This window comes from Phragmites australis, chromosome 6 (genome assembly GCF_958298935.1).
Source record: "Phragmites australis chromosome 6, lpPhrAust1.1, whole genome shotgun sequence".
Classification (NCBI taxonomy): Eukaryota; Viridiplantae; Streptophyta; class Magnoliopsida; order Poales; family Poaceae; genus Phragmites; species Phragmites australis.
The window spans coordinates 40,103,228-40,225,123 of record NC_084926.1 but is presented as its reverse complement, the minus strand read 5'-3'; the positions used below and the strand labels follow the sequence as shown (position 1 = coordinate 40,225,123).

At 42.3% G+C, this 121,896-nt stretch overlaps 13 protein-coding genes, 3 non-coding genes and 1 pseudogene across 18 annotated transcripts; 6 read left to right on the top strand and 11 right to left on the bottom strand.

Moving 5' to 3' along the window:
- Positions 1-2,470: 2,470 nt before the first annotated feature.
- Positions 2,471-4,121, bottom strand: LOC133920664 (peptidyl-prolyl cis-trans isomerase FKBP16-1, chloroplastic-like). 2 transcript variants are annotated; one of them, XM_062365260.1, is made up of 5 exons: positions 3,594-4,121; positions 3,310-3,511; positions 3,131-3,176; positions 2,912-2,982; positions 2,471-2,729 (listed from the first exon to the last, which is right to left on the bottom strand). In XM_062365260.1, exons 2-5 carry the CDS (start codon positions 3,445-3,447, stop codon positions 2,652-2,654), a joined length of 333 nt encoding a protein of 110 aa, XP_062221244.1. In that variant the 5' UTR covers positions 3,448-3,511; positions 3,594-4,121; the 3' UTR covers positions 2,471-2,651. The 2 variants fall into 2 exon arrangements, with proteins under 2 accessions (XP_062221244.1, XP_062221245.1); XM_062365261.1 differs by having other exon boundaries at positions 3,310-4,121.
- Positions 4,122-4,222: 101 nt separating this feature from the next.
- TRNAL-AAG (transfer RNA leucine (anticodon AAG)) lies at positions 4,223-4,303 on the top strand. Its single transcript has one exon. It is a non-coding gene; the product is annotated as a tRNA-Leu (tRNA).
- A 3,099-nt stretch (positions 4,304-7,402) lies between these two features.
- On the top strand, positions 7,403-10,498 carry LOC133922450 (putative F-box protein At2g02030). The gene is made up of 2 exons (XM_062367800.1): positions 7,403-7,714; positions 8,818-10,498. Exon 2 carries the CDS (start codon positions 8,840-8,842, stop codon positions 10,136-10,138), a length of 1,299 nt encoding a protein of 432 aa, XP_062223784.1. The 5' UTR covers positions 7,403-7,714; positions 8,818-8,839; the 3' UTR covers positions 10,139-10,498.
- On the bottom strand, positions 10,404-13,210 carry LOC133923224 (uncharacterized). Its single transcript, XM_062368646.1, has 2 exons — positions 13,135-13,210; positions 10,404-11,411 (listed from the first exon to the last, which is right to left on the bottom strand). Exons 1-2 carry the CDS (start codon positions 13,208-13,210, stop codon positions 10,558-10,560), a joined length of 930 nt encoding a protein of 309 aa, XP_062224630.1. The 3' UTR covers positions 10,404-10,557.
- On the top strand, positions 13,209-15,017 carry LOC133923223 (pentatricopeptide repeat-containing protein At3g02490, mitochondrial-like). The gene has a single exon (XM_062368645.1). It carries the CDS (start codon positions 13,209-13,211, stop codon positions 15,015-15,017), a length of 1,809 nt encoding a protein of 602 aa, XP_062224629.1.
- A 287-nt stretch (positions 15,018-15,304) lies between these two features.
- Positions 15,305-22,180, bottom strand: LOC133922449 (C2 and GRAM domain-containing protein At1g03370-like). Its single transcript, XM_062367799.1, has 10 exons — positions 21,739-22,180; positions 19,937-21,310; positions 19,534-19,716; positions 19,160-19,440; positions 18,964-19,080; positions 18,266-18,528; positions 16,816-16,981; positions 16,447-16,719; positions 16,169-16,361; positions 15,305-15,929 (listed from the first exon to the last, which is right to left on the bottom strand). The coding sequence occupies exons 1-10, from the start codon at positions 22,160-22,162 to the stop codon at positions 15,919-15,921; spliced, it is 3,285 nt and encodes a 1,094-aa protein (XP_062223783.1). The 5' UTR covers positions 22,163-22,180; the 3' UTR covers positions 15,305-15,918.
- Positions 22,181-30,196: 8,016 nt separating this feature from the next.
- LOC133922448 (26S proteasome regulatory subunit S10B homolog B-like) lies at positions 30,197-35,068 on the bottom strand. Its single transcript, XM_062367798.1, has 10 exons — positions 34,837-35,068; positions 33,574-33,693; positions 33,195-33,331; positions 32,895-33,056; positions 32,687-32,773; positions 32,522-32,608; positions 31,922-32,059; positions 30,919-31,110; positions 30,746-30,844; positions 30,197-30,644 (listed from the first exon to the last, which is right to left on the bottom strand). The coding sequence occupies exons 1-10, from the start codon at positions 34,940-34,942 to the stop codon at positions 30,570-30,572; spliced, it is 1,203 nt and encodes a 400-aa protein (XP_062223782.1). The 5' UTR covers positions 34,943-35,068; the 3' UTR covers positions 30,197-30,569.
- A 3,067-nt stretch (positions 35,069-38,135) lies between these two features.
- LOC133922447 (uncharacterized) lies at positions 38,136-44,325 on the top strand. Of its 2 annotated transcripts, XM_062367795.1 has the most exons (11): positions 38,136-38,399; positions 38,516-38,544; positions 40,869-40,952; positions 41,026-41,079; positions 41,318-41,395; positions 42,280-42,333; positions 42,581-42,640; positions 42,730-42,825; positions 43,238-43,339; positions 43,431-43,511; positions 43,719-44,325. In XM_062367795.1, exons 1-11 carry the CDS (start codon positions 38,345-38,347, stop codon positions 44,007-44,009), a joined length of 984 nt encoding a protein of 327 aa, XP_062223779.1. In that variant the 5' UTR covers positions 38,136-38,344; the 3' UTR covers positions 44,010-44,325. The 2 variants fall into 2 exon arrangements, with proteins under 2 accessions (XP_062223779.1, XP_062223780.1); XM_062367796.1 differs by lacking the exons at positions 38,136-38,399; positions 38,516-38,544 and adding an exon at positions 38,552-39,193.
- Positions 44,326-44,460: 135 nt separating this feature from the next.
- LOC133923222 (phosphatidylcholine:diacylglycerol cholinephosphotransferase 1-like) lies at positions 44,461-45,312 on the bottom strand (annotated as a pseudogene).
- Positions 45,313-46,670: 1,358 nt separating this feature from the next.
- On the top strand, positions 46,671-46,741 carry TRNAG-CCC (transfer RNA glycine (anticodon CCC)). Its single transcript has one exon. It is a non-coding gene; the product is annotated as a tRNA-Gly (tRNA).
- Positions 46,742-47,961: 1,220 nt separating this feature from the next.
- Positions 47,962-50,466, bottom strand: LOC133922446 (glucan endo-1,3-beta-glucosidase 14-like). Its single transcript, XM_062367794.1, has 3 exons — positions 49,766-50,466; positions 48,655-49,685; positions 47,962-48,345 (listed from the first exon to the last, which is right to left on the bottom strand). Exons 1-3 carry the CDS (start codon positions 50,046-50,048, stop codon positions 48,262-48,264), a joined length of 1,398 nt encoding a protein of 465 aa, XP_062223778.1. The 5' UTR covers positions 50,049-50,466; the 3' UTR covers positions 47,962-48,261.
- A 3,556-nt stretch (positions 50,467-54,022) lies between these two features.
- On the top strand, positions 54,023-57,716 carry LOC133922445 (protein WVD2-like 5). Its single transcript, XM_062367793.1, has 7 exons — positions 54,023-54,612; positions 54,687-54,863; positions 54,995-55,056; positions 55,500-55,659; positions 55,745-55,816; positions 55,904-56,014; positions 57,070-57,716. Exons 1-7 carry the CDS (start codon positions 54,379-54,381, stop codon positions 57,469-57,471), a joined length of 1,218 nt encoding a protein of 405 aa, XP_062223777.1. The 5' UTR covers positions 54,023-54,378; the 3' UTR covers positions 57,472-57,716.
- A 1,116-nt stretch (positions 57,717-58,832) lies between these two features.
- LOC133922444 (EIN3-binding F-box protein 2-like) lies at positions 58,833-62,029 on the bottom strand. Its single transcript, XM_062367792.1, has 2 exons — positions 61,665-62,029; positions 58,833-61,508 (listed from the first exon to the last, which is right to left on the bottom strand). Exons 1-2 carry the CDS (start codon positions 61,687-61,689, stop codon positions 59,590-59,592), a joined length of 1,944 nt encoding a protein of 647 aa, XP_062223776.1. The 5' UTR covers positions 61,690-62,029; the 3' UTR covers positions 58,833-59,589.
- A 17,450-nt stretch (positions 62,030-79,479) lies between these two features.
- LOC133923221 (23.6 kDa heat shock protein, mitochondrial-like) lies at positions 79,480-99,655 on the bottom strand. Its single transcript, XM_062368644.1, has 3 exons — positions 99,475-99,655; positions 99,237-99,360; positions 79,480-79,618 (listed from the first exon to the last, which is right to left on the bottom strand). The coding sequence occupies exons 1-3, from the start codon at positions 99,653-99,655 to the stop codon at positions 79,480-79,482; spliced, it is 444 nt and encodes a 147-aa protein (XP_062224628.1).
- LOC133923324 (small nucleolar RNA Z247) lies at positions 97,117-97,255 on the bottom strand. The gene has a single exon (XR_009910582.1). It is a non-coding gene; the product is annotated as a small nucleolar RNA Z247 (small nucleolar RNA).
- A 2,354-nt stretch (positions 99,656-102,009) lies between the features above and the next one.
- On the bottom strand, positions 102,010-105,501 carry LOC133922443 (uncharacterized). Its single transcript, XM_062367791.1, has 5 exons — positions 105,093-105,501; positions 103,494-103,744; positions 102,809-102,899; positions 102,336-102,402; positions 102,010-102,237 (listed from the first exon to the last, which is right to left on the bottom strand). Exons 1-5 carry the CDS (start codon positions 105,149-105,151, stop codon positions 102,184-102,186), a joined length of 522 nt encoding a protein of 173 aa, XP_062223775.1. The 5' UTR covers positions 105,152-105,501; the 3' UTR covers positions 102,010-102,183.
- Positions 105,502-119,552: 14,051 nt separating this feature from the next.
- On the bottom strand, positions 119,553-120,513 carry LOC133920663 (uncharacterized). Its single transcript, XM_062365259.1, has 2 exons — positions 120,187-120,513; positions 119,553-120,079 (listed from the first exon to the last, which is right to left on the bottom strand). The coding sequence occupies exons 1-2, from the start codon at positions 120,347-120,349 to the stop codon at positions 119,844-119,846; spliced, it is 399 nt and encodes a 132-aa protein (XP_062221243.1). The 5' UTR covers positions 120,350-120,513; the 3' UTR covers positions 119,553-119,843.
- Positions 120,514-121,896: the final 1,383 nt, after the last annotated feature.

Genomic DNA, 121,896 nt, shown 5'->3' with positions numbered 1-121,896 from the left:
TTATATCTCTAAGTATGTTGTCGGTGGGATGGTCTCTTTGTACATTTTGATGGATTCTTGGGTTTGGCACTAGTGACTGAGGTTAAACTTATTATTCATCATCATCATCATTTGATCTAGAAACATGTTGGAGGTTTCTTGATCTTCAATCGATGTTGGAGGTTCCACTTGGGTTAATGAAGAAGGTTGATTTGAGTCTTCTCGGGACTCTTATGGTCTTATCTCTCTAACAACCATCCTCTTGATTACTTCACTTAGAATTTCTTCATCACCTAGTGCATTAACATCAATTTGCTCTACTTAAGAGCCGCTAGTCTCATCAAATGTTACATCACGCGTGATTCCAATAACATCAATGGTTTTATTGAAAACATGATATGCATAAGCATTTGATCCATATCCATGCAAGAAACCTTCATCAACTTTAGATGCAAATTTAGAGGATGTTGCCTTTTTGTTGAGAATGAAATATTTACTCCCAAAAATACGAAAATATGAGATATTTAGTTTGTTATTAGTAAGAAGCTCATATGGTGTTTTCTTCAAGAGACGGTGAAGGTATAACCGGTTTGTCGTGATAAGTGGTGTTGACGGCCTCTGCCCAAAAACAATCGGAGATCTTCTATTCATCAAGCATGGTTCTTTTCATCTCAATAAGCGTACGGTTCTTTCTTTCAACAACCCTATTTTATTGAGAGGAGTAAGGTACAGAAAACTCATACTTGATCCCTTACTCTTAAAAAAATCTTCAATTTAAGTGTTTTTGAACTCACTCCCGCTGTCATTTCTAATTTTCTTGGTCTTCAAATTAACTCATTTTGGCCTCTTCTTGCAAATATCTTGAAAGTTCTTTGAGTTTCTCCTTTATCATGAAAAAGAATACCCAAGTAAAACGAGAATAATCATCAACAATATCTAAATCATATTTGTTACCGTCAATACTTATATAAGCAATATGACCGAAAAGATCCATGTGAAGTAATTCTAACAGTCTTGATGTTGTCATGATGTTATTGGCGGAATGTGGCATTCCACTTTGTTTTCCCGCTTGACATACATTACATATTCTATCCTTTTCAAAAGTAATATTGTTAGTCCCAAAATGTGCTCATCTTTTCGAAGTTTGCTAAGAATCCTCATACCGGTATGGGCTAATCTACAATGTCATAGCCAACTCATGCTAGACTTAGGCATTAAACAAGTTTCAAGACCAGCTTTATCCGATGAAAAAATTCACAAGATAAAGTTTATCTTTCATATGACATTTGAATACTACGGAGGAATCATCTCTTTAAAAACCGTCACATCAACATTAATAAATAAATAATTGAAACTCATTTCACATAATTGAGATACAGATAATAAATTGTAATTCAAGGATTTAACAAGTAAAACATTCGATATGGAAAGATCATTGGAAATAGCGATTTTACCTAATCCCATTATCTTTTATTTACCATTGTCACCAAATGCAATGTTCTCATGTGGTGATCCACTTGGGTCGAATGATGAGAATATATATTTCTCTCCGATCATACAATTTTTGCAACCGCTATAGATTACCCAACTTCTTTCACCATAGGTATAGTCCTACAAAAATAGATCAAGTTCTATTTTTAGGTACTCACACTTGTTTGGGTCCTTTCATGTTAGTCACAAGTATTTTTTGTACTAAAATGGATTTCTTGATAGAAACATACCTATTCCTAACGCCAACATATTTAGCAACATTTCTACCATAGCAATCTTTTCTAAGAACATACGATTCATCGAAATTAAAATAAGATGCATAAACTTGAGGTTGGATACTTTTCGCCTTGACAAAGTTGATAAAGCATTGATCCTTATGTATCTAATTATCACTCTTTTTTTCCCTTTGGATGGATTGTATCATAACCCTTCATGATTAAAGTTTTCCTTTTGATATCCAAGATACTCTTTGAGAGCCTTAGTACCCTGTGGCACTTTAGAAGGCCATTTTGAAGAAGCCCCATGAGCTTCTCATTTTGACTTGCTAATACTTGCATAGATTTAGAGTTAGTAGCACAAGCATCATTATCAATATCTTTGCATCTCGAACAACTAACGCTACTTGATGCACTAGTAAAGCAACATGCATCATTAGAGAGAGAAGTGTTATTCTTGACAATTTCAAATTCTACTTCAAGAATTTTATAAGCTTTATCCAAGCAATCAAATTTCTCTTGAAGTATTTCATTTGAGCTTTTAAGACTAGCATTTGAAACTTTAGCTAATTCTAGCATTTTAGCCAAATTCTCATTTTTCTCCCTCTATTTAGAAAGCGCCCTCTTGAGTTCAAAGTTTCTCTTTTTTTTAAAGATAAGTATTTCTTCTTGTTTCCCAAGAATTTTCTCTTGCCCTTCTATTGTTTCAAGTAGCTCTGTTAGGTAAAGATATTTTATTTAAATCATTTAGCAAGTCATCATCACTATCACTATCACTACCATGCTCACTAGTAACATTAACATCATAGGATTTGGTAGTAGATGATACAACTTGCTGATTGCATTTTCTGAGGGAGAATAATTCAAGTTCAGAATGAACTCTGTGTTTCATTTCACATGTGCAAGTACAAGCACCGGTTCTCTTGGAGCACTGCCTGCATTGACCAAAGATGATAGTATGATGGATCACAGGACCTTCAGCAACTGAACCTCAGACACCAGTGGCTCCTTGGCATGTGACAGCAGACTCCTCCTTGGTCCAAACTGTAATCGCAACCAAATCAAGCAGAAGAGTAATCGCAAATGCGCTATGCGAATCATCAGGCAGGTGCAAAAATTACAGTTTCGAGATAACCAAAATGCAGTACTGTGCTATTACTGTTGCTTCAAAGAATAGAGGACAAAAGGAAAGGCAGGAACCAGAGTTCCTCAGGGCTACACTACACCTCTTCCGGTATGGGCTTCAAGGTCTCGTCGATGTAGCCTACTTCTGGAGGAATTAGAGCTCTCCTCTTTCCTGCATTGCATACAAAGCCATGAAGAAAAATGAAAAATGACTGCCCTAAAACCATAGTGTCAGAGCTCATGGCATTTCTGAACTATCAAGATTAACAGTTTTATCTGTATCTTCATGGAACATCGTTTTAAGATGATATTCTTATTACCTCCGACCTTCATACTGATTAGGACATCTTTCAGGCCTCGAATCATCTGCACAACATACAAACTAGATTGCTATATCAAAGACATACAAATAACCGGAAAACTGTGGTAGACTGAATCTAGGAGATGTGGACTTCTGAAGGATGTGAATTTTCAGGAGTGAAGCTTAATTTCTTATAACCTCTTTTCCGGCGAGTGGAAGCGTCACCGGCTTACTCTCGCCGCTGAACTGGTCTACTGTGCTGAGAATTACAGAATACAGGCAGAGCATGATGAAGCCACCAGAAAACATGAATCGATCGAACTGTAAATGCAACATGTTTTCAGTGTATTTTGCAGTAGATCGCCTTCCCGTGCTTCCGGTCCCTCTCCCTCCACAACATCTTCAGATCAAGAAGCACAATTCTTCCATGAGCAGTCGGAAGCTTGGCTGGAAATTGTGCAGGAAGAACTCGCTACTTGTACCTTCAAGTTTTACTCCACTGTCCAACTTCCGGTACCTGAACACTTCGAAACGAAATCAAGAGGTTGGAATCCTCAACCATCAAACTAATTTATCCTTTGCCATCAGGCTCCTGCATTGCTGCTTGCACTGGCATGGACAGCGCAAGAAGATCGATGCATGAGGCCACCGCACCAAGAACCACCATCTCTGAAACTGCCCTCCTAGAAAGCCCACAAGTTGCCTTCAGAGAAGAAACCCTTCTGCGACATACGGACCGTACCTTCTTCGACTCCGATGGACTCCAGCATCTGATTGGAAAAAAAAACTCCCAAAAATAGTCCAAAAGAGAACTGAAAGGAAGAAAACTACACACGAACGGGACACACAGATTGGGGCTCATGCGGGCATGCAGGCCGTTTTCCTTTTCTCATCTTGACCGGAGGAGATGGTGTTCTGCGTTAACTTGAAGACGGGAAGGCGCACAGGAAATGGATTGGTGAATGATGTGAGCGACGCAGACTCCATTGTCCTGGCTTCGAGGAAGGCAACCGACGGGGAAGGAAGTGAATAATGGCCAAGGGCTTGCCGAAAGGAGATAAAGGTCAATAAAAATGAATATAACCGTAAGAGTGAAAGCAGATCACAGATAGTTGAGATGGCCGAGTTGGTCTAAGGCGCCAGATTAAGGTTCTGGTCCGAAAGGGCGTGGGTTCAAATCCCACTCTCAACAATGGTTTTTTTTCCGTCTGCGATTTTTTTTTCCTCCTAATAAAATCCTTTTTAGCATCTTGAGTGATCTAGTTTCACAAAATCTCAAGGAATACTCTTCTCATCTGAAGACCTCTCAAAATATTTTCTTTTAAAGATCGATGGCGGAAGCTCTTTTTCATCTTCTAAGTTTTCTTTCTCTCACCAAGCTGAATGTGTTAGTTTAAAATTTCTTGGAATAATCCTGCCATCCAAAACACCTGCTAAAATGTTCTCGAACATGGATAGGTTTTCCCAGCACACTGAGATGGACGAAAGCATTGCAGTAAAAAAAGTTGCCAATACGAACTACCTCCAGAATTGGCCACACCCTAGGCCATCAAGCCATCTTATCGTGATTGAGCCGTTTAGAGCTAGTCTGTGGTTAGACTAGTTAATTTTGAAGATCTTTATTAGTTGTAGCAGAGTTTTTTCACTATGGATCTAAAGACATGTTTTCAGCTAATAAGTGTATTTTTTTTCCTCGTAGATTATGAAGCTCTATTGCTGGTGAGCCGGCGAAAAGTTAATTGTGCATAGCTAAATTTGTTATCTTTAGCTTCTATGGAACCATTTTCTTCCTTTCTTTTTATCTGAAATTTCGTCAAAAGTGTCATAAAGCCATGAAATACAAAATAATTAATACATTTTTTCCTAGCTAATCAGATTTCCGCACAATATAACGGCCGCAAAATAGTCCAGAGATTTGTCATCAAAATGCAAAGCTTTGCTAATTTAGATTAGTCACCAAAACTCCAATACCTTTTTTGTCCTGATTTTTTGTGAGAATTTTCTCTCCATCCAGGAGGTTATTTATATTCTTTTAGAATGAAGATTCTTTTTAGTTTTTTTAGAGGAAGATCTTTCCCATTTCCCCTTTTATGGGAATTTCTTTTTTAAAGATCTAGTCTCTACTATATAAAACATGAATTGATTCTTGTGTCACATCTTCCTACTATTCTCCTCTCATCTAATAAAAATCCTTAAAATTCGAATAATTTACCCGCTTTTGTCATCCATCCTCGTCCTTCAGCATCACCGTCTCGTTATCGACTATAGGTATGAGACTCGCTTTACTAATGAAAATAAATAAATAAATTATGAGGGAAATTAACGGATAATCTTTATCTCCTTTTTCGGATATCATCTGAAATCAAACTATAATATCGCCCCTAATGTATTTGTTTGACGACGCTTCCACATCTCTATAACTTAGATTTGTGCTTGATGTTACTGTAGCGAAAATGATACTATTAGATCATGATTATGATTTTGTTGATTAATGACAACATAATCTTTAGGACTAACGTGTTTGCCAAGAATATATATTAGTAGATTTTATGGATGCGATACATCAAGAAGCCACCGCAGCCGAGATAATTTTTATTGAATTGGAAAAGTCCTAGGAAAATTTGCCTCACCAGATGATCTGATGCAGAGTAGTTTGCACTCACCAAAGCATTATATCCAAATGCTGATAATTTCACTAGATAGTCTGGTGAATAGGATATAAGACCACTGGAGTGTTTCTGGCAAAGTGGGAGAAGGTTGAGGATCTCACCGGTTAGTCCGATGATTTGCACTAGGTAACACCGGAGTATTTCCTACAGAGAAGAATGCAAGTGCAGAAGACTGGAGATTAACCCACCGGATGGTCCGATGCCTGGTTTGTGCACACCGAATTATAGTACCAAAACATTTCTTGCAGAGGTGACAACAAGTGCTGAAAAATAAAAATCAACTCACCGGATAGTCCGGTGATCACAGAGATAGTTTCACCAGAGTATTTACAGGGAAAAGAAGAGAAGGTTTAATTTACCGGATAGTCCGATGTGAATAGAATGAACACCGAATGAATGCATCGGAGTATTTTATACAAAGAATCTGCAAAGGCTCAAATGACTGAAGATAACTCACCGGAAGGTCCGGTGATAGATTTGAAGGTATATCGGAGTGTCCGGTGTTCACAAAGTCATTGAGTGGAGTTCCAACAGCTAGTTTTTGATATTGTACTCACCAAATGATTTAGTGTTAGTACTATTATTCTTACCAGATCATCCGGTATTAACAGTTTTTTTTGAGCTGTTGGAAAAACGGCTAGTTGGCAGGTTTGAGACTATAAATATCCCCCAACTTAGTCATTTGAAAGTGCGGCATGCTGTTGGAGTCCAGATAAATCCATATACACTTGATAAGACATTCAAGCCATCAAAGTGCTTAAAGTGATCATACATGACGATTAAGCATAAGATTATAGAGTGTTTAGTGCTTATAGACATAGAGTGAGTTACAGTTAGGTGCTTCAACTTGAAGGATGGATCAAAGAGTGATCCTAACTTGTACCAAGTGGTACGCCGACGCCTTGGAGCCTTGGTGACTCGCTGACATCTTAGGCCTTGGTGGCTCAAGCATTTGACCCTCTGACTTGGTATGGGGATGCAGAGACCCTTACCTTGGTGGCTCAAGCATCGAAGTGATCACGATGGTAAGTGAGCAGAATAGAGACTAGTGGTGATATATTGCCTTTGTGGCTCATCTAACTTAAGGCATTACCATTACCTTAGTAGTTTGGTGGCTCAAGAGTTATGATCGGTGCTGACCGGGAGTATATATTTGGTGGAGCTCTAACGTGGACTAGGAGTGATATTTATGTTATCAATACTATGGGGATAAAATTCCCTTATGCTGAATTTGTCTATCTACATTATTTACGTTTTCGTATTTTTTTTTAATTTACCTTGCTAGAGTAGGTTGCAATCCTCTTAAGCGGTAGAGTAGACACACTAAATAAAATTAAAATACATTTAGATAAAAATTAAGATAAATTTATTTTGTAAAATTTTCGGAGTCAATTAGGTTTTAAGTATCCTAATTCAGCCTCTCTTAGTACATCACCATTCCTCACACTTACCGCATCCAATGGTTATGCTTCTATTACAACGCATGGACACTTAGTTAGTTTTCTTATCAGATGAAGATTCTTTTCTAGTTGGAAATGGATCCAGGCCCGGTTACAGCCCGCCCCATTAGCCCTCAGCACGTATTGGTACTGGTAGGCCAACAAGCCCAATACCCGAGCCCATTAGCCAGTACAGCCTCTGCCTCTCTTCTGGTTGCAGCTCGCACGAAGCCGAGGAAGCGGTCGCATTCGCACGCCTGATCCCTCGTGCTCGCCTGAACCCTAGCCCTAATCGGACGCGCGCCGCCGGGCGGCGGCCACCGGCCGTCGCTGCCTCCCTCTGGAGATCCATTCCTCCTGGACTACCGGCTCTCTCACCACCGACGGGAGCTACTAGCTGCCGCTGCTTCACGTGGCTTCCCCGATCCCCTCCCTCGCCCGCCGTCTCTTGGCGCTGGGGTGCTCCGCGGACGACTGCTCTACCACCGGTGTTAGGTTTTGTGACACTGACTTGCTAGCGCTTGCGATATTTCGAAACCTACGCTCCTAAGTTCAGTACTTAAGTTGGATGAGTCGCTGAATTGTTTGGTCCAATTATCTATTCTAGGGTCCTAGTTTGATTGAGGCATATTTAGATATCGCTGGAAATATTACGCGAAATGGAGATTGGCAACTCAAAATGGATGTTCCTTGTGTCAATGGTTATGTTCTGTTTGTGTGATTTTGTTTTATTGCAATTTTAATGGAACTTCTAGATTGTCGGAAGTTTGCGCCCACTGTGCCCCATTTCTGGATTAGTTTCTGTAGTAGGGTACCGGTAGCAGTTTATTTTCCAAAAGTTTCACGGGTTAAAACTGAACCCTCATGCCTAAAATTGATGAAGTTCAATGATCTAAAATTGGAAATCAGGTTGTGAGTTGTGACATGTCTATTATCTTTTCTACACCAATATGGGAGGGGCCTATTTTAGTGGATCATAAGTGGTAGGGAGAGAGGGCAAAACTTATTGGTATCAGATCTTGTTTTAATATCATGCCTGCTCCCTTCTTAGTTTAAAACTTTTGAATTTGATATGCGTGTGCACCTTTTATTATTTCCACCTGTAAAGTGAATTGATTTCGATACCTCACTAATGTCTATAACGATAACCCAATGATGTTTTCCTCTATGGATGAACATTGTGTCTCATCGTCTCATGATTCAGAGTCTAACATCAGTATTCAATATCCTTTTTCTTCCTTTAAAAAATATTTTTCTTGAAGAGGGGAATGTTTAGTTCATGTCCTATCTTGTAAGTTTAAGTTTCCTTATTTTTTCAGCACACCGATGTGTCCAAATTGGTTTCGATGTTAGTTAGAACTTGAAGATACCAATTGACACTGAACTTGTTTTCTATATTTACTTTCAGTCATTCATGAGTGACTTCACATAGCAATACTAACATGTTTTGTTTTCACCTAAGATGCTCATTATCAAGTGGATATATATTATACTTTTATGTTAGATACTAAAGGGTATACCTTTATTCTTGTACAGTTTCCAATTTCCCCTTCTTGATGTTTCTATTGTGTTCTGACTAAACCTTTTATCTTGGCCAGAGTTGTAATTTGGAACCTAGCCATGGAATACAACAATGATGATCTTGATAAGCAAAATGAAGGAAAAGAATCTCAAGTATATGTTCCTCAAGATGCCCAAGGGATTGTTCTTGCTTTTCTGCCTGGTAGGGTTGTTGCCAAGTTTCGCAGTGTGTGCAAGTTCTGGCGAGACTGCGTTGAGGAACCTAGTTTTGTGGACCGTCACCTCAACAATGCTTTCCGCTTCCACCAGTCCATTGCTTGTTTCACCTCACTTGATCGCGGCCTTGTCCACATGTACACATTTGATCCCACCACGATGAATTTCAGAAGCGTGGAACTTGTGTTCTCAAATAGGTTTCACATATCAGTCCCCTGCAATGGCTTGGTGTGTGCCTATGATTTAAAAGGCGATGCTGAGGTCTTGAATCCAATAACAAGGAAGCATTTGCGGCTGCCTGTTTCAGAACTCAAGTCGCGTTCTTTTTGCTCTGAATATTTTGTTGGATTTGTGCACTCGACAAAAGAGTACAAGGTGGTCTCTGTCCGTCACCGTGTGCGGTTCTTGACATTGGAAATATGCACTGTTGGGACGCTGTCATGGAGGACAGTTCGTGAATCTGCAGAGCTTCTAAAGACAACGAAGGCAGTCATTGTTAATGATGGCATGTATTGGCTACTTCTTGATGAGGCATCCTCCAGTTTGTCTCGAGAAATCCTGATGCTCAACCTAACAGATGAGAAGTTCTCAAAAATTGCTACCCCAGATGCTGTAAAAGACCATGTTTTGGAACTATTTGAGGGGGAAGGAAAGCTTCTTTTGTTGTCAACACGTTCCGATGGATCTAATAATACAGTCTCAGATATTTGGGTGGCGGACTTGACTCATCAAGACTGGGTCCACCTGGAGACACTCGCTCCCCGGGTGCCTGTGGGCATGAGCCCAATTTTCATGCGCAAGATGAAGATCTTCATTGGCAACCAAAAGAGACTCATCTGCGTGGATCTTCTGGATGGTACAGTTTCCTACATTGACATGCCTTCTGGCGAGAGTTTGGTATCTTGTGGCATGTTTGTGGAGAGTTTTGCACCTGCTGTGACAGGCTTGATGAGCTCAGCTGCGTCGCCATGTGGTTCTCGTCTCACCGAATCATCCTCAGCAGACCCTGGTCCATCTTTTCGTGGCACTGGATCACCCTCGACAGGCCCTGGACAACCTTTTTATCTCACTGGATGGCCCTCAGCTGACCTTGAGCAATCTTTTAAGAGAGCAAAGAGAACAATAAACATGGAGTGGAAAACATACAGCAAACTAGGAGTACGTGGATTGGTCTATGGATAACTCTCCCTGGACTGTACAGCAGCCTATAGCTCGCAGCTGGTTCGTTTTGTCCAATAAAAGTTGCTATTGTGCTGTATTTGCTCATTGCTATGGTAGTGGTGGAAGACGCCATGGCCCATGGGAGTGGGCCAGTATACAAAAGAAACATAGTGAACTGGTAAACCTGGAGTGTATTTTGAAGTAATGTTTACCCTGCTAATGTGGGTTTATATAGTTGAAAAAATTGAAGCTGTATACCTGGTATAATGTACTCGGTACTCTTGTTTTGATTTGTACTGGTAAACTGTATGTACAATGTATGCATTGCATTTGTGAACTTGTACAGGCAAGGTCATTACAAAATGTGGCTTAGATAGACCATACGAACTCAAGACTGGCAGATCAGGTAAACATTTTGTTCAGCACTCTAGTCATGCGGCTCAAACAGTTGGCAAGGACAGAAATGGCGGGAAGCCGAAGTACGGCCAGCAACACTCGCCGGCGCGCCGCGCCTTGCATATCCTCTCCACCTGGAAGTTCTTGACGTCGATCTTAAACAGCTCGGCGTCCCTATTGCGGTAGCTTGCCATGAACGCCGGCTTTTCGTCGCTGACCTCAAGGATTAAGCATCCATTTGCCGTGCCTCTGACGCAGAATGGCCGTCCGTGTGCCGTCGGCCACGGCAGTGGGATTGTCTTCTGCAGCTGCCACCGTGGCGCGTCACCGTCTTCGCCGTCTTGCTCGATGGTGCAGTAGTGGAGCTTGGCTTTGCCGTCGGCGTGGTAGAAGTCGTGCGCGAACATACCGACCTTTCCGTCCTGGCCCTCCACGACGGCGACGTGCTCCTCCCAGAAGCCGGCTGGCGACGGAATAACCACGACGGCGAGCTCCATGGTTCGGGCGTCGAGCACGAGCCACCGGCCGGCCGGGAAGCAGTCCACCCAGTAGAAGCGGCCGTGCGCGTAGTGCCGCCGGTTCCAGACGGCGTTGATGGGGCAGCTGAACGGCGACCGGTGTCTCCTCCAGACGAAGCAGTCCAGCGACGGGAGCGCGCGCCACCGCTCGCCGCGCGACGAGAAGGCGAAAGCGATAACCTTTCTCGGAGACCGCGCCGTCCAGATCACGGTGAACGACGGCTCCGCGTCCGCATCGCCGACCTCTGCCGGTGAGAGGAAGGGCTCGCAGTGGCGCCGGCCGCCGAATACGGTGAGCGCGCCGCTGACGGTGGCGGCCGGGTTGGGCGTCTCGGCCGGGTGGAAGGCCGGGTTGGGCGTCTCGGCCGGATGATGAAGTGCTATATAAAAGCATCAGCTCATTTCCATGTCACCTTTTCTTCCTACTCTCTTCATATCTAATAAAAATCCTTAAAATTCAAATAATTTACTTATTTTATTATCTATCATTATCGTATAGTTTTTTCATCTCAGTTAACAGCTACGGTTACGTGGCCCGTTTTACTAATAAAAATAAAAAATTAAGAGAAAAATTAATTTTATTTTTTTCAGATCTTATCTGAAATCAAATTACGGTATCACTCTCGATATATTTGTTCGACAATGTATATAACACATTCATATTTCCATACCTTAAATTTGTACTTAATATTATCGTGTCTAATATTTATATTTTTCATTACAACAAATAAATACTTAACCAATATAATATATAATGAGAGTAGCATCATCACGTTTTAACACACTTGTATCCATAGTTAGTCGTCTCAGTAATGTTTTAAAACTGTAATTGTTGGTTTGGTCCATTTAACCTCTTGGGTTTGAGTTGATCGACGTATCGGGCCTATCGGGTCCATCAGTTATATTGGTTTCTAGTTTTTAGCTGTGATGTTTACTTCTAGCTTATAGATATTATGCATGTAAAAACAGTGAGAGAAAATCTAAAAAAAAAATAGAGGATTAGTTCTAAAAACATCTTAGTTCGGCAAATGAGAAAAAAATCTTGGTACGGAAAGAGTCACTGTTATTGTGATGGATTGGATCATGGGATGCTATCTTTATAGATATTTTTTTTCCTAATGAGAGCTGATATTTTTTCCGAGGAGATGTGACGTGTCAGATGAGTCCATTGCCTTTCTCGTTGGTGCCCGTTGATAGACAAAAATAACAAATAAGAGAAAACAGAAAACACCTGTATATTTTTATACTTTTATAGACTGGGCATCCTTAGAGCTCGCATCCCACAGATAATAGAATTAGGAACCAAACCCTTATTGTTAACTGATTTTTTTTGCCTGATATATAGTGGTGGGGCTAAAAAACGTTGTGGGATCAACAACTTAGCACCATTGAACTTTATGTATTACAATGTAAATGTCAATAAGAACAAGGTTGTTCTGTGAAAAGTAAGTGGACCAATTGGGCAATCAGCAATCAGCGATAGCAAGAAGTTAAGAGAAGAATATCATATGAAATTATAAAAATACATATAAATAGAGCATTACAAAGAAACTTACTTTTTCACCGTATAACCTAGGGCTAAAAATAATTTTAGAAATTAGTCTATTATATAAGAAAAATATTAGTGAATTTTTCTAGATTTTTGAGAATTTATTTGATGCCCCTAACAATTTCTAGAAGTTATAAAAGTACTCTTTTTTAAGAATTTTAATTTAAATTATACACATGATTTTTAAGTGAATATAATTAAAAAAAGTTACACATAGATTATAGAACATGTAAAAAATATTTTAAGATTTTTGAGCAACAGAAAACTATTATTTTGAATAGAGGAGATGGAAGAGAAAAATGAACGTTGAGTACTGTTCACTGCGGGAACGGTACTACGGCCCTCTCAGTTTGGTTGCAAGAGCTAATCGCTCTTGAGAGGCCGGTAAAACCTGTGCTGGTCATCATTTCATTCAAAAACTATTTATTTAATTTTTTAAGTTATAAAATATATATATAAAAAAACTCAATCAAAGACGCGAACCCTTCTTCCCGTGAGGAATATAGGCCCAAACCACAACTGGGCCCAAGTAGCCAACCCAACCCAACCCTAACTCGGCCAAACCCTCAACCCATTTCCATTTCCAAACCCCTCCCACTTCGCCGCTCCCGGCTCCCCTGCCGCCGCCATGCTCCGCGCCGCCCTCACCTCCGGCGGCGGCCGCGGCCGCCACCTCCCAGCTCTACTCCCCCACCACCGCCTCCTCTCCGGGTCCTCCATTGCCGCCCTCTTCTCCCAGCCCTCCCCGCCTGCGGATCCCTCCGCCGCGATCCAGTCCGCCGGCGTCGACCTCTCCCACGCGGACACCATCCCCGCGCTCCTCCTCGACCCGGACCTCGCCGGGAACTACCCGGCCGCCTCCCGCTTCTTCTCCTGGGCCGCCTCCCTCCCCGCCTCCGCCGCCGCCCTCAACTCCAAGTCCTTCAACTCCATGCTCCAGCTCGCCGCCGCGAACGGCGACGCCGACCGCTTCTGGTCCCTCGTCGCCTCCATGCGGTCCAAGGGCTACGGCATCTCCAAGCCCGCCTTCCGGGCCGCCTCCGAGAGCTTCCGGGCCAAGGACATGGCCAGGGACGCCGACCTGCTCCAGGAGGCCTACGCCGCGCACGCCAGGAACGCGGCGGCCGCGGAGGTGTGCAAGGTTCTCCGGGCGCAGGACAAGGATGAGTCCTCGAAGCTGACCATGCTGAGTGAGCTAGGCGTTGAGGTGACTGATGAGCTGGTTGCATTGGTGATGGAGAAGGTGGGGCAGCTCCCGCGGCAGGCGATGGTGTTCTTCCGTTGGGTGGAGCAGCTGGCCGGGGCAGGGATCAGTTGGGGCAAGGTTTACAATGCGATGGCTAGGGCTCTTGGACGGGAGGATTGCATCGAGGAGTTCCGGGAGGTCCTGCGGAAGATGCGGGGTAAGGGGCTTCAGATGGATAGAGATGTGTATGTTACTGTCACCCACAGATTCCTCAAGAGGAAGATGGTTGAGGATGCGGTGGACTTGTTCCGGTTCATGACGGGCAGGCCGGAGAAGCTCTCAACAGAGGATTTCGTCTTCTTGTTGAAGAAGGTTGTGCTGACTGGTGATTTGGATCTGAAGTTGGTGACGAGGGTCGTGCGGTACTATCGGAATGCGGGCAATGAGGTGAAAGCCTCGGCCTTCGATGCTGTTCTCAAGTCGTTGAGGAGTGTAGGGAGGCTTGGGGCGAGTGGCAGAGTTCTGAGGGCGATGGAGGAAGGTGGCTTCGCACCGGATTGTGCTGACCATAAGAAAGCTGTTCTTGCAATGTGTAACGCTGCGAATCTGGAAGAAGCACATAAGTATTTGGCTAATGTGGAAGAGTCTGGGTATAAGTTGGGTCCAAAGATATGGTCTTGTTTAGTTCAGAAGTATTCTCTTGGTGAAAATGTTGATAAGGCAGTGTCATGCTTCCACGAAATGTTTGAAAGAAGCGACAATGAAGATATGGGTTCTGCTCTTGAGGTGCTGGTTTCTGGATTATACAAGAAGAAAGGAGCAAAGGAAGCATTCAAAGTTCTGAAGAACCTGGTTTCAGAGAAGGCTGTGGTTCCTTGGCAAACTACTTACAAGTATTTGATCCACAAGTTGATTCGTCAAGGGTATCAGAAAGAAGCATTTGAAGTGCTAAGTTTAATGAAAAGTAACGGCTTTCCACCTTTTATTGATCCATGTATCGCACAAATTTCAAAGTCCGGGACGGTGGATGATGCCCTGGGTCTGCTGAATGCAATGTCTTCGAAGGCATTCCCATCAAGAACAGTTTATGTGCACTTGTTTCAAGCTTTGTTCAAAGAAGGGAGGCATGAAGTTGCACAGCAGCTGCTTTCCCAGTCTCCTGCTAGTATCCAAAACCATGCTGATGTTTGTGATATTTTCGATAGGATGAAGCTTGAAGAACCTGCTGCAGCAGCTTTGGCAGACGGTTGATAAATGGTTGAATTTAACATTTGATGCCCATAGTTTGAATGGCAACTTGAATTTGCCTTTTGACTTTGTAATAGGGCCCTGAGCCAGGATCCGAATTTTGGATATCAGAAACTTCTTGTTGGACTACTTGCACTATTCTTGAAAGAAATAAATTATATATTTTTCGTCGTCAACTTATGTTTGTGCCATCATATTCGGATGCCTTCTGTAGCACTTGGCACTTGGCAGTAATGCAAGTTTACTTTCAAGTTTTCTTTTGTACAGCTGTTTTGCATATTCGACTATCTTAAAACTACTGCAACAAGAGAGATTCATTCTTTACATTTCATTCCTGTAATTCTGTGACGTATTTTGATCGTATATATACAGTTCTGCTTGAATTCCTACCTGGCAACACTGAATTAATCAAACGTGTGAGGAGAAAACATATCTGGGGCTATCTGTGCAAAAGCTCTCTTTCGCATAGGCTGGCCATCTGTGCAAAAACTGGGCCGGCAGAAGTAGCGGCAAGAGCTGAAACAATCAGTGAAGCTAACCAGCTACAACGGCAGATTTTTCTGCAGCTAATATTTGGGGGAATCTTTGGTGCAAACTAGCAAACGCAAACAATGAATGTCGTTCGTCTGATCCCTATCTAAAGGCTGTAGCTGATCCCATCATCTTACTAGTGAAGAGGTTATTTCACGATATTTCATAGCCGTATGGGAGTTTTCTGCAGATCAAACCTCTCCACTGGTAGGATGGTGAGATCAAGCGTAACATTTGGATGGGGATTGGATGGACGATATTTGTTGTTTACACGTTTACACCCATTTGCTAGTTTGCACCGAAGATTTTACCCCGATATTTGGTGTCTTTCTTTAATATACTCGAATCAATCTATGCTTGGCTCTCATGGGTATCAGCTGGCACCTGGAATTTGCATTGCAAAAGTACAAGTCAGTGCTGTGCTGTTCCAGATCAAAGAAAGTAGCGTGGTTTCACATAGCAGCAGCTGCTGAGTTAGTAAACATAGCAGAGGGGTCTATTATGAACTAACTGCATTGTTAGATGGTACGTAGCTCTATGAACCTTTATCATTTCTGTCCCGAACCCAAACTCATTTCAGCAATTTATTGATGGGATGAAAGTTGGTGTGTTCAAAACGGTACCTTTCCTTGATGCGATCTCCTTCTCAACTTCTGAAAAAATCTCCCTCAACCTGTTGGTAGAATTCGACATGACGTTCTTTGTAGCCTTCTTTTGGTTCTTAGTGCCCTTCAACCAGGCAATCCCTAATAACACCTTGATGCTGCATGTGTTCGGTCTCAAGGGAGTGCTTATCATGTGATACTTAATCTGAATCTGCAATTTCGGCTAACACTGTGATCTGGCAATTTGAAGTAAAACATACAGGCATTGTCGTCAAACTCAGCTTTCGTTATCTTACACTGGAGTAGTCTTCGTGGAGGACGCCTTGGAGTGTCATCACCTCCTCAATGACCCAGTCATTTCGGTTCGGTAAGTTATATCTTTGTTGAGTGGTCGTTGCTTCCCCTCCATATTTTGATGAGGTTTTGTCAAACCTAAAACTGATACGCCGTTGGTATATGTTACGGTTTACCAGCTCCCATTCTGTTGGTGAGTAGTCAACACAACCGACTTTCTCCATCACTTTGTGTTCCAGTGAGCCTCCGGAGAACATCTCCATCAAGGCACTGACCTGCAAATACAGAATTCATGAGATTTCAACAGATGTCTTTGCGACTGCATTGTACGAGGTTCCAGACGTGTTCGTTGATAAGAAATATAGACTCACATCAACAGAAAGAACTACCGAGTAGACTTCTGACATGTTAACATCTTCGTTCGCCAATAGAGAACCTTCTTCACAGGGAAGCTCCTTTAGTTCTGGTTCTTTATCAATCATGTCACCCTTCTGTACTAGACCCGATGACCGCATTTTCCAAAGTGCCATAATAATTCTGTCAGAAATTTGTTTGATATATTAGCACTGCACCAACTATTTCTATTTGACAAGACAAGCTTTTTGCATATAATAATGGGAGAATGGGAGTTCAGTTGATGCTTCATAGAATCTAAACAGAGTATAACAAGCTACTACTAAGGGATCTATTAGTAATAAAAATAATTTTATTATTATTTTGCTTACACTATTCTCCTGAAAAATATGTGTAGGATGACTTGATACCAATTATTCAATTTTGTATGCACAGTCATATAATTTGGGGAGAAGTATTTGTGTTCCTGTGGAGTTTCTTTCTAGTTAGCTTCCACAAAGTTCCTTTCAAGCCCACACAATGCCCCAAAAAGAGTGCCATTTCTAACAACTTATGCAAGGACTCTAACCATGGAATATTCCATGGCTTGAAAAGGCTTCGAAGTAACTTCAAAGGTCTTCATCAATGGAAGCACGAATAACACCTGGCTGACTGATGTAAAAGAATCTCTGGTTAGGCAATGGTTCAATTTTGTGGTTCCAGAAACAATCCTGCTCGTATGACAAATTGCGCAGTTTACCTATTCCAGTTTCAAATGTGAACATTGTACCAAAATGAGACCAGTCACGCTCCCAAACAATCGCTCCAAATTTCTATTCTCTGGGTCCACTCTGGGAAGCGATTTAGCTGCTAGTTACCAGTGGAAAGCCAGGACCTGGATTGGACTTTGGACATGTGAATTAGGTGCAAGAGCGTGATACCCTAGGAAATTTTACTTATTTACACACATTGTACCGTATTCGATTTCTTTGAAATAGGATGATATCCACAGAAAATGGAACTATGGAACTATTTCAATCAATGTGATTAACAAATTAACAAGCTTTATACACAAAGGGGTAACACGATTGGGTTGTAGGCCATCAAACTATGCTTGAGCATAACGCAACACCAACTATACCTTAAATAGTCTATACTGCACAATAAAGAAATTCCAGATATTATTTTCTCCCCTGTCATGTCAGATGTTCTGCTTCAAATTTCAAAGTATGTTGATTGTTGAAGACATTCTACCTGGAACTTGAGATAACAAATTTTGGTAAACCGTTCATGATAGTTCTTACTTAAAAGCACTTCATCTGGTGGTGGGGTATAATGATCAACGAAAGCAGATTCATTTTTGAGGGATAACGAAAGAAGATTCTTAACCTGTAATCATCTTTTAAACAAATGTATTTTTGGTTCAATATCTCTTTAGAATTCTGCAGATTATCATGAAAAATAGAAGAAAGGGAAAAAGGAATGTACCTGTGAGCATCATTGAATGAAACAAATGTCTGGAAATGGAATTTCAGTCTTCCTTGAGGATCCAATGTTTTCGCACCATGCCTGGCTTCCAGACCTCTGTCCTTGCAAAGGATGATAATCAAGGATGGACTGCCAACTGTTGCTAGTTTTGGCGGAACAACTTGGATATCATCAATGTCTTCCCAAAGAAAGAAAAATTTAGTTTTCCGGCCAAATATATTCGAATAAAATCCAGTAATTCTTGGGGAAAGAAAGAGTCGCCCCTGTGAAAAATGGTAACTATTTCAGTTCTTGATCAGTCTGACCAAGACTGATGCAAAAGATAATAAGTTGTGGCGAGTGCTAGTTTGCGATACAATGGCTAACAAGTACACAGAAATCTCAGCGAACCACCATGAACGGTACATATATGTACAACTCTTGTGTTTTGTTTTTATTTGTCGTCTTAATGAAATAATGAACTAAAGCTCCAATAAAACAAAAGAGGACTTCATATATACACTGATGGAGCAGTATCTACATTGATTTATTTCACACATTCAAGGTCTAGGTCTGCATATGGGAAGTTAAAAGGCATACAGGATTACATACAAGCCCATATAAGCTATTCCAAGTCAAAATTCAGCAGTGTGATGAAGAAATAAATCAACGCCAACTCAACGCATTAGAAGTTAGAACAAATAGTGGAGCCTTATTACCTGAAGTGGCATTTTCCGTTTTAGATGGCAGGTGAAATCATCGATAAGGAATTCTTCTGGAGGAAGGCTAAAGAGCTTACGGAATGCTGAATTTGTCTGAGCAGAGCGCAAGTGCATCTGAACATTCAGTCATGCAAGCTCAGTAGAATGCATTATGCTTAAAATGACACTAAAACAAGTTCTGGAGAACTCTTACCTTCTTACCAATTTCTTTCCCCATCTTTTCCAGATAATTCATAACAACTTCGGTCCCCCGCGAGTTGTCTAAAAAGATCCGTAGGTGTAAATTGGGCTGGTGGCCTTGGGCAAACCTTCCATCGAGCGTAAGCCACATGTCACCCAAATCTGACAAATTATTTTTCACAAAGTTGACTTCTGTTTGACCAATAGGAGTTTCAATCAATGATCCATCCGAATCATACACAACGATGTCCAACCTTGCTGGAGGATCATCCATCGCATCAAATTCAAATATCTCTAATGAGTTGAAGAATAAAAAAATCAGGCAAATTCTTTTCTCTGAGGTCGCAAGGATGAGAGAATATTAATGTAGAAGCAGCAAAAACTGACCATTCCATTTTGGATCGGATGTTTGATATTTGACTGAGCTAGTTTTCCTCTTTCCATTGCAGGTAAAAACTACATAAGGATCAGGCAAGCCAGGTGTACCTGCGCCCACTACATCTCTTCCCTCAATAAGTGCAATAGTCAGCAACCAACCATCGCCATGAGCTTTGACCCCATGATCACTACCTAATATTGAAAGGAGAGAAATACAAATTAGATGTTTTTGTCACCAGGGAATGGAGAATTTTGGAGTTGCAGTGAAAGGTAGTGATATTATAGTTCTTAAGAAGAAGAATTTGTTCTGTTTAAATCAACTAGAGGACTGAAGAAACCATAGAAAGAACAAGGTAGAGGAGGATACTGAAAAATAAAACATCCACTGCTTTTAGAATAGAGAGATGGTTACCACGTTGTTTCCAGGCATGCAAAAAGCGTCGACCGACTTTGAAGATATTATGCCCCTGAACGATCAGAATGATACAAAATACAACCTCTCCAATAGAATCTGGAAGATCAATACCAAAATATTCAAGCCCCCCTTGCACCATATTGGGCTTGGCTAAATGAAGATGTGTAATGATATACAGTGCTGTACTGAGAGAGAATATGAACGCAAAGGTCCCAAGGAAACGGGCAACTAACTTCCAGTTTGATTCTTTCTGTGTCTGCAATGAAGCTAAAATCTTATCTTTGTTATTAGCATCATCAAGTTCAACTATTTTAATTTTCCGGGACAGTATTTCAGAAAACTGTGAATATCCTTCTGCAAGGCCTTGTTTTGTCCCATTCTCGATCATTCCTTTCAACATCGTACTCTGAACAAAGTTCAGACGCCAACTTACAATAAGTTGTGTGGTTTGTTCTTCAGATGGCAACTGGGGACCTGGCATTATGCAGTACAATATCTCCACCTTGAAACAAGTACCACAGGGAACATCAGGAGTGCTAACACAAGACAAAACTGCAAAAGAGTTTCCAGTTGCCTTCAAGTATTTCTGCTCTTCTGTAGCTTTAACAGATTTAACTAATTTGCTTGCAGCTTTTGTATAAGTTAATGTTCTTTTCAAACAATTCTCGTTGGACTCATGTTTCCAGGGCTCAATTTGAAACCCATTTGTTCCTTGAACTTCTGCGACTGCTGGCCAGAAATCTGAATTTGGGGAGAACAACAGAGAATTCATTTCAGCTGGTGCAATAATGTAAGATTGGTCCACCAGCACGCCACCAGGCAAGTTTCCTGGCATTTCACGAATTTGATCTTTGGACCCCATAATTTTCAGTAGTTCATCAAGACTAACCTCAGGCACTGTGCCGTTCTTGCCATTTTCAAGAGATTCAGAATTCATTTGTGCATCGCGAAGCTGGTCTATGGACAGGGGATCTGATGTGACAGAATGTGCAGCATCAGCAGATTTCCGAAAGTATCGAGACATGACCTCCACTACTGATGATGTATTAGCAGTGGCACTATCGTCATCTTCAGGCTCCAGAAGAATGGATTGTCCTGTGCTGACACAGGATGGTGACCTTGCAATTCTAGGGGCTCGTTGCTCCACGATGGTTTGGGTCAACAAATCCGCACTACTACGAGATGCCTGATCCATGCCGCCACAGGCTGACAGATCCAGGCTGCTAGCAGCAGCTGATAAGGACGAGTCATTTGTTTCAACTGACCTTTGCGAGCTGGACGCTATATCATCGATAAGTTGCGGCAGGGCATTATGTGCGTCGTCACAAATGGTGGCCCTAACCGATAAGTATATCTTAAGGCAAATTTCACCTGCAATATAACAGAATTAAAAAGTGAATAATGCTAGTCCCAAGCTGCATTTTATTTTTGAACAAGTTTGAAATGATCTCAGTACTAAAGCATTCATCTGATGTAGGGAAAGGAACAATAATTAAGACCTGTGACTCTACAAAATCACTCAGTTAGAGAGGCTTGCTCTAGAAAGTAGCAAATCTTCACTATGAACAACACGATCAAGGTTTTTCTCCTGAACATTTAGAACAGCTATTATAAGATGCAATAATTGTCAAACTCAACAGAAACTAATCTCCCATGCTCACTTCTATAGCTTCTATTTCGTACCCACATCACATCCATTGCTTATCACCAATGAAGTATTTACTCCCAAGAGAGCGGAAATATCCAAGGGCACCCGGGGGAGGGGGGAGGGGGGGGGATGCATGCATGCAGGGGAGTACCGCGCCTTTTCCTCCTGAACTTGCCGCCGGTCCTGGGCTGGAGCTGGTACCACGCGGTGCCGAGCGAGAGGTCCTCCGTCTCCATGATCGCGGCGAGGGGCACCCGCACGCGCCCGAGGAAGTCGGTGCTGAAGAACCGATCCTCGTTGAGCACGGAGACGACGAGCTCCTCGGCGACGTCGCCGACGAGGAACCCGAACTCCTCGTCCCACACGGGGCTGAGGCTCCGCTTCACCACCGTCGTCGCCCTCACGCGGCGCCGCCCCAGCTGCAGCCGCACGTAGGGGTCGCTGGAGCCGTTGGGGTAGATCGCCCGGAGCCCCCGCGCCTCGATCACGTGCACGCGCAGCAGCATCGGCGCGTCCCGGCCGCGGGGCTCCGCGGGACCCGCGCCCGACGGGCCCACCGCCAGCGGCCTCGCCATCAGCACGCAGCCTCGCGGTACGGGCACTGCGACGCTCGGGAAGAAGAGAGATCGAGCAATGGCGGAATCGCGAATCGGGGATTTGGATGTGAGAGACAATGAGCGGTGCGTTGTTTTTAGCCCAACGCGTGGCGGCCGCTCCGAGAAGCTTGGGCGGCCGCTCCCTCCGCCACCCGCTCACCTCCCCGCTCCTTCTCCCCTCCCTCCTCGCAGTCGCCGACCCCCCACCTCCCCAGCTGACTCCTCCTCGCCCGCTGCCGCTCAGCACACCCCCACGACTCCGCCCGGGTGTTCGACCAAATGTGTCGCGCGGGGGTTCGTCCCCGACGCCCGGCGCCCACGCCCGGACTGGGCACCTCACCGCGCTCGCCAGGTCGATCCCGGATGATGACCACCGCGCGCAGGGCGTTGGACGAAATGGTGCGTGCGGGTGTCACCGTCGACATGCACGTCTAGAACGCCAAGCCGCACGCGTGTCTCAAGGCAGGGACGCCGCGTGCGCGGAGGCGCTCATGGTCGGAATGGGCGCGGCTGGCGTGCCGTTGGATAGGGTCGGAGGCTGGCGTGCCGTTGGATAGGGGCGGAGGCGCTCATGGTCGGACCTCCCTGGATTCAAATGGCCAAAAAAATTGGCCAACAATTAAGCATATGTACATGTATTTGGTTATACACACATTGCATCTAAGGTGGAGCATAATATTTTATACCTAGAGCCAGGCAACCTCTAGTCTGATCCAATCCAATCCGCTCCAACCCAACCTAGTCACCATCCCGCCCAACCTAACCATGTTCGCCTCCTCCCACCAGCATCGACATCCCGACCCAGTGACCCCCTCCTCTTCCCGAGTGGTCTAACGACCCTCCTTAACGGTGGTTTCCTCTGGCGACCCCAGTCCTCTACCCGTGGCGGTTTCCTTCGTCAAGCCCAGCCCTCTACTCACGGCGGTTTCCTTTGAAAACCCAGATCCCCTCCCACATGCGTCTAGCGATAGAATGCTTCCGCGTGGGCGACGATGAGGCTACGAGGCTCCATCATCAAGAAGTTGAAGGAGATCCTCAATGATCTCTTCTCCCTTCCCACTCTGCTTCTCTTCCAAGGTACCTTACTTCAACGCCTACGCCAATCCCAGCGAGGATTCAAGTGGCAGATCCCCTTTGTGTTGTCACATCCTAATTTCTTAATCATGTCGTGAAGTATAATCATACATCATAAACAACATAAGCATCATGTTTAATTGTTAGCATTTTGGATTTGCCTGTTAATTAAAATGGTGATTTGATAATGGCTATGCATTTTGAAAAATACCCGACGCAAACGTTCTTTAGTTTAAGCTCCACTTATGCATTATGAGCGAATTCATTTAAAATGGGCCATGTCGTTGCGATCACTGCACAATTCTTTTCTTAGAAATGTTGGGCAGTTGAAACTTATGTCTCTAACATGTGGGACCCACTAGCGTGCCCCACACCTCACCCTCCCTCTCTTGGGCGCTACCAGCAGCCCCACCCCCTCTCTTCTCACTCATTCACTCTTGCTCTCCCCCTCTCTCAACTGGTCAGCACAAAGAGGTAAGAACAGCAGCACCTCTTTTTCTTCCCTCTCTCAAACTCTCACTTCCCACACAAATCTCACATCAAGCAACTAGGATTTGAGGTATGCATGTTATACTGTTGTTTCCACCTCCTCCTTAGCTTTCCATCCATCTAACTCTTGTTCGCATGCATGAATATTTGAAGGTTTGGCAACTCAAATTCATCACCTTTCCTCACTGAAATTGCAGCATCGGGGTTTTCTCTTCTCCAATGCATGGTAGGAGGAGAATGTATGAGATAGCTAGTGAATCGAGTGTGTAGAGTGAGTAAATTAGGTTTAGAACTAATACCTTAGTGTCATTGCACGTTGATGTGGTTTGGATTTCAATATGCAAGTCGAATCGAGCAGCGAATCGTCGCAAACATGAGTTCTGCAGGAACCCGGATACTTCGGGTTAAAGCCGAAGGTTCCGGGTGAGCCGAGTTAGATCTACCCGAGTTTTCGTGTTGTTTAGTGTGTAAATTGAGTTTAGAATACTTACATTGGTCCTTATACATGTTTAAGTGGGATGGGCTTTTACATGCACGATGAGTCGATCGAGGAAATCGTTGCGAGTTGCAAGTCTGCTCGAACCCGAAATGTTCGGGTACACCCAGAGGTTCCAGGTAATTTGGGTTAAAATTAACCGAGCACCCTCGCTTGGAGTAAAACCCGAACAATCCGACCAAACCCTGAGGGTCCGACCTAGTCCGGAGGTTCCATATTATTTTGAGTTCAGAATTAGCCGAGAACCCAAACTGAAGGTTGACCCAGAGGTTTCGGCCCAACCTGAAAGGTCCGAACCCGGAGGTTCAAGGTGGAACCCGGATACTCTTAATGCATGTCAATTTTCTAGTGAAGTTTAGTTCACAAACTGCTTTGTTCTTTTATATGTCTTATACTATTGGCTTGGTATTAGGATGCATCCACTACTGTTATGCATCATGTAGCACTTTTCATTGCATCTCTTTAATATTCATCATTGAACGCGTTCTTCTTTAGTGAACGAAGGACTGGAGGGTAACGCGGGTATGATCGAGGGTGATCTGGATTTCATTGCTGTGAATTATGATCAAGCCGAACCACAAGGAAAGCATATAAGCATACTGATCCCATTACTTTGGATCTTATGTTGTGCTAACTTGATAAGTTATGCTATATGTATATCTTGCATGATTGTCTAGTTAAATATTGGATTTTGGGAGTAGATCCTAATTGTTGCATTACCCTTCATTGGTATTGTTATCGTTTGATCCATTGTAACCCTGTGTATATCACTCAATGGTCTAACTTAAAATGAATATGTTATGCTTAGCAATACTTAGGTCATCGGTAGAAGTCGAGCGGTGGTTCGATCATCGTTCGCTAGCTTAGAGCTTACTTTTATTTACAAATAGAATAATGATGGAGGGATGTGTAAGTCAGTAAGGATGAGACAAGATTCGGGTAGGCAATAGGGATGGCTCGAGAAGGGGGTCTCGGATGTTATAGGCTCGCTTGAATCGATTAAGCATTGTTCGTTGTTGTTGTTGGTTTTAGCACTTTTCGTACTTATCACATGTCGATAAAATGGTAGATAAGCTGAATACCTTTTGTAGTTGTGAACTTTTGGCTCGTGGGCCTATGGTGTCATAGACATAATAGCCTTGTAGAGGTAACGTCGTAATGGTGTTGTGGGCATAATAGGCTTGTAGATGTATCTAGTTTGCTCGAGAAGTAGTTCTAGTTACCTCCATATCTTTAGGCGTAATTGGAGTGCTCTGGGAGTAGCCCTAGTAGACCTCAATTAGAAAATGGTGCATGTTCAAATGGTCATGGTTTAATTAGAAAAGGTTGTCATGAGTACCCCCTTGTGTGTACTTTAGCGGGTAGCACAAACCGAATGGTCCTCATGTCATGTGGGCAAAGGAGTTCCCCTGCAGGGTGTAAAAGCAATTTGAATTACCGCGCTTTCGGTTATGAGCATACTTTTGTCCATTTACATGAATCGTAGAGTTTCGTTATTGGGATATTTGTGATGGAGTGTTAAGATATAGCTGGTGATGTTGATGAAGAACTGATACAAGTTATAGCTTTGTTATGTTGATGATATCAGGATACAATGGTGTTTTGGTTATGTGCAAATGCTTACACTTGAGTCCAAATCACTTTTACATATGAAGTTACTTAACCTTTGTTGTCAAATTCTTGCTAATTACTCATATGCATTCTTCTTAAAGTCGGTCTATTTATAAGTCTCTTATGGATCAAGTCTTACGAGTATCTTCGTACTCACATGCTTTTTTTTTTGCTTTTCAGGTGAGGAATAACTAGTATTTGACTACTTTACGTCCGCCGATATTAACGACGGGTAGGAGTAATGTCATTCTACTCGAGTGTTGTTATTTTGGGGTAGTACCTTAGGACAAACAATGCTACCCATCTTTTATCGTCATGTAACTTATTCCGCTGTGTAACTACTTTAAGAATTGTTCAGGTTATGTGTTTTGTTGTAAAGTTTAATCTACTTAAAGATTTGTAACTAAATTTAATTACTCGCTCTTTATTATGTCTTGTGATGATGTGGTTATTATAAAGGCGTGTGTTCTGATCCTAGAAGTAAACACATACCGGGACTACCGAAATTGTATTCTGGTTAATCATTGTGGGCGTTATTATGGAAAATAGTCATCCTAAGATTAGTTCGAATACTATTTAAACAGCTCCCCCACAGCGTGATATCAAAGCTTGGTTTAATAAAGTAGCCTAAAAATACTTAGAATGAGATAATAAAACATGTCAACCTCGCTAACACAACCCACCAAAATTTATCTTTAGTTTCTAAGTGTTTGCTCTATTATATTCCTCATTTTATCTTAGAGCTTTTCGTGCCTCTGTTTGTTGATAATCTACTTAAACATGATCTCTAACTCATCTCTTTCTTAATGAGTTTTAAGTTAGTGGATTTAAGAATTATGTAATAGGGCGTAGTTTCTTTTCGCGAAACTTATGGACGATTAAAAAATAGCTATATTATACCTTATGTATGAGACTTGTATAATGTACCTTTGTGTTGTATGGGTATTAGGACTGTTTAATATGTCTTTCAATTCTGTTGATTGCTATTTATTATGATGTCATTTCACTCATGTAGTATCGACGCAATCAACGACAAAGGTAAGAAGGTAAGGGATGCATCTCGATAGCGGTTAATATCGGGGGCTCAACCAGTGCGAGGTAGGGGTCTAGTGTGTCTCGTAAAGCGATAATATGGTAAGTGAATACGTTAGCAATAACGTATGAACATCCACCATATGATGGTAGTTATAGTCATTTACCTATGTGTCTATTATATAGGGTGTCCCGTAAGGCGAAGGTACAGAAAATGAATATGTTGGCAACAACATACGTCACTTGTGTGGCGAGTTGCATAAGCACCGGTGAACAAAAAAAATTGAAAAACGAAATTGAAATCCCTGTCTGCAACACGTTGATCAACGCCTACTGCAAGAGAGGGTGCATGACCTCGGCGTGCAAGCTCACGAGGAAGGTGATAGCACCTGGGATGCAGTTGAATCAGTTCACTTAGAAGGCTCTCATCCATAGGATTCTACAAGGCCAAGGAGCTGGATGAAGCCAAGGAAGCCTTGGTTGACATGATGGTTGCAGGTAGTTCAAATGTATTTCTTATCCATGCTTTCAATTTGTAGCACTTGCTCATCACAAGGTCAGGAGGAAGATGATGGAATTTGGGATGCAGCTGAAATAGTTCACTTACAAGGTTTGTTTGTTGTTTCTTCCTTTAGTGCTTGCTTTATAATCTTGAGATATGGTATATAAGTATGGTATATGATCGAGTTATTAGTGCTATTCCAGATTTCTGGTTCCATTCAAGTATGGCACATGTTTAGACGTGTTGTATCACCAAGCAACATCACCTAAAAGTGCGCAACATGTCTGATGAAATGTTTTTTTTCTCGAATATGCAGAAGGACTGCGTATCATTATATTAAGAAAGGGATGAACACAAAGTTTGAGAACAAACACAACGCGAGAAGAAAAACCCTCACACAAGAGGCAACAAGGTGCCGTGAAACCTAAGGAACTACTCCAAAAATAAATGACCTAAGTGGCGCGCGCACCCCAGGATCCATAAGTCCACATCCGCCTTATCCTCTCGAGGAGCTGCAGAGTCGTTGAGGAGCGAAGATCAAAGAGCCTGGTGTTGTGTTCCTTCCAAAGATGCCAAGCTATAAGCATCAAGAGCGTGTTAGTTCCTATCCGTGCACGCGGTGGTTGCACATTGACGATGCGAAACCACCATTCCTGAAGGGAGGCCTCCTGGAGGAAAACACAAGCATGATGAGCCTACGAAAGAGCCTCCCACCTGGTTTTGGAGAAGGAGCACTGGACCAAGAGGTGGTCCGCAGTCTCAGGCTCCTGATCACAAAACCAGCAGACGGAGTGAGCGTCTAAACCGTACCTCAAACACATGTCCGCTGTCCAAATTTGTCGTCTTAGCGCAAGCCAAATGATAAACTTGACCTTCAATGGTGCCTAGGACTTCCAAAGTCTGTCGGCACCCGAATCACAGATGTTGCCCTGGTGAAGCATAGCATATGCCGAGTGCATCGTGTATACCCCACCTGTGGTCCAGCGCCAAACATAAACATCGTCTCTTTCCTCATGCAACCGGATCTCCGATAGGCGATGCCAGAGCGAGACATAGTCCATAAGAGCTTGCACGGACAGTGCCCCATCTATGTCGCGTATCCATTGTCTGCCATGTAAGGCATGATCCACCTTTCGAGTGCGGACAGCATGAGGGCCAACCGACGCCCAAAGAACAGATGCCAGGGACTTGATGAAGCGCCTGGCAAGCCAAGCGTCCGACCAAAAGAGCGCGCGCTCGCTGTTGCCAAGAAGCAAATAAACGAAGGTGTCAAGCAATGCTTGGACCTCCGTTTCAGCCTGCAGTTGAAGGGCGGACCAAGCTCGATCCCAATCAGTTCTCTAGAGCTAGAGCCAGCGAGTACGCAAGGCAAAGCTGGCAATCCTAAGATCAAGGACGCCTAGACCGCAGTACTTGATCGGTTTGCAAACTACACCCCATGCGACGGCACATTTTCCTCGCACCGATGCGTTGGTCCCCGACCAGAGCAAATTGCGACAGATAGCATTGATCTCCTTCATCACCCAAGCAAGCAGCTTGACCACCATCATGGTGTAGATCAGCATCGAAGACATGACAGATTTCACAAGGGTTAGGCGGCCACTCTTCTGAAGCAACGGTCCCTTCCAGGATGGTAGCTTGGCGGTGACAACCACCATGAATGGCCGAAGTTGAACTTTCAAAATTTTCTTGGTGGACAATGGAAGGTCGAGGTACTTAATTGGAAAAGGAGTAATCTGGCATCGGAGGATGGCCTAAACACCTTGCAAAGCTTCCTGGTAACCGAAGATCAGGGTTATGGAGCACTTCTCCAGATTTGTCATAAGGCCGGATGCGGTCCCGAAGATATCCAAGGTGGTTGTGATCACACGGGCTTCCAGAATCGTTGGAGGAGGCCATCGGTACTAGCCTTCGCAACAAGCCGATTGAGAATGTCCAACGCCAAAATGAACAGCATGAGAGACAACAGATCACCTTGCCGCAGGCCGCACCGATGACGAATAGGCCGACCTAGCTGGCCATTGAGCAGCACGCGCATCGACGCGGTGGATAACAGCATTGTGATCCAATTCGTCGAGCGCTGTCCAAAACCCCATGCTTGTAGCACTTCCAGCACAAACGGGCGGATGAAATGTCATCACCTAAAAGTGCAGAACATGCCTGATGAAATTTCATATGTTATTTAAATTTCATATGTTATTTTTCAGATTTAGCATCAAACTAATTCACTCTTGGTGTCGATTGCCTTTGAATGCACCTGCAGACACTTGGGTATCAAACAAGTGGTTTTCGGCAGCAGAAAAATGGGCGGTTGGGAAGAGGGCATGACGAGCTCTGATAACGGGTACAAGCACTTCAAGATATAAAAACAGGCAGTGATGATGCGAGGCCGTCCTTGGTTTTCAACTGCTAGAAACTGTACAGCAGCCTTAAAGGGCTCCCTAGTTCATGTTGGCAGAGTAATTTTGTTGAGTACTGACTCTGGATTTGAATGTGCCCTATTACGCGAATAATTTTATCATAGGTTTTATTATTGTTATTATCCAGCGTTCCAGAAAAGAATGTACTGGTCAGACTAGCTAATTTGGGTACCATATGCAGTAGTAGATGGGAAGGCGTGTGAATATGGATGCAAGTTTTGTAATTTTTTAGGGCATTGGGTCGATCCAAAACTCGAAAAATGAACCAAAGACTCTCACCTAGCTAATCTAAAAAAAATGATCTAAGTGGAGAACCAGAACTATCATTGGGTACCCACTTACATCCCTAGTGTGAACCAGAACCATGCAGAAGAGGGGAAATCACCATGTAAAGATGAACACAAATATCCATTTTTCTGTTACTGAGCAGGCAATCAAACTGTCAAAAGTACATGGAAATGGAACAGCCCGAACCGGAGTTACCAGACTAATGACGCACGTAAGCTGTCCAACGGTAACTCATCATCACAGAAGTACGAGAGCTGGTGCAAAATTAGCAATGTCTCGAATGGTTTCTCCCAGTGGTCAGCTTGACAACAGTGATCGTGCACTTCAGGCAATGGTGAGGACTGGAGTGGTGGCCTAGGAAGCCTGAACATAATTATCTGATTTGTCTATTGTTTTTGCATCACAACAGCTGAGCTCCTCGATGGTATACGACATGCATTGTGGCAACATCGATTGTTGCATCAGCATTGCACATTACTCTTTGCCAAAGTCTGTGCTGTAGTGCGCACTGGATTCCAGCTTCTTTGCATCATTTAGCTTCCTCACAGCCTGAGAAATATAGTTTGTATAGAAATTCAATGTCAGTGCCGTACCAGTTGCCACCAACATTTTGTTGAGGTACAAATAGAAGGGAGTGTGAGACAGCGCACCTTCATGAAGTCTTCATGAACTACATAGTCCCTCTCTGCACGAATTGCAGCCATACCAGCTTCAGTACAGACATTCCGGAGATCAGCCCCGTTGAAACCCTAAAATCAGACAAAGTTAGGAGAAACTAGGCAATGAGATAAGAAAGTCAGATATGATCACACATATAACTCACTTCAGCTAATTTCACGACGGCTTCATAATCAATTTCCCCATGCTTGGCGATACCAGCTGCATGAATTTTCAGGACTTCCATTCTTCCTTGCTCGTTGGGTAGTGGAATCTCAATCTTCCTGTCTAGGCGTCCAGGACGCAGGAGTGCCGGGTCAAGAACATCAGGTCGGTTAGTTGCCATGATCATCTTTACCTGCTCAAGAAAAAATATCCTTGTCAACCAGAATCCATACAGATCGTACAAAAAACAAGATGCATATTAATATCAGAACGAAGTTGAAAGGAGTAACAGAAAGTTATGCGAGTCATTGTGCACAGCCCACAAAATCTATACAAGCAAGTAGAGCATTTGGTATTATATCCAGTATTCTAAAAGGTCCCATCCTATTCCAAACATCCCCAACTGGAGTTTCAGCTCAGTAGTAGCTGACCATGCAGAACCATGCCACCATTCAAACGAGTTGCTAACTTGCAATATCTAGTCTCTGTAAAACAAGAAAATTGACCTGGATGGATATTTTCAGAAAAAACAGATCACTTACATGATCAATTGGACAAACAAGACCTGACATCCTAATTCTGCCGAGATCATATAACTGGCGCCACCGTAAATAGTTGCCGAAGACAATTTTAAATTCACCAGAAATTCAAATAGTACACAAATGATAAAGCAATATTGTGCCAGATGTGTACTTTCAGGACTCCAGTATTCCAATTGCTGAAGTAAACCTTTTGTTATATTACAGATTCATCTTAAGGTATATGCCATGCCTTTGATCAATGCTACAGAATTAAACAGATCAGCTGATCTTGCACAATTTAGAAGTTACAATAGTAATCGCCTTCATGGTTGATACTGCAAATGCAATCGCATGGTAATTACCTCCCTGGTGTGTTCTAGACATGAAAGATAGACCACATAACATGTACACATGTGGGTTAAATTAAGATACCTAGAAAATTATATTGCCAAACATTAACACATCTGATTAATTTAAGTTTACCTTCCCAAGCTCATCAAATCCATCTAACTGGTTAAGGAGCTCCATCAATGTCCGCTGGATCTCACGATCAGCACTAGTTCCCTCACTAAATCTTCGGCCACCAATGGCATCAATTTCATCCATGAAGATAATACATGGCTAGATAAGAACAAATTTGTCACAAAGAAAAAATAAAACTAGTGAGCAATGGAACTAAAATGAATGATGCTATGAATTAAGAGGTAACGAAATTATTATTGAATTGGTAGTGACCCTATATCAACTCAAAAGAGTTTTCTTCTTCTCATGAAAAACTAACAATGATATCTGCACATTAAGTTATGCTTAACTTTAGAAGCAAACATATCTTCCATTTTCGAGTGTCGGTAGAATATGATTGGATGTCACAACATTTTTGGTCAAAGAGTATTATATCACAGCTTGAATATCTAGTCGCAAGTAACTCTTGAGCTAAGCTTGTACAAAATACAACTTTTGCCATTATGCTTGCGGTCCTCCAGATCAATGACAGTTCAGACCTGATTAGCTTTGCAGTAATTTTTTTTAGAGGAAAGCTTTGCAGTGATTAAATATGAGCAACAGCGAGACTTTAAGACTTACTTGGTGCTCACGCGCGTAGCCAAACATTTCCCTAATCAAACGAGCACTTTCTCCAATGTACTTGTCAATTATAGCACTTGACACAATCTGTTTCAGCCATTATATAAGTAATCTATTTGATATGTACGGAATACTGACTGTTATCAATGAAGTGAAAAGACACACCTTCAAAAAGTTGGCATCAATGTTACTAGCGATAGCCCTCGCCAGTAGTGTCTTCCCAGTTCCTGGAGGACCGTATAGTAGAACGCCCTGGAATGAGTAAAATATACATATATTGATTTCCATTGTCAGAATATCACACATTTATCTCTTTTGCCTAATATGCGTACTTTAACATCTAAGCACAAATATGTTGAGTTTACCAGTTTACCTTAGGAGGCTTGATTCCCACTCGAAGAAAGAGTTCAGGGTTCATAAGAGGCAACTCAATGGACTCCCTGAGTTCCCTAATCTGATCAGACAACCCGCCTACGGCAGAGTAACTGACATTTCCCGGGTCCTCATGCAGCATGTTATACACCACAGGGTCCACCTGAAGGGACAAGTTAGTTTTAATTCCACAGCATTGAAATCCCTTTACTACATAAAAAATGGATCCTGCAATAGGAAGGCTAACAACAAATGCACCAAAAAGGAGATAAGAAAATGATTCAGATAAACAAAAATATACCTCCCGTGGCAGAGTGCGCATGATTGTCAAGGTCGTCATGTCAAGTACAACACGTGTTCCAGAAGTTAACTTCTCCTTGTCCACTTTACTTCGGCAACCAACAACGTATCGTGGACCACTGCTAGCCTTAACAATAACTTGAAGATATAGATGTTTCAGATGTCAGTTTTGTATCATTGACGAATAAGAATAGAAACTAAAAGTGATATCTTCGTAAAGAAGTGCCAAAGAAAATGATTGAGTAAAAATATTAAACTGATTTCTCATACCAAGGAACAACAAAATGTATCAGTATTTTCAGAAAGCAGGGGAAGCATCCATTCAAAAACATCTGTACAAGGCTACATTCTAAAACACAAAAGAAACAATCTTTACTTACAACGTTCATTATCAAGAGGGCGCAGAACCTCTCCAATAATTTGTCCCACACTTTGCAGAGACTTCAAGTCATCTTCAGTCTTTGTGAAGTCCCTCTTAGCATTTTTTAGGCTTTCCCTCACTGCATGTAGATGAACAAGCATAATAAAGCTAATTAAAATGGAGGCAGATGCTTTTTATTGACCATAGTAGCAAAAAACATGCGCCTATAGCCTTATATATATGTATAGTAGTAATAAGTATAATAAGATTAACAGAGAAGAGACCAAAGCTTGCTCTGTGAAAAAACTGGGATGAGATACAATACAGATTTATGAGCATTGTAATATACCAGACGTTTCTTTGATTAAGCTACCAAGAGCAAAATATGAAACTACACAGCCTACTATACTCTAGCTTTCTATAGACTGCATAGTCAGATACAAGGGCCCAAAGTTAGAACCGATTGTACCATATAACTCTCCTTCAAAAACCAGTACACTATTAGACTCTTAAAATTGGAGACACTTTCAGATTGCAAGAGCTACAACTTAGCTGAAAATGTGATCTATTTTAATCCCAAGAAACTTCTTACACACAACACCAAAATCAACCCCAACAAAACGTAAAAAAGAACCTAGTGAAAGGCAAGCAGCGTAATAACGTCCAAAGGCACAGACAAAAATATTTGGCAAGTTTGAACCAGAATCAACATTGTCTAAACAATACACCAACTAACAACACCTCCAAACTTCCCGTGGCTTATTTGCAAGCTCGTGAACACCAAATAAGCAAAGCTACCGAGTGATAAAACAAATACTCCACATCTCAATCAGAGAAGATGAACAAAAAAAATATCTAATTTTTGAACGCTTAATTATCCTCAAAGCGATAGCCAAGGCTGACCAAACTAAACCATAAGTCACCTCATACTTGTAGAACTTCAGATCCAAATCAAGCACTCAGCGCCCGAACCACCAGATTTAACGCTCCGGAATCAAATCTACTGAATCAGCAACCCGACGCCGCAGGCGCCGATGTAACACCGAAGCACATCGCGAAACAAGCGATTACCCCCCAGTAAAGCCTCAAAATCAACAAGCACGAGGCACCGGTGGCAGCGAATCTACGCAAGGAATACTCCGCAACCACAGCTCAGACGAGATCTCGCGCACGCAGCTACGCGGCGCCTAGAGAGACATGGGAATCGACCGGTCCCAACCCTAGGGAGACGACCCGACCCGACCCGACCCGAGCGGAGGGGAGGGGGCCGCGGACGACTCACCGGTGCTGACGCGCGACTCGAGCTCCCTGCAGTTGAGCATCTTCTTGCGGTAGTCGGCGATGGCGGCGCGGCGGCGCGCGGTGGCGGCGTCCTCCCCGTCGGCCATCTCGTCCTGCGGTCCTTGTCGCCCTCGCGCAGTTTTTACTTCCGTCGCAAGAAGAGAATCGCGCACGCACTCTCCGCTTCTCCGGTGACGTAAACTAAAACACCGCTGCGCCTATATCCACCTGGCCACCTGGGCTATATAGACGACAGAGTGGGTTGTGTTGTGTTCTATGAACCGAATACGTAAACCAGGTAGAACCCGCAAAGCTATGCAAGGAAGCGTAACAGTTACGAGCGGCGTTAATATGTGAAGGTAGACACGGCCATTTTCTGGGCTGAGTCCAGGAAGCTCCACTGATTTATTTTGAGGCTACTTTTTTAGAGGAATTTTGAGGGTGCTACCAGTTAAGATTATTATGTAAATCGATTTAGGCCCGATCAAGCCCGAGCCTAGTCTTACAGGCCCAATTGCTATTTCAAACACCTGGACCTCGATTTTCGCCCATGAACAAGTTGGTCCTTTCCCGTGCCTTCCAAACCCTAGATCATTATTAGCGTCATGTTATATTAGTTGTGCATATAGTCATAAACTGGAAATATATTGGCAAGTGGGGTGATTCATCCGGTCAATCAAGGTTTTATTCTTATATTAATTATAGGTGGGTCTCTCCCCCCAACCGAATTAACGGGCATATAATTGGTTGGATTTTTTATTAGTTTACATCTTCAGAAAAATAAATCTAGACGAACAGTTTTGTCCAAAATCAATTGACGAGCTAGGCAAAATGAGTTTCAACATTAACCATTGCATTCCTCGTTGATTAAAGGTGTATAAAAATCAAGTATATGTTACAGTTCTAAAAGAAAAAAGAGAGAGTCTATGTTAGGGTATTTAGGTAAAAACATAAGGTCTGTAACATCTATGCAGAAATAGAATGATGTCTGGCGTTTGCATTGAGATGTGGTTCTTCCACCCTGGGTCGGTTACACGAGTTCTCTCCTCAGTGACTAGTATCCTGCGACTTTCACCACAAAATCTCCTCTTCTAAACCAATAGAATGCAAAACAATTTTGGATTGGTCATATATTACTATACACAACTACAAACTTGCATGGAACAATAGCTTAAAACTGGATGTTCAGGAAAAATGACCTAGCAAGCAACAAGATTCTCTTTTGTCCTTCCCACCTCTTTGAATGGGTGTCATTCTTTGGAGCAGGAATATTTCGTGGAATATACCAGGAGTGAAAATGATTCAGTTGGAAAAACTATTTTCCTGGAAGAAAAAACAACCACTAGTCTACATTTGTAGCAGAATTGGCTACATAAACAACAGGTGTCAAATAGAAACAAAAGGGACAATGAGATAACCCAAACGCTCCTTTTTTGGCATTAGGAGAAACTAGAAGCTCCAAGCAATTCGATTATGCTCTGTAGAGCACTAGGCCGACTGGAAAATGGTGCTCCTCAAACAACAAAAGTTTATGTTTTACATAGGTAAAAATATTTTATGCCTCACTCGTATACCATGCACTATCTTATTTATATTCAACATTAGAAAATGTAGCATTTTACTTGTGAGCAAATCACGCCCCAGAACAGTTACTTGCGCTTCTCATCTCTTCTCTCCTGCTACAGTAGCATTGGCCGGAAAAGCAACATCTCCTCTCTAGGATCAATTCAATCAGCCCTGCTGGCGTCAAATGAGGAGGGTGGCCCAGCCTCCGGCTCCTGGTAGTGTACTTTTCTAGATTATTAGGTTAGTATAGGTAGTCTAGGGTTCTCTCGGTGGCGTCATTTTGGATTTCATCAGGTCTTTTGTTCCCCCTTTTCATCTCCGGCGAGATCGGTGGTGGCGTCGAGTTCCTCGGCACCTCAGGTGCGCTGGAAGCTCACCCGCGGGGAGAGGGAGGTCTACTCTGCGCATTCGCCTTCTCAGGCTTCTCCGTCATGGCCATCCCCTTTTCGGTTCGCGGCGTGCCATGTCGTCACGCTTGGAGGCACGCGCCTGCTGGCACTAGCCGATGATGACGTCTACATGGTTGTGGAATCCATGTGGGTGAAGGCAGTGTGGCCTGTGAGGCGGCAATGGACGCGCTCCTTGAGTCTGGCGCAGTGTCGAGGCTTTCGATGGTCTCGGTGCTTCCCGTGTTCTCTGCGGATGGAGTGGGGTTTCGGTGTTTCCCCTATGATAAGATTTTGGTCTGGGTTGCCGGTGGTGAGCCAGCTGCCGCGGCTTCTGTTCCTCAGCTTTTCGTGGATGGTGTCTCCATGATTGTTGATGGTCTCATCGGCGAAGCCAGTGGTGATGTGTTGGTGTATTTGTATGTGAATGCGTGTTTGTGGATGGTTGTTCTTACCAGATCACTGGCATTTTATCGGTGGTACTGGTTTCAGCTGTGAGGGGATTGGAGTTCTTGCCATCCTTATCGCTTGTGGTTCCGGATCGCAGGTTCCTTGCCCGCGGCTACGGAGGATTGTGTTCCTGTATTCGAGTAGGCGGTGCAACTAACGATACTCTTTCAATGGTTTATATGCGCTTTGGTTGTAGGTCCGAATTGCTAGATGATATGATGTTTCCAAAACTTGGAAGCTAGTCGTCGGTCTCGGTATGAGGAGGGTTGCTTTAGGGTCTCGTTTCGTGTACACGGATTGGGATCACTGGAGCAAAAGGCGAAGCAAGGACCTAGATGTGTTTCATTTTTATTTATTTTTCCAGGGTCCTTTCTGTAATTTTAGGAAGTGAGATGTATTATGATTCATTTTAATATAACCCCTTTTCCCTCCGGAAAAAGAGAGAGAGAAGGTTTCATTTTCCTACTTTTGCTTGGAAGAAATAGATTAGACTTACGTTGGACCTACCTGGTAAGCACATGTTGCTCTATCTAAAATTTTAACAGTAATGGATTGAGTAACAAAAGCCATAATAATACGGCGAGTGACATAAGTCAGAAGTCACGTAAACAACCTAGCTAAACATGGACTGAGTTACATTGCATACGTGGAAGCATCAAGCAAATGTTTCTCTGATAAAATCGAACCATTTCCTGTAATATTTCCGCGTTCGAAACGGGCAGATGGATGGACGAAAAGGTTACACGTAGTCGAGTTCGAGAGTCATGTAACACGGACACTGTTGTCTAGTTTTTCATCCTTTAAATCTTCCATTTTTAGAAGACATTATCATTTTAGGACACGAAATTCTCTTTGCTACAAAAGCGGTAGTCTACTAGTATATATAATCTGTACGTCGTGACGCTTCCCCTTCTGCGCCGAGCAGAGACGCACTGAGGCGGCTGAGCAGTCGGCCATAACCAGAAGCAAAGGCGCCGCTGCCCACGAGACCAAAGCATCGCACCTCCAAGAAACGCACACCTCAGGTGACTTCCAAGCTCCAATCGCGAACCAAATCATCCCCACTTGGCGCCTCCGATTCCCCTGGCCCACCGAATCCCCGCGGCAATGGGGTCAGACTCCGAAGACGCCGTCAAGCAGCTCAGCCTCCTCATGGAGCAAGGTGCGTGCTTTCTTGGGCTCCTTGCTGAAGCGTGGCGCCGTTTCTTGGGTTCTCTTTGCGATTGTTGCGGTGTTTCTGTCTTTCTTACTTCTTTCCCTTGGTCTGGATCTTTGCAGTGGAGGCGCCGCTGAAGAGATCGTTTCAGGTATGGATCTGGGGTGCCTGTGGGCATTGGGAAATGGTGGATCTTGGTCCTGTTTATCGTAGATTTTTGCTCTTTGCAGCCGGATCATGGTGTAGCTTAGCTAAATTTCAGCGCCCTGCCGATTTGATCAGATTCAGAGTGTGAGAGATACTCAGTGTCTTGTTAATGCCTATGATCTGCTAAATCTTTACAGTTCAAAGTGAGGCATTTCTTTCATCTCTGATCTTTCCTTGGTTGATAGCACTTGCCAGAGGTATGGTTGTGTAGTCATGAACTGCTGAGTGTGTTGGAAACTTTGCTTGATCTGTGAAAAATATGTGGTATGTAAAGTTGCTGCATTATCAACGGGTTGGTCAGGGATGGTGCTACTCGCTTGCTTGACAACCGTGTCCAAATTTTTTTTTTTCCCAAATGGGACACCCCGAAGTCTGATTCCAGTCGTGTTGGATTCGAGTTGCAATTTTTTTTTGCCGAATCGGATATCCGAATCCGAGTTGGATTCCAATTCCGACACCCGTGGCTTTGCATGTTCCATGAAGTTAGTTGCACTTCCCTGGGTTGACATCCGTTGGGAGCCTCGTGAATCATGCTTCCGCCTTCCGCAATGAATGGTCTGGAAGGGGCAAGGTGCTCGAGTTTACGGAATGTGGTAAGTTGATTTGGACATATTCGGCAATTGGCATTCGATGTGCCATCTGTTCAGGTTCACAGCTACCTGTCGTCTAGCAAACTTTTGTGTGCTGCGGCGTGATTCCACCTTTTGTTTTTTTTATGTTAGCTGAACTTGCAGCCTAAAGTCTCAAGACAGGTGCTTAAACATAGAACATTTCGAATTGTCTCGACTTACCACTTTTAAAATTTTCGAAATAGTTAAAAACACAATGTTTTACATGTGCGCTAAATCGTGAACTTGAGATGCCAAGTTGATATCAGGTGGAATCTATTGTTTAGTGGAGTGAGAATTAATATGTGGGCAGAATATACTGCATTAGCACTCATAAGAAGTGCAGAATCCGTTCCATTCATTGTTTTGGCTAGTGACAAGAAACCTTCAGAAACCAGAAAGGACTGGTGACTGTGTTGGATAAAAGTTGGGGTCTTTCCAAATTCAATTGAATTGTATCTGATTCTCATAAATTCTAACTGCATTTTCTTTTTTCTTTTTTTCCATTTAGAAAGATAGTTTTTCTGGTTAGGGGTAAAAACTGAACCAGAACCACCGGAAAGCAGCTCACTTTCCATTCATTGACCCCTCCAAGAATGGATTTGATTGCTTGATTTACCTGTAACTACTGCACCCAGAATTAGACATCATAAAATGGTATAGAGATGTAACTCTTTCTTTACTTTTATTTTCTTTATTGAAGACTGGCAAAATAAATCAACCTTGAGCTGTTCCCCCCTTCGTTGAGCCTCTCTAGCTACAGTTGCATTGAAAAAAGAGCTGCATTAGTGAAGCAGAAATCACTCTTCCTATCCTGTTTCGGAAGGTTTATTTCCGATTAGAGAATAGAATGTCCACTAGGATTTTATGCTTTTCATTGGGAGATTTCAGTCATCAATAACTGATACTCTGTGGAACAAATCAGCTACCTTGCAAATTTGAATTGAATCTCATAAACCATTAGAAGAAGAATCATAGGTTTGCTGCATCCCCATCCATTTCAAATTTTGAAAGAGTTTGTTGTCATTGGGAGAGCCGGCGGAGTAGATCTAAACGGCGGCTGGTGGACTAGATTGGGGCCAGGATGCATGGAAGTTGCAACACGCATCGGAAAAAAAACTAACCCTAATTTTCGCTCTGTATACCATGTTAGGAATAGCAATTTGTATTCAATAGTAGCCCATGTGGGCAATATATAGAGTACACGAGGGAGTACAGGATAAGGACTCTAGTAACCTATACGTAAGGGATAAGGACTCTAGTAACCTATACGTAAGGGATAAGGACTCTATATTCCTAACACTTGCATTACACATGTCATAGGAGAAAGTTCAGTGGTTTGAGTCTACATGCTATTTTTGGTATATGCGTCTTTCAAAGTCCCGATTGCTGGAACTGCAACACTACTAAAGATATTCATAGTGCTTTTTTTTTACCCATGCTCTGTATTACTTATCATGTTTCCATATTATGTACTCATATGTCTGACCGTATGGATATGAAAACCTTTTCAAAAAAAGTTTGTTTGCTAATCCTAATTTCTACACTTGGATGGTTTTTGATGTTACATGGTTGTTTGATCATCAACTTAATCTGTGACTTGTAAAGTGAATATTGCTTCCACAGGAAAAACAATATAAGCATGTCTTGTTTATTTCAGAATGTGCACCAGGGCTATCCAAAAGAAACACTGAGGCGTTTCCTTAAGGCCAGAGAGTGGAATGTATCAAAGGCTCATAAAATGGTAATCTTTCAAAGGAACTTTCTCAATAGCAGGAGAACTGATTACTTAAGGGTTTACTAATATGTTTGTGTAGATTGTAGATTCTTTGAATTGGAGGATTCAAAACGAAATTGATAGTGTGCTGGAGGTGAGTAACCCTTTCTGTAATATAATCTTGCATATGTTACTGAGGCTATGCTAATCAGATAGCTATGGAAGCTTCCTTATTGTTCTACTAATTCAATTTTGTTCCTACTCGCATATCTTTTTAATTATTAGTTTAATTAGTACATCATATATCTCCTTCTGTAATCCACCTGTTTTCGCTTTGTTTGTCTAGCATATTGCTTCATTATCGCTGATCAATGTCGCATTGTCATCTGCAGAGACCTATAGTCCCTGTAGATTTATACAGATCGATACGCGATTCACAACTTGTTGGACTGTCAGGATATACAAAGGAGGTACAGCTATTTACAACCAATAATTTATTGGTTGAACCATCAATTTGCGCACAATGCAAGATGTTTCTTAACCTGTCTGAATTGATTGCCAAGCAATTATTTGTGTGTTTGAAATATGCTTGTACTTACTTCCTTTATACCTTCACGTCTGTTGGTCAAACAGAGTACTCCAAATATCACTTTCCTAAACCGACTCCTATTCGTTTCCTAAACTGATTCTATCTCTTACCTAGCTGAATAACCGAATATCTCCTTCCTCAAATAATTCTATCTCCTACCTGATCTGAAAACCTCCTTTATTTCTTAATTCCTAAACCTTCGTAAATACAAAACCTTCCTTCTAAACTGCCGGCGCCCTAGCCCTGCAGCTGTACTGCTGGCCCCACATGACAAGAAAAGGTTTATATACTGAGTAAAGATATTAGAAATATCATTGAAGAGCCTAAAGTTTTTGCTTATGTTGGTCTTCAATCTCCCACAGAGTGATGTCCTAATGACAGAAACATTCAAACCAATCTGATAGTTAGGAAAGCTGGGTAATGCCCATTCTAAGATGGAATTCCAGGGGATCTTATAGCAGAACATGACCTTTGCTGAGCGCTGTTAGTTTGAAAGTAAGGAGTGGCATCTTACAAATTTTGCTTGCACTGTGACAACTCCAGTTGAGTTGGCAGCACTTGATTATTAGATCTGTAGGGGCCTTTGAGTTTGTCATTCTTAATGCCCTTTCCTGTGGTGCAACATTGAAGGGCCATTAGTTTCCCCCTTCATATGATTGTTTGCAATGTTTCCATTTGCTAAGTCTGCTACCCAAATTGTTAGTTAACCGTTATAGATTTTTATAATAATTTCTTTCTTCTTATCCTTGTTTCTCTCAATGACAGGGTCTCCCAGTTTTTGCCATTGGTGTTGGACAGAGCACATATGACAAAGCTTCGGTAATTACTCAATGCGTGTTATTTGTTGAATAGGCTACATCCAAAATCATGAACCTGGCTGCCTTTACTTTATGCTGTGTGAACAGATATTTCTCTGAGATTGATATAACCTTTTACCATTTTACCATCACCAGTTAGTGACCTGAATAATGATCTTATCCAACCAACTTAATGATATTTGTGGCATTGTGCTTCTTCCTACTGAATTGAGTTTTATCAACTGAAAGTAGAGATGTTGTCAATTCAGGTCCACTACTATGTGCAATCCCATATCCAGATTAATGAATACCGTGATCGTATAATTTTGGTGAGTATCCAACAAAATGCTCCAAGCTTACTAGATCGATTACACTAACAGTTCAAATCATTTCTAATCTTTATTTGTATCACATTTAGCCCATGTTGACGGAAAAGTTTGGACGGCCTATTACTGGCTGTATAAAAGTTCTGGATATGACTAGTTTGAAGTTATCAGCACTGAGCCAAATAAAGGTATGTTTTGTGATCATTTCCCAAATTTTGTTCTTTAATGAGTTTGTGTGCGAATGTGTTGGTATGGATGTCTGTTATGTTAAACTTGACTGGAATAAGCCTGTCTTGTTAGTAACTAAATCAAACGATAGATATAATATTGGAGTTGGGTTTACCTTAACCCCTTACGTTTATGGCGGAGCAACTTAAACCTTGAACTTTGAGCTGTCCACCGTCCAGCTTAGCCTTCTATGCCATGCAACTATGCAAGTAACAAACTGAAGTGTCAACACTGATGTTCAGGGACTAAATTTTCACTTGTCTCTTTTTTTTTCAATTGAAAAGGTTGCACACTGTGTTCATTACTTGTGTTCCTTCTGGGTAGTGAGTGCGGTATGTTTTCATGTTAATCTGGTTTTAATATGGTTTACAGATGTTGACTTCCATATCAACAGTTGATGATCTGAATTACCCTGAAAAGACAGGGACCTATTATGTGGTTAATGTTCCATACATATTTTCCGCTTGTTGGAAGGTACCATCAATTTCCAATAGTGTTCAGGCCTAAGATTTTACTGTCAGGTTTTTAGCTAAAACTGATGGCATTTATTTGGGCATGCTGTTAGGTTGTGAAGCCCTTGTTGCAGGAGAGGACCAAAAAGAAGGTCAAAGTTCTGAGTGGTTGTGGGAGAGATGAACTCCTAAAGGTAAATCACTGGCTACTATTTTCTTTCTAGTTGGGTGTTCTTATTTTCACATGATCCTTCATTTGTGGGGCAATATTATTTCTCTTCAATGAATACGAATAGCTATAAGCCTATAGGAATGCTACAGAACATAAGAGTGCCTATCCTTTTAGCATTTTCCTTAGTATTCGAAGTATGGTGACCAGTTGCAATGCTTGATTCATGTAGATTATGGACTATTCATCACTTCCCCATTTCTGCCGCCGGGAGGGCTCTGGGTCATCAAAGCACTCATCTACTGATGTTGACAATTGTTTCTCCCTTGATCATCCTTTCCACAAAGAACTTTATGGTCATATCAAGGAGCAAGCATCGCACAAGGAGCTCATCAAGATGGGCTCATTGCATGTCAGCATTCCTGAGCCAGACCCAAATGATGCAAAAATTGTAGAGGTCATCCAGGCCGAGTTCCAAAAGATCGGCGAGCAGAATGAATCCACTAACGGCCACAAGGATTAGCGTGCATCAAGGATGGCCATCTGCGGAACATCTTAACCGGTGCTGGTGACCTCTGACGAAAATTGGTTATTCCTGTTCATGTCTGTATTTTGGTTCTCAGTCCCCAATTGCCTGGGGAATATAGTAGAAAGATCTCGCATTTTCATGATGCGAGCTTGAGTTTATAGTTGGAGAGGAGAGACCGAAAGATAAACAAGTCAGTGTATATTAGATGGACATGAAGTCATAAAACTCCTTTTGTTAGGGTAACCAACATATATTTAGCTGTTATAAGGATGGAAATCCATGGAAGCGCCTTTGGTACAGTTTTGCATCAGGACGTGAAGTCATTTTCTGTAGAAATATCTGTTGAGTTGTGAATGATAAATTCTCTTTGTAGTCACAACAAAATGAGTTGGGAGAACTGAGTAACATAGGGTGGGGCTAGGACCTATCATGACGAAGATGCGACTCATGTAAGCAGAGCCTGGCAGCTGCAGCAATGCCTGTCTGGTGAGCTCACTTCCAGCTGCTCGACACCCTTGCTCTCCAGGTACTTGCCGGTGAACATGTCGAAAAGCAGCCCGGCGCCGACGCTCGTGGCCAAGTCGATGGTGTAGTGACCCCTGGAAACCAGCAGCCCGATCACCTGTAGCAGGTTGAGCTCGTTGCGGAGCCAGGCCAGCTTGAGAAGGAGACGCTGCCGACGGGGAAATCCATCCCTGACCCCAGGAAGCCCTGGAACGCCGCGCGGCAACCTTGTCACCCTACCATGTCGAGCACGAGCAGCCGGCGCAGAATCGAACAGGTTCATGAGACGTTCGTGTACCTCGGGGTTCGTCGAGCAGCCGAGCACGCCGCGGCAGATGAGCACATGCACTTACATCATCGCGACGAACACCTGCACTTACACAAGCTGAGGCCACGCAACGCGGATACTAGTAGCATGCAATGTTGAGTCTTGACGAGATCGGGCACGCACAGTTAATAGTTGTGCGTGCTCGCCGTTGCGTCGTGGCTACCGTGTTCAGCGCGGCGAGGAGCGAGTTGAGCGCGGTGCGGGCGGCAAGCGCGGCGTGCAGGGGCGCGGTGGCCGCGAACCCGAGGTCCAGCCTCCAGAGGCGGCGCGACTGGCGTGACCATGGGGACGGTGTACTCCATGCCCACGAAGGCGACTAGGCGAGCATCTTGCACCCGAACGTCACTGCCGCCGGGTACCACGCTCAGAACGCCTGCCACCGCCGCCGCCGACCACTACCACCGGCCGCCAGCCGCGCCACCCCTTTCCAGCCTGAACAAAGCGGTCTTCCACCCCCGTGCCCATGGCGACGCCGCAGTCCCTTCCCCCTCGTTAATCTTGGCATCGCCATCATGCTGCACTAGCTCGGTCCTCTTGCCTTAATACTCCGTTCCATTGATTTCGGTTGTTTTACTCGAGTATTTTAACCGGAGTCAGCTTATAAGTTTTCGCGTTCCAAACATAGCACATTCAGATTAATCATTTTACATAAAACATGATGAAAGTGTAAACATGATACTGTGCATATACGGGTCCATCTTAGATAAGAGCTATAGTCCGTAAGCGAATTTTAAAGGCAGGATATTGCATTGCATGTGCGGCGCCACGCGCTTGGATGACCGGTCGCGTCCGAGCTCGCGCCGTTTGGGCGGCATGAGCTGAGCTGACGCTGACGTTATGTCGTTTGTTAGTATATATGAGTGGAGATCCCGAGAAAATGCAGGTGATAATCGTGCCAGACTCATGAGTCATGACTACGGGGGGGTTGAAGTTATCGTGTGAGTCTTCAACCCTACAATTAAGGGCCAACTGTTTTTTGTTTTTTCAGTCGATGAAGCTCGAGTGCTCGACCATCAGATCGTGCTAGGAGGGCACTCATCTTTCTTCTTCCTCTCGCTCACAAGCGAGCGCTCATCTTCTCCACCGCGACATAGCACGCTCCTGGCTGCTTCCCCGTCCCGTCCTCCTGACCTGTTGCTCTCAGGGGCAGAACTAGGCCCATAGCAGCCTGAGTTTCAGCTTGAGACTTGGACTTAAAATTTCATTAAATTTTATTGTACAAATGGTAGATTTTTTAGATTCAGTCTAAACTTGAATGGAGCAGCCCGAGACTTATTACATGGCTGGTTCCGCCACTAGTTGCCCTGGCAGTCGAATGTGCTTGACATGTTGCCCTGGGAAGGCCCTTCTTTACCATGCAGCACATCACTACTGGTAATGGAGGGGTTTCCTACCATCAGGGAAACGTGTGATTTTTTTCGCCCATTTAAATCATCACAGAATTAGTGGTGAAATAGTGCTATGTTGGTATGGTCGCATCACATGCCGCAGTTTTCTAGTCCAAACTGAATTTTGCAAGAAACTAGATAGCGCGTAGGATGTTGATGGTGCCGTGTGGCTCTACCATCCAAGAAATCTTCATCACAAAGAAAACCTAGATTCGGAGCAACCAAGGCGTGAGCTCCAGATATGTATTTGTCAAATGAAAAGTACCATTTGATGAATCATTTGTGAAGACTGAAGCACAGATTTTTCCATTGGAGCCATTTTCACTACGCAAGTACGCAGGAACACCACACTGAACTCTAGACTGGACGTGAAGTGATTTCCATAGTCAGTTCAATAAGGATAAATCTACTATTTTGTGCAGTATCAACTGGAGAGCGCATCTGGTGTAGTGGTATCATAGTACCCTCCCACGGTACTGACCGGGGTTCGATTCCCCGGATGCGCAACGGAGTTCTTTTTTCCCCTTTTTTTAGATTTACTATAAAGAGAGTTACTTTTTCCACATTTTCCCCTTTTTTTAGCTTTACCAACTTTACGTATACAATTCCTAAGTCAAAGCATATGTTTTTTATATATAATAACGGGCAACCACCGTAGAAGCATATTATTCTCTCTTTTTTCTATCCTTACTTTGCATGGCCACGCATATTGGAGAATTGTGGTTAATTATGGGCCGAACAAGTTTTTTTTTGTAGCAGCTGTTTAGTTAACGCCACCTGCCAAGATCAGAGATTCCTCATTTTGTATGATAAATTTGTCAAAAGAAAATGAGAGAAAAGATAAGAAGTTGGAATACTTTTCAGTCTTCCCTTTTCAGTTTTCAGATACTCAACTTTCTGCAACGATCAAAAGGTGAAAGAAAAAGGAGACAAATCACTGGCTCATCAACTCTTCCAAATATCCGGCCACGAAGAGAAAAATGCTACCAATAATTGTTTCTGCAAGTACTCCAGGCCACATGCTAGGTTTTTGCAATTATGCAGGGAAAGTCTAGTCTACCAAAATGGGCTTTGCTTTTTCTGAAGGAACTCTTCTCTTTACAAAAAGCAATGGCTGGTGAGTCACAGGAATATGCTTGAACAGTTGTTGTCATTGGGTTGAAACTTTTCGGTGAATCGCAATGATAATCCTTTTTATGAATCAGTGAATCATTATAATAAGCAAAGCATCACAAAACCATCTTGTTTGCAAAGCAGCAGCACCTTGGACTGATTCTGTTGCAAGCAGAATATTATGGGGTTTCTACACTGTGCAAGTGATCCTTAACTTGAGCACACCAGTTTAGTGCTTCAGAGATTGCAGTCAGATGCCCTGAGTGCCATGTGCCAATATAGTACGGTGATTCTACTTACTTACTGGGGAAGTAAAGACTCTGAATTCATAATTGTTTCTGTCCATGGAAAATTACATGTCCAATTATTCTCTGAGATATTTATGTGCTAAAGTAAAATCAGAGATCTAGCTAGTAATTCCTCCTTGTGAACAGAAACCTGGTGAGTGCAGTACAAGGAGTCCTTTGGATTTTGAATCCTGATTGTTCAAACCAGGGCGAACCGGTGAATTTGTCACAAGGATTTATCGTTACAAGATTTTGTAATGTAAAATAGGGAAAATGAAATTCTGATTCGAAGAGGTAAAATTCAAGTTTCGGTATTTAAAAGAGGACAGGATGAACTCTAAACTCCGAGGCTTGATTAGTTAATCCAGAAATGAGAAATGCATCTGGTAATTAGTTATGCAAGGAAAACTAAAAAACCGAAACATGATGTGAATCATTCCTTGAATTTCGATAACACATTTTTCTATGAAATGCTGTCGAAAGAATCAGTGTTAATAAACTGCATGCACTTGTCCAGCCTCAGCCTGGATCAGCAGCTAGTTCTTCATGAGCCCCATGAGCATCCAGTTCAGGAAGCATGGTCCTAATCCACTATACAGTGTACAGGCATGCGTGCTAATCTGCGATCAGGTTGCTAAAGCTAGAAAAATCAATGTGTATGGAAGAAGCGCAGCCGAATACTGTATAATCCACCCCCGTGCTCGAACTCTCTGCAAAATCAAAATCATTTACAAAAAACACCACATAAATAATTTTATTAAATTATAAAATGGGTGAAAAAAAGGCGAACCGCGCGATATGGATTTTGTATTTAACTATGTGCATATGTACCTCTTATCTACACCATTTATATTGCATTGGGATGTGCGCTACACTATTTCATTATTGAAAATTCAAATATCAAATATGTACCACACACCCCAATACACTATATATGGTGTTAGATAATAGTATATATGCATATTTTTTCACATTTGCCTTTGGAGACGAAGATGGGAAGAGAAATAGACGGCAAGTACCTTGAATGCCACGAGAGGCGGCGGCGCGGAGGACGGCACGAGGCCCTTGAATCCGATATCGATGGAGACGCTGCCGTCGTGCTTGAAGAGGCCGTAGTGTCGCTCGGAGGTTGGCCCCGGCTTGAGGTTCTCGTTGAAGAGCGCGAAGATGTACGCCTTGGCCACCCTGTCCGGCCTGTACGGCGTCCCCTTCCGCAGGAGCAGCCGCTTCCTGAGGTTGCGGTTGTAAGTCACGGCGTTCTCCATGTTGGCGCCGGCCTCGGTGGCGTCGCCGGCGGACGCCCAGCCGGTCTCCGCCACGCGCACCTCCATGCCCGAGTAGCCCGCGGCCTCGAGCGCGAAGTAGGCGGCGTCGAGCTGGGCCTCGTACATGTTGTCGTAGTGCAGGCCGGTCTTCTGGTCGACGATGCCGGGGTTGTGCTTGAAGAGCGCGTAGTTGATGTCGATGTGCGCCGGGTCGCTCATGTAGGCGAGGAACGGGTAGGCGTTGACGTAGAACGGCGCGCCGGTCTTGGAGAAGAAGTCGAGCAGCGGGCGGAGGTACACCATGAGGTCGTCTTTGAAGACGCACGCCGACGGCGGATACGAGTTGGCGAAGACGGCCTCCGAGTGCGGCGTGGAGAGCTCGATCTTGTCGGCGAGCCGGAGCATCTTGAGCGCCTCGTGCACGTTAAAGACGGCGCCGACGAGCGCCTCTTCGAGGCCCGTGTCCGCCCCGCCGAGCACCTCGTTGCCGACGGTGATGCCGACGATGCGCGTGGACGGGTAGTAGGGCTGCACGTTCTCGTTGAGCCAGTCCATGGCCTTGCTCGGGTTGGCGGCCATGTCCTTGAGGAACTCGTTGGGGATGGCCACCACGAGGTTGAGCCCGGACCCCCGGAACGCGTCCAGCACGCTGTGGTCGGCGTCGTAGATCTTCACGTTCCGGATCCGCGCCAGCTTCAGCAGCCGCACCACCTCCGCCGGCGCCGGCAGGTTGTCGGCAATGCGGCCGTAGTTGATCCCGTACGTCCCCACGAACGACCGCATGGCTGCTTGCATGCGCGCACGCATGTCAGGCTCAAGAACATCGATCATTTGCATCAAAGAATCGATCGATCAACAAACCAACCTTTCTTATCAGACCGGGAGACGTTCGTGACTGTGCCGTGGCAAGGGAAGGCGAGGAGGCAGCAGCAGAGGAGCAGCAAGAGCCGGTGGTGCCAGTCGCCGGACTTCCGCCGCGGAGCCATCACCCCCATCTCCCGGCGCGGCGAGCAGCCTGAAGTTGAAGCAAGCCACGACAGCAGCGGCGGCGGGAGGAAGCGGAGGAGGAGGAAAGCGTGGTGGCGAGGGGTACGGGCATTAGAACAGGCGCGCGGCGTGCGTGGCACGTTGCGTGGGGCGCGGGGCATGGCGGCACGGCCATGGAGCGCGCGCGGCGTTACTTAGTACTTCTCCCCCGCGCGCACGCCGGCGAGAAAGGCGAGGCGGCCGGTTGCTTAGCTTGCCCGGGCGGGCTCGATGGGCAGCTAAGAGTGGTAGGGGTTGCCAAGATTGGCATGGTGGTGGCCGAGGGGGAATGGAATCGGGTCTCTTGCGTTGCCTTCGCGGGCGGCTCTCTGCGACGTGCCTGCTCACCCACTGAGCTGAGCACTGTCTGCCGGAGGACTCTCTCTCTCTCTCTCTCTCAATGGAATGCTGACAGTGACACCATGATCATCAGAGTAGAAAGAAACTACGTCTAAGGATAAGCATGGAATAGCTGCCAATAAGATCGAACATCGTAGAGAAGAACAAAGCTGAATTGGTTGATGAACAAGTGCGCTTAGACTAATTTTTTGGAGCCAAAACTAGCACGTGTTTCTCCCTTCCTCCTATTTCTAGGCAAATCAAGCTTAGGCCTTTCAGCCTCCAATCATGTCATGACCTGATCTTTTTCTCAAAAAATATTTTATGACCTGATCTTTTTCTCAAAAAATATTTTATGACATGATAACAATCCAGCGTTGATCCTCCCGGCTTTCGACTTTGTTCGGTGCCTACATAGCTTTAGCCTTTGCTGATCAAAGATAGTTTAAGCAAAACTTATTGTTCGAAGACATGGCCTTTTGCCACAAAGTGAGAAAGACCAACTTAGTCTGGCATTGCTGCAGTGCTTTATCTGATCAGATAAAGAAGTGTTGGAATACCTCCTCGTTCTACAACCTGTATATAAATGCCGATTCTTTGTATTGAACACATAATGTCCCTGTAAAGTCGCTCTCTGGATTCCACATATACGGCAGATCATCAATAGGGAAAATATTGCGTGCAATTCATTTACTTGTTTACACGCTTTCAAAAAGTGACAAGTCGGGTCTCGAGATCTATTAAAGAAAAAGATTCCATGATAAGTCGGGACCTAAGAGAAAAACAGGTGCGAAGATATATGAGAATATTTTCTCCAACTAAATATTGATTATTTCGTATAAAAAATCCAGTAAATTAAAACTTTCAGGCCGACAATTCTGTAAAAATATTAAATATTAGCACAGCTTGTCTCATCTAGAGAACTAGCACGCAGAACTGAAATGGCAAAAAATGAGAGAGAGAGAGGAATTTTCAGGCCAAAATGCACTATGAAGCAATCCTTTTCTTTTTCATTTATTTTTTTCCATTTTTGCTTGACCGGCCAGTGGATATGATCACGCAATTAGTATTCCAGACCCCAATTTGGCCCCCTTGCATGGTGACTTGGTGACATTGCAAAAGTAGACATATATTGTTAAACTTTGTCCAATTGCAAGGCAAGATGGGATGTGTGCACCTCCAGGCCCCACATTTCAGTCTCAGCCCTATAAGGGGTCCAAAGAGAACTTGATTGGCCTCAGCATTCTATGGCTGTCAAGATCGTTTGAAGACAAGGAATCGCAAGAGCTATCATCCTCGTGTTATCACACTACCACAAAACAAATCATAGGTGACAGTCTATTAGTGATGATTGTTTAAAAATCGATACTAAGGGTATCAGTGTCGGTTCTTACCCTTACACGCCCAAACCATGAGCACTAATAATGAGATGACTATTAGTGTCGGTTCATATTACGAACCATCATTGATAGTTGATGATAACTGATTTTTTGAAATTCATAACTTTTTCATAAAAGTGTTCGATGAAGATAAATTTTATATGAAAATTATAGCACTCGGCGTGAACTACAATTTTGTAGCTGATAATATTTTCATTTGATGTCATATAGGCGGTCAATCTTAGTTACAAACAATTTAGCACATGTAATTTATCGGGCACGAGTTGTCATGGACTACATGAAAATCAATTAAACTAGTAACACAATATTAAAATGATAATATATGCAATGTTAACCACTAATACACAATTAACATATACTTTATATGAAATGTATTAATTGAAGTTCTTGTCTTACTTTCACGCAGGCACCCATTTCCAAATTATGTGACATATGGAATGATGGAAAAATGTAAGTTAGATAAATGCTAATCGCTAATCAGCAACATAGGTTGAATGCATCACCTGTTCTTTGTGGTGACTTCAAGCTCACTAGATCAGTGTTGCTAAAAACTTACAACAGCGGACCCAATCTTTGGCTTGCGACTAATGTCTTGTTTGACACAGCTCTAATAATCAGAAGCGAATAATGTACTAAAAGCAAAAGTTGCTTTCCACCAGCTTTTCAAATAAAATGAATTTTGAGTAAACAAACAGAAAATATAAGCTGTACTAAACAGAGCCTAGGCCTATAATATTAGAACCACTTCCTTGGGCAATCCTATTACGTGTATCAATATATGGACCGCATGTATCAGTGCATGGACCGCAAAAACACTACAATTAATACAAGGATGTAAGGGCACTCCTTGTATTTCGAAATGGAAAAAACCATATACTTTTGAGTAGAAACTTTCTATTGATACAGTCAACTTCCCTTTTGTTGAAAAAGAAACTAGATACATATGAACTTCAAATTGAGGGGATTTCGACATTCAACTCTAGAATTCGAAAGGTTTCAACTCGAATCCGTGAAGTGAAGGTATATGTAACCAAAGCATAGTAGTGACGGCAGTCAGTTGAAACTTTATTTATGTTTTGTACTCTTTTTCCAAGGACCTTTTGTTGGCTTCTTTTTCATAGTGGTTAGCTAAAACTTTATAATAATGGATTATTGAGTGCATGCCTTATGTAGAGATAACAATAATAAAACATTCCCTTATCTAAAAGTAGTGACGGCAGCAGCACTAAGTAGTTGGTGCATGTAGTCGTTGCCTAACTTGCTTATACATAATAGCAGTGGCAATAGTAAGGTGAGAGACTGTGCTGAAGAAGCAATGCACCACTATAAGGTACGGCGAAAGGAAGCCAAACGTTGAGGCACGAGGAGAAGGGTGTTATACAGATTCTGGAAAGATACTATTTAGTCAAGGGGAAGAGCCGAAGAGGAATCAATGGGATTGAATATGAGGGTAAAGAGAGAAGAGGTAGCGAGTCAATGGCTTGGAGTTCTCTCATAAAATCCCATCTGTAGTAGTCACTTTGCTTTTTGTAATCCATTGTTCATTGTTGAAATGTAATGTTGCGATCTAAGTAGCAACAAGCCTCATTCATCCTTTGAAACAAGGCATGTTAATTACAGTATACACCATCTGGTCGATATCTTTCTAAGATGACTGACTCATTGTATACTCGGACTTCAGACATATGCTACCAAATTTGAAAATTTTCTACCATACCAATGAATAACTCGAGGGCCTTTTGGATTGTAGGATTTTTATAGGATTTTTTGAGGATTCAAAATCTTTGGAATTTTTCCTTAAAGGGCCATTTGAAACAATGGAATGGGTTTGTCAAATTCATATGGAATGGTATGATCCATTGGAATTTTGAAGGATTCTTAACGTGAGGTCCAAACTAATGGAAAAATTCATTTATTTCTATCTCTCCCATCTTATTTCTGTTTTTCCCGCAGCCATCCTATATTTTCTCTGTGTTTTCCCACCATATTATGATTTAAGTGTCAGTGCATTTCAATCTTGTATTTTTTCTATTCATGTGTTTTGCGCACGAGTGGCCTGAAACCTCTACCCCATGTCATCAGGAAGATCAGTTGACAGCCTAGGCTTGGCTGTAACAGAGGCAAAAATTTGTCATTTCGATGGTACAGAGTAGAGTTTTTGAGTTATTCATTTATATGGGAGGAAAGTTTTAAATTCTGGTGGCAGATAGTTGAACTCTGAATTATTGAGTAGCATGTATAGTAGATTATCTCGTTGTAACTGTAAGAACAGAAGATCTGAAAAATGAGAAACAGGTTGGCAAACAAAAAGATAACAGTAGAAAAACACACACAGAAGAAGGAAAAAAATAGAAAAAGGAAGCAAGATTGGAAACCAGTAACCACCACCTCCAGCACAAACGCAGTCACCCGCACCTACAAACCCCCGCTCTCTCCTCCCATCCCCTCGCGACTAGCGGCCCTTCTCTGAGGAAGCCGGCTAGACCCCGCGGTCCCATCCCTCCCACCGTGTTCCTCCGCACCGCCATTTCCCACCGCTCCCCTCCGGCGAGGTAAAGAAACGATCTTTTCTGCCTGTCCTACCCCTCCGGCCCTGTAGGCGCCACCGGCATTTCTTGCGGCTAGATCTGCGCGCATTTGGCGTTTCTTGGGCGTAGATCTCGCGAATACCTCGTTTACCTCGGCGAGGTGAGCCGGTGGTGGCTTGGTCGAGATGGAGGATGTGGTTGATGACGTCACCGACGCTGCGACTGCGGCGGCGGCCGTCGAGAATGGGGCCAATGGAAAGCCAGCGTTGCCTGATGGTGTAGGGGAGCATGGGGAAGAAGAGCACGAGGAGCAAGCCAATGGGGATAACTCGGGGAAGAGCGAGGTGATCAATCCGCAGGAAGAGACGGGTGGGGAGGCCACCTCGCCGGCGGAGGGCCGGAAGCCTCGCCTTTCCAAGGTGAGTTCTTGATGGTGATGTCTCGTAATGCTTGTCTTGGACTGAATGGCATTTCCTACATTATGTATTTTTAGGGGAACCAGAGCCATGGACCTAAGGCTGTCAAGGCTAAGAGCCCAAGGAGTGGAGACGAAGGTCAGACAAGAAGAAGAACCACCAATTCCTCTCTTCCTAAGGCACCCGTTGCACGGGCATCTCGTCCAGGTTCAGGTACTGGCTGCCGGACCAATGGCGATGCCGCTGGTAGCAATGTAAGTTGTTGTGCATGGTGATGTACTGTAGTTCAATGATCAATCTCATTTCTACTTATGGATATTGGAAACCATCTTCCTGTCCAATCCAGTTGGATCTTAAATGACTTCTGTTGTGATGCTTTTATCAGAAAGTTGAGAATAATCAGTCTCGCCCAGCTCCCAACGAAGTGCCATGGCTTGATGACTCCAAGTAAGCAGCTTCTTTCCTGTCTGTTTATACATGTCTTTTAAGATCAGCTTGTATAACTGGGATAAGAAGGAATATAGTGTCGAGCCTCTCCTGGAGGGCTTTGCAATATGTTATGCTACTAGAATAAAAAAAATGTATGCCCACTCTTCACTCACTGCATTAACGCTTAATTGATCTCTTTTTCTTCTATGTTAGGCTTTTTCAAGTTTTTGAAGTTATTTTAGGCATTTTCGAGTTTTGCATGTCATGCAGTTCCGAACCTGTGCTTGACCCTAGTTGATAGAATCACCTTATACTTTACTGCAGAGCTGACATAAATCAATGTATACTTTCCATATGTCTCGCATCTTAGACTCCATAATTGTTTTCCAATAGAATTATCTAATACAGTTATATATTTGAATAGTCACTTATGCTGTTATACTCAACACCCTCAAATCCAGGGAGAGAAGGAAAAGTCAAAAGGCATCAGGTCAGCCTTCTGCCATCAAAAGAGATGAAGAAGAGTCAAATTGTGAGAGTACAAAGCCTCAAAAAGTTGGCAGCACTCCTTCCTACGGCTTCACCTTCAAGTGTGATGAGAGATCTGAAAAAAGAAGAGAGGTAAACTTCTGTTTCTCCGTTGAATGCGCTGCATATTAAATATGTAGATTGGCTGTTTCGTTTACCCAATTCTGCAATCAAATAGTTCTATTCAAAGCTTGAGGAGAAGATTCATGCGAGAGAGTTAGAAATAAGCAATTTGCAAGCAAAATCAAAGGTACCCTTATCCTCCTTAGAAAAATGGTGTTTTCCAACATCACATCTCTTATGTTGCTTGCTGATATTATTTCCATAAAATGCTCAGGAAACTGAAGAAGCTGAACTCAAAATGCTGCGGAAGAGTTTGAAATTCAAGGCAACACCAATGCCCAGCTTCTATAAGGAACCACCCCCTGCCAAGGTTGAGTTGAAAAAGGTGATCCAATAATTATGACTCACGGCTAGCTGTAATCTCTTATCCCTTGAGTGAACTCACGACTTCAAGATATGTCTTATGAGCATGTGTGGAACTATCACTTCACTCATCCAGTGTGAAAGTTATGATCAACTGCTGTTTTTTTCTTTTAAATATATACTTCACAGGAATATTAGAAAGGGTAATTCTGAAGCTTAAACTATCATGTAGTATAGCGGGAAGCCTTAAATTCTCATCCTGCCAAAAATACTTTGATGCCGTGATGGAGATAGTAACTGCAATTGGATATTTGTTTTTCTATTTACGACTTACCTGATGCAAGGATTCCATGTATGTTGGAATGCTTCTGTTCTTGATCATCTTATATGAACAAACTTTGACATATGTAATACATGAACACTCTACTCACAGCTGACTGATCTGACTTCATCATATTCACAGCAACTAAGTAATATTTGTTGCCAATTGGAACACACTACTCAAATAACAAAAAATGATCCCTTACCCGTTGACGGAGATTTGATAATTGATGTAGCAACCCTCCTTACCTTAGATAGTAAATCCTTGTTTCTTTGACATGTATCAACTCTATTGTCATCATGCTTCAGCGCTTCGCTGTTATGATTGGTCAGTGCCAGGGGCGAAGCCAGCAGCCAAACCAGGGGTGCACGGCCCTTACTGCTCATCGTATAAACAGTAAATTACTGTTCATACTATCTATTATTAGCAGCGTTTTAGGATAGGAGGGGGATGCTTGTGCACCCACACTCCATAACATGGCTCCGCCACTGGTCAGTGCAGTTATGTCGTTCATGATTTGTCATGTGAGTAGTGTAAAAATGAATGGGGAACCAATTATACAGTCAGTAGTTACCAAAATGGATCTTACTAATTTAGTTCTGACATGTTTATGGTGATGTGACATGGAAGACATGTCTTTCTTTTGGCTGAACCTATATTTTTGCTGGACAGAAATGGAGCTTGTATTTCAAATAAACCTTGATGTGTCCTGCTTTGATAGGATAATACTCACTGTATGATGGCATCCGCTGTAGGTTCCCCCCACAAGAGCTAGATCACCAAAACTTGGTCGTTCCAAGAACAAGTCCACACCAGAGACTGAAGAAAATACTACTACTAACCAACCAGTCCATCTGAGCCTCGAGGAGAATGTTTCTCAAAATGGTGTGAAAAAATCAACCCCATCAAATTCAGTGAAGAAGCCCCAGAGGAAGTCACTCCCCAAATTGCCATCAGAGGAAACTGGTCCACTCGATGCCGTAGCAAGCCCATCACCTGCAGGGCAGCTAAAGAACACCAAACTGAACGTGGTTGGGGCTCAGGAGACAGGATCTCTGACAGGGCAGTTACATGGAACCGAGATGAGCATAGATTTTGTTCAGGGGTCAATCCGAGCTGGAGTTAACCTGATGAACAAGAGCTCAGTGAACGTGTAGTCACTTAGCCAAGATCATGGTGACAAAACACCAACTGATTTGTGATGGATGGTGTGCCTCCACTTTTGTATCATATTGTCCTTATCTACAAGAGTATCTAGTCGCATGTATTGTATGGTCAACTCTTACCTCATTTTCCTGGAGTTCAGCCTCTGTGTTACTTATCCAGATGGTTTTTGTTCATAATCTATGGAGAACTCTAATTTTCCAAGTCATTTGCAGTTCCTGACAAATTATTATCTCCTAAAATCAAGTGCTGCTGGTTCACCATGAACTTTGTGCCCTGCTTCACTATTTTGTACAACTGAGCATTGAGAACTTTGCTTCAGCACGTTCTTAAGTTCTTGTGTATTGATTGAAATTGCTTCAAATGATACAAGTTGTGCTCCACCTGAGCTAGTTGAGGCTGGCCAAGTGGCCATTCTTTTATTTTTTCGAAACTATTGCCAGGTGGCCATTATAATTCCACTATTCTTTAGTCGAGTTCTAATTGAACGTCTGGTAGGCAAGTCGGCAACATCAAGAAAATAATGCAGATTAAAAGTTGTGATTTAGATTTTTGGTCAACTAAAAAAGACCTTCGATCTGTATGGCCACGGTTTGGTTATTTTGCAGATGGATTATCAGGTGCTCTGACAACGTAAAACATAAAGTAGTAACCGGTTGGTAACTGCCAGGTGTAAAATATCAGCATTAATATCTCTTCTGAACCTCGCAATTCGGATCTAAAGTAAATGAGTGTTAAGTTTATTTGATGCAATCAAATATAATTAGATATCATTCAATACATGTGTTATCCAGATCAAAATATGGTCTAGAAAATCAGATGAGACAATAGATTGATGCAGTTAGCATCTCATTGGCTCCTCAACTAGTTCAATTTGATTTATCTTTATTGGCTTAACGCCGATATTTCCTTTAGCGATCACACAACTACACCACCAAAAGTAGCAGCCGGCTGGTTCCACACATGTAAAATTTCAAGTGCTTGAAAGTATGCATAATTCAATGTTAAGGTAGGGACTGAAGAAATTTCTCGGATAAGACTATTTTATCCCACTTTTAAAAAAGCAGGAGACTAACACACCTGTTTCATCGTCAAGAGAGCAAGAGTGGTAAAAGGGTCCTTATGCCATAATGTGCGATGGCCAAGGGAGCAACAATAAGCTCCGAGATAGATCAGCATAAGTTTCTACCGTACATTCATCGCAATACAAGAGCAGAGAAGACAGACAAAAACCTTACACAACAGAACTACATATTAATTCATAACTCATCCATTCTTCAACTTCTAAACACAATGAAATATTGAATTTTAAACAACTTTGATACACAGCAAGGGCATAATTCAAGGCTCATAGTTCGAACATAAACACATACTTCATTTATTCATAGAGGGTCGCCAAGATTACAGTACTCAACAATCTGCCTGAAAAAATAGGGATTTGGCTAAAAAAGAACAACCATGCAAGGTTGTCAAGGCAAGGCTCTAGTATGCGCCTTGCCATGGCCAAGATCACCACGAACACCAGGCATCCCAAAGAGACTGCAAAAAAGAAGCAACCCTACATGACCCTTACACACCACAGAGAACAGCACATGACACATCAAAGACTCCAACAGACTTGAACTCGACAACCATACACAAGGCACAAGTCGACAGACACTCCGGCGTCAGCAGGCTACAAACGATGACCTATACCGGCATCGCTGGTGGATTTGTTATGATACTCGAGAGCTGCCATTGGGTGCCTGCAACTTCATAACCTGTAAGAAATAAAGAAAGGACACGAACACTACGGCAACCTAAAGAAACCTTATGACTATAATGGCAAGGACCAATGTCTGGAAGGAGGGGCAGGAAGCCAGTGGAGGCAGCCAAGGCTCAAAAAACAGATGAACCTCGTGAGAGGTGATCTGTGAAAAACGAGCACTCGGCTAGAAAGCAACCCCTAAAAAACCGGTCCTTGAACAATGCGGAAGCCCACCACCATGACTCATGCGAGCCAAAAAGCTGAAGATCTTCTGGTTGTGCTACTGCTACTGACATATATCTGCATCCGGAAGCGGCTGACCCAGTAGACATCAGTCCCTCCAGCATCGAACTATCTTGTATGCCTAAGCAAGAATGTCACACCACCAGAGCTGCTTCTCCAATGATGCAATGTTGTGGTTGCCAATCATGTTGCAGAACTGAAGATTGAGGCCCTCCAAAGACTGGCCCAGGTAGCCCAAGAACGGCACACTCTTTGGAGTAACCTTGGAGCAGCCAAACAGTGAGAGAACACGAAGCTTGAGGTGCCTTGCTGATGCCAGGACTGCAACACCACAGTCACTAACCATGCAGTTCGAAAGATCAAGCTGGGCAAGCTCAATGCAGCTCTCGGAGATGGCGAAGAGGCTTGCATCTGTTATCTTGCTGCAACCCTCAAGACTGACTTTCTTAAGAGATTTTCCATGCGCCTTCACCAGGGAAGAAACAGCTACATCTGTGACGTTCTTGCAACCACTCAAATCAACCTTGATCAGACCAGCCTCAGAAGACTGGATCAACGGAAGAAGCCCATTGTCAGTGACTTCACCAAGACCACTCAAGTCAACCTGCTCCAACCGAGGGCAAATCATCCCCATCATGGCCAAGCTTGCATCAGTGAAACCTGGGCAATCCTTGATTGTCAGGAAACGAAGTGATCTGCATACAGGAAGCTGTGAAGGCGCAGAACAGATTTCCTTAATCCCCATGCATTTCACCAAAGAGAGAGCCCTGAACGTCTGACTGCAGTTGAGGAGGCACGTAAGAATACCAACAAGAGTAACCCCATTGCATTCCTCAAGCTGCAAGTTCTCCAACACCTTTGCTGATTCTGTGAAAGCCTTAAGGCCAGCATCTGACACATGTCCACACTTCCTGAGGTAAAGCTGCTTCAAGCTTGGGCAGAACTTGGCAATAGAAGCGAGCGCAAGATCAGTGACTCCAGGGCATGAGGTAACACTCATGCACCTTAGGTTCTGCAGTCCAGCAGCATTAGCCATAACCCAAAACCCCCTCTCGCTGACAGTGGCAAGGCGAGCAAGAGTGAGGTCAGTGACAGCCTTCCCATAGTAACCAATCACAGCAAGCAAAGCATCAGTGATGTTCAATCCCTCAAGCCGGATCTTAGCCAGTGAGGAGGTAGCAGAGCACACCAGGCTTGAGATACCCTGGTCGCCGACATGTATGCAATTCTTGATGTTCACAGCCTGCAATTTCGTGCAGCAGCGGCCAATCGCCCTGAGGCCCTCATTGCCAACACCGGAGCATGCCTCGATGGTCAGAGAAACCAAGTTGGGGCACCCCTGCGCGACAGCGGCGAGGCCCTTGTCCGTGATAAGCGGGCAGCGAGAGATATCCAGACGCTCCAACAAGGGGCACCCGGTGGCAATCTCGACGAGCCCCGCGTCGGTCACAAGCGGCACGTCCCAGAGGGCGAGCGAGCAGAGGTTCGGGCTGCCGCGTGCAACAGCCGAGAGTCCCTGGTCCGTGACGCCACGTGTCCCGTGGCTTCCGCGGACAGCAAGCTTCTCCAGCCCGCCACGGGATCCGGCGACGACGGCCATGGCCGCCAGGCGGATGTCGGTGGCCTCCTTGCCCTCGAGGACCCTCTCGACAAAGTGATCTGCGGGGGGCTCGTCCTTATCCTCTTCTTCCATGACAAACTCCTCGTTCAGGTCGGGCAGCGACGGGACCGCCGCCGCGGCCTCGCCGAGCTCGGAGGCGCGGATGCTGCCGAGGAGCGCGAGCCAGCGGCGGGAGACGCAGGCGGAGGCGCCGCGCTCGCGGCCGCCAGGCAGGCGTCGCAGGATCTCGAAGAGGCACTCGTCCGGGAGGGCGTCCAGCGACGGCAGCGGCAGCTGCCTCTGCTTCTTGGCGGCCCTCAAGCACTCCACCGCCGCTGCGGCGACCGCGGACGCGGCCGCCAGCGTGCGCTTCCGCTGCTGCACGCCGCGGCAGAACAGCCCGACCAGCTCCGCCGGGGCCGAGACGAGGCACCCGCCATCTGATCCAAGAAACAACCAATTAATCATCAGACAATTAAGAACACAAGAGCACACACATACAGACCCTTCCGTTTTCACCAAGAAACCTGGAATCAGTTGATGAAACAAGAATCTCCCAAGAAATCAAGAGAAAAGAAGATATCTTTATCCCTCACCTCCGTAAGCGTAGAACGCAGGCATGTCTCCGAATCGCCCAAGACCAAAGAGACCCCTTCCCTTCCCACTCGAATCAATACCACCAGAACAAACAAGAACACAGCCACCACCGGATCTGACTCGCCGGAGAGGGCCGAAAGCATTTACAGCCCGCCGGAGCAAGGAAAACTGAACCCTATCGCCGCGGCGACAGGGAAAAAAGAGAGCAAAGAAAGGGAAGGGAACCTCTGTGAGGAGAGGGAATGGGGGGAGACCTGGGGAGGAAAAGAAGAGGGCAGAGAGGATGGAAGGGGAGAAGTCAGTTAGAGAGTGAAACTGTGAAAGAGAAAGGGCGGGCCGTTTTCGTGAACGCGGCGGAGCGTATGGATGGGGGAAGATGAGCTCTTGGTGCGCCCAAGGGGCGGGCTTGGCCAGCGCCAAGTTGCACGCAAGTGGGGATCGATCGCGCGCTGGATTCATTGAACCTCCTCGCTGTACAGGTACAACGTAGGGTTAGGGGGTTGTTTGAGCTGGATGCAGATTCATGGAAGAAGAGTGTATATGTATCTATATCTATATCTATATCTATATCTATACACTTATATAATACACCAGTTTAACTTTTTCTTACTTTTATATAACTTTTTGTCTCTACATAGATGATCTTTTATCTATCTATCCAAATTTATGCAGGTAGAAATTCTGCTTCTTAAAAATAAAATGCTAAGATCTCTTCTCATATAGCTTCATTAAATCCGATGGTCAAAAGCGCCTGGTTCATCCAACACTTACACAGGCTCACGATCGTTTCGCCTCCTCTACGAGTCCCGAATGCGCCACTCCTCTCCCACTCCCGAACACGACACCTCTGCTCCTCCGCTTCGTTCGTTCGCTCCCCTCGCGTACTCCGGTCCTCTATCTCATCTCGAACAGAAACACGTTTGATCCCCCAATCCCATCGCGCTTCTCCTCCGACGAGCCCCTCTCCTCCTCCACCAGACTCTCTTCTACGTCGCCGCCCTTGCACCACTCTGATCATCCACGACCACATTGTCGCCCGTGCACCACTCCGGTCGGCCACGACTGGGCTGCAGCCCCGTCCGCACGTGCGTTCTCCGCTCGCTCCCTCTTGTCGCGCCGCTACCTCTCCCGATCTGCTCTCTGCGTCTATCGCTGCACCCAACTCCACTGCTCCCCTCCCCTTCCTCGCGTGGTGAAGCGCTAAACCCTAGGCCTCACTGGCGCTCGAGAAGGTGAGCTCCGATCTGTGATTTTCTCGCTCCACCTCCGCGTAGTTGCGTTACTCCAATCACGGGGCCCTCCCTAGTCCTCGCCTTCCTGCACTACCGCACGCTTGAAACCTTCTCCCTTCCCCACCCCACCCCCTCCAAAACCCCAGGAAAACCACCCCAATGGTGACATTGCTGCCAGACGTGGAGGTGGAGGAGGCGCAGGAGCTCCTCTACGAGGCGTACAACAAGCTTCAGGCCCTAGCGGCCGAGCTGGGTGGCGCGGCGATGCCAGCGCTAGAAGTGGAGGTGGTCGGCCACCAGACGGACGACAAGAAGAGATCTGGTGGAGGTGCTCATGGGGTTCCAGTTCAACCACGCAGGGGCGGCACCAAGATGTGACGCCCCAGTGCAGCCTCCTCGCCGGCCCTGGGGACACCGACGAAGACAATGCCGGGATAGCCGGCCGCCCCATCCCGATCACAGACATACATGTATGTATGTCAGTAAATGTTTGTGTAATGTATGCGCGTATGTCAGTATGCGTTTATGGAATGCCGCTGCGGTGTGTTCCGCATGTTCTATTATCAGTCCTTGCAATGCACAACGTGCGTTTGTGTAATTGCCGGTGTCGTGTATCGTAGTGAGGACCTGTGGTATTCGGGAAGGGGTTTAATTATGAAAACAATCAAACAAACTAATGAATAATTGTTTAAGAAGAAGGGTTGATGGGGTGTATGTAATGCACCTTGTGTCTTTGTTTGATTGACCTTTTTGTACTCCTGTGATCCTGTATGTAGCTGTAGGATAGTAGGAGACAATAGCTTTCTCTATTTGTATGTGCCAATGTTGATTTCAACTAGCATGCTAATAGCTAATTTTAGTGTTGAGTAAAGATTATACTGTTATAGGAACTATTTGATTGGTTAGCTAGAACCAGCTTTATACATGATTTATGGAGCCATTGAATATACTGCCCTAAACTTTTTTGTGGCATGAGGATATTTTTTTATAAACTTAACTACTTTCAGGTATACATTAAAGCTGAAAACTTGAGGTTGGAGAATGATCTTTACCAATTCTCAGAGAAGGAAATCATAATAAAAGTAAAATACAAGCATTGCCCCAATCTCACCATATTGATACTCCAGGCCTCATCCTTCTAGCTCCTACCCGTAAAAATAAGTTCTACAGGTATTTGTTTTTGTTTTTCTATGTTTTTTACTCTCTATCAGTTAACAGTAGTTATTTTTGCTTTTTAAGTGCCTTTGATTCCACATTAAATGTACAAACTTTGGCAATCTTGTCACCTGCAGAGCCAGGCTTCTGATGTTGAGAGCCTTGTTCATGCTAAAATCCAGCATAAAGAGACCATAATATTGTGCCTTGAAGATTGTATAGTTATTGGAGTAACGCAACTACACGGAGAGTGGTGATGCAGGTTTGTTCTTTAAATCTTTTTAATATGAAAAGCTCTCTTGAAATTTAATGCAGGTATCACGGACCATTTTGACTATATATGTGATATTCTTGGTAATACCTCAATTGATATGGAATGCAGGTATGTGTTGATTTTTTTATTGGTATTTTTTAAAACTAATATTTTGCCATCTTGGTTCTTCGATTCACTATGATCATAACTCTACTAACTAGAGTGGAAGTGCTTTGAGATGAATCTCTTGATTTTTTTTATGCAACTTTGTTTCTCACATGAACCTCCTTATCTAAATAAGCTTTATCTGCTCAATAGTGAGGTGATGCAGATGTGGTGTCGGTTACTGGGACGGTTCTACAGGAACGTGAAGAAGCAGCAGAAAAAGATGAGGAGGATAACTGATTATGGCAAGATCTCAAACTAAAAAAGTCTTTATGTCTCTTGAAATTTTTATTTGTCTTCTGTTCTTTCTGCATTGAAAATTATATTAATCTCTTGGTTACTTGAATTCGATTAATGACGAGCAATAGCTATATCTATCTTTTCTCTATTCCTTGAGTTTCATGCATGAACCTTGTTATCTATGTTCAACTTATGTGAAGAGGAAAATTGTATTGGTTTGTGTAGACTTATACTCTTTCTTGGTTTCTTTGAGGATTCTGTAATGAAGGTGCATTTTGTACTTAATATTGCAACTGTGTAGTGTTGATCCATATTCAAGTAATTTGGTTTTTTGCTTTACTCATGCATTTGTCAAATACATAGGATTGCTCATTATAAGAGCATTGAAGATAGAGGCTTTTTTTGTTGTACTACCGCTCTACATACGGAGAACCATGTAAGACTTCATTTAGTTGCTGCTGACAGAGACAATTTAGTGTGCTGCAAGATTTTTCTTTTCTTTTTTTTGGCCTTTTATGACACTAGATACGTCAGTTGTTGTTTTTAACTCGAGCAGTAACTTCGTCTGAATAATTTCTCATAATGGGTTCTTCAAATGGCAACTTGAATTCTTGTTCTTGTGTATGTAACTTCAACCTGGCTCCACAAATTTTGCCCAGTTACTCATGTTGCTTATTTTGTTGGAACGACTTCTTAGGATCAAGGAAGAGCCTGGCACATCTGCTGTCTATGAGGTCCAATTTGTTCACATTTGGTCGAGCAGAGGTATGCATCCTGAGCCATAAGGATTTGTTCTTTGAATCCTATAGTTTGATCTTTTACACTGGTTGTTTATTTACCTTGTATAAGCATTTTCAGTATTGATGAAATGATCGAGTATTCTATTTCTTATTATGTTCCTCGCTGAGTCATTTTTAGGTGTTAGGGTATGGTATTAGGAGTCTTTTTGTGTTCTATCAAGATCATTGATCCCACCGTGGTTAACTTAATGACATTTTCGCCTTATTATGTTCAACACTAACCACTATTTAACCACTAATCAGAATCCCATATCAAAATGAATGAATCTAATACCACTGCACTTAGCTAACGAGATAGGAACCTTTTTATTTGCTTGAGTACACAACAGGACCTCCTTTTCAAGCTTCAACACCCATCATGTACGTGCTTGACAAATGGAGAATCACGCCGTGGTGGTAGGATGGCGATCGCTAGATTCTTGTGTGCTCCTTGGTCTCCTAGCGCAGAACCAAGATCAGGTCCAGCCACCTTTGTTTAAACGCATCCTGTTGCAAAGTGCAGCAGCAAGGGTACGCATGGGATTGAATTGCAATGGTTGTGAGTTTGTGATCAATTTGTTGATATGGTACCAGCACTACGAGTGGGGGATGAGGTGAACACGTATGCCCCTAATAAAAATTGCTTTATTTAGAAATGGTGCTATTAATTTTGCTGTTCCTCAAAATCTTTAGAAGCAGCCAATACGAACAGCATGGGATGGAGAATTGTAGCACATTGTCCAAACTATGTGGTAACTATAGTCATCTCATCTGACTAGATTTTGGCTTTAGATTTCAATATTTTTGTGTCAGTTAAATCCAAATGGATGGCTGTTAAATCAAGTTGTATACCTCAAGTTGTGCATGAAAAATTGATTAGTTGAATTAAGGGTATAATGTAGTTTTCTATATATCAAGGCTCAGCTTGCAGTGAACAGTCCCATTTTTGCAGTAAATAGAACTTCCATTATTTGAAAAAGGTTTTGGATGGTTCAAGTTAATAATGGATTTAAAAAATTATATCAAGGTGGTTTATTTCAAAAAAAAATGAGTGGTCACAATTAGATGTTTGAGGAAGTGAATCACTGCCCATATGGCCAATGGTATCCTTTTTCTTTTTCAAATATTATGGCATGCGTTAAACCTAAGTTGCACCATTCTGGGTCGCCTTAAACCGAAGTTAGTTGTTAAATCAAGTTAATTATGATGCATGTGCATGATGGCCAAGCACTAAGGAGGCACTTTTTGATCAGCCTATTGACGTACGACGGAAATTCACGTTGATATGTAATACCTGCAGGTGTACGAGAATTTCTTAGCCCATTGTGGGAAAGACGATTTGAACGAGATAGTTGTGGAAATAATATATTTTATGGATTTATTTATTTTTATTCAAAGTTGAGTCATAGTTGTATTTGAAATCCAAGTTTTAAGCTCTATCTGAAAGCGGTTTTGTTATTTGTCATGTGGCAATCCCCTGTGCAATAAGATGAGAACTAACGATGTTTTTGGGCAATTGGTGTGTTGTTGATGACGTGATGCGAGAGCAATTTGCTTGTTTGTTTGTTTCTGACAATGATCCGTAATAATGTACGTATATGATGGGAATATACTGAGGACCAAGTTCTTGATAGACACATTGAAGTACAATGCAAATGAATTTAAAGACAATATTTCTAAAGTTATATAGGAATATTTTAAGCGCATCAGAATTTAGATGGTTTCGAAAGATACAAAAGTTGCGATGTTATTTTACGCATGTGGCTATGTATTCAATAATATAATAACTCTTTGTATCATTCCTTTTTTGCGTCAATCTTAAATCTATCTCATTCTATGCCTGATTATCAAAACATATATCGTCTTTTGGTTATTTTATTTGCATTACCAAATGTCGATGTAGCGTTAGCACGAACAATATACTAGTGTTGACAGTATGAGGATTTCTTTTATCCTATGTTCATTGAATAAATCATAAGATGTTCCTCCTTTCAAAAATAATATGTCTATCATCCTCCCAAAAAGATGCAGTCCTTTCAAAGAGCAGTAAGGATATTATGGTGGCAACGGCATCCCTTATCTCTCTCTCAGAAGGCGGGTAGGGCCCACACCTGAGCGTAGCGCTCCTTTCCGCTCTCTGAGAGGGCGGGTAGGCCCCACCCTTGTGTCCATCGACCGTACCGTCCCTTACCGTCCACTGAGAGAGTGAGTAGCCCCCTTGCCGTCCTCTTAAGGGGCGGTTAACCTCCCGCACCCATCCTCCTCCCATTACCCTCACGCTATAAAAAGGTTGAAAATTAGCCAAAATAGCCATTTAAATCTAGAAAAAAGAGAGAAAGAGGAGAAGAAAGGGAGACAGCACAATGAAGCCATACTATTTTTGATTTGCAGATTTTGGATCTCAGTTTCCAGTAATTTTTCTAGACTTATGTTTTTATTAGTAATTAAAGTACCATTAGATCTAGGGTTTAGAGACATAACAATAGTTACATTATATGAGATCTAGGGTTTAGAAAGGTAATCAAAAAATAATATTTTTCTGTTTTTTATATTATATTGTAAAGATCAATTTTAATATGGTAGGATAGCCATCAGATGTATAAGTAGTATTTAGAGTACGATAGTTTTGATTATCTAGATTTTATAGAATAATAATGTATGTAATAATTATAGATAATTAGGAACTTTGCTAAGTAGACAGATGGTTAATTAGTTTAAATTAGTTAGTTTGCTTAGGAGCAATATTGATTGTAGTGAACTAAATGTATTGTTAGGTGATTATCGGTGCTGGTAATTTTGTTAGAGTTTCAATAATTAGAAGTATAGTTTTTCGGTATTAACATTGAATATATTTTTGGAAGTTTCCAAGGATGTCAGATAAATTATATTTTCAGATATATTATGATGAATGTCATATTAATTATGGTCCTAGCGGTGTAGATCTCTTTGGATTTCAGCATGTCATCAAGGAATTTAGTAGAGCCAATGAGAGGATCATAGTGAGCGTGTGCAAGTGGCTTATGCGCTATTTTCAATTAGATTCCTAGCAACATGAGCTTAAGCTGAGAGCTGTGCCAAGCCATGCTACTCAGGGGTACTTCGGGGAGCTCGTCCCGATTAATGCAACATCTACTTAGAGGTAGTACGTAGATATATCATGTGAGTGTGGTCTTCCTCTTATGCTGCTAGTTGAGGCGTACCATAAGGATCTAACAGAGATAAACATTGCGAAAGCAGTAGCAGAAACAAGTCAAACAGTGGTGGATGAAGCAGACCCAACAATTGTGGGAGACCTGATAACTGTGGGGGACGAGAAAAATATTAGGGATGTGCGGGAGATGCAACCGAGGGGTGTAGCCGATGAGTGGAGCACATCCCTAGCATAATTGAAGAGATGGAAAGGGAGGATCAAGAGCTAGAGAAACCTATTGCAGATGAGGATTCATCCGACGAGGAGGGAAATGCTTATGCTCCTGTAGAGTGGAGGAATCAGCAAATTTCAAAGATAGTGGTGAGTGAGGGTCATCAAATACCTTGAAAATATCAAGAGAATGAGGTGTCTCAGGGTGCTATGTACCCTAGTAAGGAGGTTGTTATTCATATAGTGAATTTTGGTCGCTATCTCTTCGGAGGTAGTTCAAGGTTGTAAAGCTGAGCAAAAGAGAGTACGATGTCAAATGTTTGGTGCTTGGTTGTCCGTTGTTGGTGCACACATTTAGGGGGAAGTGGGTTGACTACCGGGAGTGCTTAATAGTTAGGGAGCATAACTGTCATATTGAGGAAATAGAGCTTTCCCACCAAAATCTGTCATCTACTTTTGTTGCTAATGTTATGTACGGAGAGATTATGGATAATCTAAAGTATGAAACACGATCAATAATCCGTACTATTGAGGAAATGTTCCAATGCATAATAAACTACGTCAAGACATGGAGGGTGAAACAGAAGGCTATTGAGATGAGATTTGGGACATACGAAGATTCATATAACAACTTACCACGTCAACTAGCCACAACATATGCGAGAAACCCTGGAAGTTACTTTGACATCAAGCATTACTCCACGACTGATGTGAAGTATAGAGGGAAGCGATTATTGCAGTGTGCTTTCTTTGCATTTGCGGCAAACATCAAGGTATTTAGGCATTGTCAACCCATCATTTACTTCGATGGGACATTCCTTACTGAGAAGTATAAAGGACATATATTGTCTGCAATTGGGGTAGATAAGAACAACCAAGTCATGTCACTGGGATTTGCCTTCGTGGAGAGCGAGAACAGGGAGAGCTGATATTGCTTCCTTGAGCGGGTCAAGCATGCTATTGTTCTGGACTGGTCCGATGTATGCTTGATTCATGATAGACATGTATGACTGTTGCAGGCTTTGCTGTATATGCAATACGACATTGTTTGATGATGTGTAAGAGCAAAATGGTCTAACTTGAAGAGCATGTGATGCATGAGGCATATGGGTGTAAACTTTTATAAACAATTCAAAAACAAGAACTTAATTATTCTTTTTCAAGAAATTATGTAGCCAAAACTAGCAAAAAAAGTTCAACGCACTATGGGCAAGACTAGACAAACTAACCACAAAGCATACAACTGAGCTAGCAGGCAAAGGAGATGACCTGATTGCTCTTGGACCCATCCCAACAGATACTCCGTAGATAATAAGGATGTTAGGGTCAGCTGTTAGAAACTTTTCGTAGTGGATACAAAATGAGCTAAGGAAAAAATGGGTATTGATGCACGACACTAGAGGGGCAAGGTATGGGATAATGACAATTAATCTTGTTGAGATCTACAGCTAGGTTATGCGGGATATGAGGTCCCTCCCACTTGTTGGAATTTTTGAAGATATTGTGCATGGAACTTGCAGATATTTTATTGATCGCTACGCAGTTGCTTGAAAGGCAATGTCATAACCATGTGTTGTATGGATCGATGCTATGTGAGGACATGGAGAAGGCTACAAAGGAGGCACAGATGCAACGCACCCATCAGGAGGAACCTACGGAGCATAGGTTCAGTATCTTGTGTTGTGATAAGAGTTGTAGGGGTGGTAGACGTGAGCGTTATGTGTAAGAGTATGTGCTTAGGATTGGAATATGCATTTGTATGTACCAGAAGCCACAATTGCTACACAGGCCATGTACACACGTCATGGCTACATGTGGGGAGCACAATATATTACCCAGACAATATGTTTCCCACTACTTTATGAAGGATCAGATATTGAACATATGGAACCATGAGCTTTATGGCTACGATATTATTGATACATTTACAATTAATCTACATGCCAGAGTTTGAGAGGATGAATTACACACCGAGACGTCGACAAACTCGGTGGATTCAAAACGATATGGATGAATTCAAGGCAGGTCCAAGGGTGAAGCGATGCAGTAAGTACGATGCAACAAGTCACACATACAAGTACTGTCCGAAAAATGCACTGGTGTGTAGATGAGGTCATGACGGTGATCAAGTGTGAATACGTTTAGCGTATCTTGATCTTATATTTGTAAGGTTTTTGCCTACATATGTACGTTGTATTTTGACCTTACATTTGTATTTGATTATGGATCTATATGTTGTAATATGTTCATTTAACTTTGTATATCTGTATGTCATATGCTATTTATGTAACTGTGTGTATATGTTCATATAACAGACTATTTATATTTGGTTTCAATACAGATATGACACACCCACTGACCCTAAGCTTCTTGACCCTGCAGTGGACAAGAAGCGCCACAACTTCTTGTCCGCCGTTCACCAGATGGAGTTAGAAGTTTTCCAACCACATGGCTTCAGGGAGTTACTTACGATCGACGATCGTTGGAAGCACTAGGTATGTCTTGTATTAGTTGCGTATGTGCCTGATTATTTATTTATTACATGCTCTACATTCACTTAATATTCCAAATGTTACAAGCTGGTAGCATATGGACTCCTACCGATGTGTTGTTTGATGGAGGCCCGAGCGATAGAGAACCTTGAGGTAGTCACGAGGCGATTCTATTTTGACCGCTCGCTGATCGCTGCACTGGTCGACTGGTGGAGACCTGAGACCCACACTTTCCACCTCCCCTGCGGTGAGATGGCTCCGACATTGCAGGACGTAGTCATTTTGGTTAGTCTTTAAGCATACAGTACATACCAATGTTTGTTATCGTCGTATCTTTATGGTTAGGGTCCATTCAAGCAACAACGATAAACTCCATATCTCATGTAATGTTTTTAGCTTATGTAACCTCCGTACCGAGTTTTATGTTAATAATGCTTCACAACTATAATTGTTCGAAAAATTAGATTTTGTATCCTCCCAACATTACGTCACTAAAAATTTACTCATACAATTTTAATCAAATAAATAAACAAATATCAACAAATTTACATCGATCTAAAATTTCCAAAAAAAACTACTCCGCGATGCCGTTCTGACCACTTTTTGCACAATTAACATTTTTCACTGAATGAATGTGCACTATTTTTAAAATTGACATATACAAAAGTTAAATTAAAAAAAAATCCAAGCGGTGGGGCTAACCGCCCCCTGGGAGGGCGGCAAGGGCTAACCTTAGAGGACGGAAAGGGGCACTGCACGGTATGCACTAGAGGGTGTGGCCTACCCGTCCACTGAGAGGCAGTATGGACTAACCGTCCTCTCAGAGATTGGAAGGGCCTCCGATGCCACGTTACCATCCTTACCACCCTCTGAAAGGGTAGGAGTCTATTTATGCAAATATTGTCATTAAGGGTCTATTTATTTATATATTAATGATAAAAATATAAAAATAAAAAACTCGTAGAATAGTCATTCTACACCTGAATAGCTTAGCCCATCACGCCTATCACAATAGGCCGTTGCCCCTCCCCTCCCCCCCGCTTCGCCCCTGCCCTAAGCACCTGCGCTGCATGGGCCTCACACCACACGAGCCCCCGCATCGCATGCCCTCCCTTGCCGTGTGAGCCCCTTCGCCCACTTGCAATGCTCGCCATGTATCATCCCCGCCTCCTTGCCCGCATCAACTACTGAAGCTACTGAATGACTTAAAACTATTGATAATTTACTGAACATAACTACTCACTGAAAACTAATGACACTACCGAATAAACTATTTATACTACTAGCACAACTAACAACTACTAACACTACTGACAAAATTATTGACTTGGAACTATTTACAATTACTGAACAAAACTACTCACTAAAAACTAATGACACTATCGAACAAACTATTTATACTACTAGCACAACCAACAACTACTAACACTACTGACAAAACTACTAAATAATTTTACTATGACTTAAAACTATTAAACAACTATCGACAACTAATAACACCACTGAACAATTTTACTATGAATTAGAACTACCGAATACTAAACTATTGACGACTACTGATATTACTGAACATTTTTCTATAACTTAAAACTATTAGACAGCTACTGACATAACTACTGACAACTACTAAAACATTGTAATTATAGTGATTTTTCACACTTTCTACTTGAAAACATTCAAACTATAGAAATTTTTCAACCCATAGTAAATTTAATTTCTAACCTATAATAAAAATTTACACTTAGCTTGAAAGCATCAAACCTATAGCAAAATTATTAAAGAATTCAAGTTATAGTAAATTCTCACACTACTGATAACTACTGAAGCATCCGAATCATAACAAAATTACTGAATGATAGTTACTGAATAACTACTGAAGAATTACTGGACGACAACTACTAAGTGCACGATACAGGACGAGCAACATATGGTGTGTGCGTTTGTGTGGGGTGAGTGAGCTGGGCGGGCACGTGGTGTGGCACAATTGGGTGGGCTCGGTCGTGTGGCTGGCTCAGCTAGGCTAGTTGCTACAATAACAGGGGAGTGGGTTATCCCATTAGCTACAGTAATATGAGGAAGGGAAGTGAGTTGGATTGGTTTGTTAGGTTAGATGTTGAGTTAGAAATATAAAATATTATATTTATTCTATAGTATATATATGTATAATAGCGCGTATATATAACCTGCTGACTTCATCCACGTTTCGTCACACTTGGCGCGTGCAATGGATCTAGCTCGTCCTTGCACGCCCTTTCTCCCTCTCACTCGCCTACCCCACCCACCGTTCCCTCCCACCCAGATGCGCTGATGTAGCCCCTGACCCACGATACAGTCTCCAGTACAACGGCAAAAATACAAAATTAGACAACATATGCGATCTTATTTACCGAAATAGACAATATATTATCGTATTTACAATTTTAGCATTTGTATTCGGCACCTCGTTTACCGAAAATTGACTTTCGATACACCGTACACCAAAAATACCATATTGGCACACGGTGTGCCGAAAATGGCACTGTATTCAACACATGTTGTGCCGAAAATGGGCTACAGTGCCATTTATGTCGAAAATAAACAGTACCGGTCATGAACAGTACCGCACATGAACAGTGATATCAGTGCGTTTGAATTTCGCTTTCCCTCTTTTTCAAAACGGTGGTCTTCTGTTACTCCAAAAAATTTAAAACTTTTTACGTGTTCCATAATCCATGTGCTATAGTGCCATTTTCGGCATACCGTGTTCCGAATATAGTGCTACAGTACCATTTTCGGCACACCGTGTGCCGAATATGGTATTTTCGGTATACGGTGTATCGAAAGTCAATTTTCGGTAAACGAGGTGCCGAATACGAATGCTAAAATTGTAAATACGACGATACGTTGTCTATTTTGATAAATACGGTCGCGTATGTTATCTAATTTGTATTTTGGCCCAGTACAACTCTTGAACCGTTATCTTTTAATTACGTGTAATCAAATTATTAAAAATTTATTTATAACATGTAATTACTTCGGACGAGAAATCCTTCTTTTCAAAGTCTAGGAAGATTACTGTACAAATAAATACCAGCGTGACCTATTATAATGTTTAACTTTTCTTGTCAGTTGTTAAAGTTGGTATGATTCCTCTGTACCGACCAAGTTGATCAATGATTTATGCTACTATACGCTTCAATTCTTTAGCGATCTAATTATGTAACCAGTGACGATAAATGACGGGAAGCTTCCAGCTAACGCGCAATGGGAATCCATCATCACAACCGAATGCAGCGCACCTGGTCACGGTCATTTATAAAGATCGGTTCGGCGTCCAAACGAAGCGTGTTTGGCGTATGTTCCCTCGGCCCGTTTTTTCTTAAGTTAGAGCACCTTTAGTAAATACTTTAAAATTTATTTTTTATAATATTATTATAGCATCCTTTAATATTATTATAATATTTTTTATTTTTATCATCTCCGGTGGCTACCTATATCCTACATTCCATTACTTTCCATTATTCCTTAGACCTACAGCTATCCTGAAGCTACAGTGATACAGACTCACTTTTGCTTCCATAAATTTACCGAACAGAGCCTTGTGCTCGTATCCCTGTGCTGATAGATACGGACACTGTTGGAGAGTTTTCCTCCCTATTCCAATCGACAAAGGAAGAACGTGGTAATCAGTACAGTGATATGAGGCGATTTGCCGTTTCTGTTGGAGCTAACCTTAGACACACACTTACATATATACACCATGTTCATACATATATCTATGTGGTTACCGTTTAGCACACTCCATATGTCTTAAAATATATGATGTATTAAGATTTGAATTTTTTTTAAAAAAATTCCTTGTACTATTAATTTATTTTATAATATAATATTAATTTCTTTAAAATCAATATCACATTAAAAAATTTATAAAATACAGATATATGGATATAACTTTTGTATATTAAATCATGTGTATAATTTAATTAATTTTTAAATAAAATTTATAAATTTGATTTTTTAAATCATAATATATTCTATATTTTAAAACGGATAGAGTATATAAATAAAATTAAAGACATAATCTTACTTTGCCCCACCCGCTCTTGTGAGCATCTACCAGCACATGGCGTCCAAGCTAGCAGCATCAGGTGAAGCGTCGTCGTCGCTGCGGCCAGCATTCTTCAGTGTACGGACGGATTCGGGAGAGATTTCAGAGAAGAAGAGAGAGAAAGGGTGCACGGCGCATCGATCTTTGCGTGCGTACAGCTAATCCGAGGAAGGAACAGAGACAACGGCCTTTCCTCCACTCCCGTGCGCACGCGTCCGGATCATGCGGGCACATGGGACTCCATCCTCGGCATTATGGAGTAATATCACCGAAATAAGGAAAAAATAAAAAACTCCCTAAAAGTCACTTAAATTTTGATTTTTCCTTAAAAGTTGTTTTTATAGATATACAGTACTGTAATTTACTGTATATTACTTTATTGTATTATTTTGTATTATTTTACTGTATATTATTTTGTATTATTTTACTGTAGCAGACAATCAGGTGCGCCCGTTTCAGATCTAGCGGTTGAGGGATTAATGTCACCACTACTGTTCATCGATAATATTACTTTAGCTATATCAGAGGATGCGAATCCAGGCACATGCCGTGCTCGCGTAGGATAGCTCTAATGTTTATATATAATAGTTAGTTTTTATTATTGTGATATATAAAAAGTAGAGAAATCGGTGAGACGAAGATAAAATTGATATGACTGGAAATTCTATTGATATAGAGAAGAATCTTATAAAACTAATTTTTGAAGAAGAGAAAATAAGAGGTAGTTTAAGTATTGTGAGATAACAAGAACTAGAAATGAAATCTTTAAAAAAATGCTAAAAGAAATAAAAAATAATAGCTATCGCGACACGCCATGATGCCGACGATCGAGTGGCTCGAACCGGCGCGCTAGGCCACAGCGCCGTCGGTGCCAGGCCTAGAAAAAAGGAGTGCGTTGCGACCCGGCAGACTAATCAATCGTGTCCCCCGCCATCACCGGCTGGGCTGCGCCGGGGTACACCCAGAAAGCATGTGAAGCGCACATGGGAAATTGGCGGTTTAGACGTGGAAAACAATTGGAATCGAAAATTATCGCCGTCGGTGCTTGCCGGTGGCGCGACAACAGTCGAGGGGGTTGAACTACCGATGTGCTTCTATGGTGACCGTTGTAGGCTTCACGAGTCTCAGGACATCTTCTACACATATGGCCTTCGTTTCTTTATGAGTGCCAACTACCAATACGAACCAATACGACAAACCTCAACATGGATCGTATGAGTACCCACCGGTATAGCGACAAAGATCAGCCACATCTTTCCCGATTTCACGTACTGTTTTACTAATCTCTCATCTTGTTCTATTTGTCCAGTCTCCTTCACCTATCTGTGACTTTATTGAATGGCTCGATATTGAGCAAAATGAAGACCAGAAGCGGTAGGTTGACATGACCATGCGGTGGAGGAGGGAAGCTTACGCACGTCGGGAGTACAAGCAATAACAAGAGGAACTACACCTGAAGCAACAAGAAGAAGAGCGCATGAGGAAGGCAACACAGGACCACATCACGGCTTTGGCCCGCGAAGCTGAAAGGGCAAGGAAGCGGGAGAGGGCCCGTTGCGCTAAGGCGGCAGGTCCTGATGCCCTGCGAAAAAGCAAATATCGTAGGTACACTTAATAGAGAGTATCTAATTTAACCCGGTATATTTCCACTCACTAAGGCATGTTATGATTAGGAGCGGCGCACTTGAACCGTACATGCCACCTTTTTTTTATTGTGTCTTCATGGTTACAGTCCTATGTAATATTTTTTACCATATGTATAATCTTATGTTTGTCGCCATTTGTAACCTCATTGCCGCGTAATATGCTGCGAGTGCTTCACATATATAATTTGTTCGCAAATATTGATTTTGTATCCTCCTAACAATATGTAAACTAGTCCAAAATATCGACATATGTACAACGATCCATATTTTCCAAAATATCGTTTTCCCATTATACCGTATTGGCCACTTTTTAACCACAAATATTGAGCAATATACAAATATAAAATTAAAAAAAAAACTAGAGTGAGACCTACCCGCCCTGTGAGAGGGCGGTTGTAACCTACCCACCCTTTGAGAGGGCGGTTAGACCTACCTGTCCTATCAGAGAGCAGTAAAGACTCCTTACCACCCTTTAAGAGGACTACATCCCTTTCAGAAGACGGTAGACAACTATTTTTACAAATATTGTAAAAAAAAACTCTTCAACTCACGCTGAGCCCCCGCCCAACATGGAGAGCCCGGCTGTCTTGTTAACGGCCCAACTGCTCCAGTGTCTGGAACTGAGGGACACTACACTCTGGTTGCTCTTCTGATCCAACAGAGAAGGCTCAGTCATGTGCTCGCTCAAGGATTTATTTATTTATTTTTTAAATCCAAAAATTACAAATATATATATATATATCTATTTTGAAATTTTATAAATATATACTCTTATCGCAAGCGATAGATGATGTCATACTAACTGCTGCCTGTTAAAAAAGTGACAGGACATGTCACATTTTCAATGGGCCACAAGACCACGTTGGCATCCGCATCTGATGCCACCCCTCATACCCTTCTAACTGGTGACAAAGGTTATAGCACCGTATAGGCAAAAATCCAAAATTAGATAATATACGCGACCGTATTTATCGAAATAGATAACATATTAGCGTATTTACAATTTTAGCATCCGTATTCGGCACACCGTGTGTCGAATATGGCACTGTAGCTCATATTCGGCACACGGTGTGCCGAAAATGATACTGTAGCACCATTTTCGACACACCCTATACCGAAAATGGACTGTAGCACCGTATTTAGGCACGCCACACTCCGAAAATGAACAGTACCGCGCGTGAACAGTAACAGCAGTGCGTTTGAATTCCGTTTTTCCTCTTTTTCAAAACGGTGGTCTTCTGTTACTCCAAAAATATTAAAACTTTTTTTTACATATTCCATAATCCATGTGCAACCCATTTTAATTGGATTCACCGAAAAATCCTTTGTATATTTAAAACTAAAATTCTTCAAAAAAGACTACTTTTATAACTTGTAATAATTTTTAGTGTCTCAAATAAATTCCCAAAAATCTAGAAAAATTCACTAATATTCTTATTATGTGATGGACTAATTTCTAAAATTATTTTCAGCCCTAGTTTATATGATGAAAAAGTGAGTTCTTTTGTAATGCTTCATTTATATGTATTTTTATCATTTCATGTAAATGAAGCATTACAAAGTAACTCATTTTTTCATCATATAAATTAGGGATGAAAATAATTTTAGAAATTATTCCATCACATAAGAAGAATATTAGTGATTTTTTCTAGATTTTTGGGAATTTATTTGAGACACTTAAAATTATTACAAGTTATAAAAATGGTCTTTTTTGAAGAATTTTAGTTTTAAATATACAAAGGATTTTTCGGTGAATCTAATTAAAATGGGTTGCACATAGATTATGGAATATGTAAAAAAAGTTTTAACATTTTTGGAGTAACAGAAGACCACCGTTTTGAAAAAGAGGAAAAGCGAAATTCAAAAGTACTGCTGTTACTGTTCACGCGCGGTACTGTTCATTTTCGGAGGGTGGTGTGCCGAAATACGTGCTACAGTCTATTTTTGATATACTGTGTGTCAAAAATGGTGTTACAGTATCTTTTTCGGTACATCATGTGCCGAATATGAACTACAGTGCCATATTCGACACACGGTGTACCGAATACGGATGCTAAAATTGTAAATATGTTAACATATTATCTATTTCGGCAAATACGGTCGTATATATTGTCTAATTTTAGATTTTTACCCACCGTATAGGTCTATGAAAAAGCTATCACCCATCTTAAGGGTGATAATTATTTCTATTTAAGGACGACAGAGTATATATTTGTAAAATTTTAGAACCGACATATATATTTACAATTTTTGAATTTAAAAGATATAAAATAAAAAAATCCTCGCTCAAGCCCCAGCTGAACCTGATCTTGATCTGACATTTCCACATTTAAACAGCAGGGGCTGCCTTGCGACAACCACTTCACAACGGCACACGGCATCCACAAAAACAACTGCACACGCCTCACTGAACCTTCACCTCGGTGACGTTCCTCTTCCGCTCCCCGGTGCGCGGCACGGTGACGTACAGCACGCCGTTCCTCGCCTCCGCCGTGATCCCTTCCGCGCGCGCGTCCGCCGGGAGTAGCAGGCTCGCGTGGTACCTGGTAAGATTTGGCTAATACAGAGTAAGCGTATCTATCTCTTGCGAGGCCGGGCAAAAATCCAAAATTAGACAATATACGTAACCGTATTTACTGAAATAAACAACATATTAACGTATTTACAATTTTAGCATCCGTATTCGGCACACTGTGTGTCGAATATGGCACTGTAGCTCATATTCGGCACACGGTGTGCCGAAAATGACACTGTAGCACAATTTTCGGCACACCGTGTGACGAAAATAGACTGTAGCACAGTATTTCGGCACACCACACTCCGAAAATGAACAGTACCGCGCGTGAACAGTAACAGCAGTGCGTTTGAATTTCGTTTTTCCTCTTTTTCAAAACGGTGGTCTTCTGTTACTCCAAAAATGTTAAAACTTTTTTTACATATTCCATAATCCATGTGCAACCCATTTTAATTGGATTCACCGAAAAATCCTTTGTATATTTAAAACTAAAATTATTCAAAAAAGACTACTTTTATAACTTGTAATAATTTTTAGTGTCTCAAATAAATTCCCAAAAATTTAGAAAAATTCACTAATATTCTTATTATGTGATGGACTAATTTCCAAAATTATTTTCAGCCCTATTTTATATGATGAAAAAGTGATTTCTTTTGTAATGCTTTATTTATATGTATTTTTATCATTTCATGTAAATGAAGCATTACAAAAGAAATCACTTTTTCATCATATAAAATAGGGCTGAAAATAATTTTGGAAATTAGTCCATCATATAATAAGAATATTAGTGAATTTTTCTAGATTTTTGGGAGTTTATTTGAGACACTAAAAATTATTACAAGTTATAAAAGTAGTCTTTTTTGAATAATTTTAGTTTTAAATATACAAAGGATTTTTCGGTGAATCCAATTAAAATGGGTTGCACATGGATTATGGAATATATAAAAAAAGTTTTAATATTTTTGGAGTAACAGAAGACCACCGTTTTGAAAAAGAGGAAAAACGAAATTCAAACGCACTGCTGTTACTGTTCACGCGCGGTACTGTTCATTTTCGGAGTGTGGTGTGCCGAAAATGGACTGTAGCACAGTATTTCGGCACACGCTACAGTATTTCGGCACACGGTGTGCCGAAATACTGTGCTACAGTCCATTTTCGGCACACCGTGTGCCGAAATACTGTGCTACAGTGTCATTTTCGGCACACGGTGTGCCGAATATAAGCTACAGTGCCATATTCGACACACGGTGTACCGAATACGGATGCTAAAATTGTAAATACGTTAACATGTTGTCTATTTCGGTAAATACGGTCGCGTATATTGTCTAATTTTGGATTTTTGCCCCGAGGCCGCGTCATGTTTATTTATATGCAGGCCAAACCGCTCAGCAAGAGTTACAATACGAATATAATACCAATACTAATTGGGTTTATCTCTAACATTCCCTCTCGATCAGAACTTACATAAGTTAAGGTTATATCTAAATACGAGTTTACTCTAACATCCCCTCAATTATAACTTACACTCGTTAAGATTGTATCTAAATACTTCCAAGTTCCATACTCCCAATGTTTTGATGAAGCCATCAGCAATTTGATCTCGTATAGGCACAAACTGAATTTCTAGTAGCTTTAATATGTTCTCTGAGTCTACTTTAATATGTTTTGTTCTTGCATCAAACACTGGATTAGTTAAAAAATAAGTTACTCTAATATTATCACACCACGATTTAGCTGCCATGGGACACTTCACACCCGTTGCATTCATTAAAGATTTATATTCTGCTCTGGTGCTAGATCTTGACACATTAGCTTGTTTACGTGCACTCCGGATATAAGATTTGTACCAAGAAACATTGCAAAACCCCCGATGGATCATTTATCATCTGAACAATTAGCCTAATCTATATCAGAAAAAGCACTAACAAGTATAGAAACAGATGGTCTGATTCTCAAACATGTTCCTAAAGTATATCTTAAATATCTTAGTATTCATTTCACTGCTGTCTAATACTGAGTAGTAGAAGCATAAAGATACTGACAAACTTTGTTAACAGAAAATGCATTATTCAGGTGTATCAAAGTTAGGTATTGTAGGGCTCCAATAATACTCTTGAACCATGTTGCATCTTCAGGCCCTAACACTTCTTCTTCATGTGCTGACAATTTTTCAGAGGTAGAAAGAGGTGTAGCTATTGGTTTGCAGTTTATCAACCCTGCATGTTTCAATAAATCCGCAATATTTTTTTTTTGAGTTAGTAAAATATCTTTGCATATCTTTTTCACTTCTATTAGTAGGAAATAATGTAAATCACCTAAATCCTTCAATGCAAAGTCAGTGTTGAGATCTTGAAGTAGAACTACGGTTGCTTCCTGCAAGCTTGCAACAATTGTATTATCAACATAAATAAGTAAGAATATTATGGTATTGCTTTTACTGGAGAAAAATAATGAGGTGTCAGTTTTGGATGGATAAACCCCAATTCTTGTAACTTCATATTCAGTTGAGAGTACCATGCCTTAGGAGTTTATTTTAAACCATTTAAAGTTTTGTCTTACTTGCAAATATAATGTGACAATGATTTGTCTTGATAATTTGGTGGTTGCCTCATAAATACATCATCCTCTAAAATACTATGAAGAAACATATTTTGTACATCTAGTTAATGAACATTCCATCATCTTGACACTGTAATAGATAACAGAAGATGAATTGTAACAGCTTTAATAATATCGTAGTTAATGTCATATCTTTATTTAAAACCCTTTTCAACAAGTCTAGTTTTATATTTGTTAATTATACCATCAACCTTACATTTAATTTTATAGACTCGTTTACAATTACTAATATTTTCTTCTTTTTCTAAGGTACCAAGTGGCATGTTTTATTCTTAAAAAGTGCTACATATTCATCATCCATTGTTTCTTTCCAGGATTTATTGCTTAAGGCTTCATCCATGTTTTCAGGCTCTCCCGTAGTAATTAAAAAACCATACCGAACGGTTCCGTCAGTGTAACGCTTATAGCAGCTCCAACAGTGGCACGTCAGCTAGCGATAGGAGAGCTGATATCGGATTTTAGTGTGCGTGGAGGAGAGAGCCTGGGAAAATTAAAAGCTAGCGCGTGCACACGAGATAGTAAGAACATCTTTTAACTATATTCTATTCATTTTATTACTTTCCTGATTTTACTTTTTGTTTCTATTTTTTATTTTCTCTCATCTTCAACAGTTTCATTTTAAATGGATTCGTAAAATGAAAAGAGAGATAATTCTGTCCTAATTAGAATGATCTTAAAAATTCCTTCACATTAAAGAAAACGAAAATCCCTAATTTAGTCCGTTATGGAAATCCATGTCTAAACTAGCACTTGAGCAATCTGTCCAGCTCTTCCTTTCTCCCTCCAATCAATGGCTTCCACGTAGAGAGAGAATAAGGTGAGGAAGGAGGTGGCTGATTAATAAAACGGACACATGTGATCCTAATTTCTTTAAAGATTGTGTAAGAGCTAGCCAGTTAAAGAGATAGTTTTTGCATTTCATTTGGAGATGACATAGTAGCAAATAAGAGTAGTAGGCTTGCATATACCACCGGTACTTCCTCCGTTTTCAAATAGCTGACATTTTGATCAAAATATTTGTTTCCAAATATTTATCATTGTGCGCTTTCCAATACAATTTTTTCAATTTTGCCTCCATCTCCCAAACCAAGTACAACTGCTGGTCCTTACAGAAATTTCTAGGTGTGCTCTTGTCTAGCTGCATGTAATCAAGGCCAAAGTGCCAAAATTGTATGGAAAAATAGCATTGATGATAAAAGGTTAGTCCTATCCAAGGTTCACGTTAAGCTCGGTAACCGAGCTCCGGTCGGTAACCGAAATCTCGCGGTAACCGCGGTTACCGGTCAAAAATTCAAAAAAATTCGGAGAAAATTCATTCGGCAAAATTTGAATTTTTGCGAAAAAATCGTGTTTTTGCCCTCTCGGTAACCGCTCGGTTTTAGTCGGTTACCGAGCGGTTTTGGTCGGTTACCGAGCGATTTTCTCGTATTTTTGATTTGGTCGGTTACCGAGGGGTTTGGGTCGGTAACCGCTCGATTTTCTCGATTTATCGAGCGGTTTTATCGAATTTCAGCGCAGTTCAACAAAAAACCTAAAAAAGAGCTTAATCTTGTAAAATCAATAACTAATTCATCTGAGCTTCAAATCAAGTGAAACAAATTTTGTTTGCTTTCTTGTAACATGATCTACATTATAAAAGTATTTATACTCATAAAAAAGTTCAAAATTTTCTGTGAGAAATTTTATTTGTTAAACCAAGTTAAATGCATAGTTTACTCTTTGCTAATCCAAAAATCATGAAAATAATTTTGTTAGTCTTCTTACATGATCCTATATCTTTTAAAAATACATTAACTCATGAATTAGTTATTGTAACTTGCATGATTGTGTAAATATGTTGCGACTAGATTAATTCATAACTGACCCATCACACCTCAAAAATTAGTGAAACCACTTTCATTAGCTTATTTATACTATGATTTACGTAGAAAAAATAATAGTAGACATGAAAAAGTTAATTACAGTGCTATTTCTTAACATATTCACTTTATGCTTGTGAACTTTGTAAAAATCATAGAGAATTTAATAAAACTCTAAATAAAGTGAAATCAATTTTAAAGATTCTCTTAAAATACGTTTTATACAAGAAAAATATGTGTTTGCATGTTACACTTTTCCTTAACGTGAGTTAATAACTGAGCCGCACGCTTCAATTTTTTTCATTTTTTTCAAATTTTCTCCCTATAGAATATGATGCAAACGACATTATTTTTGAAAACAATTTCACAGAAGGTCTTAGAATTGTGTCTAGTTTTTTTTAAGATTTTTTTTTGAATTGTTTTTATTTTTTCGAATTTTTTGAATTCAAATTTCGGTTACCGTTCGGTTTCTGAAACCGGACTGGACCGAGAAGGTCGGTAATCGCGATTTTTGGGCGGTTACCGACGGTTTTTTGAACTCTGCTCCTATCTCTGAGTTTAGTTTTTATGAAGCAATTTTCTTAGAATGTTGTAATAAAATTATAGTGATATCTATATGTTTTGATACTCTCAAATAGATGTCGGCTTTCCAAATGCAATGAGATCAGACCAATTTTCTATACAGAGGAATACATTGGCCAAAATACTTTCTCTATACAGAGTACTACAGAGTACGTGTTTATATGGACCAAAAGACTTCTCTACAGATATTTATGTCGGCAAACAACTTCTGTATACATATCTACATGGATCAAAAGAGATTTTACATACGGATATTCCAACAATAATAAGTGCATAAGGGACATCCTTAAGGAAAATATCGATATCTGAACTTCACATGAACCAACAAACATTTCTTAAGTCTTAACAGAGATGAACGGAATCAACTCCATTTGATCCATCAATTTACCTACATATCTCCTGAACCAAATTGAGATCACACTTCATTTGGGTTGGAAGATTGCGTTTTCTTTCTACTGAAACTTTGTTGACATGGGGGATCTTATAGTTATTTCCACCTCCTACTTTCATAGCCTCTATCATGACAAGCTACAATATTGAGAACATCTGATTCGACAATATTGGTGAATACTCTTGGAATGCCTATTCAATAGCAACAACAAACTCAGGTACCATTCTAGCAACCTTCTTATATTGGATGGACTGAATAGCAGAGAAGAAACCCAAATCAAGGATATTAAAGTCCGGTGAATTTGGCGGTTGACAAATCAGTTGAATATTGAATCCAACTTATTGTGATGCTTCACAAAAAAAAGGATCATCAAGATCAACATGAGGACAAGCATTGTCTTGTTGGATAAATATTGGTTTCCCAATGTCCTCGGATGGACACTTTGCTCGAATTGCATGGAGAACCTTCTCAATAATAAAGGGCCACATCACTTCTTTCGTAATAGACATTCTAGGTTTCATTTCTAAGGTTTCCGTCACCAGATTTTTACTTGACCTTTTGGCAACTTCATATGTAACCATAGGAAAACACCCAACTTTCCCATCAAATGTACAATTTCCTTCACTATCCATCCTTGCACGAGAAATAGCATGCATGAACATTACCTTTGGGATGAAATTCCTACTTTTGCATGTTCAAATAGGCTCCTCTTCATCTAGAAAAGATAATATCTTTCGGTCTTCCTTGTAAGGTAAAACCAATTTTCATCTATATATAAAGATGTCCAAATAGATCGTGCCTACTGGGCCGACTCGAATCATGACACTGTTGGCACAGCCCAAGTATGGCTCTGCTCGAGCCTAGACGGGCCTGGCCGGCACAGCATGAGGCCTCAGGTCGTGCCTGGGCCGAGCGCGCGGCATGGTAGGCTGGCATGGCTCGACCTAGACGTTTTTGGCCAGCACGGGCATGATATAGCCCGACAAGGCACTACCCGGGCACGCGGAGGCCCAGGAGGCACAGCCGGCCTAGCACGGTATGGCCTGGCGCAACCACTTGGCACGCGGTGGCCCAGGAAGCACAGCCGGTCCGGCATGGGATGGCTCAGTTGGCACGCTCAAGTGGGCGGGACATGACCCAGTGGGTGCGCGGCGGCACGACCGGCCTGGCACAGCACGACCCAGCGGACACGCCTGGGCCGGCTGTAGCCGTTGCATTTGGGCCCAACACGCGGGGGCACGGACGACACGTTTAACCCATTAACCCGGTATTTTTTAATTTTGTATCTGTTTTGTGACTGTTTGAGCTCCAAAAAAATTCAAAAATATTGCAAAAATCACTATTTTCACATATAAATAGAGGACCACATTTCCCTTCCATTCCACACCACCAACACCATTTGCTCCCTTGACTCTTGTTTCCTCCTCTCATTCTTGTCTCAAAGTTCTTGAGAATTAGCTACAATTTGGTAAAATTAGTTTGAATTGTTGGCAATAATTCGAGCAATTCCAAAACCGTCATCTTGCTGTCTTGAAGTAGACGAAATCTTCGTGATTTTTTTGCATCGTTGTTCATTCTTGTTTTATTGTTAGTTTTATTATTTGATTATTTCTAACTCTGAATATTTGCATTTTTTTAGTGCCATTTGACATTGATTATGGATGCTAGTGATCATGATCATAATACATCCACCGATCATGCTTTTTTCTCTAAGGACTCACAGGGATTACAACCCCTTTGATACGAGTGCTGTAGGTGATGATAGACCTGACGGTGAACTTCTGATTGGTTTATATGCAGGTGATGTAGCAGCACCTCCATTATCAGGCTTTACAAGTGCACACGTATCAGCAAGCACCGGCTCTAAAAGATCAAGAGGCGGTACTTCCGAAGTTTGGTAAGACTTTAAAAGGTTCTACAAAAAGGAAGATGGGGTAAGTGTCAGGTATGCTAGGTGTTATATTTGCAAATATGAATTATCTGTAATGCCCTCAAGTAGAACGGGATATTTGAAGAGATACGCCACAACTTGCAAGCGAAAGAGTGGAGCAACCATGAAGGAGAAGGTGCTGTAGTACAATCCCGATGACTCTATTCGTCATTGGGAGTATGACTCTACCAATGCTCAAAAAGAGTTATGCCGCTTCATTGCAAGAGCGGATCTACCACTCAACGTCGGTGAGTTTCCTGTATTTGAAGATTACATTAAGCGAGCTCATAATCCTAGGTTCACGCATATTTCTAGACAGACAACTAGTAGGGATATGGTAAAATACTACAATACATGTCGTAGCAAGCTTAAAAAAATATTACAAACATGTACATTTTCAGTTGCTTTGACCTTGGACATATGGGCAGGTAGGGCTAAAGAGGATTATCTTAGTGTTGTTGCTCATTTTGTTAATAATGATTGGAAATTAGAAAAGAGAATAATAGGTTTCAGGTTGATTGACAACGCGCATGCGAGTGAGAATATTGCTGAAAAAATATCTCAAGTAGCTGAAGACTTTGGTCTTATAAAAAAAATATTTTTTATCACTTTAGATAATACCGATGTAAACTCTAGAGCCATGGATATTCTTACTTCATTGTTTAGTATATATGCTGAATCTTTCTTGTTACATCAACGATTTTATAGTAAAATTCGGTTTGAAGAGGTTGTCGTAATACCTAGATAATTTTCGTACTGCAATATCTTTGTAAAATTCTCTAACCAACGAATTACAGCATATAAGCAATACTGTGTTGCAATGGGTGTGCATCCACGTAAGTTTACTGTGGACATACCGGTAAGATGGAACTCTACTTTCTTGATGCTAAAAAATATTATACCATATAAGAGCACATTTGATGTGTTTATTTATACACACTATCATCAGCATGGAGGTCAAACTTTACTTACGAAAACGTGTTGGTATGTTGCCGAAAGGATACTAGAGTTTATTGATTTTTTTTATGATTCAACTGTGAGTTTATTATCCAACATCTTGTTTAATGGTGCATAATATTGTTGAAATTGCTATTCATTTAAACATGTATGAAAATGACAATCTTCTAAGAGATTGTGTAGTTCCTATAAAATTTAAATTTTTAAAATATTGAAAAGAAATTCCTTTGTTGTATGTATTTGCCTTTATTTTAGATCCTAGAGCTAATCGCAAGTTTTTTAGAGTTCTCATAATTTTAGGTGATGCTCTTGGCCATGATTATTCTATTTATTATACTAATGTTCATTCTAAGTTATTAGATATTTACAGTAAATATGAAACAAAGTATGCCGGAGTTCGCCTGCAACGGCCTCCACTAGCACCCATAATAAGTAAGAAGACGACAACGTGGGGAAAAAATATTTGGTGGAAGTTGTTCATCAAAAAGTTTAGACTCTTCGTCACGATCGTCTACGACTACGAGCGTTGGAATTCCAACATCCGGAGGGAAGCTAACTACCTTCATCGACATCGATGTTATCATTCAATCATGAATAAGAAAATTTAACATACTGCAATGATGGTATAAGCACAAGACGAAATATCTAGTGCTTTCACTGTTAGCATGAGATTTATTAACGGTTCTCGTATCTACAGTTTCTTCTGAGGCTACATTCAGCCTTACTGGAAGAATAATCGAAGGGAGAAGACTAAATCTCACAAGTGAGATGGTGAAAATACTCACCATAGTAAAAGACTGAGAATAAGTTAAAGCGCGAATGCAACACACTGCAGATAACACTGAGCTTCAAGCTTCATTTGAAAATTTGCATCTAGATGTTGATGAGGACTGTAATTTCCAATTTTCTGAGCTAGGTTTTTCCTTTGCTAGAAAGGTTTTCAATGGGACAATCTATCAATAAAGCTCATTTTTAGAATTAATTATGTATCCTTATTATTTCTAAAAAAAATTTATGATTTTTCTTTATTTTTTTTAAAAGTGACCCGGGACCCGCCAGCTACCTCTCATCTTAGCCTATAAATAGCCACTATCCGTCCATACCAAACTTCCACTGATCCAAACTCCAAAGCCACTTCCCATTTCAACAAATCAATTCTATATTTTCAATTTTCCATTCATGAATCAAGACGCCAAAAACTCGTGTCCATGGTTATAGGTGTAGCAACATTTTGAGAAGTCCTTTAGAGAAATTAACAGGGAATATGTAAGATTTGCTAAGTATAATATATATAATAATGAATTAGATGCTAGTTATACAAATGGAACGAGGCACTTGAGGAAGCATGTTAAATATTACAAACAAAATTCTATAGTTTCTAATGAAATCATGTAATTTTAAGTATAATTATAAGTTGTATTTTTTTATCTAAGTAAAAACGTTTTTAACTAGACAAGTAATAAAAAAGATGAAAAATCATAAGAACAAGAAGCGAATAGAGTTCTATTATCTTTTATAGGTGGGAATTATCTTCTATAGGTGGAAACTCCCAACGCCCATGTACGGAGCATCAACATCCTCTATCTTATATGTTGACTTTATTTGCTTGAGATATGGATTATTAAAAGCAAGATTCTCCTCCACTTAAATTTTTTTTCCTCCACATCAACTTTATTTTTACGTCACTCATTTCTATATCTTACAGATCCCGTAGTAATAAAAATTAAGGGATAAATACAAAAACCCCCCCAAAAGTCACTTGGATTTTGACTTTCCCCCCCAAAAATTGTTTTGTTGCAAAAAACCCCTCAAAGGTTTGATTTTGTTGCAAAAACACCCCCAAAAATTCAAAAAAATTTAAAACAAATCACAAAAAATTCTAAAAAAAACTAGAGACAATTATAAGACCTTTTGTGAAATTTGTTTTCAAAAATAATATCCTTTGCATCATATTTCATGGAGAGTAAGTTTGAAAAAAAAGAAAAACGTGCAACTCATTTATTAATTCGAGTTAAATGCATAGTTAATTATTTACTAATCCAAAAATCATGAAACAAAATTTTTTAGTCTTCTTACATGATCCTCTATCTTGTAAAAATACATGAAATCTTGAAATAGTTATCGTAACGTGCAGGATTCAGTAAATGGGTTGCAGATAGATTAATTCATAACTAATCCATAACACCCCCAAAATTAGTGAAACCACTTTTATTAGTTTACTTAAACAATTATTTGTGTAGGAAAAATAATGGTAGACATAAAAAAGTTAAAATAACATGAGTTAATAAATGAGCTGCACATTTTTCTTTTTTTTCCAAATTTCCTCTCCATGAAATATGATGCAAAGGATATTATTTTTGAAAACAAATTTCACAGAAGGTCTTAGAATTGTCTCTAGTTTTTTTTAGAATTTTTTAATGATTTTTTTATTTTTTTGAATTTTTAGGGGGTTTTTTGCAACAAAGTCAAACTTTTGTGGGGCTTTTTGCAACAAAACAACTTTTGGGGGGGAAAAGTCAAAATCCAAGTGACTTTTGGGGGGGTTTTTTTGCAGTTTTCCCAAAAATTAACCACTATCTTATCTTTACAGCAACCCTCACAGCAGGCTGAGCAGGCTGGGCTCTGACGCACAGGCGCCGGCGCCGGGCCCCCGTGCTCGGTGCTCTGCTCCCCCTGCTCGGGTCCCAAGACAGGAGCACCGACCGGAGCTGGCACCTGACCGCCATGCATGGCAGGAGCATCGACCGGAGCTGACACCTGCCGCACGTCAGCAGGACCAGAGGCAGATAGATGCGCCGGACCGCCATTGAAAATAGTACGCCTGCCTCTGAGCTGCATAGGATAAAAAACCTCCAATACAATAATAATTTCTGGATTAGCCGACACAGGGACATTAACCAATGAGCTAGCTTTTGTTACACCCCAGACGCAGGATTAGGATTAGGATTAGATGGAATAAGTAGAATTTCATATCGAAGGCGAGGATCATCATTAGGATGAAGCTGAGAGAACAGAAATACGTTCTCATAAAAAATAATATCTTTAGAAATATGCACACGGCTTGAAGTGACATCAAAATATTTGAACTCTTTATGTAAATTACTATAGCCTAAAAAAACACATTTCTTATAGTAAAAGCGTAATTTTCGAAAATTGTAGGGACGAAGGTGTCGGAGGGTGAACTTCTCAAGCGGAGATCCGGAGAGACCCCTTTGAGATTCGGCCGGAGGATGATTCTGAATCTGTTTTGTGGGTGAAATAAATGGGCGTAAATACGATGCAGGTGGAATGGAAGGATCGGGTACAGGAAGTAGTAAATGCTCATGAGGTTTTTAGACAGGTTCGGACCGCACTGAGTGTAACACCCTACTTCTGTGTGTATGCTATAAATGCTCTGAGAATGTTTCTCTAAGTGTTTGCTGGGTTACAAGAATATTTGTCTAGTCTAGAGCTTCGAGCTCCTTGTTCTTCGGTGATCTGAGTTTTTTGCTTGTCTTTGATGTTGTCTTCGACTTCTTCTCTGGTTCTACTGAACCTTTGTCTTGCTTAACTTGACCCTGTCCCTCTTTCACCGGAGAGCCCGCCCCGCCTTAAATACCCGCTGGGGCGGTAGCGTGCCCAGAAAGAGATGGCGCAAGTTTCAAGACGTCATAAATGAAAAGCAACCATCATGGGCTGCTGCGCGAGGTGACAGGGAGAGTTGAAAACGCGCCCCGTCCGGTCTTGTAGGTCATCATATCGTTCTTCAACGGACGCCGCGGGGAGGGCCCACTGGGCAGCCACCGAGCAGCCCGATGTGCCCGCCCGGTCCGAGCAGGCCTGACACAGCAGGGCGGCAGGCGGCGTGCCTTGGGCCTCGTGATGTTATCCCGAGACTCGCCGGATGTCCCGCAATGGGACCCGTGCATTAAATGTCCACACGCCTCCCTGCCAGGCTGTGGCAGGGACTGACAGTAAGCGTGGATGTCGAAGGGTTAACTCCTATCGCAGGGATCATGAGGGACCCCTTTTTGAGATTCGGCCGGTGGGATGATTCTGAATATGTTTGTGGGAGAAATAAATGGATGTAAATGCGATGGCAGGTGGGGTGGAATGATCTTATGCAGAATGCAGTAAATACAATGGAGGGATTTTTAGATAGGTTCGGGCCGCACTGAGCATAATACCCTACTCCTGTGTGGATGCTATAAATGCCCTGAGAATGTCTCTCAGGAATGTGCCGGTTACAAGAATGTTTGTCTATCCTAGAGCCTCGGGCTCCTTGTTCTTCGTTGGTCTCAGCTTCTATGCTTGTACGAAGATGTTCTTCGGTCTCTGAGCAAGTGTCTCTGAGTTCTTCCATCAAGGGTTGTCTTTGTCCGTGCCCGCCAACTCACTTAAATACTCACCAGCGGTGGCGTGCCCCGAAAGGGAGGGCACGAGTTCCAAGGCGCCATAAATGGGAACGTAGTCATTATGACATCTGCGCGAAGTGACGGGGGGTTGAAAACGCGCCCCTCACCCGGTCTTCGGTCGTCATGATGGCGCTGGCAACGGGCGCTGTGGAGAGGGCCCACCGGGCAGCCACAGAGCGGCCCGGCGTGGCCGTTCGGTCTTGTACGTCTGACACAGCAGGGTGGCAGGTGGGGCACCTCGGGCCTTGCGATGCTATCTCGAGGCACACCGGATGACGCGGGATGGAACCCGTGCATTAAATGAACCCACGCCCTTCTGCCAGAATATGGCAGGGACTGACACCGAGCGTGGCGGGAGCAGTTGGAGGTGACAGGCCATGCACGCTCTTAAATGCGGCATCGGGTCTTTCACTGGTTGACACCTCATCGCTGGACCTCTGTGGGGGCCACCAACGAAGGACTTTTTGGGCCGTCGGGGAACCGAGTGCTCGGGGGTCACTGCTCACCTCCCCGAGCACTCTCTCCTGGGAACGCCCTCTCTTGGTCCTCGGAGAACCGAGTGCTCGGGGGCCACTGTTCACGGCCCCGCGCACTCTCTCCCGGAATCGACTGTTCGGGTCCTCGGGGAACTGAGTGCTCGAGGGCCGCTGTTCGCAACTCCGAGCGCTCTCTCCCGGAACTACCTTCCTTGAGTCCTCAGGGTACTCGGGTGCTCGGGGTCCACTGTTCGTAGCCCCGAGCACACCCTTCCTGGCACTCGGTATTTCTAGTCGTCGGGGGACTTGAGTGCTCGGTGGCCACTGTTAATTACCCCGAGCACTCTCTTCCTGGTCACTTGGTCTTCGCAGATTATCGGGGAACCTGGGTACTCGGGGACCACTGTTCATGGTCCCGAGCGCCTCTCCCGGGACTTAGTCTTTTTTACCTCGCGGAGATGAACCTCGCGGGAAGGTGCCACGTGGCGGATTGCTGGCCTGGCCTCGGGATTCGGGGACCCCTGGTTCCTGATTCACCGACAGTGGGGGAGCAGTTGGAGGTGACAGGCCACACACCCTCTTAAATACAGGATCGGGCCTTTCACTGGTTGACACCTCACCGTTGAGCCTCTGTGGGGGCCACCGGCGAAGGACTTCTTAGGCCCTCGGGGAACCGAGTGCTCGGGGGTCACTGTTCGCCGCCCCAAGCACTCTCTCCCGAATATGCCCTTTCTTAGTCCTCGGGGAACCGAGTGCTCGGGGGCTACTGTTCATGACCCCGAGCACTCTCTTCCTGAACTGACTTTCCTTGTATCCTCGGGAGACTTAGGTACTCGGGAGCCACTGTTCGCAGCCTCGAACACCTTCTTCTCGGTACTTGGCTTTTTTTTCTCGTACTCCCAACGCTCATGTACGGAGCATCAACCTCCTTTATCTTATATGTTGACTTTAATTGTTTATGATATGGATTAGTAAAACATGTTAACTCTACATTAAAAAGATTTTTCTCCACATCAACTCTAGATTTACCCCACTCATTTCTATATCTTACAGATCCCATAGTAATAAAAATTAACTACTATCTTATCTTTACAGCTACAGATCCCATAGTAATAAAAATTAACTACTATCTTATCTTTACAGCAAGGGAAAACTGCAAAAAAACCCCCCAAAAGTCACTTGGATTTTGACTTTCCCCCCCAAAAGTTGTTTTGTTGCAAAAAGCCCCCCAAAAGTTTGACTTTGTTGCAAAAAACCCCCTAAAAATTCAAAAAAATAAAAAAATCATTTAAAAATTCTAAAAAAAACTAGAGACAATTCTAAGACCTTCTGTGAAATTTGTTTTCAAAAATAATATCCTTTGCATCATATTTCATGTAGAGGAAGTTTGGAAAAAAAAGAAAAATGTGCAGCTCATTTATTAACTCATGTTATTTTAACTTTTTTATGTCTACCATTATTTTTCCTACACAAATAATTGTTTAAGTAAACTAATAAAAGTGGTTTCACTAATTTTGGGGGTGTTATGGATTAGTTATGAATTAATCTATCTGCAACCCATTTACTGAATCCTGCACGTTACGATAACTATTTCAAGATTTCATGTATTTTTACAAGATAGAGGATCATGTAAGAAGACTAAAAAATTTTGTTTCATGATTTTTGGATTAGTAAATAATTAACTATGCATTTAACTCGAATTAATAAATGAGTTGCACGTTTTTCTTTTTTTTCAAACTTACTCTCCATGAAATATGATGCAAAGGATATTATTTTTGAAAACAAATTTCACAAAAGGTCTTATAATTGTCTCTAGTTTTTTTTAGAATTTTTTGTGATTTGTTTTAAATTTTTTTGAATTTTTGGGGGTGTTTTTGCAACAAAATCAAACCTTTGAGGGGTTTTTTTGCAACAAAACAACTTTTGGGGGGGAAAGTCAAAATCCAAGTGACTTTTGGGGGGGTTTTTGCATTTATCCCTTACAGCAACCCTCACAGCAGACTGGCAGGCTGAGCAGGCTGGGCTCTGACGCACAAGCGCCGGCGCCGGGCCCCCGTGCCCGGTGCTCTGCTCCCCTTGCTCGGGTCCCAAGACAGGAGCACCGACCGGAGCTGGCACCTGACCGCCATGCATGGCAGGAGCATCGACCGGAGCTGACACCTGCCGCACGTCAGCAGGACCAGAGGCCGATAGATGCGCCGGACCACATTGAAAATAGTACGCCTGCCTCTGAGCTCCATAGGATAAAAAGCCTCCAATACAATAATAATTTCTGGATTAGGACATTAAGGTTATCTTCGACAGTTAATTAAATTTTTATTTTTAAAAATACTATTATAATATTCTCTATCACTATTATAACGTTCTTTATTTTTTTATCTCCAGCAACTTTCAATTTTCTAACTTCTACTTTTTTTTTTTCTCTCCGGTCCTGCTGTGAGGCTATCTCCAGCGGACTCAGCCTCTGCGAACAGTATGCTTCATTGTGCTACAGTACTGTTGCAGTATCCGACGGTGCTTTTCTCTCTCCGGACCCACTGGTAGCACTATAAACAGCACTGCTACAGTGACGCGTACTGCTACAGTAGCCCACAAAAATACGGACCGACACCCTCTCTCTCCATAACACTGTAGCTCACTGTAGCATCGGGTGAGGTAGGTACAGGAGATCGATTTCCAATGCTACCGTACTAACTCGACTGCTAGAGTTGGTCTAACCAATGAGCTGGCTTTTGTTACACCCTCAGACGCAGGATCAGGATCAGGATTAGATGGAATAAGTAGAATTTAATATCGAAGGCGAGGATCATCATTGGGATGAAGCTGAGAGAACAGAAATACGTTCTCATAAAAAATAATATCTCTAGAAATATGCACACGGCTTGAAGTGACATCAAGACATTTGAACTCTATGTAAATTACTATAGCCGGGAAAAACACATCTTTTGAAGCGAAAGTGCAATTTTCGAAAATTGTAGGGACGAAGGTTTAGCCAACCGGCACAACTAAAGATCCTCATAGATGAATAATCAGGAGTTTAACGAAATAAGAGCTCTAATGGAGTAGAGTATTGAATTAATCAGATATGTGGCACTAAGAAAAACTTTATCCTAGAATTTTAGAGTTATAGGTGCATGAGCCAAGATAGACAAGCCAACCTGTACTATATGATGTTGTTTGCGTTCAGCAGATTTGTTTCTTTTGATGCGCGTGGGGACATGAGATAAGTAATGCCAACTTTTTGGAAGAAGGAATACAATTTTTCATATTCCCCACCCCATTAGTATGCATGGCAATAATTTTCTTATTGAACATCCTTTCAACAAGATTTTGAAACTTAAGGAATTTATGAAAGACCTCAAACTTGTGCTTAAGCAAATATATCCATGTAAATATGCTAAAATCATCAATGAATCCGACATCCGAGAACACAAGTTCTAAGGGAACATTAGAGATACTATATGACTTAGGATAGGGTAATAGGTGACTCTCGGCCTGCTAACATGCGTCACAGACAATCATTGTTTATTTCACTAGAACAAGGAAGACTATGCCTACATATGACTTGATGAATGACCTGAGATGAATGACGACCAAAACGATTATGCCACCTTGCAGAGTAGGGTTTAACCACACTCACATTTGTTTCTCGGGATCGACAGATTGAGAAGAGAAGGGATACAAGCCTCCTTTACATGTGCCTCGAAGAAGAACTCTCTTTGTTGCCTGATCCTTAATCAAGAAAAAACGAGGTTGAAATTCAAGAAAGACTTTATTGTCAGCGTCAAGATGATGAACATAAATCAAATTTTTGGAAGCTTGAGGAATATGGAGGGCATTGGCTAAGCGAAGATTATGCCTAGGGGTATAAATAGTAGCATGCCTAATATGATTAATGTTCATACATGTACCACTTGCAGTCTTTATCTGATCTTTACCAGTGTACTTGTCATGAACAACCAGCTTGTCAAGTTCATTGGTGATATGATATGTAGCACCAGTGTTGGTATACCAATTTGTGTCCACTCCATACAAATTTGTAGCAGCTGCAACACTTCTTTCATCTGGAACAAAGTCAGGATTGAATCGATTCCAACACGTTGCTACAGTGTGCCTGTTTTTGTAACACAACTAACACTTGGGCATGTGTTGTGGATTGTTGCCTGTTGCCTTCACCTCCATTATTGTTGGACTGAGGGTTGTAAGAGCGACTGCCAGGCCCTCTATCATTGCTGTGGCCACAGTTATTGCCTCTGCCACAATGTGAAGCCACATTAATAGATGACTCAAAGCTCCCTTATAGCAAGTCCATCCTTTGTTTCGAAGCTTAGAAGCTGAGAGTAAATCTCCTTGACCGTAATAGGTTCAACTCGTGCAACTATGGCCGGCACGACTGGGTTGAAATCAATGTCAAGGTCGATGAGGATGTACGAGATCATCTCTTCATCATCTAATGGTCTACCAGCGGATGCCATCTCATCAGAATGGCATATAACAGCTTCCGAGTCTATGGGTATCGAGTTTTCGTGTCATGTAGGACCTCACTAACATAGTATATTGGTCGCTGAAGTCCTTCTCGCTAGACGACCAGTACCGTGCTTGTGACCTGTGGGGTAGCTGCAACATAGAGCAAGAGCTCCTTGTTTGGTCGAGGTGCAGTCAGTACAAGAGGGGAAGAGCGATACCTTTTTAGATCTTGGAGGGCCATTTCCGCTTCTGGGGTCCATTGGAAATGGTCGCTCTTCTTTAGGAGCTTGAAGAGCACTAACCCCTTCTCTCCCAGCCTTGAGATGGACCTTCTCAAAGCTACCATACATCCTATTAGTTCTTGGACTTTCTTTATCCTGGTTCGAGATTTCATCCGGTCGATGGCTCTGATCTTGTCAAGGTTTGCCTCTATCCCTCGATTGGAAACGAGGAACCCGAGAAACTTCCCTGATGGGACTCCAAACGTGCACTTCTCATGGTTTAATTTTGTGTGGTACTTCCGAAGGTTGTTGAATGTTTCTTAGAGGTATGTGACCAAGTCGTCCTTGGTTCTACTCTTTACGACCACATCATCAACAGAGCCTAGATGTTTCTACCAAGCTGTGCTTGAAGAATGAGCTGAATACAACGCTGGTAAATGGCACCGACAATCTTCAAACGAAAAGGCATTTTTAAATAACAAAAGACCCCGAAGGGTGACACAAAAGCAGTCTTCTCCTTATCTTCCCTATGCATGATAATCTGTTGATACCCCGAACTGGCATCTAAGAAGCTAAAAAGATATCTGTCAGCGGTTGAGTCAACAAGCTAGTGAATCCGGGGTAGAGGGAAGTAATCTTTTGGGCATGCTTTGTTAAGGTCAGTGAAGTCGACGTACATCTTCCACTTACCATTGTGTTTTTGGACTATGACTGGATTAGCTAGCCACTTTGGGTATTGTATTTCTCAGATAAAGTCTGCTTCCAGGAGCTTGTCGATTTCCTTACGAAGTGCTTCCTTTTGGTCGGCTGCAAACCGATGCGCTTTTTGTTTGATTGGTCGCGCGTTAGGTCGCATGGACAACATGTGCTCGATCATGTCCCTAGGGACTCCGAGAATATAATACAGAGTCCATGAAAAGATGTTAGTATTCATCTAGAGGGAAGTGATGAGCATGAGTTCCTTTTCGGGGTCCAGAACAACCCCGATCTAGATCGTCCTGGTCGGGTCAGAGTCATCAAGGCATACTGCCTCGAGCTGCTCATCCTGGCTGGCGGCGACATGAACCTTCACCGAGCGGGCACTAGGCGTAGCATTCTCTTGCTATGACCCAGGAGTTAGCTCGACCATGTCGAGGCTCCTCTTGTTGCAGTGCAGGGCGGTCTTTGAGCTGCCAAAGATGGTGATGGCCTCGGTCGAACCAGGAATCTTAATCGCCTGATATGCGTAGTGAGCGACAGCTATGAACTGGGCCATCGTTGGTCACCCTAGGATCACGTTATAAGCGGTCCTGAAGTCCGCCACATCAAACGGGACCTTTTCGGTCCTGAAGTTACTTGGCAAGCCGAAAGTGACGAGCAACTCGACTCGCCCTAAGGGCTTAGCTGAAGAGCTCGGGGTAATCCTAAAGAAGTGGGGAGATGGTTTCAACGCGCCCCTTGTGATTCGTAGGGCGTCCAGCGTATCAGCAAAGAGGAGGTTGATCGAGCTCCCTCCATCGATCAGCACATGACCCAGTCGGATTTTCTAAATGGTGGGTTCGATCAGAATAGGGTAGCTCCATCAACCTCCTCTTCATAGGGTGGTCGGCCTGACTGAAGGTAAGGGGTACCTCCGACCACTTCAAACGTGGACTTGGGCCCGGCGTGGTCGCTCACACTTCCTAGATTACCGACTTGTATTCCCTATTTGAGTAATATATCACGACACCCCCGAAGATGTGGTGGACCATGTAATTGACCTACTGGGTACCCTAGTGCCGACTGGTCGGGGTCAGTCCCATCCTCACCATCTTCGTCGTGCCTGGATTTACGCTCTCCAAGCTCCTTATCGATGATGCCCCGCACGACCTTACACTCGGTCAGGTCGTGGGCATCTGTGCGGTTGATTGGGCAGTAGCCACAACCCTTCTTCCCCTCCCTCTTCTCGAAGTGTTGGCGCGGTTGGTCGGTCTACTTGACCACCATGATGTTGGACGGTTCCTTCTTACGTTTGTTCTTCCTTTTCTCCTTCCGACCGACCCCTTTGGAGGAGGCAGGCTGGTCGAAGGTTAGCCGCAACCTGGCGTCAATCTGACGCTCTCGGGCCTTGGCAACCTGTGCGCACTTGTCTGTGAGCTCGAAGAGCTCAGTAGTGCTTCGGATTTCCTTAGTGGCTAGCTTCTCGACCATCTTTTGGTCTCTGACCCCTCTCTTGAATGCTATAGCCACGAATTCACCCATAATCCTTGGAATGGTATTTCGACGCTTGGTGAAGTGTCGAATGAAGTCTCGCAACAACTCACTTTGTCGCTATCTGACTTGATACAAATCATCCTCAACCCCAGGTCAAGCATAGGTCCCCTGGAAGATGGCGATAAACTAGTCACATAGATCCTTCCAAGAACGAACCGACTCACGGGGTAGGTTCATAAGCCAGAACAAGGCTGAACTGGTCAAGACGGTCGGAAAGTAGTTGGCCATGACTTTCCCGTGGCCTCCCACGGCCTGTACCATGGTGGTATAGATCTGCATGAACTCCTCAGGGTTGATCGAGCCATCATACTTTTCGGCTAGGACCGGCCGAAACTTGTTCGGCTAGCGCACCTCTCGAAAGCGGGCTGATAGGACGTTGCACCCAATTGCATAACGGGGAGTCACCCGCTGATAGGCGACAGCGCGTGCTCGGGGAGAGAGACGACAGTCACGCGGTTCTGGTGACAGGATGGAGGAATCTGACGCCTCCCTACGTGGGGGAGGTGAGTGGTAGGTCTACTTGCCCTTTTCCTGCTCTCATCGAGCATGGTCCTCTTGGTCTCGCATGGCCATCTGGCTCTGGATCACGTCGCGAAGGTCACGTTGGCGTAGAGAGTCACGCAAGCCAGAGGGTTGCCTGTTCCAACACGGCGGGGGTCTCTGAGCGCTCCCCATTACCGAGGGAGGACGGGATCTTTCCTGCCGTGGGGGCTGCCGCGATTCTTGGCGATCGCAACCTTTACCAGTCTTAGTGACAGACATGATGTTTGCCGTCGTAGTTTGGCGTCGGGCGATCTCAACCAGGAGGGCGAGGTCACACAATCATGGCGCAACTGGCGAACCCTCCGGTACTGCTACCGGTGGGTGGCTATGAAGCATTCGCACGGTCTGCAGATTCTATGCAGGCGTCATGACCTCATAGTCGAGCTGTCAAGAGTGAAGTGATTACATATCACGAGGGGGGCAACATTCGTGCAGCGTGACAACCTTGGTAACGACACCGCTAAAGATTGGGTCCTCTGCAACAGCTCCTTCGAGCGATGCTGCTGTGGTTAAGGCTATGCTAGAGTATCCCTGTGTCCGGCGCTGGTCTGATTCCCCTCTGGGCACGTGGATGGGGATCATCATCGGCACCTGGAATACGAAAGCCTCTACTGCCCCTTGTTGCATGAACTATCATGCAAACTTCCCGGTTCGGTGTCTCATTCCTAGAGTACATCAGGCTCATCTGTGTCGTATCTATGACGAACACATCGCGGTGACAGGTGTCCTCAAAACGGGACTCAACGGTTACCGTGGATCCGACCATGGGTAGCCCAATATAATCTTCAACACCTACCAAAATGTAGAAACACGCCCCCCTACCTGACGCGCCAACTGTCGAGGGTTAATCCCTACTAATGATTCCGAGATGTACCAGTCGAGGGGCGCGTGAACGACACTTGTGGTGTGCGTGTGTTTGTTATGAACTCAAGAACACATGAATTATCTAGGTTCAGACATCTCTAAGGATAGCAGTCATGCATCTTGTGTATTTTGTTATCCGTGTTTATGAACTAGTTACATATAGTTTTCTGGACCCTTTCTCTCTTCCTCTTCTCCTCTCTTTATATACTAGAGAGAAAGAGAACTTACAAGTGGACCCTGTTTAGCAAACCCATATCTGGCTAAATATTCTACACTTGGATCATCAACATGGAGAACCAAGTGAATCTAACTTGCCTTGAGAGATCTGCAACCCATTCCATTCGTGGAACACCACCGCACCTGCCTCCCTCGGTCGCTCAACCCGTCCCATCGCCGTGCGTCGTAAGCTCATCTGCCAAACCATTTCGTTCCTGCGCTCCGCGAATCTACTTGCATAATCATACACTTACTTGGTCATTCCACAGATCTTGTCCCATCCATGGCGTGATGCAACTCGATCCACAACACTCCACTCTATAGCAATTAATGTTACAGGATAAGGCACTATCCACCTACGCTGACCACAACTTTATTCACTAGATAATGTACTTTGAAAAGAACAACACTTGAATAGACATTAATAAATATGATTAGACAAGTTAGATATAAACGTCCTGCAACTAACAGAGTCTGATCGCATGACCATATTATATCGCAATGAGATTGGTCGCGCGACCATAGCGCTGATTGTGCAAGCCAAGAGCTGATCACACGATAGGCCAGAGTTCAAGAAATATCCCTCGCCGATCGCCACATCACTCATAAGACCCATTAGTCAAGATACCCCTTACTCAATACCCGACGAACAAGAAAACACCGCAATATTAAACATAGTGAGCACAACTAATAAAATAATATTTTAGATTTGCTCAAGAGAGGGATGACATCCTGTCCCCAGGATAATCCACATTCATCACCACACAAGCTTTGACATCTAAAGTTCACAACATTTCTGCGATTAATAATGTGACCTCAAACAATACCCTTGAATTAGCCAACTAATCATATAGGCCTTCCTGGTCCCAGCTGTGCACGAGGAACTCTACCATCTCCTGCCAATAGAAAGCCGAATGAAACAAGTCAAATGCATTGTTTCAAATAAGATGCATGCGAAAGGGAAGATGATGTGTAGCTTTTCATGAGATCTTACACCAAGAGGGATTGGTTTTGCAAATGGTTTCGTACTTCCGAGCAGGCTCTCGTATGTAGCATTCCAACTGCAGTGACCAGGGCACCAGGCACGAACAAGTCAAAATGGAGTGGTGCCAAAGTCAAACATAAGTGCAAAAGTCATCTTCAGTAACTACCCTAATTTCAAAGCATTTCACAACATTCTGCACCCCTGCCCTCCTGGGGTGTTACTGCTACATTGACAACCAGGTAACAAGCATATTGAAGATCGCAGATACATATAGCATATCAATGGAAACCACATACATCGCACCTAACAATTCAAAGAATGACAGAAACCACAATCTAGTCATTTCCAAGCTGGTCTCAAGAAGGTATTTCGCGTAACTAATGCTATAACATAATAAAAAGATGTCTTGGTTACTGAAAAAACATAGAAAATTCTAGATCTTCGGGGTTCCATAATGTAAAAGGGAAATGCAGATAACTGACCTTAGTCTTGGTCCTCGAAGTTGTTGACCCTGAGATTTAGGCCTTCTGTTTCCAACCCACTGCTGTCTAGTCTGGTTCCACAGTAGAAGACCTATGGGGAAAAAATGAAATCAGTGAATAAACTATGGGTAGTGTTTATAGTTTATATTCATATAAAAAGGTTGTGATGAAGGGTTGTCTCCTGCTACATTCCCTTTAAGGTTGGGATTCAGGAGGCATGAGAGCAAATGATTTATGATGTGGCTGTGTGACCATTATCAGGTCTTAAGTTGGCTTATTGGCAGACGCACACTCAGTTAAAGAATTCAAATAATCCAACTTTCGAGATTATAATAAAGCATAGCTAACAGGTAACAGAAATTAACTATCATTTAGAGTAGCATCATTATGAAGCTTTAACAACTACAGCAGATGGCCATGCTAGGCAATAATTTGCAAACATATCTATCATACATCAAATTGTAGGATTGCCATGTTCCTAAGTAACACTAAAATTTCTAAAGCACAAAAACACCATGCTGAAATGCAATCTTACATGAGTATGAATGGAACTTCAAATTGCAAATATTAGGTTAGTGTTATCTGCAAGTACACAGAAGTATGGAACAAACATTTAGGATTACAAAACAAGAAAACGATATGGGCAAATTATTTAATGCAATTATTGACATGAACTGAACCTCACCTTGATTTACAAACTCATCTGGGTTATTGCTACTTCCAGCTGTGTGTTGATCATTAGATTGTGCTGCTGCACTCATTGAAGACATGCTATGTCGGGAATGCATGGCACTGTTCTCCATTTCGTGCGGGCTTGTACTCCAGAAGTCGTCAGACAAACTACACTCTTTTATTGGGCACCCTTGAATTCTTAAACCTTTTGAGGGCTCATCGACAGCTATTATTGGAGTAGGCTGAGCACATCCAAAACAACCTCTGCTCTGTTGCAAACCAGGATTGGCCAACAAATGATTAATTACCACCAGGTATTTGGGATAAGTAGCACGAACAAATAAAAAAGGGCTAATGTCAAAAACATATAATTCGATCAATTCCCGCTGGTGGATTAGTACAAGTTTTGCACAAGTTACCAGGTCCAGCTATAGCCAACCGGTTAGAAATCATTAGGAAATTACTGTCATACAGTAGCCATGAATGCAATTACTACCCAAGGCCCAAACAATTTCATTCTCTCAGGCAGGCTTTTTGTTCACTCAATCATTTGATGTACATTATCTACAGAATAAGGAAGTACTCCCTCCGGCCACAAATAAATAAGTGTCGTTTTGGACATCAACACCGTCCTCAAAATACAACTTTGACTAGTACTTTTTTTTGTAATATATTGATAAAATACAGCAACAATACATAAAAAGTAATTTGTAGCTAAAGTTTGAAACGGTTGACTGCACGTAATCCAAAATGACATTTATTTGTGACTGGAGGGAGTAGAAAACAACTGCACTACCGAATCGTAAACACAATTCTTTTTGCATTTAAAATATTGGTGGACCTAACATATTATTCTGTTTAAATTCATTTCAGATATAAGAATACTAGCCAATTTGTGAAACCAATTAGCAATAAATAAATTTATAAATTGAACTGGCATTTTGGATATTAGTCTGTTACTGCAGGTAACTAGCTTTCCATCATTACAGCCAGTATTCTTAAATGAACCATGAGTCAATAACAATAAGATATATTGCACCTTCCAAGAAATTGCAAGAAACGGGCACAGAAACAGGAGCTAACAACTTCCCCTTTTCTAGTTTCTCAAATAAATGCACACTGCGATATTCAACAGGAACAAACACAATCCTCGTTTCTCTTTTATATGGTAGTTCCTAAGAGGCCGCTAATTGCAAGCTTTAAGGAGCTGGAAAGAAAAAGTATCTGAAAGGAAACCTAAAACCGACGCAAACGTTCTCTGTGCAGATAATGTCCATTGCACAATTTACCAGAATATAAATAGCAAGCAATCATCCTAGTTGATTCCAAACAACTAACAATTATAGTGCCAACCTACAGGAGATGGCCGGTTAACTGGGTGTTGAGACTTGTAGCGAATCTGGAGCCTGCTTAGGATCCAAAGAGAAGTCGTTGTGGTCTGTGGAGCAGTAACCGCTAACAGCAACAAATTTCATCTGACCAATGAATACAGCCCGCAGCCAATCGCGTGGAAACGAACAAACCAATCTACACCCAATCACGGGTCTGGGCAGCAAGCAGACAAGCGCATCAATCAATCACCACGCGAATGAGGGGTCCGATGGAGGCGTACCCGACGCAGGCGACGAGGCGGCGCACCCAGGAGGAGAGCGACCCGCAGGTCAGCAACATAGCATCCGGTTCGCTCGCCGGCGAAGGCGGCGCCCCGCCAGCACGCACGATCTTCCCAAGCCGCCGCCTCTCTCACCGCGGCGGAAGACCTCTAACCCTAGCACCGCCGGACCGGATTGGGGGTTCGCCTCGCCCGAGAAGACTCCTTATCTGCGGCAGCTCATCTCGCTTTCCTCGGGAGGACGGAATCATTGCGGGACGGCGGCTGCTCGATTGGATGCCCGGGGGAGATCCCGAGCGCAGGTGGGGTAACGGAATCGTGACGGGCTCGATGGGGATCGGATTCGAAGCCCTGGCCGTGGTTTGTTTGGGCCGAAATTTTACGTGCTCGCGCGGCTACAGCTTTCCAAGTACTTCTCCTCCCATAGTGTTTGTCCCATACTGCTCCCCGTACCGCATTGACCACGCATCCGAGTTGGAAGGAGGGGTAGATGGGCTTGACCCCACGTGGAAGCACTGACCGCCGGCAGTTACCCAGCCAAGGGTTAGGTTTTTTTGGATTGCGGGATTTTTCCTAGGAAATCCTTCGTTTTTCCTGCACTCTCTCTCCACCCTGCACGGGCTTTCCATGGAGCCGGCGCCAAACGTAGGCAAGGCCATGTCGGTGTTGCTTAGGCTCCCGTTTCGTGTGGTTCGCCTACTGTAAACCCCTCCTACCAACTCTATTTTTTTAATGTCATCAACAAAATTAAGTTATGGCTGTGAGAAAGGACTATGATTTTTTCAATAATAAATTAAGAATTTTATTAATATTTAGTGGCACACACGGAATATATATATGGCAAGTCTATTATATGTCTACACGTAGAACAGACTTACACTGCGTCACTTACGATCGATCGAGCCGGGAGGGATTCGTATGGCCCCGGCATCGCCGCTCCACGTGTGGGCCTGTCCGACGCCGCACCGTGCACTCTGTTGTTCGCCCAACCATGTCGTGCTACCACGCGTCATGGCCTCTCATCGGTACAAGTACGACATGTCGTGCCACTCATTCACGTAGATTCACCATAGGCTGCGACACCAGACGTGCTTTGGTTGAATCTCGCTCGAAGCTTGCTGCTTGCACACCAGACATTCATACCAAGGTACAAACAATTACAACACGGTGCTGCTTTGTAGTAACTAATCTATCTTCTGAATCATAATTATATTGCTTTTACGATCATAACTAGGGGTGTGCGCAGAGGTGAACGAGTTCTATCACATGACAAAAAGTACTTAATTATGATTAGAGAAATTATCAAGTTATGACTATATATATATATTTGTAGTAACTAGTCTATCTTGTAGATTGCAATTATACTGCTTTTGTGATCGTAACTGGGGATGCGCGCAAAAGTGAACGAGTTCGATCACGTGACAAAAAGTACTTAATTACGATTAGAGAAGATATTGAGTTACGACTATATATATTTATAGTAACTGGTCTATCTTATGGATTGCAACTATACTATTTTTGAGATCGTAACTAGGGTGTGCGCAGAGGTGAATAAGTTATGATCGCATGATAAAAAAATATATAATTACAACTAGAGAAGGTATTGAGTTACGACCATATATATTTGTAGTAACTTATATATATTGTGGATCGCAACTATATTGCTTTTGGAATCGTAACTTTAGATGGCTCAATAGTGAACTACAGTGAATCTAGACACATAATATATATATATATATATATATAGTCATAACTTAGTTATTCTACAACTCCCACCCACCCAGCAGGACCGTGTTAGCATGCGCCCCGCCATGTGGCACTCTTCCCGTGTCATCTCTTTCAGTAGCTGTCATGCAGTAATTCTTCAGTAATTATCATTCAATAATTCTTTAGTAGTTATCAGTAGTTTTGTTCAGTAGTTATGTCAGTAGCTGTTCAGTAATTTCAAGTCATAGATAAATTATTCAGTAGTATCAGTAGTCATCAATAGTTTAGTATTCAATAGTTACAATTCACAATAAAATTGTTAAGTAGTGGGTCAGTAGTGTTAGTAGTTGTCAGTAGTATCAGTAGTTTGTTCAGTAGTGTCAATAGTTGTCAGTAGCTACTAGTAGTATTGGTAGTTTGTTCAGTAGTGTCAGTAGTTTGTGTTCAGTAGTTTGTGAGTAGTGTCATTAGTTGTTCAGTGGTTCTAAGTCATAGTAAAATTTGTTCAGTAGTTTGTGCAAATAGTGTCAGTAGTTTATTCAGTAATGTTAGTATTTTTTCAATAGTTGTTTCAGTAGTTCGCAGTAGTTGGTCACACCCCTAATCGTGAACACTTGGTAGGCGCGCACGCGAAGCGCGGATGCCACATGGCGTGATCCGGTTGCGCGCATGCGGGCTATTGTGGCACGGGTGGACTGGGTCGGGTGGGGTGGGGTGTAGAATAGCACTGTCATGTGTGTATACCCATTCGTCCGCCCGTTCGCCTCACGCACTAATAGATGAACACACGTGATCGATCCTTCTCTTGTGATTTCCTCCCCCGCGTCATCAAAACCAGAAAAAACACAGGCCCCCTCTCCCTCTCCCGCGCGTCCTACCCAACCCGCCCCCATGATTTCCTCCCAGTGTCATCCTGCCTACCCAATCCGACGCTATCCTGCCTGCCTCCCTCATCCCCCCGGCCAACCAACGGTCATCCCCTCCCTCCCAGCGCAGATCCAGTGTGGCTACCCCTTGCGCTTCACTGCACAGGCCTACGCGGAAAACTCTCCCCCCTCACATCGTGCCGACCTAGGAGGGATTCTCGCGGGGGCCGTGCCCTGCCGCCTGGGAGGGATTCACGTAGGGGTACCCCCATCCTATTGCCTCCGGCCTGTACCACATCCGGTTGTAGTAGATCTACGTTGGGGGTGTGACCGCGCAATTTTCAACGGCAGAGTTTGGCAAGGCTGAAAGTGCATCTAGCCTTTATGTGTGGTTTTGTTAATTAATGGTAATACCAATGAACTAACAATTGAGTTGATAATTGTTAGTAGGTTGTTCTATATGTAATATATGGAGAAGAGATATGCATCAAGTTGAATGAGCTCTAAGTGATGCAATATGAACTAATAATTATGCTAAGAATTATTATTAGATTATTCCATAAGAGATACATAAATGATGAATCATGAATTAGTTGCGAAATATCATGAGTTTAAAGAATTGCATCAAAGTTATTGAAATCTTAGTGATGCTCATAAGAAGAATAAGAAGCTTGAAGAATGAATGCTAAGTTACTTATGGAGATCAAGTAACTAAAGGTATATTATTATCAATAGAGTTTTCTGGACTAACTTGTATGCTATGTGCTTAAAAATGAGTGGAGTTAGGTTTCATATGAAGAATGATAATAAGCATAAATGCTAAGTTACTTGTGGAGATCTAGTAACTTAAGGTATAAAGTTATTGATCACATTTTATGAACTAACCAATGTACTTTGTGTTTGAAAGTGAGTTGGGGGTTAGGATCCATAAGAAGACATAAGTTGAATTGAAACTCAATATGTCAAGAGTGAAGAACAAAGATGGGACTCCATATTTCATAAAGTAAATTCATTGAAGATGTCGGATGCAAAGTTATTTTCTATGGCAAGATTGTAAAGAGCAAGCAAGACTCGACTGCGATGAACCATCCGGTGGTGAAGGAAAAACAAATAGCTTAGCGTCGAAGAACCAAGACGGTGGTGAAGAGCGAGTGAAGACTTTACGCCAATACCGTGCGATATCATGGGAAGCTACGAGTGATTCACATCAATCACTTGAAGAATCAATAAGAGATTGAGTGAAGATTATATAAAAGTTGACAACCCTATAAGTTTGAAAGAAAAAAGTGGTACTTGAAGGTATTCAAAGACTCAAATTGCTTCAAACGAGTTTTACATTTGAAATTAAGTATAGGTTTACCGCACTATTAAGAGAGATGCAACATAGAGCTAATTGTCGTGTCTCAGTGCTTAAGAGTTTCTAACCATCCCAAAGTGAGAGTTTGCTTTAGGAGTCCGGTGCGGAAAGTGTGAAAATATCCGAATAGGGATTTGGAGTGTTCCTAGTTTTGATACAATATGTTTAAGATCATGAATTTAGTTGGAATGTGTAGCCCTTTGAATAAGCTTTTCGTAGAGTCCAAAATCGCTGAAATCGGACTTTAGAATCAAAAGTTATTACCTTTTTTAGCGGGTCAGTTATCTGAACTCGGAAGTTCCAGGTTGTCCGAAACCTCCGAAAGAGCTTTAGGCATAGTGCTCAGTTTGGGTCTCTATTGGGTTTAGCTTGTGTAATCAGAAGTTTCGGGTGAGTCCAGAAGTTTCGAATTGTACTAATTTTTTAGCATAAAGGCTAGTTTTTGGGGGTTGGATATAAATACCTCATCACTGTTTTTGAAGGGGCTGCTACTTCGGGCATAAAAGAAAAACATTCTAGAGCCAAAAGAACTCTTGCCCACTCTGATTTAATGTGAGATTTGAGAAGAAAAATAAGTTGGATTGAGAGATTAGAAGATTGAATGTAAGTGAGCTAAACTTTATTTTTGAGCACTCGAGTCATCAGCCAGAAGTTCTTCGTCGTGTTTGTTACTCTTGGAGCTTGAAACTCTTAGGTGGCTAGGCGCCATCGGCAAGCACCTAAGGTTGTAGTGCGTCGCGGGAAGTTTGTGAAGGTTTCGATTTCGCATCCGAAAGAAAAGAAATTAAGAGTAGAAATCCAAGCTCAAGTATGATCGAGCTTGGTGAGAAAAAGGATTAAGAGAGATCCAGCTTAAGTGTAACCAAGCTTCTCAACAGAGACATAGGAATCTCTGGAGGAGGTGTCCGAATATCGGAAAATAAATCTTGTTGCTCATTTTTGTTTTCTTATTCTTAAGTTCTTGCTTTCTATTTGTGCATATTTGATCGGTCTACTTATTTTGTAAAATTATTTGTAGGTTCTCTGTGAGTCTATTTAGAATCATCACTTAGAACATATGACTTCATTTGGTTTGAGCTACAACTTATTATGTGTACTTTAATTTCAGTTTTGAGCTCTTTTTCTTTCTGAACTCGGAAATTCTGAATTGAACCTGAAACTTTTGCTAGATTTGAACAATCTTTATCACCCTAGAATTGTAATCTTTATACCTATTTAGGCCATCTACAGCAGCTACCTTAAATTTTCATCCTCAAAAATACTATTACAGCATCCCATATTACTATTACAGCATCCTTTATTTTTTTATCTCCAACAGCTACCATATTTCCTCCCTCTAAACCCATTGGCAGCCTATGTAAATAGTAGTTGCTACAGTGTTTTCCTCTATCCGAATCCCCTGTCACCCCTATGAACAGTATTGCTATAGTGCTACGTACTGCTACAGTCGCAACACTGTAGCAGTACTGGTGCGGTACTGCAACGCCGGATAAGGGATGTGACCAATTTTTAGCGCTATAGTACTTTACGGGATACTGTAGATGGACAGGGGCACTGCTGGAGTTGGATGATTGCATATTTATATTTTTAAATTGTAAAAGTCCGTTAGTTATTTTTACTTAGTGCTACGGTACCTTGCGGGTTACTGTAGCACTAGATAGGGGCATCGCTGGAGTTGACTTTAGGATGATTGCATATTTATATTTTTAAATTGTAAAAATCCGTTAGTTATTTTTACTATAAATTTAAGCTAAATAATAAAAAAGATCAAAATTTTGTTAAAACCTCTATTCACCTTCTCCGCACCACATCTTTGTCTTCCTTTCAAAAGCGTCGCGTGTGGGGAGGAGATGGCCGCCACCGCCGTCACGTGCAGGCGTGGCCTGCTTCTGCACCACCAGCAGTGGCCGCAGCGGTGTCCCGGTTCGAACGGCCGCCGCGCCTTCCTCGTGGACACCCTCTCCCCGGTAAGTCTCCGGGTCTCCGCTTCGTTTCATTTCGTTTCCCCCAAATGCTGCATGTCTCCTCTCGGTCTTGGAGTCCGCGCAGTTCGTGTTCGAGTGGTGTTCGGTGAAATGCTTCGACGAGATGCTGAGGGGTTTACGCGCGCGCGGATGATCGCAGGTGAGGAAGCTGGAGTCGCATGGCGATCACCTCCGCGATCACGGAGGTCCTCAACGACAGCCTCGAGAGCATCTCCGAGTCCTTCGTATCCAAGGCTGATGGCGGATTGTCTCTCAAGGTAACGCTTGCCATTGCGTGGAGGATTGTCTCTCAGGGTTTCATTGAGGCTGGGGACGGCTTGGTTAATTTCTTATCTCATTTGGTGGTTTTGCTTTGCTGTGTGCAGAGTGAGATGCTGCAGGAGTCAAATATCTCCAAGTTCAAGTCGCAAGTACAGAGCTCGCAGGTATTGTTGAAAGCTGAACTATTAGGTCGCGAGAATTAACTGTTGCTGGCTTTTCGTTGAATTTGATCAGATAGCTTGTACAAGTTCCACATGAACTGCCCCTGGCTTTCCATTGAACTTGATCGCATATCTTTTAGCCTATCACAGGCTCCATTTAGCATATTATTCGAGTGAAGACACTTAGCATCGGTTTCCCTCTCGATTGTTTTTGCAATGTTTCATTTGAGCATTACAGGAATGCAGGTTGAGAAAACCCAATTTAGTGATATTGTCCATTTCTGTGATGGAGCTGTTGGTTTGTGGAGTAGATATGTGGGAGTGGGAATTGGGGGTTCACTACCCCTTGGAGGATATTTCTTTCTTATACCTTGGCCATTTTGGTTGTTGTAGTAAACTTATAGTGAGACTGGTAGTTTTGGTCACTTGTCTTAACACTTGGCTGGTAAGATCAGTGGTCTGAGCTTACCTTGAAGAATTATTCTCACATTACCAAGTTACGTTAGTCAAGGTTCTCAGATATATTAGTTTCAATATTGTGGTCCGTTGTTCGTTTCATAGATGCTTCCTGAAAGTAGTGCCTGCAAATTAGAGTTTTATATCATGTTGTTACACGCTTTGTAGATTATCTTTTCTGTGCAGAAGTGGATTTGGTTCTCATCCATTCTATTGGGACCTGCAAATAGCTCTGATGTCAAGTACTAACAAATGTTAAGCAATCAGAACGCAATAGAATGAGCTTTCATTTCTAGTAAGAGATATAGCAAATCGCAATTTTTTCGTTTGTTTTATTCCAATTTAAACTTAAACTGAAAAATGAATTTCTCGTAAATCATATAAATTTCATCGTGCAGAAACTGTGCAGAAGCAAGGCCGCCCAAGTAATTCAATTCTGGTGTTCCTGGACTTGTTCACGTCTGTTTGAATGATAAATGTCAAATCTCTGGACTGTCACATGCATGCATTTCACTATGAAATGCTTTATCTTTTTAAGCTGAGACTTAAATATAAACTGTTTTCAAATTCGTCTGTCACTTAGATTTTTTATTTGTATGGTAGAAAGGGGAAGTGTGCAGAAATTTGATTGATGTACTGGACAGAGCAATTCTGGAATCCTGTAGCATCCTTGCATTCTAGCATCCTCATGGTAGCTGTAATTTCAGTTGGTCCGAATCAGTTTATTTACCTCCCTCTGTTTTATTTAAAACATATTGGAACTGCAAAAATATTGTCTCTTTACTGCGGCTCATTTCAAATGTATAGTTTGATCCATGAGTGCTGAGAAGGAACCCATCCTTATTTTCCACTTTTAGCGAGTTCAGTTGAAACTGCAAATTATTTTCCACTTTTAGGCATAATTGGTTATGTCAAACTTCTTTTTGTCCACTTTTAGCGAGTTCAGTTGAAACATGTACCTTGAATATGTAACCAGTTATTGCCACATAGATAATCGTGTGCTGTTATTGGTGTATATAAAGGTCATGTGAATTCTCTTTGATTACCTTTAGAAGATTATTATTCCCTGGAACTGCAAATTATTTTCAGGGTGTCAATCATTAGCACATGACTGTGTCGTACAACTTCTTGCTCATGCAATTCCGTGATACGATGAGGAAATCAAGCGTACCAAATGATATATACACAGACTCCCAAAACTTCATACAACCGGCCTGTGCCAGGTTTGGCTAAGTACTGGAGACACGATAGAAATAAACTCCACGCGACAGTGAAAAAATCTTGGACTCTGATACTCTAGTCGCTTAATTCTTTCCTTTCATTTGTTTCATTATGTTTTTTTACTTTGTTGTGGCTTCCTCAACCGATTCATCCATGTACAACATGCACATGCCCCCATGGTGAAAGAACAGCACATGTTTCGACTAATTGTGAAATTTTTTGGCTCTTGTCGTAACGCACGGACATTTAATGTGTGTGTATATATATGAAACATTTTTTATACTCCTAGTTGTACATACTCCTTCTCTAATATATGTCTAAAAAGAAGTATATACATCTTTAAAAAGTAGTATATACATCTTATTAAAAATATTTCACTTATAAAGAAATATATACATCTAAAAGAATAGTATATATTTCAATTATAATAAAATCAACTATGGATTCAATCGAAAGTATGTACTCTCAGAGTATAGACTAATTTTTCTACGTATGTATATGTATATATATGTTTATACACTACATGAAAATATATAGTTTTCCTATATATGTTATCGACCGGATAACGGGCCGAGGCCCATGGGATCGCTTCGGGCTAGGGTTAATCTTAAGCAAGCTAGGTGGTGGACAGGGGCGAAGCCGAACCAAAATGAGGGTGCCCGTACAGTTACTTATTGTTCATGATAGCTATATTTAGTAGCCACTGGCAGTGGATTTGCTCGTGATTTTACTGTTCACTTATTGTTCATGATAGCTATATTTAGTAGCCACTGGCAGTGGATTTGCTCGTGCTTAATGGTGACGTGACGGGTTTGATGGGAATCCAACCCTGCCAGGCGTGCAAGCCGTGGTTAGGCTCTAAATGGGCTATTCCATGACCACCATATGGATGGGGCTTTGCTTTGCTTTGCTTATACGGCCCACCTTTTGTTCTCTTTCCTGGAATTCGGACTTGCTGCCCACACAACTGCTTCCCGGAATCACCACCGGCGTATTTGGTTACTTGCATCAAGCGCATTTTATCTCTATTCGTGTATATATTTTTTAAGAAGATTATTTGGTTATCTGTATATACTATTCTTTACTGTATTTGTAGATATAATTATACGGTTGGAGTCTAACTCAGTAGATATGTCCAAATCGAACTTCTCTCTGGAGCCTAGTCTGATGTATGTATTGTATACGTGATGGTACTGTAATAAGCTCGTACAAATGATCAAACAACTTCACATTATCGTTATATTCATCCATACAAATAATTAAATACTCTTCTTTTTAAAATTATTATATCTACTAAGCTTATGTCTATGTTTACTTGTCTAAAATAAGCAAACACTATAACTTAAAAAAGCTGTATGAACAACCAATCACATCCCACGCAAAGCCTTGCAAGACGAGGTGAAGCAGACGAAGAGAGCGGCAGGCCGACAGCAGCGTCGCGATGCCGCCCAGGTTGCTTCGTCATACAAGGAACCGGTTCGGCCGCCCCCGTCGCCGTCGCCGGACGCAGATCGGAACAGAACAGTACGTCACGTCCTTGTCCACGACCACTTGTTCCGCGGGTGTGCTCTTTCGCGTGCTGCTGGATACAGCGACCTGCATAAGCATCGTTGCAGGTAATGTCTCTGCATCCAACAGCTCACTGTGTGATGTAGTTACAGATTATTATTGCCATTATATTGTTATAGATTACAGCTTTATGACTTTTTTCGTATTTATCATGTTTCCTCCATATGTAATGTTGGCTATATTTGTCAGGATATTATTGTTATATAGTTATAGATTATAAGCTTCATAACTTTTTTTTTCTATGTATCATGTTTCCTTCATATAATATTGGCTACATTTATCAGGATATTATAATAATTAATTGTTAACTATATACATCCTATATTTTATTCATTTTCTAAAAGAACAGCTCACGGCTCGAGTTCACACACTTGGTACAGTCCAGCTGAATTTTGCTGAGATGATCCAAAATCCCCCCTGTCACTTGTATTTTCTCGACTTTCGCTTGTAACTCAAAACCGTGGGTTACCGTAGTTTAGATAGCCATTTGGGCTGTCAGCTTGACATTCCTTTGGCAGATTTCCAGGTGCTGACTTTCTTGCGCAATTTTTTTATCTGTGTTGATCAATCCGGTTTTTGTTTTCTTTCCCTTTCTTTAGACTTGTGTTTTTTCTTAACCATATTTAGACTTGTATTTGCTTGCTTGTTCCCGTTTCTTCAGACTATCTTTTGCTTTCCTGCGTGCTAAACTGGTTCTTGCCAGTTTAAACACTGTTACTACCTCTGTAACACGAATACTTCCAGAAGGCAATGTGTCCGTATGAGATACCATATCCGATACTAATACGTGTTAGATATGTATCAAATATATATCTAGCAAGTATTAAAAATAATAATTATGTAAATTTCAAATATTCAATTGGATATTTCTTCAACACTTCGGGGATAAGGTCTAGCCCATTTGTACATGCATGACCTAACAAATCATCCGCAGTCCCACACACTAGTCGTCGCCCACAGTCTCGCATGCTTCCTTCTCGCAGAACCGCCCACACGCCTGTAGCCGCTCGCCTCCCGCAACGCCACATTCGAAGGCGACGATGAGTTCCTCTTTGGTTCTCTCCTTTTTTTCAGGTTAATTGGTTAACAAAATTGACCGGTAGTTATGATTATATGGAGTGGAATTGCATATTGTAAAGATGACAAAATGAATTAGTGTTGATATTGCATAATTTGAACTAACTTTTATCATCTCATATGCAAATTATTGATGAGTTAAATCTAGACATATGCTCTGATTTGATGCTCTGATTTGATAGTACATATTGGCGATAGTAGTCTTTGAATGATTTAGGTAATATAAACACGTCCTATAAACTTATTTTTTTTTAAAAAAGTAAAACATATCTACGTATTAAATTTCCTAAAAAAACAACATATTCCTGCATCTGTATCGGTTCGATACCGATACACGTATCTATATCGATGCGGTATAGGTTAGTACACACATGACACTTTATTAGCATCTTCAGTCCTGGACAATTACTATTTCCCATCTTGTTTCCCATCTTTCTGTTCCCTCCTTGTAGTACACGTCTGCAAATGCGTAAGATACCAACCAACAAGAAGCTACACTCTCAGCACAGTTTTAATGGTTGAATTAGCTGCTAGTTTTTATTTTGTAAATGTAGAGGGGAGAGAAATGAGTAGATATGAAGATAAAAGCTAGCTGCTAGCTCTTACTTTATAGATATAATCACACTTTTAGAGCTATCTCTTCATCTTATAATCACACTTTTAGAGATATCAAGAGATAGCTCTAAACACAAAGTATGTCATATCTTAACATTTTTCTCCTCTATGTGATATGAGAAATTAGAAATGATGAGATTTATATAAATTTTGAGAAATATATTTTAATGATTAGAGCAGCTATAGTCATTAGAGCTGCACTTAAGATCGCCAAATGATTAAAAAAAAGAAAGATGGAGTAAAAAGTTTACTGCAAACGATAAGATGGATCACGGTAAAGCAAGAAGAACAACCCTGCAACGGCGTTCGTCCACCCCGCTGATCCAACAAAACAACTCCACGTAATTGCCATTTTAAAGCTTGATGACGATGGCTAATGACTCTCTAGAAAGTAGAAACAAACACATGTCGAAAGGTCTTGCCATGCTGATATTTTCGATCACGACGGAAAATAAATGTAGAACAAGTCATAAGTCATCTGTGAGTCTTGTAAAACCTGTGCTACACTGTGCCGTCGCGTGGATCTTTTTAACAGTTACACGATTGACATTGTCAAATCAAGCGAAATTAATCTCTCAATGATAGTTTAAAAAAATACTTTCACGTGATTATTCATCATTCAAGAAATCGAAATGAATGATTTTTGAACAAACTCGATGCCAAATGAGACGTAAAAAAAGAGATGATCCAAGGACTAGTGCTTGAATGAACTGTTTGGCCTGCCAAAAGAACTGAAATCCAGGAGTAGAAGAGGAAAAACAAGACGACGGCAAATTAGAAGTGCTGTGCCCAGCCGTCTAGGAGGGCAACCGAAAGCAAAACATGCAGAGGTCAACCATAGTTGAGCGTGAGATCATGGCATGGACGGTGGATGGTGCGCTTCCACGGCCATCCCCATTAGCACCGAAGGGGATCAACTTGCGACCTTCTAACACATAGATTAAGAGCGTTCGTTCGTTGCTTACGATCTAATCCTTATCGCCCTCACACATCTCTACTGGATTTAAACTAGGTCAAGATTGACGAACAAAATAGATTATGATCTAACTTTTTTAAAGAAATCCTAACACATACATATATACATACTCATACCATTATTCATAAACGTCTAGCAATCGAAGGATAGTACCACTAAAAAAAAATCACAATCACATCCGCTAACCAGTCAGGCTTGGTTCTCACTTAGTTGAAAAATGGGCAATGAAAATGACACGGTAATTAACTAGTTTGCTTCCTATTGTGCATCTTCGCGTCGTATTCATATATACTAGTTAATTACGGGTGTTATCCACAGGAGAACAGCACTTAGCCTTAGATGTCTTTTCGTGATGATCTTGATTTAAACATTACTGGTGATGGGAGTATATCCAATCGAATATCCCCGAAAGAAAAAAAAAAGAAAAAAAAAGAGAGAACCGGTACAAAAATCGGCCTACCAAGTCCAGTTCAATGGATCCTTTGAGCGATACAACAACTTAATTTGAAAAGCAAACGCGAAGAACAAGTACAATTTTTTTTTGCCTGAATCCTCATACAAAACAAGATTCTCACAGCAGATAACTTAGCACTGCGAAGCTGTTCTCATTAAAATTCTTGCATCCTATGCAATAGTCCTCAAGAGACTGGTATGTATTGTGCATGCACTGTCCCTTTGCTCAAGCCGTTTGGGCTCAAGTCTTGTCTTAGGAGTAGATTATGCTTAGCATAAATGTGCAACCCTCATATTTTCAGTCCGTCGTGGAATGGTGGGAAGCTATAGCGAGAGAAATCCCAAAGGAAACAAAACGTTCCTTTAACGATACCATCAATTACATTATGTGAAACATCTGAAAAGAACGTAATATAGTACTATTAAAAGTACTATTATCAAAGCTGTAGTAATATAGTACTACATTATTATACATTTTAAAAGACGCGAGTGTGACATTATATATTATAGATGTATACCGTTACGGAATATCATGGCAGAAAAGATAAGAAACGTGGCCTATTCGGGCTCCTTTTTTGCATACCTGCCATTGCTCAAGCAGAAGAATCAGATGGGAGCATCCAAATCAAGATTAGTTTACTTTAGGCCCTCCAAATCAAGATTAGTCTCGCAGCCGTGAACGTGACCTGCATGTCCGAACCCGGCATCAGCCTGTCTGGTTCCAACCAACCGTAAATGAACAGCTCTCACACGAGACCGAACCAACCCCCAGCCATGATTATTGACCAGGGGCGCATAGCGTCACTGGATTTTTCTTTCGAAATGGAGATAGTCAGAAATCACGGCATCTAGCTTTCAGGAAGAGATTACAACAAACCATTGCAACCAGCGACCGAGATCAATCCTTTTATTAGACATATGATTGTAGTGTATTTATGGGTATATGAACGTAGCGTGCGGTGCGTGATGATGTGTACCATGAGTGTTTTATTTGTAATTAGAAAAAAAAAAGATAAAAAGATATGCAGGTATGGTCCAGAGGCATAAGCCAGTCAACTCGGATAGTTGATGATAAATGTGTTTTTTAGTCAACTATTAGGGTTCACTTTTCCAGTTTTAGAATTTTATTGAAGGTCACCGCTAAAAAACCAAAAGTGATTTGTGGTACGAATTTTCAAATCAAACTTTCAAACAATATTTGAAAATTGGAGCAAACTGATTGCTTTAGATCAGTTTAACCTATAAAACCAAATTTCGGGAACTGGCAAAAAAGAAAGAATAAGTTTGTACTGTGTCATAAAAAATCATTCAATTTCTTAATATATCAATAACATGTGTATAACTCAAATTATTAATATATTTAGTGATATATAAGGGATCGAGTGGTAAATAAAGGATTCATTAACGCTTACATCCCACGGATTGAGATCCTGTACCTACACCGAACAAAGTCATCGTGCTACAGTATTGTAAATAGTAAAACTTAAATATTGCTACAGTAATTTACCATAACCACCTCTCCTTGCAATCGTACACGTGCCCGTACCGCCATTGCGAGCTTCTGTCACGTGGCAGCCAAGTCGTGAGCCCCGTTCACACCAGAGACCGAACCCTTTTTTTCCGTGGCTGTGAATTAACCCCGTTCCTTTTTTAAAAAGCCAGATGATTTTTCTACCGGAATTTCGTATGAAATAAGTGTGTTTACTACAGACTCGTATTAGAAACAGTAGATGGTTCGCTCATAACAAGTAAAAAATACAAGGCCAACAGGGAGACTTTCAGTTTTTTTCGTTATGAGAAAATGGCAGCGAATTTACAAAGAGCAGAGGTTTCCTCTCTAATGATTAAAAAAGAGATAAATCTAGAAAATAATAAAGAAAAGAAATACTAGAATCTATTAACAATCCATCTGAAAGGATGAACAGGAAGTCAACAGCCCGCCTACCGGACACTGGCAGCGCACGCAAGAAAACCAATCGATCAACCTCTCCGGTCGCGGGCGAGCAGAGCACGGCGGCCTGCCGGCCTGCCGGCGTGAAGGCTCCGGTCAGTAGGAGCAGGTGACCCTGTGCGCGGACCGGTCGCGGAGCATGCCGCGGTAGAGCGCCTCCCGGTTCGCCGGCATCATCTGCTCCTCCGCCGCGCCCCTGCACGTCGCCGCCGCCGCGGACGGGGACGCCCTGGCCGGGCGCGCGTTGCCCTCATTGTCGACGACGTCGTCCGCGAAGCGCACCCGCCTCTCGGCCTTCCGCCGCGCCGCCTTCCCCCCGCGCCGCCGCTTCTCTGAGCCAAGGAAAAAACAGAGCACCCCGTGAGAACCCCGTCTCCCCGCCGCAGGAACAACCGCGCCAAGCAAGAAGCGCAGCAGGACAGATCACGGAAGCAAGTACCTGAGGAGGAGAGGCAGGGCCGTAGAGGCCCCGGCGACGAGGGCTCGGCGGCGTGGGACAGGTGGCCGCGGCAGAGGGAGAAGATGACGAGCGAGCCTGAGAACGCCACGGCGGTGGCCGCGGCGAGCGCGAGGGAGCCGCCCATCGACGACGACGACGACATGGTCCTCGTGCCTTCGAGATAGGTGGGCGGCGTGCTCTCTGCCTACTTTCTTTCTTGACGACTGGCTCGCCGGCTCGGTTTCTTTCTCGGTATGGTGCGAGGCGGGTCTGCCCGTCTGCCGTCCGCGAGAGGTAATAAAGGCCACGGCCGCACGTCGACCGAGAGAGAGGGGAGAGAGAGAGAATGCGGTCACGGGCCCTACGGGTCGGCTGGAGCTGGACTGCCTATCTGATCTGCTTTCTTGAATTGACGCCGACGAGTCACCCAATCATTCTCGCTCCACAGAGTCCGAGGAAGGGCCGGAGTTCTCAAGTTGCAAGCAGACTAGTCTCCGACTCTCCGCCGCCGGATTGAGGACTGTGGCAGTTTTGAAATTCAGCTCCAGATAATGACTGATTATTTGTCTGCAGCGGCGGATCGAGGAGGGCTTCGGGGCTCCAGCCATACTGTTTCGCAGTCAGTGGAAACCTCTCGAGCTCTTTCTATTTTTTTTTTTTGAAAATGGTTTTAGATATATGTTGACTGATTATTTGTCTGCAGCGGCGGATGAGGAGGGCTCGGGGCTCCAGCCATACTGTTTCGCAGTAAGTGGAAACCTCTCGAGTTTTTCTAATATATTTTTTTGAAAATTTTTAGATATCTGTTGATAGATTTTTTTGATAAAAATCTGTTAAATTTCTTATCTTATGATCTGCTTGAGATTTATGTATCATTCTTATCTAGTGAGGTTTCACCTTCTCCGTCGAGTTTATTGCTTTTTCTTCGGTGAGGGTTTAATTAGGGTTAGAATTTCGGGTTGGGGTTATGGGATTAGATTCCAGCGAGGGTTTAATTAGGGTTATTTTTATTTATAATCAAATTAGGGGTAAAACATGTTTTAAGAACAAATAGTTGTATATCTTGAAGTATTTTAGTTTAGGGTTTAGAATATAAGAGCGTACACATAAACACTAAGACAATATTTTATTTGTAGAATCGAACTTTTAAGGGTTATTTTGAGGCTTATGCTGTGCGTGGATCAAGCAGATTCCGTCGACGGTGTCTTTTGCAATCCTGTAGGAGCACAAACCGCCCAAAATAAGACTTGTTTTCTGGGTGGCAGAGATCTCGTTTGCTGCAGTTGAACGGATGTCGAAGGGTACCGAGTACCGACAGGATATATCCACACAGTACCTGGTTTTGACTTGTTTGTGCTGTACGGTAGCGTTCAATTTGACGGCCCTGAGAACAGAGAAGTCGATGCTACGGAGTATCAGCGATGTACTAGTAGCTAATGCAAACAGCAATGGAACAAGGGAGTTGCTATAATCCAAGTGCCTGATTTTTGCTTTCTCTTCAACTATGAGTATGAGTCTTATGATCTTAATCCAATAGTTATCCCTATTTTTACTTCGTCCAGAGCTGCCTCCTCCCTGGGCCAATATTCTTCTTCTCTGATGTGCTGGCGCGACACGCTTCTCTGGCCTACCCTCTTGCACTCGTCTTGGGAGGTGTCCTGTCTCCGGATCCGCCGCCGCTAGCCACTGTCGCGCTAACTCAACTCCACC

What these genes read in the sequence shown, in the direction of transcription:
- LOC133922450 (XM_062367800.1), top strand. Translation starts at nt 8,840, where the DNA reads ATGGAATACAACAATGATGATCTTGATAAGCAAAATGAAGGAAAAGAA.
- LOC133923221 (XM_062368644.1), bottom strand. Translation starts at nt 99,655, where the DNA reads ATGGTCGAGAAGCTAGCCACTAAGGAAATCCGAAGCACTACTGAGCTC. An exon ending in GGAGAAAAGGAAGAACAAAC is followed by an intron (nt 99,361 to 99,474) that starts GTAAGAAGGAAC and finishes TCAACCGCACAG; the next exon opens with ATGCCCACGACCTGACCGAG. An exon ending in CCCGACCAGTCGGCACTAGG is followed by an intron (nt 79,619 to 99,236) that starts GTACCCAGTAGG and finishes AAATCTTACCAG; the next exon opens with GTACCACGCGAGCCTGCTAC.
- LOC133920663 (XM_062365259.1), bottom strand. Translation starts at nt 120,349, where the DNA reads ATGTCGTCGTCGTCGTCGATGGGCGGCTCCCTCGCGCTCGCCGCGGCC. An exon ending in GCCCTGCCTCTCCTCCTCAG is followed by an intron (nt 120,080 to 120,186) that starts GTACTTGCTTCC and finishes TCCTTGGCTCAG; the next exon opens with AGAAGCGGCGGCGCGGGGGG.
- LOC133922444 (XM_062367792.1), bottom strand. Translation starts at nt 61,689, where the DNA reads ATGCCTGCGTTCTACGCTTACGGAG. An exon ending in TGCGTTCTACGCTTACGGAG is followed by an intron (nt 61,509 to 61,664) that starts GTGAGGGATAAA and finishes TTCTTGGATCAG; the next exon opens with ATGGCGGGTGCCTCGTCTCG.
- LOC133922447 (XM_062367795.1), top strand. Translation starts at nt 38,345, where the DNA reads ATGGGGTCAGACTCCGAAGACGCCGTCAAGCAGCTCAGCCTCCTCATG. An exon ending in CAGCCTCCTCATGGAGCAAG is followed by an intron (nt 38,400 to 38,515) that starts GTGCGTGCTTTC and finishes GGATCTTTGCAG; the next exon opens with TGGAGGCGCCGCTGAAGAGA. An exon ending in AAATTGATAGTGTGCTGGAG is followed by an intron (nt 41,080 to 41,317) that starts GTGAGTAACCCT and finishes TGTCATCTGCAG; the next exon opens with AGACCTATAGTCCCTGTAGA.
- LOC133923223 (XM_062368645.1), top strand. Translation starts at nt 13,209, where the DNA reads ATGCTCCGCGCCGCCCTCACCTCCGGCGGCGGCCGCGGCCGCCACCTC.
- LOC133922443 (XM_062367791.1), bottom strand. Translation starts at nt 105,151, where the DNA reads ATGTTGCTGACCTGCGGGTCGCTCTCCTCCTGGGTGCGCCGCCTCGTC. An exon ending in CGCCTCGTCGCCTGCGTCGG is followed by an intron (nt 103,745 to 105,092) that starts GTACGCCTCCAT and finishes GCAACAGAGCAG; the next exon opens with AGGTTGTTTTGGATGTGCTC. An exon ending in AGATGAGTTTGTAAATCAAG is followed by an intron (nt 102,900 to 103,493) that starts GTGAGGTTCAGT and finishes TTTTCCCCATAG; the next exon opens with GTCTTCTACTGTGGAACCAG.
- LOC133922445 (XM_062367793.1), top strand. Translation starts at nt 54,379, where the DNA reads ATGGAGGATGTGGTTGATGACGTCACCGACGCTGCGACTGCGGCGGCG. An exon ending in GCGATGCCGCTGGTAGCAAT is followed by an intron (nt 54,864 to 54,994) that starts GTAAGTTGTTGT and finishes TGCTTTTATCAG; the next exon opens with AAAGTTGAGAATAATCAGTC. An exon ending in CCATGGCTTGATGACTCCAA is followed by an intron (nt 55,057 to 55,499) that starts GTAAGCAGCTTC and finishes CCTCAAATCCAG; the next exon opens with GGAGAGAAGGAAAAGTCAAA.
- LOC133920664 (XM_062365261.1), bottom strand. Translation starts at nt 3,447, where the DNA reads ATGTTGCATTTACAGTTCGATCGATTCATGTTTTCTGGTGGCTTCATC. An exon ending in TTCCACTCGCCGGAAAAGAG is followed by an intron (nt 3,177 to 3,309) that starts GTTATAAGAAAT and finishes TATGTTGTGCAG; the next exon opens with ATGATTCGAGGCCTGAAAGA. An exon ending in TGAAGCCCATACCGGAAGAG is followed by an intron (nt 2,730 to 2,911) that starts GTGTAGTGTAGC and finishes TTGCGATTACAG; the next exon opens with TTTGGACCAAGGAGGAGTCT.
- LOC133922446 (XM_062367794.1), bottom strand. Translation starts at nt 50,048, where the DNA reads ATGCCCCGCGCCCCACGCAACGTGCCACGCACGCCGCGCGCCTGTTCT. An exon ending in CTCCCGGTCTGATAAGAAAG is followed by an intron (nt 49,686 to 49,765) that starts GTTGGTTTGTTG and finishes GCATGCAAGCAG; the next exon opens with CCATGCGGTCGTTCGTGGGG. An exon ending in CGCCTCTCGTGGCATTCAAG is followed by an intron (nt 48,346 to 48,654) that starts GTACTTGCCGTC and finishes TTGATTTTGCAG; the next exon opens with AGAGTTCGAGCACGGGGGTG.
- LOC133922449 (XM_062367799.1), bottom strand. Translation starts at nt 22,162, where the DNA reads ATGGCGAGGCCGCTGGCGGTGGGCCCGTCGGGCGCGGGTCCCGCGGAG. An exon ending in GCATGCCTGGAAACAACGTG is followed by an intron (nt 19,717 to 19,936) that starts GTAACCATCTCT and finishes TTTCAATATTAG; the next exon opens with GTAGTGATCATGGGGTCAAA. An exon ending in TCCACGAAGACTACTCCAGT is followed by an intron (nt 16,362 to 16,446) that starts GTAAGATAACGA and finishes CCGAAATTGCAG; the next exon opens with ATTCAGATTAAGTATCACAT.
- LOC133922448 (XM_062367798.1), bottom strand. Translation starts at nt 34,942, where the DNA reads ATGGCCGACGGGGAGGACGCCGCCACCGCGCGCCGCCGCGCCGCCATC. An exon ending in CGAGTCGCGCGTCAGCACCG is followed by an intron (nt 33,694 to 34,836) that starts GTGAGTCGTCCG and finishes ATCTACATGCAG; the next exon opens with TGAGGGAAAGCCTAAAAAAT. An exon ending in TTCATGAAGACTTCATGAAG is followed by an intron (nt 30,645 to 30,745) that starts GTGCGCTGTCTC and finishes TATATTTCTCAG; the next exon opens with GCTGTGAGGAAGCTAAATGA.
- LOC133923224 (XM_062368646.1), bottom strand. Translation starts at nt 13,210, where the DNA reads ATGGCGGCGGCAGGGGAGCCGGGAGCGGCGAAGTGGGAGGGGTTTGGA. An exon ending in TGGGTTGAGGGTTTGGCCGA is followed by an intron (nt 11,412 to 13,134) that starts GTTAGGGTTGGG and finishes GCTTTTATATAG; the next exon opens with CACTTCATCATCCGGCCGAG.